At 42.7% G+C, this 136,903-nt stretch overlaps 6 protein-coding genes, 2 long non-coding RNA genes and 2 pseudogenes across 19 annotated transcripts; 4 read left to right on the top strand and 6 right to left on the bottom strand.

The window, feature by feature from the left end:
* Positions 1-3,526: 3,526 nt before the first annotated feature.
* On the bottom strand, positions 3,527-19,405 carry LOC106606961 (5-hydroxytryptamine receptor 3A). 2 transcript variants are annotated; one of them, XM_014203466.2, is made up of 9 exons: positions 18,558-19,405; positions 18,179-18,339; positions 13,571-13,615; positions 13,349-13,458; positions 6,861-7,033; positions 6,573-6,736; positions 6,161-6,371; positions 4,211-4,369; positions 3,527-4,071 (listed from the first exon to the last, which is right to left on the bottom strand). In XM_014203466.2, exons 1-9 carry the CDS (start codon positions 18,676-18,678, stop codon positions 3,791-3,793), a joined length of 1,425 nt encoding a protein of 474 aa, XP_014058941.2. In that variant the 5' UTR covers positions 18,679-19,405; the 3' UTR covers positions 3,527-3,790. The 2 variants fall into 2 exon arrangements, with proteins under 2 accessions (XP_014058941.2, XP_045571192.1); XM_045715236.1 differs by having other exon boundaries at positions 18,179-19,405.
* Positions 19,406-19,972: 567 nt separating this feature from the next.
* LOC123723931 (tRNA-splicing endonuclease subunit Sen54-like) lies at positions 19,973-24,837 on the bottom strand (annotated as a pseudogene).
* Positions 24,838-40,797: 15,960 nt separating this feature from the next.
* Positions 40,798-62,725, top strand: LOC123741847 (UBA-like domain-containing protein 2; annotated as a pseudogene). The gene is made up of 3 exons (XR_006769386.1): positions 40,798-40,924; positions 51,630-51,686; positions 59,403-62,725. The product of XR_006769386.1 is annotated as a UBA-like domain-containing protein 2 (transcript).
* A 507-nt stretch (positions 62,726-63,232) lies between these two features.
* LOC106601526 (glutamine-rich protein 2) lies at positions 63,233-76,176 on the bottom strand. Its single transcript, XM_045716065.1, has 17 exons — positions 76,075-76,176; positions 75,596-75,676; positions 75,354-75,440; positions 74,944-75,216; positions 74,386-74,860; positions 74,195-74,280; positions 72,651-72,773; positions 72,455-72,529; positions 69,241-69,405; positions 68,845-68,963; positions 68,253-68,318; positions 68,019-68,120; positions 67,564-67,794; positions 67,155-67,329; positions 66,841-66,952; positions 65,482-65,601; positions 63,233-65,258 (listed from the first exon to the last, which is right to left on the bottom strand). Exons 1-17 carry the CDS (start codon positions 76,174-76,176, stop codon positions 65,086-65,088), a joined length of 2,565 nt encoding a protein of 854 aa, XP_045572021.1. The 3' UTR covers positions 63,233-65,085.
* Positions 76,177-78,545: 2,369 nt separating this feature from the next.
* Positions 78,546-79,750, bottom strand: LOC123741696 (uncharacterized). Its single transcript, XR_006769218.1, has 3 exons — positions 79,687-79,750; positions 78,823-78,988; positions 78,546-78,707 (listed from the first exon to the last, which is right to left on the bottom strand). It is a non-coding gene; the product is annotated as an uncharacterized lncRNA (long non-coding RNA).
* A 966-nt stretch (positions 79,751-80,716) lies between these two features.
* On the bottom strand, positions 80,717-86,517 carry LOC106601524 (UNC93-like protein MFSD11). The gene is made up of 14 exons (XM_014193773.2): positions 86,290-86,517; positions 85,934-86,108; positions 85,765-85,820; positions 85,196-85,303; positions 84,956-85,035; positions 84,753-84,849; positions 84,577-84,635; positions 84,095-84,254; positions 83,750-83,790; positions 83,587-83,652; positions 83,274-83,399; positions 82,950-83,124; positions 82,543-82,678; positions 80,717-82,350 (listed from the first exon to the last, which is right to left on the bottom strand). Exons 2-14 carry the CDS (start codon positions 86,027-86,029, stop codon positions 82,189-82,191), a joined length of 1,362 nt encoding a protein of 453 aa, XP_014049248.1. The 5' UTR covers positions 86,030-86,108; positions 86,290-86,517; the 3' UTR covers positions 80,717-82,188.
* Positions 86,518-86,750: 233 nt separating this feature from the next.
* On the top strand, positions 86,751-89,904 carry LOC106601525 (serine and arginine rich splicing factor 2b). Of its 5 annotated transcripts, XR_006769216.1 has the most exons (5): positions 86,751-87,398; positions 87,696-87,990; positions 88,501-88,642; positions 89,126-89,192; positions 89,584-89,904. XR_006769216.1 is itself a non-coding variant. In XM_014193775.2 (3 exons), the coding sequence occupies exons 1-2, from the start codon at positions 87,010-87,012 to the stop codon at positions 87,973-87,975; spliced, it is 639 nt and encodes a 212-aa protein (XP_014049250.1). In that variant the 5' UTR covers positions 86,751-87,009; the 3' UTR covers positions 87,976-87,990; positions 89,126-89,904. The 5 variants fall into 5 exon arrangements, 2 of the variants coding, with proteins under 2 accessions (XP_014049250.1, XP_014049249.1); XR_001328023.2 differs by lacking the exon at positions 88,501-88,642; XR_001328022.2 differs by having other exon boundaries at positions 89,126-89,904.
* LOC123741695 (uncharacterized) lies at positions 89,243-91,388 on the bottom strand. The gene is made up of 4 exons (XR_006769217.1): positions 91,041-91,388; positions 90,723-90,823; positions 90,407-90,602; positions 89,243-90,186 (listed from the first exon to the last, which is right to left on the bottom strand). It is a non-coding gene; the product is annotated as an uncharacterized lncRNA (long non-coding RNA).
* Positions 91,389-91,578: 190 nt separating this feature from the next.
* LOC101448013 (jumonji domain containing 6, arginine demethylase and lysine hydroxylase) lies at positions 91,579-99,808 on the top strand. Its single transcript, NM_001279026.2, is given in 3 exon segments — positions 91,579-91,815; positions 93,257-93,527; positions 99,373-99,808. Coding segments are annotated over 3 exon segments (420 nt in total). The 5' UTR covers positions 91,579-91,686; the 3' UTR covers positions 99,393-99,808.
* Positions 99,809-106,807: 6,999 nt separating this feature from the next.
* LOC106601432 (matrix-remodeling-associated protein 7) lies at positions 106,808-133,009 on the top strand. Of its 6 annotated transcripts, none has more exons than XM_014193645.2 (5): positions 106,808-107,349; positions 118,032-118,275; positions 120,736-120,820; positions 122,371-122,445; positions 131,609-133,009. In XM_014193645.2, the coding sequence occupies exons 1-4, from the start codon at positions 107,002-107,004 to the stop codon at positions 122,402-122,404; spliced, it is 711 nt and encodes a 236-aa protein (XP_014049120.1). In that variant the 5' UTR covers positions 106,808-107,001; the 3' UTR covers positions 122,405-122,445; positions 131,609-133,009. The 6 variants fall into 6 exon arrangements, with proteins under 6 accessions (XP_014049120.1, XP_014049118.1, XP_014049119.1 ...); XM_014193643.2 differs by lacking the exon at positions 131,609-133,009 and adding an exon at positions 128,266-129,331; XM_014193644.2 differs by lacking the exon at positions 131,609-133,009 and adding an exon at positions 128,261-129,331.
* The last annotated feature ends 3,894 nt before the right edge of the window (positions 133,010-136,903 follow it).

The raw sequence follows: 136,903 nt of genomic DNA, 5'->3' as shown, positions 1-136,903 counted from the left end.
AGGACTGGTTATTATTTTATACTATACATTATGGCTTTATGTATGAGTGTGATTGTGAGAGTCTGAGAAAACACAGAGAGAAAGAACAACTTGTCAGGTGGTGCATTGGAGACTGATGTGTTCCTGTCCTGTCTTTTCATAATACTATTGCAGATCAACATAAAAGCCTAAAAGACAGCCGTGGTGTCGCTCTTCATTTCTTGGTTCTCCTGTGGTGCATAAGAAACCCGCTACATAAAGACATTACATACTTTTCTGTAATTTTCCAAGCTTTTTGTAGGCACAGTCAACTTAGTGTATGTACACTTTTGACCCACTGGAATTGTGATACAGTGAATTATAAGTGAAATAATCTGTCTGTAAACAATTGTTGGAAAAATGACTTGTGTCATGCACGAAGTAGATGTCCTAACCGACTTGCCAAAACTATAGTTTGTTAACCAGAAATTTGTGGAGTGGTTGAAAAACTAGTTTTAATGACTCCAACCTAAGTGTATGTAAACTTTCAACTTCAACTGTATATTCATGGATGCTAAGGGAAGCCAGGTTTCCCCAAAAATAATTAGTCTTTCGTTTCTCTGCGTTTCATAATTTTCCTTCAATTCGCAAGACACTCAATGTATCTCAACGTAGAAAGAATCTGAGTGAGTGAAACAGCGCCCCTCTGTATGTGTAGGCCATCTATCTGATGCTGTCTGGTCAAAAAGAGTATGACATTGTTGCCGCCCGTAGCATTGACTGCAAGGGAAGCCAGCAAGTATTTGGCCTCCCTTGATAAAAAAATAAAAATAATAATATTCAATCAGTGTTGAGCTCAACGGTGAATGGTCCTGGCGCACCCAAAAGTAGTGTCAAGGTAAGCCAGTTTGGATTGGGCTTCACTCCAATCACATCGAGAGCAATACATCATTGACAGAAACGACTTTAATTGTTGCATCTTGTTGTGTTGCTGTTCTCCGGTGGCTAGCTAGCTATCTAAAGTTGACAGTTTCCTAAATTAGCCATGAATGGAGATAGGGAGTTAGACTTGTGGTTTTACTTAATTCTCTATACTGGCCAATTATAGCTATTTTGATCCAACCATTAAATTCATACATTGTGCCCCTGGCCTGAGAGTATGGAAGTTCAATATGTAGCTCGATGTAAAAGGCTAACTAATGTTGCCATGAAAGGAAGTTGGACTAGCGAGCAAGCATTTTAGCCATGTAGCCTAGGACAACAAAAAATAAAACGGGGTGCTGCATGACAGAGTCATAGTCCGTTTCATCAACATGAAAGAGAGGAGGATGGCATTGGAATTTCTCTACAAGTAGGATGAGTCAAAATGTTTTTTCTACTTGCACGAACACACACACACTGATAAATCCGAACCATGGACAGCCACATCATATTTAGCTTACATTGATTGGACTAAATCGTTTTTGGTTTCTTTTAGTTGTCTATGTATTAGACTAGGCATAGGTGATTTGATGATGTTGAAAGGTTGAAGTTGAAATGGTGCTGGAATTGTGGCGGCAGCCTCTGTTTTCTTAGCGACTTGCGGTAACTCTTCATGGTTCTAAATCAATCATTTTTTAGCAGTCCGAACATATCAGAAACATTAACTTGCTTGACCATGCTGTAGGTCATGTAACTGTTTGTTTAATTCAATATGCTTTGTGACTTCACCGGACAGAAGTTGCTCTCTGGTTTTGTGATGAAACGAAGGTTGAATTTATTCTGCCACTGTGTCTTCTTATTGTCTCAGTGTTAGACCTATACAGTGCCTTCAGAAAGTATTCAGGACATTGACTTTTTCAGAATTTTGTTATGTTACAGCCCTATTCTAAAATGGACACAAAAACCATCTAATCAGTCTACACAGAATACCCATAATGACAAAACAAAAAACAGGTTTTTAGAAATTTTAGAAAATGCATAAAAAATGTTAAAAAAAATTAAAATCACATTTACATAAGTGTTCAGAACCTTTAATCTACTTTGTTTAAGCCCTTTTGGCAGCGATAACAGCCTTGAGGCTTCTTGGGTATGACGCAACATGCTTGGCACACCTGTATTTGTGGAGTTTCTCCCATTCTTCTATGCAGATCCTCTCAAGCTCTGTCAGGTTGGATGAGGAGCGTTGCTGCACAGCTATTTTCAGTTCTCTCCAGAGATGTTCGATCAGGTTCAAGTCCAGGCTCTGGCTGGGCACCTCAAGGACATTCAGAGACTTGTCCTGAAGCCAATCCCGCGATGTCTTGGCTGTGTGCTTAGGGTCGCTGTCCTGTTGGAAGGTGAACCTTCGCCCCAGTTTGAGGTCCTGAGCACTCTGGAGAAGGTTTTCATCAAGGATCTCTCTGTACGTTTCTCCGTTCATCTTTGCCTTCATACTGACTAGTCTCCCAGTCCCTGACGATTAAAAATATCCTCACAGCATAATGCTGCCACCACCATGCTTCACCGTAGGGATGGTGCCAGGTTTCCTCCAGACGTGACGCTTGTCATTCAGGCGAAAGAGTCCAATCTTGGTTTCATCAGACCAAAGAAACTTGTTTCTCATGGTCTGAGAGTCTGTAGGTGCCTTTTGGCAAACTCCAAGCAGGCTGACATGTGCCTTTTACTGAGGAGTGGCTTCCGTCTGGCCACTCTACCATAAAGGCCTGATTGGTGGAGTGCTGCAGAGATGGTTGTCCTTCTGGAAGGTTCTCCCATCTCCATAGAGGAACTCTGGAGCTCTGTAAGAGTGACCATTGGGTTTGTGGTCATCCCACTGACCAATGACCTTCTCCCCAGATTGCTCAGTTTGGCCGGGCCCAGCTCTAGGAAGAGTATTGCTGGTTCCAAACTTCTTCCATGTTAGAATGATGGAGGCCACTGTGTTCTTGGGGACCTTCAATGCTGCAGAAATTTTTTGGTACCCTTCCTCCGATCTGTACCTTGATTCAGTCCTGTCTCAGAGCTCTACGGACAATTTCTTCGACCTCATGGCTTGGTTTTTTCTCTGACATGCACTGTCAACTGTGAGACCTTATATAGGCAGGTGTTTGCCTTTCCGTATCATGTCCAATTAATTGAATTTGCCACAGGTGGACTCCAATCAAGTTGTAGAAACATCTGAAGGATCAATGGAAGCAGGATGCACCTGAGCTAAATTTCGAGTGTCAAAGCAAAGGGTCTGAATACTTATGTCAATAGGGTAGTTCAGTTTTTAATTTGTAATAAATTTGCAAACATTTCTAAAAACCTGTTATCACTTTGTCATTATGGGGCATTGTGTGTAGATTGATGAGAATTTTATACAAAAAATACATTTTAGAATAAAGCTGTAAAAAAAAATCAAGGGGTCTGAATACTTTCCGAATGCACTGTATATCACGGTGGCAAGGCACACAAACTAACAGGTAATAGAGCAAACAATGCAATTATCACAACACATAGGTTGTAATATGATTTTAAAAAAATTGGGGGGGGGCTTGCCCATAGATGTTTCCCACGCACCGCTACTGGAAACAACTTAAAGAATGTTGCAAATAGTATTTTTTAATTTCAGATAGCTCAATCATAGACATGAACAATAGCCTTAACAACAGAAACAGTAGCCAAGTGAACCTAAGTCAGGTTAGGTAATGAAGTTAATGCAAAATATATTAAAAGCTTTAGTCTACAGGTCTTGCAGGGAAACAGCTATTTATAAAGAATAATTTATTGGAATTTACCAGTATTATTTACTATTAAGTACCAATATTGTGCATATAAGTAACCCAAAGAGCCTAAAAACCCTCATATATTGTAAATGCACTGTGCATAGTTAGTGAAGCCACATGAAACTTATGAATATCAGAAAAGTAATGGTGGTAATGAGATAAAGGCAAAAGTAAGCCTGGTCAATGCGTCTGGCCACTTTCTCCCAGTACCCAGGCTTCTTCTTGCCACATCTCACATTAACAGAGAACCATTCCTGCCGTACGTTCTGCACCTCCTTTAGGATCAGCTGCAGCAGGTAGGGGTTGTTCAGCCAGTCTCCATCGAGGTCCTTCTTGTTAAAGGTGTCCACCTTCTCCAGGCTGCTCTCAGCATCTCTCTCAGGCTCTAAAAAGAAAATTGGAAGGTTTTCTTGCAGTTTCTGGAGTCGAATCAATTGTGTTGGGGGTATTATATTCTACATCTATGGCCTCAGTAATGTCCTGGATCATAATCAATCTCTTATGAGAATGACAAAAGATTTCACCTCTTCGGCATTCAGTCTCTTCTTGAGTCTCTTCACAGGTCTTAGCAGAGGTCTGGACGTCCTGATCAACCCTGCTGTCCATATCAATCAGGAAGCTCATCAGCATGGTCTCCAGGAGGCTGAGGCCCGTAAGGGCAAAGATTACGATGCAGTAAATAGCTGGAGAAAGGGAAATGTCAATTATATACAGTTGAAGTCGGAAGTTTACATACACTTAGGTTGGAGTCATTAAAACTTGTTTTTCAACCACTCCACATATTTCTTGTTAACAAACTATAGTTTTGGAAAGTCATTTAGGAAATCTACTTTCTGCATGACAAAAGTAATTTTTCCAACAATTGTTTACAGACAGATTATTTCACTTATAATTCACTGTATCACAATTCCAGTGGGTCAGAAGTTTACATACACTAAGTTGACTGTGCCTACAAAAAGCTTGGAAAATTCCAGAAAAGTATGTCATGTCTTTAGAAGCTTCTGATAGGCTAATTGACATAATTTGAGTCAATTGGAGGTGTACCTGTGGATGTATTTCACGGCCTACCTTCAAACTCAGTGCTTCTATGCTTGACATCATGGGAAAATCAAAAGAAATCAGCCAAGACCAAAAGAAATCAGCCATCCTTGGGAGCAATTTCCAAATGCCTGAAGGTACCACGTTCATCTGTACAAACAATAGTACGCAAAAATAAACACCATGGGACCATGCAGCCGTCATACCGCTCCGGAAGGAGACTCGTTCTGTCTCCTAGAGATAAACGTACTTTGGTGCGAAAAGTGCAAATCAATCCCAGAACAACAGCAAAGGACCTTGTGAAGATGTTAGAGGAAACAGGTACAAAAGTATCTATATCCACAGTAAAGCGAGTCCTATATCGACATAACCTGAAAGGCCGCTCAGCAAGGAAGAAGCCACTGCTCCAAAACCGCCATAAAAAAGACAGATTACGGTTTGCAACTGCACATGGGGACAAAGATCGTACTTTTTGGAGAAATGTCCTCTGGTCTGATGAAACAAAAATAGAACTGTTTGGCCATAATGACCATCGTTATGTTTGGAGGAAAAAGGGGGAGGCTTGCAAGCCAAAGAACACTATCCCAACCGTGAAGCACGGGGTGGCAGCATCATGTTGTGGGGGTACTTTGCTGCAGGAGGGACTGGTGCACTTCACAAAATAGATGGCATCATGAGGAAGGACAATTAGGTGGATATATTGAAGCAACATCTCAAGACATCAGTCAGGAATTTAAAGCTTGGTCGCAAATGGGTCTTCCAAATGGACAATGACCCCAAGCATACTTCCAAAGTTGTGGCAAAATGGCTTACGGGCAACAAAGTCAAGGTATTGGAGTGGCCATCACAAAGCCCTGACCTCAATCCTATAGAACATTTGTGGGCAGAACTGAAAAAGCGTGTGCGAGCAAGGAGGCCTACAATCCTGACTCAGTTACACCAGCTCTGTCAGGAGGAATGGGTCAAAATTCACCCAACTTATTGTGGCAAGCTTGTGTAAGGCTACTCGAAAAGTTTGGCCCAGGTTAAACATTTTAAAGGCAATGCTACCAAATACTAATTGAGTGTATGTAAACTTCTGACCCACTGGCAATGTGATGAAAGAAATAAAAGCTGAAATAAATCAATCTCTCTACTATTATTATGACATTTCACATTCTTAAAATAATGTGGTGATCCTAACTGACCTAAGACAGGGAATTTTTACTAGGATTAAATGTCAGGAATTGTAAAAAACTGAGTTTAAATGTATTTGGCTAAGGTGTATGTAAACTTCCGACCTTAACTGTAAAATGAAAACACTTAGGAGATTATGGGGAAATACTCAGAATAAAGATGAGAATAAGACTGTGCAAATGACATAAGGCTAAATACAATGTGGAGGGGGGGTTCTTGTATTTACCGTGCTGTAAACCTATAATGTGGTAACCTCTCACCTATCACTGGCAGGTTGTTTGCTGAGGAGGGCAGGATGTCATTGAGAATCAACAATAGGACAGAGATGGACAAGAGTATGGTCACTTTGAAGCCTAGCTTTTCCCCTTTGGCCTCACTGATGAAAAAGGAGGCCAAATCCAACACAAGAAAAAAGGCGATTGGTACCACAAGGTTGATTATATATAATAGTGGCCTCCTTCGTAAGGTGATCTGTATGGAAGGGGAAAAGGATCATATAAATTAGAATGCACAATAGACAAAAAAATACTTATGAAAAATACTTAATATAATTATGAAAGGGACAAGTGTGATCCCTTCAGTTTGTATTAGTCTCGTAAATTATGAAATAGTCCTCACATAACAACAGTCATTCTATTTTTAAATCATGCTGTCATTTGCCTCAATTAATACCTTGTATATTAGCTGATGCCATTTTTCATCACCACCATAATTTAGTTCTTCCTCAGTCATAGCAATGCCCAGGAAGTCCCATTCATCCAGTGTAGTCATGCTCTCCCTAGCTATGTGGTTCACTGCAGTGGTGCTGGCGAATGCCCGCAATTTTATTTCTGATGCTGAAGAGAAAATATTTTGTTGATGTTACATGTTTGTATAGTACAGCCCTCTGAAAAGGAGATGAGAAAAAGGAGTTGATGAAAGAGGCTAAGGTACAAAGACACGTGTGTGAGGGGGGGTTACCTCTGTGTATCATGGACTTAAAGGTGATGCTGCAGCTCTGGGTGTCAAGGGGGAACCTATAAAGATCCATCTTGCAGGAAGTGGTTAGCCGGCGCTGGTCAATCACTTGAGCTAACCAATTATGATGCAACTGGACATATGGGCTCAATATGGTACTACTTGTATCAGAGATGCTGAAAGTGCAGACAAAGACATATCAGTATTTGGCCTCTGTAAGAATTTACTTTCTTTAGCAAGGAATACAATGATATGTTACTTCTGAATAACATCAAAGCTTGTTTTTTTATTTCACCTTTATTTAACCAGGTAGGCCAGTTGAGAACAAGTTCTCATTTACAACTGCGACCTGGCCAAGATAAAGCAAAGCAGTGCGACACATAAAACAACACAGAGTTACACATGGAATAAACAAACTTACAATCCATAACATATAGAAAAGTATATATACAGTGTGTGCAAATGAGGTAAGATAAGGGAGGTATGGCAATAAATAGGCCATAGTGGTGAAATAATTACAATTTAGCAATTAAACACTGGAGTGATAGATGTGCAGAAGATGAATGTGCAAGTGGAGATACTGGGGTGCAAAGGAGCAAAAAATAAATAACAGTATGGGGATGAGGTAGTTGGATGGACTATTTACAGATCGGCTATGTACAGGTGCAGTGATCTGTGAGCTGTTCTGACAGCTGGTGCTTAAAGTTAGAGAGGGAGATATAAGTCTCCAGCTTCAGTGATTTTTGCAATTCGTTCCAGTCATTGGCAGCAGAGAACTGGAAGGAAAGGCGGCCAAAGGAGCAATTGGCTTTGGGGGTGACCAGTGAAATATACCTGCTGGAGAGCGTGCTATGGGTGGGTGCTGCTATGGTGACCAGTGAGCTGAGATAAGGCGGGGGATTTACCTAGCAAAGACTTATAGATGACCTGGAGCCAGTGGGTTTGGCGACGAATATGAAGCAAGGGCCAGCCAACGAGAGCATACAGGTCGCAGTGGTAGGTAGTATATGGGGCTTTGGTGACAAAACAGATGGCACTGTGAAGGACTGCATTCAATTTGCTGAGTAGAGTGTTGGAGGCTATTTTGTAAATGACATCGCCAAAGTCGAGGATCGGTAGGATGGTCAGTTTTACAGGGGTATGTTTGGCAGCATGAGTGAAGGATGCTTTGTTGCGAAATAAGAAGCCAATTCTAGATTTAATTTTGGATTGGAGATGCTTAATGTGAGTCTGGAAGGAGAGTTTACAATCTAACCAGACACCTAGGTATTTGTAGTTGTCCACATATTCTAAGTCAGAACCATCCAGAGTAGTGATGCTGGATGGGCGGGCAGGTGCGGGCAGCGTTCGGTTGAAGAGCATGCATTTAGCTTTACTTTGCATTTAAGAGCAGTTGGAGGCCACGGAAGGAGAGTTGTATTGCATTGAAGCTCGTCTGGATATTAGTTAACACAGTGTCCAAAGAAGGGCCAGAAGTATACAGAATGGTGTCATCTGCATAGAGGTGGATCAGAGAATCACCAGCAGCAAGAGCGACATAATTGATGTATACAGAGAAAAGAGTCGGCCCGAGAATTGAACCCTGTGGCACCCCCATAGAGATGGACAACAGGCCCTCCGATTTAACACACTGAAGTCTGTCTGAGAAGTAGTTGGTGAACCAGGCGAGGCAGTCATTTGAGAAACCAAGGCTGTTGAGTCTGCCGATAAGAATGTGGTGATTGACAGAGTCGAAAGCCTTGGCCAGGTTGATGAATACAGCTGCACAGTATTGTCTCTTATCCATGGCAGTTAGGATATCGTTTAGGACCTTGAGCGTGGCTGAGGTGCACCCATGACCAGCTCGGAAACCAGATTGCATAGTGGAGAAGGTACGGCGGGATTCAAAATGGTCGGTGATCTGTTTGTTAACTTGGCCTTCGAAGACTTTAGAAAGGCAGGGTAGGATAGATATAGGTCTGTAACAGTTTGGGTCAAGAGTGTCTCCCCCTTTGAAGAGGGGGATGACCGTTGCAGATTTCCAATCTTTGGGGATCTCAGACGATACGAAAGAGAGGTTGAACAGGCTAGTAATAGGGGTTGCAACAATTGCTGCGATTAATTTTAGAAAGAGAGGGTCCAGATTGTCTAGCCCGGCTGATTTGTAGGGGTCCAGATTTTGCAGCTCTTTCAGAACATCGGCTATCTGGATTTGGGTGAAGGAGAAATGGGTGACGCTTGGGCAAGTTGCTGTGGGGGTGCAGAGCTGTTGACCGGGGTAGGGGTAGCCAGGTGGGAAGCATGGCCAGCCGTAGAAAAATGCTTATTGAAATTCTCAATTATCGTGGATTTATTGGTGGTGACAGTGTTTCCTAGCCTCAGTACAGTGGGCAGCTGGGAGGAGGTGCTCTTATTCTCCATGGACTTTACAGTGTCCCAGAACCTTTTGGAGTTTGTGCTACAGGATGCAAATTTCTGTTTGAAAAAGCTAGCCTTTGCTTTCCTAACTGCCTGTGTATATTGGTTCCTAATTTCCCTGGAAAGTTGCATATCGCGGGGGCTATTTGATGCTAATGCAGTACATCACAGTATGTTTTTGTGCTGGTCAAGGGTAGTCAGGTCTGGAGTGAACCAAGGACTATATCTGTTCCTGGTTCTACATTTTTTGAATGGGGCATGCTTATTTAAGAAGAAAGCACTTTTATAGAATAACCAGGCATCCTCTACTAACGGAATGAGGTCAATATCCTTCCAGGATACCCGGGCCAGGTCGATTAGAAAGGCCTGCTCGCTGAAGTGTTTTAGGGAGCATTTGACAGTGATGAGGGGTGGTCGTTTGACCGCAGAGCTATTACGGACGCAGGCAATGAGGCAGTGATCGCTGAGATCCTGGTTGAAGACAGCGGAGGTGTATTTGGAGGGCAGGTTGGTTAGGATAATATCTATGAGGGTGCCCGTGTTTACGGATTTGGGGTTGTACCTGGTAGGTTCATTGATAATGTTTGTGAGATTGAGGGCATCTATCTTAGATTATAGGACGGCCGGAAGCATGTCCCAGTTTTGATGACCTAACAGCACGAGCTCTGAAGATAGATGGGGGGCAATCAATTCACATATGGTGTCCAGGGCACAACTGGGGGCAGAAGGTGGTCTATAGCAAGTGGCAACAGTGAGAGACTTGTTTCTGGAAAGGTGTATTTTTAAAAGTAGAAGCTCAAATTGTTTGGGCACAGACCTGGATAGTATGACAATAGATTGCAACTCCACCCCCTTTGGCAGTTCTATCTTGTCTGAAAATGTTGTAGTTAGGGATGAAAATTTCAGAGTTTTTGGTGGCCTTCCTAAGCCAGGATTCAGACACGGCTAGGACATCCGGGTTGGCAGAGTGTGCTAAAGCAGTGAATGAAACAAACTTAGAGAGGAGGCTTCTACTGTTAACATGCATGAAACCAAGGCTTTACGGTTACAGAAGTCAACAAATGAGAGAGCCTGGGGAATGGGAGTGGAGCTAGGCCCTGCAGGTTCTGGATTAACCTCTACATCACCAGAGGAACAGTGGGATAAGGGTACGGCTAAAGGCTATAAGAACCGGTTGTCTAGTGTGTTCGGAATAGAGAGTAAAAGGAGCAGGTTTCTGGGCACGGAAAAATAGATTCAAGGCATAATGTACAGACAAGGTTATGGTAGGATGTGATTACAGTGAAGGTAAACCTAGGCATTGAGTGACGATGAGAGAGGTATTGTCTCTAGAGACACCATTTAATCCAGGTGAGGTCACTGCATGTGTGGGAGGTGGAAGAAAAGGGTTAGCTAAGGCATATTGAGCAGGGCTGGGGGCTCTACAGTGAAATAAGACAATAATCACTAACCAAAACAGCAATGGACAAGGCATATTGTCATTAGGGAGAGGCATACGTATCCGAGTGATCATGGAGTCTAGGGAGAAGCTAGGCGGGCTGGAGACACGGGCGATTCAGACAGCTAGCCGGGGCTAGCAGAAGGACCTTAGGGGGACGTCGCGACGGAAGAGTCAGTTGTAGCCCCCTCGGGCGGTTACGTCGGCAGACCAGTCGTGATGGATCGGCAGGGCTCCGTGTAGTAAAAGGGTCCAGGCCAATTGGCAAAATAGGTATTGTAGCCAAAGTAAATTGGCTGATGGACCTCTTCAACTAACAGTCCGATATGCTCTAGATGGCTAGCAGATGGGCATTCAGGGGACGTCGCAACGGAGGAGCCTGTTGAAAACCCCCTCGGGCGGATTACGTCGGTAGACCAGTTGTGAAGGATCGGCGGGGCTCCGTATCGGTAGTAAAAGGGGTCCAGGCCAATTGGCAAAATAGGTATTGTAGCCCAAGAGTGGCTAATGGACCTCTTCAGCTACTATGAAGGACACAAAATTAAAAGATTTACAAAATTACAACATTATATAAAACATCTAAATGGGGCAATTGGTAAAGGAAGTAAAGTTCAGAAGTATAGTTCAGTGGGACAGTGCGTAGGCAACAAAAATGTTGTTAATCTTATCCCAGACTGAGATCCGGTTTCAAAGGACACCAAACAGACTTTTCATAAAAGCAGCTTTGTATTTTTCCCCTGAAACAGCGCATTAAACACACAGAGATATAGGGTTCTCGTATTCAGCTCCAATGCCCATTGTTTGTTCCCTACAAAGGCTAGCTGAAAGATGATAACTTTTATCAGTATATCATCATGGTTTCTATGGTTGACAATCAACTACAAATAATCCAATCAAAGTGTATTTGTTCTGTACACAGATTAGCAGTCGTGTAACGTCTACTCCTGCTCCGGCGCTCGACGTTGCCAGTTTACTAACCACCGGCCATGGCAACCACAACCATTATTACGCACACCTGCGCCCCATCATTAGGCCCACCTGGACTTTATCACTACCCTGATTACTTCCCCTATATCTATCTGTCACTCTGTAGTTTTTCTCACCAGGCAGTATTGTTTCTGTTTTCATGTCAGACGCTTCGCTTGTTTTGTATCGCGCCATGTTCGTTTATATCAAACTCACCAGCTGCACCTGCGTCTCCATAACAGGACGTTCAAGCAGGTGCAGCAAAATGCTTGTGTTTCTAGCTCCAGCAATGCAGCAAATATATAGCAGGACAAAACTAATTCACAAAAAGAAACAAGAAATTAAGATATCAGATCGAGCAATATCGAAAAGGGCAATGTCAGAGTCCGGAATATAAAGACCTGGTGTGTAGACAGTATGAACAATATATGTAGGAAAAATGTAAGTACAGCAGTAGTTAAATGGATGAGCTATGTTGATAATACAGTACTTATAAAGCGAGTTAATTTTATCTGAGAAATTAAGTTAACAAAATAATGTTGCAAGAATGTTCATCTTATCTGTTTCTAATCACAAACAATTTTTGACCAATACACATTATGAAACATAATTTAAGTGACCAGTGTTCAATGACTATGTACTTAGGGAAGCAATCTCTAAGGTGCATGGTAGAGTACCCTGTGGTAGCCGGCTAGGTGCAGGGCAAGGTACTGTGCGGAGGCCGTCTAGTGATAACTGTTTAGCAGTCTGATGGCCTGGAGAAAGAATCAGTTTTTCAGTCTCTCGGTCCCAGCTTTGATGCACCTGTACTGTCTCTGCCTGCTAGAAGGTAGCGGACAAATAGGTCGTGGCTCAGGTGGCTGAGGTCCTCGATTATCCTCTTGACCTTCCTTTGACACCAGGTGTTGTAGATGTCCTGGAGGCAGTGTGCCCTCAGTGAAGTGTTGGGCTGACCACACCACCCTCTGGAGAGCCCTGCGGTTGTGGGTGGTGCAGTTGCCATACCAGGCAGTGATACAGCCTGACAGAATGCGCTCAATGGTGCATCTGTAGAAGTTCTTAACGGTCTTAGGGGACAAGCCAAATTTCTCCAGCCTCATGAGGTTGAAGAGGCACTGTTGCACCTTCACCACAGTGTCGGTGTGGAGGGACCATTTCAGGTCCTCAGTGATATCCACGCTGAAGAACTTGAAGCTTTTGATCCGCTCTACTGAGGCCCCGTCCATGTGGATGGGGGCGATCTCTCTCGGTCATCTCCACGATCAGCTCCTTCGTTTTGTTGAGGGAGAGGTTAATTTTCCTTGCACCGCTCCACCAGGGCTCTCACCTCCTCCCTGTAGGCTGTCTCGTCGTTGTTGGACGACAGCAATGAAAGATACAGCAACGACAGGTGGTTTTTTTGGCATGTTATGTAATATATACTGTGTAGTATGAGCACTTTTAGTGTTATTTGACCCCTTATCATACATACAAATTGTGGAAACTATAATAAACGGTATTTCATTGTGATGGACTGTACATAAAGGCTAACGATGAAGTAGAGAAGGATCACTTTTATCACGTTATAGTATAATTACAAAGCTATTCAAATGCATTTCATTTTAAGGAAACAGAAGGGGGAAAAAAATCTATCCATAGTGAAAATGTGTTGACTGCTGAAATATTACTGAGACTTATGAATGGTACTCACTCTTCTTGGATACCTATATCTGGTATCCAGACCCGTTCTCTTGGAACAGTCATTTTTGAAATTCCGCAAAATTCCTTTGGTTCCCAAGCTATGAAGTAATTCACCCAGGCCTGTACATAATACAGGAGTTAAGAAAGTAAAGGTACATGAAAATCAATTTTCACAACAGGCCATAAGGGAAATAAATAGGAGGGGAAAAATATCAACAACATCTGTACTTACTGTTGAGATTAAGACATAGCTGGTGAAAGTTGAGGACTTCTCATTCTGCAGACAATCAGAAATGAATAAATTCAAATTGATGTACAGGTAACTGCCAAAATAAAGGAAACACCAACATAAAGTGTCTTATTAGGGCGTTAGGCCACCATGAGCCAGAACAGTTTAAATGCATCTTGGAATAGATTCTATAAGTGTCTGGAACTCTATTGGAGGGATGCAACACAATTCTTCCACAATAAATCTAATTTGGTGTTTTGTTGATGGTGGAGTAAAATTCTGTCTCAGGAGCCGCTTCAGAATCTCCCTTAAGTGTTCAATTGGGTTGAGATCTGGTGACTGAGACGGCTTGGCATGACATATGGTTTACATCATTTTCATGCTCATCAAACCATTCAGTGACCACTAATGTCCATTGTCATCCTATGGGGGCATATTCATGGTAGCCATAATATTGGCCTGCCCAGTATTTTATACATGGCCCTAAGCGTGATGGGATATTAATTGTTTAATTAACTCAGGAACTATACCTTTGTGGAAACACCTGCTTTCAAAATACTTTGTATTCCTCATTTACTCAAGTGTCTCCATTATTTTGTCAGTTACCTATAAGTGGTGGTAGTAGTACATACACTCTTAGAAAAAAGGGTTCCAAAAGGGTTCTTCGGCTGTCTCCATAGGAGAACCCTTTTTGGTTCCAGGTAGAACTCTCTGTGGAAAGGGCTCTACATGGAACCCTCTGAGGAAATGGTTCTACCTGAAACCAAAAGGGTTCTTCAAAGGGTTCTCCTATGGGGACAGCCAAAGAACCCTTTTAGGTTCTAGATAGCACTTTTTTTCCCTAAGAGCGTACCATGTATATATACTAACAGAAATGCAATTGCACACTTCCTAACAAACTGCTGACATTATTGAAATAACCACATTAAGCTATAAACACTACAGTACCATATACTGCAGGCCTTTTTGTTTTTCATCTAAAACATTTTTGAGCTCTTGTTTTTTGAGGTTTGGGGATTACAAATTATTATCCAATCATAATCTTTTGTACCCCCAGCCTACAATGTAATTTGTTGACTCGGGGCAACATTGCAGTATTAAAGGGTAGGAAAATATGTTGTTTTACTATTTATTTGTAATATTTGTTAAAAGTAAGTATTGACTTAACTTTAGATTGGCCTACACACAACACCCCATAATGTCAAAGTGGAATTATGTTTTTCGATTTTTTACAAATGAAAAGCTGAAATGTCTTGAGTCATTAAGTATTCATCCACTTTGTTATGGCAAGCCTAAATAAGTTCAGGAATAAAAATGTGCTCAACCAGTCACATAAGCATAGATTCACTCTGTGTGCAATACTAGTGTTTAACATGATTTTAGAATGACTACCTCATCTCTGAACCCCACACATATAATTATCTGTCTAGCAGTGAATTTCAAACACAGATTAAACCACAAAGACCAGGGAGGTTTTCAAACTCTCCCAAAGAAGGGCACCTATTGGTAGATGGGTAAAAAAATTATAATCAAAAGCAGAGATTGAATATTCCTTGAGCATGGTGAAGTTAATAATTCAAGTTTGGATGGTGTATCAATACACCCAGTCACTACAAAGATACAGGCATCCTTCCTAACTCAGTTGCCGGAGAGCAAGGAAACCGCTCAGGGATTTCACCATGAGGCCAATAGTGACTTTAAAACAGTTAGAAAGTTTAATGGCTGTGATAGGAGAAAACTGAGGATGGATCAACAACATTGTAGTTACTCCACAATCCTAACCTAACTAACAGAGTGAAAAGAAGGAAGCCTGTACAGAATATAAATATTCCTAACATGCATCCTGTTTGTAACAAAGCACTAAAATAAAACTGCAAACCATGTGGCAAAGCAATTCACTTTTTGTCCTCAATACAAAGCCTTATGTTTGGGACAAATCCAATACATTGCTGAGTACCACTCTCTATATTTTCAAACATAGCGGTGGCTGCATCATGTTATGGGTATGCTTGTAATCGTTAAACACTTGGGAGTTTTTCAGGATAAAAAAAATAAACAGAATGGAGCTAAGCACAAGCAAAATCCTGGAGTAAAATCTGGTTCAGTCGGCTTTCCACCAGACACTGGGAGATGAATTCACCTTTCAGCAGGACAATAACCTAAAACACAAGGCCAAATCTACACTGGAGTTGCTTACCAAGAAGACACTGAATGTTCCTAAGTGGCTGAGTTACAGTTTTAACTGAAATCTACTTGAAAATATATGGCAACACCTTTAAATGGTTGTCTAGCAATAGTCAACAACTAATTTGACAGAGCTTGAAAGATTTTGAAAATAATAAAATGGGCTAATGTTGCACAATCCAAGTGTGGAAACCTCTTAGATTTACCAAGAAAGACTCACAGCTGTAATCGCTGCCAAAGGTGATTCTAAATATGTATTGACTCAGGGGGTTGAATATGTATCTAACAAAGATATGTTTTCAATCTCATAAAGTTTTTACAAATGTTAGAATTGTTCTTCCACTGACAGAGTATTTTGTGTAGATTTTTGACAAAAAAAATGACATTTAAATCCATTTTAATCCCACTTTGTAACAACAAAATGTAGAAAAAGTCAAGGGGTGTGAATACTTGCTGAAGGCACTGTATAGGTTACGTAGTCATAATACATAAATTACTGAAAAAAATGGAAATACTTCTCTCCTTATACACGATCATGTGTCTCTCCTGTAAGACAACTTGTATGGATGATCCTCCAAGTGTTGCATCAAACATAGGTCTCTTTCCAGGCCTACTATATTGCATCAACCAACGGTTGTATGCCATGTTATCAACTGCACAGTTGGGTATCAGATTGATATCATTATTTATATTAATTATTGATATATTATCAATATTATTATTATACTTTATATTAATTGTTGATATACTATAATATTGATATCAACATATCATATTTTTATACTGTTTACTCACTGTGTATGTATATGTATGTATATACAGTCGTGGCCAAAAGTTGAGAATGACACAAATATTAATTTTCAAAGTCTGCTGCCTCAGTTTGTATGATTGCAAATTGCATATACTCCAGAATGTTATGAAGAGTGATCAGATAAATTGCAATTAATTGCAAAGTCCCTCTTTGCCATGCAAATTAACTGAATCCCCAAAAACATTACCACTGCATTTCAGCCCTGCCACAAAAGGACCAGCTGACATCATGTCAGTGATTCTCTCGTTAACACAGGTGTGAGTGTTGACGAGGCTGGAGATCACTTTGTCATGCTGATTGAGTTTGAATAACAGACTGGAAGCTTCAAAAGGAGGGTGGTGCTTGGAATCATTGTTCTTCCTCTGTCAATCATGGTTACCTGCAAGGAAACACGTGCCATCCTCATTGCTTTGCACAAAAAGGGCTTCACAGGCAAGGATATTGCTGCCAGTAAGATTGCACCTAAATCAACCATTTATCGGATCATCAAGAACTTCAAGGAGAGAGGTTCAATTGTTGTGAAGAAGGCTTCAGGGCGCCCAAAAAAGTCCAGCAAGCGCCAGGACGTCTCCTAAAGTTGATTCATCTGCGGGATCGGGGCACCACCAGTACAGAGCTTGCTTAGGAATGGCAGCAGGCAGGTGTGAGTGCATCTGCACGCACAGTGAGGCGAAGACTTTTGGAGGATGGCCTGGTGTCAAGAAGGGCAGCAAAGAAGCCACTTCTCTCCAGGAAAAACATCAGGAACAGACTGATATTCTGCAAAAGGTACAGGAATTGGACTGCTGAGGACTGGGGTAAAGTCATTTTCTCTGATGAATCCCCTTTCCGATTGTTTGGGGCATCCAGGAAAAAAACTTGTCTGGAGAAGACAAGGTGAGTGCTACCATCAGTCCTGTGTCATGCCAACAGTAAAGCATCCTGAGACCATTCATGTGTGGGGTTGCTTCTCAGCCAAGGGAGTGGGCTCACTCACAATTTTGCCTAAGAACACAGCCATGAATAAAGAATGGTACCAACACATCCTCCAAGAGCAACTTCTCCCAACCATCCAGGAACAGTTTGGTGACGAACAATGCCTTTTCCAGCATGATGGAGCACCTTGCCATAAGGCAAAAGTGATAACTAAGTGGCGCGGGGAACAAAACATCAATATTTTGGGTCCATGGCCAGGAAACTCCCCAGACCTTAATCCCATTGAGAACTTGTGGTCAATCCTCAAGAGGTGGGTGGACAAACAAAAACCCACAAATTCTTACAAACTCCAAGCATTGATTATGCAAGAATGGGCTGCCATCAGTCAGGATGTAATTGTAATTGTCAATAAAAGCCTTTGACACTTATGAAATGCTTGTAATTATACTTCAGTATTCTATAGTAACATCTGACAAATATCTAAAGACACTGAAGCAGCAGACTTTGTGAAAATTAATATTTGTAATTCTCAAAACTGTGAAAATTAATATTTGTAATTCTCAAAACTTTTGGCCACGACTGTGTGTAATTATAAAATATATATATATATATATATATATATATATATATATATATATTAGTTCCAGTTGCAGAGATCACTCAACAAAATGTTGGCAGAGGGTTTAAAGACAAACACTTACCAAATCCATAATACCAAACAGAATCATGTCTACCATAACTAGTGTAGAATTGGTCCAGTGCACCACAGGCCGCAGACCTGTTGTACTTTCATTTTTCTGTGACAGACCCAAGTGATCCTGAAGACGATGATAGGAACAGTCCTCCGTAGTGGAGACGCCACCTGCTTAGGAGAGTAGACCCTACCTTAGATTACAGAAGACATGGATCACAACTGATACAAATAGTGGCACAGTGGATGGGTTATTCGTATGTGGTAGAATATGGGACTCATACGCAAGTTCCATTTTCAATAATGTGCCAAAAAATGTATTATTTCTTAGAAGCCAAAGACAAACAAGGAGAAAGAGGAGCTGAGAGAAATCAAAAATGAGAACTCACCCATTAGAGTGAGTGAACACAGAAGCCACAGAGTGCTCATTGCTGTATGTTTAGGCTCACAGGTCCAGCAGAATGGTGTCCAAGTGGGAGAGGGCTGTGTTTTATATGTGTGTGAGAACATTATGTGAGTGTGGCCCAATCACGTGGCTAGTTGACTTTACTCAGGGCCATTGTCAGAGGTACAGAGTGTTCAAGCCAAAACCTTCTGGGTCATTCCACAAATTCAGTGCCATTTGAGAAGTGTAACTTAGTCAAATTATTTTGTTGATTTCACCTCATTTTAACAATCTGTCATAAAGAGCACATGTTCAACTTCATAAAACATGTTTTCCCATCTCAAGAAGTTAAATAAATGACTAGAGTAAGTGCTTATTAAGGGCTAAAAAAAGTAACCGGTTGGACCGTAACAGGGTTTAAAATGTATTTTTAAATCAGCCATAAATCCCCATGTGACGGGAATGGAAGCTTGTTGTGTGAAACAGGGACTAGCAATTAAATGTAAGCTTCACAAAAATGAAATTGTAAAAAATTGTCTAGCCTGTCTGTGGGTAACAGGGTTGACATGTTATGTTCAACCCACTCAGTTTTCCACCACAAAACACCAGAAAATGGCAAAAACAACAACAAAAAAGAGTAGAACCAGCTCACCTGCTTTTACACTATGATTTGACCATTAGATGTTCAATGTTTCTTTAGAATTTTTTTTAAAAGGAATAGTTTCACCATATTAAAAATGAGAGTTCAGTTCACATAACAAGGTTGACCTGTTAAGTGAAATAAATCAGATTAAATAAATCATAATCTTCAGAAATGACTGGTGGAAACATGGAGATATTTTGGGATTAAAGTGGGTTAAAATCTTCCTAGAAGTAGCACAGGGTTGATGCTGAATTTTGGCACTTTAGCAAGCCTTTCTTCATATTAATTGAATTCGCCATGCGGTCTATATTAAGGGCACTTCATTTAATAGAACATGCTGTTAAAATGCAATATTGGTGCACAATTTCTACTTAAAATATCAAAAGGATTCAAAAGGCACTTGGAATGGCCCTTTCTATTATGGATCAAATCTCCTCCTAACCTATTCACTTAGAGACAATGTGTTCCTGAAGGGTGGAGATCCAGTGTATTTATTGTACTGCACATCACAGATGGACTGATGGACAGGGTTTGCTAGTAAGCTAGAGCTGAGAGGAGCAGGTTGTGGTCAGTAACCTAATCTCAATGTTTTAACACCACTGAGTTTGTGGACTGATATAAGAGAGAAGAGTATGTGCTTTACATCTTCAGATTAGGCCACCCAAAGGAAAAAGAAAGAAAATGTATGGTAGGTACTACTTGGGTTTTGGGGGGATTGGTTTTGTTAGGAAGGACAATGAGAACAATGCAACAATAACTCAACCACAAAGACAATGTGAAGATAAACTCTACAGATACAGGCCACCATTTACAAGCAATTTGAAACAAAAACAAGAGAACAGGAGTCAGGTAACAAACATGTGAGGTTACAACAACAAAAGGCCAGTCAGTAAAGCTGATTGGATCTAAAATATGGGCAGATAGACAAAAATAAAGGGCTGAGATATACGTATGATCTACACATACTGCATCTATACTAAGTGCATACATAGCTAAGCCACTTGTGATACAGTATATGAATACCAGAAAACCAATGGTGGTGATGAGATAAAGGCAGAAGAAAACCGAGCCAATTCAGTTCAAAATCTTCAGAGGCTTTACAAAACCCTGCTTGATATAAGACATGGTGACATTGTTTGGAGAGGTGACAATGTAGGTTACCTTCAATCAGATGCAGACGATCATATGCCACTAAAAGAAGTCTGCAACACAGGAGGAAGGCATGCTACAGCATCAAAGAGTGTGAGGACTGCAGTCCATCAAATCACTAAGAGAATTCCGTTTCATTCATTTCTTTGGCATTAGTTCCAGAGTTTCTGATCCAGCGCAGGCAGCCCTGGCATGGTGCAGTAGTTAAACCAGGGCTGTGTGACTGTTTGCTGTGGTCAGGCCCTCAGAAGGACACATCTGTGGGTATCTGGAAGTCCTTGAAGGAGTAGAAGGAGATGTCCCCGTGGTCCACCACTGCATAGGTGACTGGGATGTCCGCACTCTGGAAAGCCAGAAATTTCAGTGTCCACAAGTCAGGCACTGGACCATCGAAACTGGGAGAAGACAGCAGACATTATTCAGTGTGCAGTAGCATTTGATAATAGTGCATTTAGGATTACTTTCGATGGCAGGTGGTCTTGTGTCATCTCTTTTCAAAATTGTACTATTTTTGAATGTTTTATTTTTACTGATTATAAAGTATGCAAACACCCCCTGCCAGTTCTGGGATGTTTACCTGCACACACACATGCGAGAATAGGGTTTTCCAGGAGCGCTCTTCTTGAATTCAGCGACTGTGTCGGGTTGGTAAATGTTGAAACAGATTCTCCACTCCTCTGAACCTTTCAAACTGAGAAGACAAACCCCATTGTCAAACAAGGCAGGCAGCATAGAAATAGATGTATATATTCTATGGCAGGCACCTCTACATCATATTGTATATGTCATCCAAGGACATAATGTTAATCATATTTAACAAACCCACAGTATAGGGTTTCACTCGTCTTATTATTTATACATTTTCCACTCCATATACAAAACGAACAACAACTTACTGATGCACACAAACAATGACTACATCTCATCTGCCCAGACCCGCATGCTCACACCCCCATCCCTTGCGTCTGTATTATTGTTTGCCACTTGGCCTGAAATTGTATCAATTTGTTTTTCTCTGTTGCCCATGCTATTTCAATATTTACATAATAAATCCTTCGATTTTTCCATTGTGTTAATGATGGCAGATCGATTGATTTTCCTGTTTTTAGTATACGTTTTTTCAAGATGAGAAGAATTGTCCAACCCATTGGATATCTCACTACACCCCATATACAATGTCTTGAAATATGAAGACAGACAGATTAAAAATACATTTATACTGTAATACTTCTGACAGTCAACTTTCTAGCACTGCCCACAAATGTACAGCATTCCCAGAAAGCATGGATTATTGAGTCATTATTAGTTTTACACTTAAGACATGACTCTGCCATTGTCCTGTAGAATTTGTGAATTTTGTCTCTTGTATAATAAATCCTATACATTAGTTTATACTGGATTAAGCGTACATTTTCGTTAACTGTAATTTCACTCATCTTAATAGATGTTATGATGAATGAACAGGGAGATACAATTACCACTAACCGGGAGCTAGCATTTCCTACTAAATTCACTTCAGGGTTCGAGATAAGATACTAAAGAGGAATACCTGGATGCTCCCTCCAGCAGCCGTGTGGATTTGATCACACTGATTTTATCCAGCAGCTCACCTGCGTCCAAGAAGGAAGAAACGTCAAAACCATTTAGACATTTACCCATTCAAGATCCTGCTTATGAATAATATAATTCAACTTCGGTAAGCCACATGGGATAATGAGTTCATGTAACGATGAATCACAGAGAGTAAACAGATATTGGAACTCATATGAACTTGTCATTGACAGCAATGAAGTCCAGATTAGTTTTACCAGTTGAAGTGACCTGTGCAGGGTCATGTAGGGGTGTGACCGGCCCCTCCACAGGTGTGCTGGCCTATCTCTGCGGCTCCGTTGAATCCTTCTCTCCTGTAGCTCCTGGTACTCCGCCCAGTTCCTGCAACGTCGTACCTCTCTGTCCTGGTTGATGTCCCTCCGGTACCGGTCCCTGTCCCGCTCCCACTCACGCCGGGACATCCTCACCTCCCGCAGGTTGAGCCTCTGCAGCCAGGGGGGGGTCACATCGCAGGCCCCCACTGACCCCACAGCCCCGGGCAGCAGGCAGGGGTCTGGGGAGGTGAAGCTGCTGGGGAGCCTGAGTCTGGAGCCCAGGTCTGGGAAGGGGATGGAGCTGAAGTCCCAGCGAGGGGAGCTCTGGGGCTGACCTGGCAGCTCAGGGTCAGGGTCTGGGAGCCTTCCTTTGACCACCAGCTCCTGCCCTGGCCACCTCGGTTGAAGTGGTTGGGTCAACGTGTGATGCTGTCTGGATTTTGTCAATGTCTGGGGCTGAAAGATCTGGAAGCGAGTCAGGATTCTTGTCCTCTTCCTCTCTGTTGCAGTCTTTCTCCTTCTCCATTCTCTTAGAAGTGGGGCCCTCCTGTGTTCCTGTGTGCCTGGAGCGCATTAGAAGAGGCAGAAAGGCAGGGTTTCACATTGGACAGTAATCGCTTTGAGGCATGTGGGTTGACTGAGTGATTAAACCATGTCTAAATATAAACTGGGTGTGTCTGTGTCTGCTCACTCACCTGGAGGTGGGGCTGTGGCTGCGTTTCCTCTTCAGAAGTCTTCCTGATCTGTCTCGGGACTGGGGCAGGTTCAACTGCCTATCATACTGCGATGGCACAGAACTACAGGGAACAACACCAATCCTCAGATCATAAACACAGTCGCTTGCATGCAACTAAGGAAAAGGTTCCAGTAAAAGGAAAGGAATGCCCTTAGAATCTAGACTAGTTCTTGCCCGTGAGGGAGACAATTACCTGGGATCAAATCTGTTTACCACATAGCCAAGTCGCTCAAATGGCCAAAAACCTTTAGAGGAAATAAAATCATCACGTTAGGTCAAATCATAAGTTTAGACCTGCTGGAATTGTATTATATTGTCTTTTCTCATACCTGGTAATGCTGTATACTCATTGTCTTCAAGTATAGAAATCTCTCATAGCCCTCTTGGATGGACATTGGCAGGTCTTGGTAGAACACTTGCAGGTTTCCCTATTGATTTTGAGGATCACAAGGGATAACAATTCTAAAACAAAATGACAAACTGTGTTTGTCTTATTTGGATCCACATGTATCAAACTAATGGAAATGTCTTTATTAGGTGAACAACAATCCGACCTGGGATAATTATAACCTGAATGGTGTGAGCTGGTAACAATTCCCTGATTAACATGTTTATTGGCAATGCTGAGCCCATGCACTTACACACTCCATTAGATAGAGAGCCTCTTCTGGATGTAGACATTGCTTACCATGGGCAGAAAACCCCATAGTCTGCCAGAACTTCCCCTACAGCAGAACAGAGAAGTAATGTAATGTCACTTTTCATGTGAAATCTTTAGCCATTAGCCTATACTAAATGTTAATGAGAGGTGAGCTCTAGGTGAGTTTGAATAGACATCAGCAGAGGCAGAGAGCTTGTCATGACAAAGTCCTTCGCTCTCTCTGGTGGACCATTACTCACTGCTGGTGACTGCAGCTCCACTATCATGTCACTGGGAATCCACACTGCCTTCACCAGGTTCCCTCTGGGCACAAAAACATACAAGAAGTCAGTCACACCACCAGCTGTAAAGCACAGTAATACCAATGAATTGACATGTTTGTTTAGCTGCAAAACAATGGACTAGGTATAATCATCTAACCACACCAACAGTCTAAAGTTGATGACACATACAGTATCTAATTCTACTAGTAGCCGTCACTCTAGTCGTCCTTGGTTCCTCCATCCATTACTCACAACCTCTCCACTCGCTCCTCAGTTACTAGATTCCAGTGCTCGTCCAAACTCTGCTGAAGCATATCCCTTTGCTGATCCGACCCAGTGGGGAATGAAATCCTTCTGCCCGCGCACCGGGATCTTGTGGCTGCGCGTGCGGGTTTCGAACAGCTCAGATGGGCTGTCATTGAATCAAGTACAATAAGTTGCAAGGACTGACTCTGTCTACATGTCTTTCGCACTATATATGGTAAGAAATCACCCCCCAAAAATGCCGGTCTTCCATTTAATTATCTCGGTTAGAAAAACATTAAAATATTTGACCGCGCTGATAAAGACAGGACGACCACATTCAGATTGCCTAGCTAGCGTTGTCCGTAGCAGTTAGCGTCTATGAATGGGTTAGCTAGCTAGCTGCTAACATGTTTATAACAGCTCGAATTTAACAACATAACTGTACGAAATTACCCAGCTTATTTGACAAAAACTATTATGTAAGAAACGATTCACCCAGTGCCTATTCAAAGACACGGCGTTTAAACTGTACACTTACTTTAGTAATTCATGGCCGAATTCTACTTTAGCTGATGTTTTGTTTTGGTCAGCCATGTTTGATAGGTAGACCGCTGTCAAATCGTCCGAGGGTTTCCACTAGACAGCCACAAAGTCAAAATTGTCTGTATCGTAAAAGAATTATTTAAACTAACATACTTTTTTGGTCTTAATTTAAGTTTAGCGTAAGGCATGGGGTTAGGTTCAAAATCTGATTATAACAAGATAAATTGTAGAAATAGACGGGGTTTAGCCATAATTGTGGCTGTGTTAACTAGTGACGACCGGGTCCTAGTGCACCCCAATGTACATTTTTGAGAGAAGTTCTCATAAAGTTCACAAGAGGGAAGCAAAGCACAACATTTTACATTTTTATTTCAGGAATGCCACAATACACTTACATTACTGATGCTAATGAAGTCTGGGAAATAAGGCTTTTTATCTGCTGTGATGAGGCCACAGGAAAACAGTCTCCCAGACCTGCAGCTTAGTTGATAAACAAAGCATGAGGATAAAAAACAATATTTGATATCACCTGGCTAAAAAAATATGTTGCAATTCTCTAAATAGACAAGTGTTAAACACAATCTTATTGCACCATAGTACCACTGGAATGTAATTTATATGTGATAACCTTATTTTTATTAATATTGATAAATGCCTTCTCTGCATTTTTATCATATCATATTTAGATTTTCTCACTTTGTAATATAAATAGTTTACCAATGTTGTGAATGAAAGGGCTCTTGGAAGGGTGCATGTATTAAATGTGCAACCTCCTTACGAGTTGCCCTTTGACAGGCCTGGCCACGAGTCATCACACCTGACCTGAGAGGTGAGAGAGATGCATGGACAATGAGAGAATGCCCCGCGGAGCAAACGTCCATTCTACTAGGAAGTAAGAGACCATGCTCCCCTCCCACCCCTCACCCCACAGCTGGCCCCCTTCCCTGAAAGTCAACAATAAACCACGTTTCCAGTAAGCTGGATAGCTCCCCAAGTCTAGCCCATCTCCATGGTGACCACTACCAGAGCTGACTATGCTGTGTCTTCTAGCCTAGCTAGGCCACCAATGCGGAAAGACTTCTGATATAACAATATGTATCAGATTATTAAAGCTCCATAATGCTGCTATCACATCTGTAGTTTGGAGTAAATTAAAAAATCCTCAACAATGAGCTGCATATATAGATATTTGTGGAGATATGCACAGTATTTCAAACATGTAATAAAACATTTCAGTCAACCGTGGCATAGCATGTTTTACACCTTGACGTATTCCCATGCGAGACATGACGTCAACATTCCCATCTCTGGTGTGAGTGACACAGTACCTTTGTGTGTGAGTCTCCACATGTTATTCATGGGTCCTTAACTCCTGGGTCTGGGGTTGCGCTGTGGCCTTTCAGTTGGCCTGACTCTTTAATCTGCTGTTTAACACACTGAATTGGGCCTTTGCATTCTCAATTGGCCAGAGCAGGGTATTCCTGCTTTGTGTGGATTGTTGACTTGCAAAACACGCCCTAAGGACCCAAGTAACTGTAACACTGAGGGGCTGACTGCCAGAGGTCACACTAAAAGGTCATCCTTATTGCTTGCAAAGTTATAGCGCTCAGTGTAGAGAAGTAGAAGTTTAGATTGAAGATTACAATTCTTTAGGATCAGAATCGCTTCTATTCACCAAGTCCATTTAAACATACCCGGAATTTGACTTAGTGATGTGGTGCTGCCAGCAATAGACAAATGTAACCACAAAATACAGACAGAGGAATTTACACAAAGTCAACATCCAGTATTTACTATGGTATGGTACATTGGGCCTTTTACATTTAATTTACTTGAGTTACCAGTCAAATAAAATTGTGGAGATGTAACGAGTAGAATGTAGGAAATAATCCAGCCCCCTGCAATGAAATACTAAACCAAATGTACCAACCCCACTACCGTCCACCAAAACATACGTTCACATTCAAATTAAGAAAAGGTTCAGGATGTCTGTTTATAGGCTACACATATCCAGCAATCAGGACTGTTTGCAAACAGATCTTGAGGGCAGTGGTAAAACTGACTGCCTAGCTCTAAACCATTAGCAAACAATGGCACACCACAGAGGGGGTCTAACACCTCACATCCTCAGCATCACACTCAGTTTCATCCAAGTGCTGTGGGTCCTCTGGCACAAATCTGTTAAATCTGTTGTCATTTGTCTTCAGTCTCAGTGCACTTGCATTGGCACCCTCTCAGTGTGACAAGGGGACGACCCATGGCCCTTCCTCCCTGCTCTAGTCCCAAGCCACTTTCACAAGTTATAACATGGTGACTATAGGGATGTAGAGACAAAACAGGTGGCAATTCTCCCTCACACCTCTCACAACCTGTCTACAGGGTACCTTGCAACAAAAGAACAGTCCCTTCGTGGCCTTATAAATGAAGTTGTGTCAGGTGATAACATATGAAACATGAATTCAATTATTAGATGCTTTTAACCTGAGTAACAGAAAAGAGTACAAATGCAACTTACTAAAACTATGTAAGAGCAACATGCTGTGTAATAATTTGTATTCTGTAACATATAAAAGGTCACAGTGTTCTAGGACCTACTCCCCCAGTGGAACTCCATTGTTCTAGAATGTTCTGGATGAATCCCTGTGTGGGGAGTTTACAAAATGGGGGCACCCCTCCTACTCCTCCATCCCTGTCTTGTCCTGTGTTCTTGCTCTCGCTTGTTTGCATTCCTCTCAGTTAATAAGTGTTTGTCTGATCCCTGACAGGAGGCTAAAGATCACCCACGCAAACACCCTGGCCCCTCCCATGGCCAAGCTGTAAAGACAGCAGCAAGAGGTGGCTGGCCTGATCCAATCTACCGCAGCCAGTCAGGTGGAGCAACGGCGTTCTGACACACACACACGCAAACCCACACAGTTTGAATGTTTGATCAACTCCTTTGCACAGCTGACACATCAAGCCAACCACCGTTTGTCAACTGACTAATGACCTTAAAGCCAGCAGTTAAAAGTAAACGTAGGCCTATGTTATGCTTCATTTTGTATCCTCTGACCTGTTTTGAACAGTACACACCCATCCTATAATTTTGCACAAAAAAGAATGTGAAATCCTGACAAGCTCTGACCGGTAAGGTAATAAAGCATTCCCATCGTCACACACAAATCAACCTAGTCCCATTAACACCCCACACTGCAAATGAGTGATAGCAGAGATGAGGAGAGAGAGAGAGTGAGGGTGGGAGAGAGAGAGAGAGAGAGAGAGAGAGAGGGAGGAAGACGGGTGAAAGTAAGGCAGTACAGTCCGGTACTGCGTCCCGGCAAAATACATGACCCTATCACAATAATTAAAACAAAATGTAAAGAAAACTGTAGGCTATTACACCATGATTTATCATTAGGCTACCACATGTTAGAGGCATGAAAAATGAGCGAATGGACTTCAAAACAGGTGGTATGCCCTGTGCTCAAAAATGTGATGTGGTTCGACAAGAATATTGACATTTTGCCAAGGCAGAGATGATTGGCCGACACTGAAACACGCAAGGACAGCAGTGGATGCATACATTCTGGCCTAATGACAATCGCCAAAATGTCATTACACTTTGTGGTGTTTTGTGGAACAGATGTCTCTTTCCATTCACAACTGTTTGGAGGCTGGAAATATGTTGCGAGTGGATGAACGTGCGCTGATAGCCTAGTAAAGGAGCCCTTTGATGTCATTTCGATAAGAAATTACATCTACCTTCACCCCTAGACAGAGAGAGGAGAACGGAGAGAGAGGAAAACGGAGAGGTAGAAAGTGAGAGACAGATGGAAGGGGGAGAGAGAGACAGATGAAAAGGGAGAGGGAGACCCAGACATTCACACTGAGGGCTGTAATGTGGTGTGGGAAAGGGCCAGGGAGTTCTCTGTTTCACTCCATCCCACGTCTCCTCCGATCAAATCATTTAGTGGATGCATCCCGATGCAAACCGCCGTGCTCTTTGCTGGGGGTGAGAGGCAACACCATTGAATGAAGGGACAGAGCCATGGAGGGGTGCTGAGAGAAAGCTCTGGCTGAGCCAAGCAGTGAGGGGGTCCTACGCTTGGACCAGGCCTGGGGGGCTTTTATGGCTTTTGTCGCCACGGCAGCTCACCTATTGAGGGGGGCCCCTAAGATATGTAAAACAGCAACGTTTCAAAGCCTCATCTCCACTGTGAAAAACAAAGAAATAAAGAAATCAAATTAAAGTCTGGAAAGGAGTGAGTAAGAGTAGAATAAGAGAAAAAGAAAGTATCCTCTGTAGTAAAAAGCAAAGAGGGGCAGTAGCCAAGCCGTTTGCTGGAATCCGATGAGTGTTGAGAAATAAATAAATAAAGGAATCAATAAAACAAGGGAGTGAGGTGGAAAGAGCTTACTATGCTCTTGTTTGCCCAGAGTGTTATTTTCTTTTCTCATTGAGTCAGGCCAAGTCCTGCAAGCGGCTTGGTGCCTCTCCCACCCAGCATTGAGAGGCAGGTCTGGGCTTGCCCGGCCAAGGTCGGCCACGGCTGCCAGGAACGCATACGGCTCAGCCTGCCCCCAGCTGCCATGGTCCTTGTTTATGTTTGTATTTTGTTCCTCTTAGTAAATGTCCCTCCCCTCCACCCCCCAAGGGAGGGACAGTCTGAGGAGCTCTCTCTAGGGTACGGCATGATCAGGTATCAGTTGACCTGGTCACTTCCTCCAGAGGTATGTGGCCAAGGTGTGCATCGCTGCTGTTATATTGTCTGTCTCCACAATGGCTTCGCCGTCTCCCTGCGTCACCTGCTCAGGGCCAACAAGGTGCTTTAGTTTATCCCTGCCGCATGGCTTGCTGGGAAATCCATAGAGTACCCACACTCCAGCTTCCACTCCTACAACCAATTCATTAATTCCTCCAACATTACACTGTATATTTTTTGCCGTGTCATATGATCAGATGCATTTCTTCCTTGGTAAGGGGGAACAACGATGATGTGAGATGTTGAACACAGAGGTGTAAACTGAGACTGATTCTGCTTTAAGCAGCTTCAGAGGGACTAGATCTCTGGGACTATTGTTCTCTCTCTGGAGTGACTCACCATGCTGGCTGTTACCTGGACAGTGTAACATACATGCTAATTAGGAAACACAGGAGCCATGAAAACATAACACTTATGTCTGAGTAGGGAACACTTCTTGACAGGTGCACATTTCTAAAATGATTAGTACAGCTAACCCTAATGCAGAACTTTAATTGCAATTTAATTTGTTTATTAACATTATTCATTTGTACACTTTATAGTAGCCATACAGTATCTAGGAAAACCAAAGTTCCAAAGGCTGGGCGTAATATAGTGTATAAGAGGTCATACAATACGTTTTATAGTTATTCCTATGTTGAAAATGTAAATAATATTTGCTGGTATGTGGTGTGTAATGAGGAGCAACTAGATACTGCACTTGACACATTTATGAAATTGCTTATTCCAGTTACTAATAAGCATGCACCCGGTTACTAATAAGCATGACTGTAAAAACTGTTAAATCCCTGTGGATTGATGAGGAATTTAAACATTTTATGGTTGAGAGGGTTGAGGCAAAAGTCTGGCTGCACAGCCGATTGGCAAACGTACTGTAAATTGAGAAATCATGTGACCTAAACTGAACAAAAAGAAGAAGAAACTGTACTATGAAACTAAGATAAATTATATAAAGAATGATAGTAAAAAGCTTTGGAGCACCTTAAATGACATTTTTGGCAAAAAGGCAAACTCTGCTCCATCATTCATTAAATCAGATGGCTCATTCATCATAAAACCCACTGATATTGCAAACTACCTTAATGATTAGCAAACTTAGGCATGACATGGCAACAACAAATTCTGAACCTACACATCCATGCATTACTGACCAAATTATGTAAGACAGGTGTAATTTTGAATTCCGTAAAGTGAGTGTGGAAGAGGTGAAAAAAATATTGTTCTCTATCGACAATGACAAGCCACCTGGGTCTGACAACTTGGATGGAATTACTGAGGATGATAGTGGACGATATTGCCACACCTATTTGCCATCTCTTCAATCTAAGCCTACAGGAAAGTGTGTGCCCTTAGGCCTGGAGAGAAGCAAAAATCATCAGCCATCCAATCAGCCTGTTACCAACCCTTAGTAAACTTTTGGGGAAAATGGTGTTTGACCAGATACAATGCTATTTCACAGTAAACAAATTAACAACAGATTTTCAGCACACTTATTGAGAAGGGCATTCAACATGTACGGAACTTACAGAAATGACTTAGCTAATGTACCATGTTTTGCGCTGCTACCATGTTGTGTTGCTACCATGTTGTTGTCATGTTGTGTTGCTACTATGCTGTGTTGTCATGTGTTGCTACCTTGCTATGTTGTTGTCTTAGGTCTCTCTAGTAAAAAAAAGTTGTGGGAGCTGTTTTGTTAGGCTTCAGTGCAGCTTTAGACATTATCAATCATAATCTTCTGCTGGAAAAACGTATGTGTTATGGCTTTACATCCCCTACTATATTGTGGATCGAGAGTTACCTGTCTAACAGAACACAGAGGGTGTTCTTTAATGAAATCCTTTCCAACATAATCCAGGTAGAGTCAGGCATTCCCCAGGGCAGCTGTCTAGGCCCCTTTCTTTTTTCAAACTTTACTAATGACCTGCCACTGGCTCTGTGTAAAGCCTGTGTGTCTATGTATGCTGATGACTCAACACTATACACATAGGCTACCACAGCAAGTGAAATCACTGCAACACATAACAAAGAGCTGTAGTCAGTTTCAGAATAGGTGTCAAGAAATAAGCTAGTCCTAAATATTTCAAAAACGTAAAGCATTGTATTTGGGACAAATCATTCGCTAATCCCTAAATCTCAACTAAATATTGTGATGAATAATGTGGAAGTTGAGGAGACTAAACTGCTTGGAGTAATCCTGGATTGTAAACTGTCATGGTCAAAACATATTGATGTAACAGTAGCTAAGATGGGGAGAGGTCTGTCCCAGTACTACATAGAGCCATGACTACATGGAACTCTATTCCACATCAAGTAACTCATGCAAGCAGTAAAATCAGATTGAAAAAACTGATAAAAATACACCTTATGGAAGAGCGGGGACAGTGAAGAGACACACGCATACACACCCACATGATAACATACACACTGTACACACACTGTACACACACGTACACATGGATTTTGTGTTGTAGATATGTGGTAGTAGAGTAGTGGCCTGAGGGCACACACTTAATATGTTGTGAAATCCGTTGTGAAATGTAATGTTTTGAAAATTATATATAACTGCCTTAATTTTGCTGGACCCCAGGAAGAGGAGCTGCTGCCATGGCAACAGTTAATGAGGATCCATAATAAATACAAATACACTTTGAGCCACCTATTATTTCCCCCAAATTAATTTTAGTACATCCGACTGGTTCCCTCTTCCTAACAGCAAAGCATGGCACCCTTAAACTGACTGGCTGGTTTTCTATCTCTCTAATAGTAACCTCTATGAAAGATAACTCCCTTAGGAACATCCTCTCTCAGCAATAGGGGAAAAAGTTCAAGTTTACTGCAAAACCCCAAAAATGTCCTTGTCACTGCAATCATTTGCTGTCTCATTCTGTCTTCTTCAACACCTACAAAAGATCTTCCCCAGCCTTGTGTAATGCATGCTGGGCCCTCCCACTGTTTCCCTGGGTATTGTTTCCCTGTGGTTACACACTGTGTGTATTGCTCACTAAGCCGCTGATGGATGTCAGATTACCCCTCTGCCTGTGTCTCACTGACAAAGAGACATCGACCTACACTGCTGCAGCAGAGGAGAACACAAACACACACTGTCACACCAAATATACACTCACCACCACACATCCCTCTCACAATGGTCCACAGCATTCGCCTGACCTCAACATATCAAACACATATGGCATCAGCCTAATATTGACTTTGATTCTATTTGACCTTTGACATATTCCTCTTTTACCAGTATTTTGTATCATTTCACAGCAGTGAACCTGTACTGAAACGTGTTTCTAGAGGTTGTTTCAGAGCATAGTAAAATCACCACAAAAGCACACCATAAAACTTAAGGGCTTTTCTGATGTGTTTTATGGTGTGTGGTAACCTTTTTCAGGCACCATAGTGAAAATGTGATAAGGCACATTTTTACTTCCGCCTCCACACACCCACTGAACAGAGATGAAAAACTAGCAACATACGGTACAAAATAAAGTGGTCTGTAGTGATCCACTTATCTTGTCAGGGCTGTGTATGGCACAGTGCATCTATTTTACCCATATGATTGGCCATTCAGAGCACTATCTAGGACATTCACTTGACTGAACAACATAAGAGGCTTATTCCAATACATAGTATACCCTGGCAGGATATAAAAGGGGGAAAACGAACAAGACAGTGCAGTGTTTTAAGGCAGACCCTGTGAATCCACCCCCTCCCCACCCAGAAGGGGGGTGTGAGTAGAGGTTCACTTTAGTAAGGTAAGTGCACTTTTACAAAGACTTACACCGCCACTATAATAAATCTGAGCGGGCTGTCCACCTCCCTCTCTTTCCACGCCATCCGTCCACAACCCTAATCAACCCCTCCCTGGGCCTTGCAGGGACCAGTAACATACACTCTCCCATTCTCCCTCCAGTCTACATAACAATGGCACCAGCAGTTACCCCGGAGACCAGCCTTTCATTGGCCGTGTGATAAAAAAGATGTATTCCCCCTCTCTTAACACTTTTCCCTTTTTCCCTATTTTCTGGAGCCGGTGGATAAGCTAAACTCACGAGTAGAGCTGCCCAAGCCATCAGCGGCTCGCTCCCTCCTTTGCAGTACACAGCCTGGTTGAATACCAATGGAGTTGTGGGGGCAACGGGGAGAAATACATTGTGAAGGCAACGCCCTGGTGCCCTCATTCTAGTGGCTGATATGGACCTCCTGGGTCAGGTCCTCTTGTTAAACTAGCTGAATGTTTCTTTTTTATTTCAAAAAAATATCTTCTCCTTTTCCTACTTGTTTTTCACTACATTTTTGCTTATCACATAAAACAAATGGAATCTTTGCACTTGTATCTCTTTACACCTCTAAGTCTGACTTTGCTGTCCCTTGACAGAATAATGTATAACTGGGTATTCACATTTTCCTGTTGTTGCCTTTTTGCACTTTCAGTTTAGAGCGTTCCTGGGTTGGGACAAGCGAGCGAGTGGCGGGGAGGGTTAGCGTTTCACCAGGGAGCTCTCCTTACCTGCAGCCATCAGCAGGGTTGGGGAAGAATGGCTGCATCATGTTACCAACAGCCTCTCATCTAACCAGCCTGCCACATTATAATTATGAACCCTGCACTCCACCTGGACAGGCAACTGTACCATGTAATAACTGCTGTCCAGGGGGCCTCTGTGGAGCTGGGCTGGGGGATAAGGCTAACTCAGTCTGTCAGCTCTCCTTTCCCAAGCAGAGAGCACCACGGATGGAGATGGAGAACCATACCCTTCCCGTGGAGGGTTGGGTGTCCAGTCTACCATACAGAGGTATAGGATTTCTCACCTGTGTGCTCCAACTTTTTCCTGATTACCTTATGAGGCATTTGTGTGGTAAAGACAGTCCCAGTCTTTGACACCATGACATGCTAGCTATACACCGGGCTTCATTTGAAAACGCCACAGGGAAATATTCATATAGTTCCCTGAACGTGTTACTTAGCTAATCCTCGGAAGTAGAGAGAGACGGTGTGGTCCAGAACAGACAGGATAGTGATATATGGAGGCGTGGGACACTTGTTCCTGTTAGACCCCACACAGACCCAGTGAGAGGAGCACAGAGCAGAGCCCTGGGGGGGGGGGACAAGTGTCTGACTGAACAGACAAAAGCCAGAGAAAGACCCCAATCCACTGCCTGAGCACAGTCACCCCCGAAAAGAGATGAGCAGGAAAAGGCAAGCGTAAATCACACCGACACACACACAGAAGACACACTAATGGTGTGGAATCAGGAATGTACAGAGAGAAAATAGAGACAGAGAGAAAAAGACAGATAGAAATCTTCAAGCACCGCACCCAGATGTACAAAAACTCATGTAAACTCATTCAAGTTTGAAGGTTTTTTTATTGTCAAGGAAAAACTGAAAAATAAAGTATGAATGCACACATGAATGCATATCTCCATAAAAAACAATCTTGAGGTATGATGCCAATAGGGTCAACTTGGATGACAAGTGTTTTGGAAGAGCTAATACATAACTGACAAAATATCGTAGTAGTTAATTCACTTTTAAAGGAGGAGTTTCCTTCCATCAGAATGTATCCATACCTTACCACACAATAAACCATGAACAGGGTCTGACTAAGTAAACTGCATTACTACCCTTCAATATAATGTAAAATAGACCAAGTATCACTCACTGTACATTGATTGCACTTTCACACTTCATGGTGGATTTACAACACTAATAAACCAGGAGTAGTTATTCTGCAAGATAACGACTAGTAGCACATTTTAATATACATGTTAAAGGTCGACTTTGGGCAAAAACACAAAAATAGCGGCTTTAAACTGTATAACTGATCAACGCACCATCATACTAGGTCATTTAATGCTTAAAAAACCAACCACAATTTATGAATAAGATATTTGGCTACAGAAGGGCCATTTCTTACCGATCTCTACAGCTTCTTTCCAAACACAAATCCTGTGAAATGACGTCAACACACTGGAGGAGTTACTGGCTAGCTAAAGTGGCTATCTTAGCTAACAAACTGTCTACGTCGGTCGCGGCATGCATGACCAGAATGACACTTCGACGAACCACCAAAGGTACACCCCATTTATGTTTGAAAATTGACTGTTTTTTTGTGCCATAAGTCAACCTTTAAGACTCACTCATGTCTTGAAACCGTGTGATTTGGTTTAGTAAGACCAGAGGAAAGACAATGCAATTTCCTGGTAAAGATAGACTTGAAACAAAACAAGCGAGTATCTCATAACTCAACATTTGTTCATATAATTCCTGCTTGTTTATGTCATCATTTTTGCATTGTGTCCTTCTGTTGACCAATAGGCCTCCATCAGCTTTCATTGGTGAAAACCCAGCCTCTAACACTGCCGGTCTTCTGGTCCCAAGTGTTGTTCTTTGCACATCTAACCTGAAGGTCAGGTATTCATTGACAAGCCACTGAAACCTTTGCAAAGGAGAAGCTTGCCTTGAGCTATTCTGCATTGGAATTAACTTGTCTTTACGACATCCAGATCTGTCCTCTACTGCTCTCTGTAACTGGTTAACTCACTGAAATTTGTTGAATTAATGATTATTAAATATAAATTTACACTCTGCTGATAATATGACAATCCTAAGCTTGCTAAAAACAACCTGTTTTAAATTGTTCTGCATACATTTAGTTAAAGTGAAAAGGTCATTATTCAAAGAATGCATTCAGAAAGTAGTCATTATAGAAAACCCCACACATAAAACTATTTTATAAGTCTAAAAACTATTCTAAGTAGTAATTTAGTAGTAATTTGGCAAATATCTCTTCATTGATCATCATAGTATTTCTTTCACTTCAGTTACAGATATTGTATATTGATATTAAATAGACACTAGTTTCAGAATTTTATCCAAATGCATCCACAGATCGTTAAGTCAGATCATTCAGCATTTCAGTAGAAAATTCAGTACAGGACCGAAATTCCTGAGTCTGATGCATACATTCCATAACCTTCTCTGGGATTTTAGTATGCATCAGCATTGTGATCATTTTAATTCCTAAACAATAATAAGAGATCTTCACAACAAATAATAGTATTCCCTGTGAAGTGGATTCATCTCAACCTTTATGAAATATTCAGCATGCTAAACCACCTATTCTTAAGCAGCTAAAACGTTGCATCACTGTCAGGTACAACACCTCATCTCATCATTAGCTATTGGCCTTGCATCTCGAAACTGTCCATAACTTTCAAAGAGTACAGTCACTGTAAAGTCTTACTTTGTAATTTCATCTAATGCAAAATAAATGTACATTTCTAAAATGTCGATTCCAATGTTCTGTTGCTCGCCTTGTGCCTGGATGACAATTCCTCTATCCATGTCAACCTGCAATCCATTCAATACCACATATATACTCAGAATGTAAACAAAGACATATTGGTGGTTTTCCTGTCCTCAGACAGGAAAATGTTGTTTCTCTTTGTGAGCGAAGTCTTATTGATAATGTCTATTATCCAATGTCATGGTCCCAACAGTAGGTTTGATATAGTTTTTGTCCAGTAATCATTTGGAATACTTCAGTTCATTGTGGCATTTTTGCTCTGTAGGCATTAATGATGTCATCCATTATTGTACCAATTTCAAAAAACATCATCTAGAAATCTTAAAAACATGTATGTGTAAAAGGTCAATTTAGTTCATCTGGTGCCTCTCTTTTTAAACAATAATCTAGTAGTGTCATCATCACAGAATAGTCATAGAGTCTTGGAGGCCAAAGAATTGGAGAACATGTCTTTAGAGAAGATACTCTATCTTACTGCTGAGGTCCCCTCCGAGGGAGTCTCCCAGGTCAAAGAGCTGCTCCAGGTTGACTGTGGAGCTGCACAGGAAGTTGGTAGATCCCTGCTCCTCTTCCTCTGGCCAGGGGCTCTGCAGGAATGCTGTGGCCAGGAACGTCTCCTCAAAGTCTGCTCCGCTGCTCCTCTGGGTCTCCGCCAGCACGTGGCTGCTGTCTGCTGTCCCCGCGGGGGCCTCCAGGGGGAAGATGTGGGTGCCCCGCACCATCAGGTCCTCCTCCTGGTGTATGGGGCTCAGTGGACCCCCTCCGTCCAGACTCAGCTCCCCGCTCAGTGCAGAATCCAGGAGGGCGTCCCAGTCAAAGTTCCCCTTCAGGGAGCCCAGTTCCCTATGCTCCTCCACAGACAGCAAAGGAGAGCTGGAGCGCCGGGGGACTTTGACCATGGCAGTCCTGGAGCCCAGTGGCTGTTTCCTCTTGTGTCCAGGGCCTCCCTTTCTCATGGGCCATGCCCCCAGCATGGTGCCTTCGGCCAGACAGGGGTCCCAGTTCTGGTCGGCTCCAGTGGCCTCTTCAAACTCTCTGAGGAGCTGCTGAGTCTCTGGATTGACACATAGCCCACTCTGGCTGCCTGTGGGGTTACAGAGGCCCCTGGGCAGGGGCTGGGGTTGGCCCTAAGCCTGTTCTGCAGGGCAGGGTTGATCTGGACAGGGGGCATCAAGTTAATTTTGTGTCATTTCTTTCCTTCTTAATGCGTTTGAGACAATCAGTTGTAAGTTATGACAAGGTAGGGGTGGTATACAGAAGATAAACCATATTTGGTAAAAGCACCAAGTCCAAATTATGGCAAGAACAGCTCAAATAAGAAAGCGAAATGACAGTCCATCATTATTTTAAAAACATGAAGGTCAGTCAAATATGGAAAATGTCTAGGACTTTGAAAGTTTCTTCAAGTGCAGTCCACAAAAACCATCAAGCATTATGATGGAAAACTGGCTCTCATGAGGACCGCCACAGAAAGGAAGATCCAGAGTTACTCTGCTGCAGAGGATAAGTTCATTACAGTTACCAACCTCATAAATTGCAGCCCAAATAAATGCCTTCACAGAGTTCCAAGTAACAACACATCTCAACATGAGCTGTTTCAGTGAGATCGTCGTGAATCAGTAGCCTTCATGGTCAAATTGCTGCAAAGAAACCACTACGTAAGGACACCCATAATAAGAAGAGACTTGCTTGGGCCTAGAAACACGAAAGCAATGGACATTAGACCGGGTGGAAATCTGTTCTTTGGTCTGATGAGTCCAAATGTGAGATTTTGTTCCGACCGCCGTGTGTCTTTGTGGACGCAGGAGTAGGTGAACAGATGATCTCCGCATGTGTGGTTCCCTACATGAAGCATGGGGAGGAGTTGTGATGGTATGGGGTGCTTTGGTGGTGACACTGTCTGTGATTTATTTAGAATTTTAGAATTCAAGGCACACTTAACCAGCATGGCTGCCACAACATTCTGCAGCAATACGCCATCCCATCTGGTTTTGCTCTTAGTGGGACTATCATTTGTTTTCAACAGGACAGACGACCTAACACACCTCCAGGCTGTGTAAGGGCTATTTGACCAAGAAGAAGAAGGATGGAGTGCTGCATCAGATGACCTGGCCTCCACAATCACCCGACCTCATCCCAATCGAGGTTGTTTGGGATGAGTTGGACCGCAGAGTGAAGGAAAAGCAGCCAACAAGTGATAGCATATGGGAACTCCTTCCAAGATTGTTAGAAAAAGCATTCCAGGTGAAGCTGGTTGAGATAATTGAGGGCTCCTGAATGGCGCAGTGGTCTAAGATATTGCATCTCAGTGCAAGAGGTGTCACTGCAAAGTACTCTGGCTCGATTCAGGCTGCATCACATCTGGCCATGATTGGGAGTCCCATAGGGGCGGGCGCACAATGGGCCCCCAGTGTTTGTCGGGGGTAGGCCGTCGTTGTAAATAAGAATTTGTTCATAACTGACCTGACTAGTTAAATAAAGGTTACAATATAATGTCAAGAGTGTAAAGCTGTCATCAAGGCAAACAGTGGCTACTTTGAAGAATATAAAATATATGTTTTGGTTACTACATGATTCCATATGTGTTATTTCATATTTTATGTGTCTTCCCTATTATTCTACAATGTAGAAAATAATATTAAAAATAAAGAAAAACCTTTGAATGAGTAAAATTATTTCCTTGAATAGTTCATTAGACCATTCTGAAACATGAGGTCACTATTCCCAGAGCTATCTTTCCATGTGAAAAGGAACATGTTTCCAAAGCCTTATTCCAAATGCTATTATTTGGAATGAAAACATCTCCAATAATTAGTAAAGTGAATTTACTCATCAGTCTCAGAAATAAATGGGCCCAAAATGCATGTCATTTCGTGAGCCTATTTAAAATACACAGACAACTGATTAAAGTAAATGATGGAGTACTATGTTGCTATGCAGAAAAAAGTCAGAAAGAATAGAGGAAAGGTGGGATTTGAGATCCTCTGGGAACCTTTGGGGACCCCCTATTTAAAACCGATTTCCAGATTATAGATTTTGAACACAATAAATTAACATATTGTCATAATTGACTGTTTGAAGAGTTGTGTGTGTAGTCTCCAATCCATTATTAATAGACACCATCAAATTCACATGATCCAGGTAACACCGCACCCACAATACATAATAGATAGTCTTCTCTGTCACGCTTTCACCTTTAATATATTGTATATCTACACCTCAGCTGAATTATTCAGTCTTGCAGGGAGGGACCTTGACGTCCCACTGCCTAGTGGATAGTACTCAGAGATAATCACAGAGAATAACACACGGAACGTGTTTCAGCACCAATGCAGCCAGGAAATGAATACCCTTTTCTTCTGCTTATGCTGTCTCATAACATAAGTATCAGCTATTCAGAGAATCGCCGACAGCATAGCACATCTATGATTACCGATGTATTTTCTGTTTGGGAAAAATAAAGTATGAACAGTAGGCTTTACTCACCGTCCATAAGCTGTTATATTATCGACTACTGTTATTATGGACAAATGTACAGCATTTTGTAAACGTGCCTATATTGTAACCAGAACAATATGTCTCTGACTGTTTGGTCTGGCACAAACAACCATCATAACGTTGCTGTAAATATTTACAATAGAAATACCAATCCTGGACCTTTTCAATACGTTATCTCTAAATTGACCAATTACTGAACGACCTCATATACCTTCTTATAGAAATAAGCCAATAGGTGTGATTTACTCATCCTCTGGTATCCAATCCGAGAATATGCATATGCACCCTGTAATTACCTTACCCAACAGCTTGCTGGCTCGCGTGATAGCCAATGTTACCAGAAAACAGCCCGTATAATCTTCCTGACTTGTTTATCCAATCAGCTGTTGTGCTTGGCTTTGTTGTTGGTGATGACATGGACATATTTGTTGTTACTGGAAGGCGAGATAGAGCGTGGGTAAGGAGGGGTCAGGTTTGAGCGAATGATTTCCGAAATTTTGAAGAACAAAAACGAGACTTTGTTTTCCCAGGTTTCAACGATAAAATAACTGAGGTGGGGGTGAAAAGCGGTTATGTCGGTGAATACTGGACGAACTCAGGCATCAAGTGATGATCAACCAGTTTTGTTTTGACTGCTGGTTGTGCTGCTGATCAAGCGAAGCAGCTTCTTCAAGCGGCTCACTGGCAGACTTGGAGGTATGCGATGTGTGTGTTTATATGTTGGTTTTCATAAAGGATGCACTAACTAACTTTAGCTAGCTAACAAAGGCAAAGAAGGAGAAGTTCTCCGAAATTAGTGTGGCGATTTTTTTTACAACCATGTAAGTAAACCCAGTCTACGACCATGCTTTACGGTGAATAATCCGGAAGACCTGGTCTAACATTAGGAAATGCGGTGTTTGCCATCGAATTTCTGCTTTGACTGTTCACACCAGTTAACGTTAACTAGATGGGAAATTGATGCTGCTAACGTTATTATTTTGATATCTGTATTGGTTACGTTGGTTATTTTATGTTAGGGTTTTCATTTTGACCCTATTCAATATACATTTGCATTATCTAACTAGCTTCATGGTTGCAGTTCATAGTAGTCTGATCCGATTTCTTTCAATGCTATATGAACATAATCAATCTCGAGCGTCTAATTTAGCTAGATACAGTAATAGGGTAACCGGCTTTTGGTAACTAACTAACTAACTAACTAACAACTAACTAACTAAATAAACTAACTATCCAGAGAGCGAATTAGCTAGGATAATGTAACGTTAGAGCGCTTTCAATCAATTATGTCTGAATAGGAGGTGTCCAGAAAGAAAATACCTGGTTGAGGTTTTTGAATCCATAAGGTAAACATTGTTTTATATTCTTGACTTGACATCACCAAACACGCAGAGGCTCTTCCTGTCCAGACCCCATTGTTGTAGTAGGTAAAAGGTGTCTCAAACGTTGCCTTTGTTTTTTTTAATATTGCTGCAGCTCTGAAAATGTGTAGGCTATTTAGTGTAATAGCATGTATGTTGCATAGCTAGCACACACAGCAATTCATGTCCTCTGTTCCAACTGGTATGACTTATAACCAGTCAATACACACTTCCAATTTTGGAACAAGCTTCTACTAGTTATTACTTTCCATATTTGGCTGCGTAAGAGTGAAAACCAATAAACACACTTACAAACACACACATTTAAAGAACATTGTGTTTATGATTGCTTGTTGAACAAGGTTAGGGACAGGGGTCACAGCGGACCTGCTGGATTCACCGTACTCTTGTCCAGGAGTAGTCATAAGGATATCTATCTTTAGGCAGATTACGGTGCCTTATCCTTCCAGTTCTTCATATCCAGTACTCTTAGTCCTGGCTCAGAGATGCACACCATATGAACAGGCGTTTCTTCTAGCTGGAACACAGCGTGACCCTTTTCAGTCATGAAGCTTGTGCCAGAGCAGCAAGGTGGAATTGTAATTTGAATGACGCATAATAGTAACATACCTATTTAGTGAATAAATAATTCACTACATGATATGAAAGTAAGAAAATCCAGTTCAGCAAGTTGAAGCCACACCCTAGAGTAATGTATAATTAAAAGTATGCAAAGCCTTGTAGGCTATATCCGCTCCTGTTTGAAAAGCTCCAGCTGGACTGGTTTGAAATATTCCCAACAGGGCCCTGAAGTATGGACAACAGAGAGATGCTGAGAAGATTCCAGAGGCTTCCAGGCCTCTGGTTTCCAGATGGTTTTCCCAAACACACCTCCGCTCTGTCTAATGGCCAAGCTTTTGTTAGTGCTTACACGCGAGCAGAAGTGGCTGTGGGCCAGGTGGTTTGAAGGGGCTTGATGAGGCAGCTCAGGTCCTCCCAAGCTTCTGAGAACAGAGTCGGCCTGTAGCTTGATTGGAGCAGATGCATTGCAGAGACAACTCTGGGCAACCTGTCTGGCTCAAAGGGTTAAAGGGCTAGTTTTGGCTGGGCTGAAGCCTCCCCAGGTGCTGTTGGCTAAGGAGTGGAGGGTCAAAATATTAGGAACACCTGCTCTTTCCATGACATAGACCGACCAGGTGAAAGCTAGATCCACTTATTAATGTTACTTAGTGCCAATCCACTAAATCAGTGTAGATGAAGTGGAGGAGACAGGTTAACAAAATATTTTTAAGCCTTGAGACAATTGAGACATTGTTGTGCCATTCAGAGGGTGAACGAGCTTGAGACAAAATATTTGGGTGCCTTTGAATGGTGGTATAGAGTAGGTGCCAGGCGCACCGGTTTGAGTGTGTCACGAACTGCAATGCTGCTGGGTTTTTCATCCTCAACAGTTTCCCGTGTGTATCAGGAACGGTCCACCACCCAAAGGACATCCAGCCAACTTGACACAACCGTAGGAAGCATTGGAGTCAACATGGACCAGCATCCCTGTGGAATGTTTTCGACACCTTGTAGAAAGTCCATGCCCCAACGAATTGAGGCTATTCTGAGGGCATAGGGGTGCAACTCAATATTAGGAAGGTGGGGTTCCTAATGTTTTGTGCTCTCTGTGTATATATTGTGCATACATATTGTCTATATGTAGAGTCTCTCTATATAAAATATTTATGTATAATACAATCTCAAAATGTTGGCCTTTATTAGTTAATTTAATGTTTTTGTGGCTAGTCATCTTTCTATGATGTCAGTATAATGTCCCTCTCACTGGGCTGCTCCTGGCTGCAGGGCAGGCTGTGTTGTCGTGTCTGCTCATGGCTCCTGGCTGCAGGGCAGGCTGTGTCGTCGTGTGATGCTCATGGCTCCTGGCTGCAGGGCAGGCTGTGTCGTCGTGTCTGCTCATGGCTCTTGGCTGCAGGGGGCAGGCTGTGTCCGCTCATGGCTCCTGGCTGCAGGGCAGGCTGTGTTGTCGTGTCTGCTCATGGCTCCTGGCTGCAGGGCAGGCTGTGTTCGTCGTGTCTGCTCATGGCTCTTGGCTGCAGGGCAGGCTGTCACTCCCTCAGGGCACAGCCCCCCACTCAGCCTCATTATCCCTGTTACTACACCATTATTAGTGCACTTCTTTCTTCTGCACTCTTCCGTATCACCCTAAGTATTCTTTTTGTGTTCCTATATTTATTTATCCTATTCTATTTCAGGCTGTTTTTAAAAATATGTTTTTGTTATTGTTTGCTCTTCCCTCATTTAGACGCCTGTTCAATTCTTCTGCTTTTTATATAGGCCTAGTGCTGGGCTTCATTGCCGTGTTCTGTCAGTCATGTTACATAAGCAACACTGTCATGACTCTTCTCTGCTCCATTGCTAGGTTCTCTGCTCCATTGCTAGGTTCTCTGCTCCATTGCTAGGTTCTCTGCTCCATTGCTAGGTTCTCTGCTCCATTGCTAGGTTCTCTGCTCCATTGCTAGGTTCTCTGCTCTGTAAGGTAATGGATGCTCTCACTTAAAGCCCATGAGTAGTACTGAAACCTTTATGCCGATGCTCTTAGATATGGTGTTGCACTGTGTGTTTGTAACCTACATAATTTGTGTGTGAAACGGAACCGTTGTTGATGGTCTTGGATGTACACAGAAACACACTTAACATTTAAAAACATAAACAGTCAAAGAACAGTGTGATCCCAGCAGCCTGGTAGACAATGGCAGTGCAGCACATTCATGTTGATATGTGTGTCACGTTGAGCAGCAGACATTCCAGCACTACTGCCTGTTGTCAAACAACCACAGAGCATGGTTTTGTGGGGGGAGGGGGCCGGCTTCAGCCATGAGGGGGAAACCACACATTCATTGAAGTGTTTGCAAAGAGAGATTCTAGTGAAGGGAAATGGAGGCTGTCATTTTAGTAGTAGGCTGCATGCAATTATTTTAATCCAGTTACTAAGACACATTCATATTTGAGGCGATTTGTATACGAAGGAATGACACAGCATTTGTCAATTTTCCACCTCTTAAAAAGAACCTGAATCATGGGCCAGTCAGACTACATGAATCATAAAACTGGTATCTTGCAATAAAATCTGATAAACTACTAAGGATATGTTTTGGTATCAGTGTATTTTTGTTTCTGGACCATGGTGTCCTTACCAGGCTGGCCTTTGTATTCACAACAGAGTGAAACAATAGAAGTAGCCTATGGACTTCCTTGTTTGTGTTCAAGGGCAGCAACTGAAAGTAGGACTACTTGTTTGCATTGTTTCTCATAGCCCGTCAGAGGAAGGCTGTCACAAACAAGGTTTTGTTGTGGCCTATGTGAATTGTCCCCGAGAATATAGCACATACCCTATTCACGGTAGTTTATATAGCCTAAAGTGTTTTACATGTCACTGAGTTGTAAACACTAGTTTTAAGTAAAGGAACAGTACTAGGCTTCTAGCGATCTTCTTTTCCATGCTAATTATGATTTTAAACAAGCCTGTGTAGTGTGTACATTCTTTCTCACTGAGCCGTTAGCCTGTCTGCCACTGCCTCTCTCTCCGCGTGGTTTACAAACCCTGTTTTAGACAGTGGAGGATAATAGTTTTAACCCCAGAGTCATGTGATACTCGTACCAACTGACCCATAGGCCGATGCTAGCAGAGGGGGATGGGGGTCAGGCTCTCCAGTGTGAGCGGAAAGGAAGGTGAAATGTGTTACTACTGTTTTGTGGTCCGTAAACTAAGGATGGGCATGAGTACTTGAACAGACGTCAAAACTCAATAATTTTTTTATACTGTAGAACTATTTGGTCCAATTTTTTTTATTGAAGACAATGTTAATTTGTTTTGACTCTAATGTTCAATTTGTACATGTGCATTTGCATAACACACAAAAAAAAAAAAAACAAGCCAAGCATCACACAGTTCTGCTCTCCTTGTCTCACTCACTCAGTTGTGTTCTGACCGCTCCCTCTACACACCGTGTTGAATGCACACTCAAGCTCCCATTAGGCCTACAGAAATGCCCATTAAAAACTGATCTAACTGATGGGATACACAAGCTCCCATTAGGCCTACATAAATGCCCATTAAAAACTGATCTAACTGATGGGATACACAAGCTCCCATTAGGCCTACAGAAATGCCCATTAAAAACTGATCTAACTGATGGGATACACAAGCTCCCATTAGGCCTACAGAAATGCCCATTAAAAACTGATCTAACTGATGGGATACACAAGCTCCCATTAGGCCTACAGAAATGCCCATTAAAAACTGATCTAACTGATGGGATACACAAGCTCCCATTAGGCCTACATAAATGCCCATTAAAAACTGATCTAACTGATGGGATACACAAGCTCCCATTAGGCCTACAGAACTAAATGCCTATAAAAACGTATCTAACTGATGGGATACACAAGCTACATTCCTTGCCAAATGACATCAGTTTTATCACAAATTCAAAATGGACTGGTTGACTGAAGTAGGGAAATATGTGTTCCAACAATGCGCTGCAGTTTTGTAATAATTCGCGTCATTTTCTGCTTTAATATGCTACTTTGCGGTTGTCACTAGTTACCACAAAGTCAAAATTGGCTGTACGGAACAATTCATGAAAACAAAAAAATTAGCTTTTGGTCTTAAGGTTCAGCATAAGGTTAGCATTGTGGTTAGGGTTATGGGTTAGATTTAAAATCTGATTTTAAGAAGAGACATTGTAGAAACAGGCAGGGTTTATTTTTTTATTTAACCTTTATTTAACTAGGCATGTCAGTTAAGAACAAATTCTTATTTACAATGACGGCCTTACCCGGACGACGCTAGGCCAATTGTGCGCCGCCCTATGGGACTCCCAATCACAGCCGAGGTTGTGATACAGCCTGGAATCGAACCAGGGTCTGTAGTGACACCTCTAGCACTGAGATGCAGTGCCTTAAAACCGCCCCTGCGCCACTCGGGAGCTTGACCTTGTGGCTGTGGTAACTAGTAGACGACCCCACTTTGCGAACTACTAGTGCCATTTTAGAATTGGTTAGCCTTGGCTATATATAACCCCCCATAGATATAGATAGGTTCTACTCTGAAATATGCTGAAACATTAGTTTGATAAAGACAGTGTATTTTCATCAGAATCATTAAGCCTAGGCCTACTCACCAAACAGATGTCATGGTCATAATTCATCCCCGTGCAGTGTTCAAAGTGGAATTGTTATTCCATTTAGAAAATTCCAAAGAACAGGCAGAATAAACTAGACAACTGTGTATATCCGAAAAAAATAAACACAGTTGAAGTCGGAAGTTTACATAAACCTTAGCCAAAACATTCATAATTCCTGACATTTAATCCTAGTAAAAATTCCCTGTTTTAGGTCAGTTAGGATCACCACTTTATTTTAAGAATGTGAAATGTCAGAATAATAGTAGAGAGAATGATTTATTTCAGCTTTTATTTCTTTCATCACATTCCCAGTGGGTCAGAAGTTTACATACATTCAATTAGTATTTGGTAGCATTGCCTTTAAATTGTTTAATTTCGGGTCAAACATTTCGGGTAGCCTTCCACAAGCTTCCCACAATAAGTTGGGTGAATTTTGGCCCATTCCTCCTGACAGAACTGGTGTAACTGAGTCAGGGTTGTAGGCCTCCTTGCTCGCAAACACTTTTTCAGTTCTGCCCACAAATTTTCTATAGGATTGAGGTCAGGGCTTTGTGATGGCCACTCCAATACCTTGACTTTGTTGGCCTTAAGCCATTTTGCCACAACTTTGGAAGTATGCTTGGGGTCATTGTCCATTTGGATGACCCATTTGCGACCAAGTTTTAACTTCCTGACTGATGTCTTGAGATGTTGCTTCAATATATCCACATAATTTTCCATCCTCATGATGCCATTTATTTTGTGAATTGCACCAGTCCCTGCTGCAGCAAAAGCACTCCCACAACATGATGCTGCCACCGCGTGCTTCACGGTTGGGATGGTGTTCTTCGGCTTGCAAGCGTCCCCCCTTTTCCTCCAAACATAGAACTGTTTGGCCATAATAAACATTGTTATCAGACCAAAGGACAATTCTCCAAAAAGTACTATCTTTGTCCCCATGTGCAGTTGCAAACCGTAGTCTGGCTTTTTTATGGTGGTTTTGGAGCAGTGGCTTCTTCCTTGCTGAGCGGCCTTTCAAGTTATGTCGATTTAGGACTCACTTTACTGTGGATATAGATACTTTTGTACCTGTTTCCTCCATTATCTTCACAAGGGTCCTTTGCTGTTGTTCTGGGATTGATTTGCGCTCTTCGCACCAAAGTACATTCATCTCTAGGAGACAAACTGCGTCTCCTTCCTGAGTGGTATGACGGCTGCGTGGTGCCATGGTGTTTATACTTGCGTACTATTGTTTGTACATATGAACGTGGTACCTTCAGGCATTTGGAAATTGCTCCCAAGGGTGAACCAAACTTGTGGAGGTCAACAACTTTTTTCTGAAGTCTTGGCTGATTTCTTTTGATTTTCCTATGATGTCAAGCAAAGAGGCACTGAGTTTGAAGGTAGGCCTTGAAATACATCCACAGGTACACCTCCAATTGACTCAAATGATGTCAATTAGCCTATCAGAAGCTTCTAAAGCCATGACATCATTTTCTGGAATTTCCAAGCTGTTTAAAGGCACAGTAAAATTAGTGAATGTAAACATTTGACCCACTGGAATTGTGATACAGTGAATTATAAGTGAAATAATCTGTCTGTAAACAATTGTTGGAAAATTACTTGTGTCATGCACAAAGTACATGTCCTAACTAGACTTGCCAAAACTAGAAGTCGACCGATTAATCGGAATGGACGATTAATTAGGGCCGATTTCAACTTTTCATAACACTCGTAAATCGGTATTTTTGGACGCCGATTTGGACGATTTGTATTTTTAATTTTTAATTTCAAGACCTTTCTTTAACTAGGCGAAAGTCAGTTAAGAACACATTCTTATTTTCAATGACGGCCTAGGAACGGTGGGTTAACTGCCTTTTTTCAGGGGCAGAATGACAGATTTTTACCTTGTCAGCTCGGGGATTCAATCTTGCAACCTTACGGTTAACTAGTCCAACGCTCTAACCACCTGCTTTACATTGCACTCCACGAGGAGCCTGCCTGATACGCGAATGCAGTAAGAAGCCAAGGTAAGTTGCTAGCTAGCATTAAACTTATCTTATAAAAAACAATCAATCAATCATAATCACTAGTTAACTACACATGGTTGATGATATTACTAGTTTATCTAGCCTGTCCTGCATTGCATATAATCGCTTAGGTACACGTTGCTCCAACCATAAACATCAATACCTTTCTTAAAATCAATACACAAGTATATATTTTTAAACCTGCATATTTAGTTAATATTGCCTGCTAACATGAATTTCTTTTAACTAGGAAAATGTGTCACTTCTCTTGCAAACAGAGTCAGGGTATATGCAGCAGTTTGGGCCGCCTGGCTCGTTGCGAACTGTGAAGACTATTTCTTCCTAACAAAGACAGCCGACTTAGCCAAATGGGGGGGATGATTTAACAAAAGCGCATTTGCGAAAAAAGCACAATCGTTAAACGACTGTACCTAACCATAAACATCAATGCCTTTCTTAAAATCAATACACAGAAGTATGTATTTTTAAACCTGCATATTTAGCTAAAAGAAATCCAGGTTAGCAGGCAATATTAACCAGGTGAAATTGTGTCATTTTGCGTTCATTGCACACAGAGTCAGGGTATATGCAACAGTTTGGGCCACCTGGCTCGTTGCGAACTAATTTGCCAGAATTTTACGTAATTATGACATAACATTGAAGGTTGTGCACTGTAACAGGAATATTTAGACTTAGAGATGCCACCCGTTAGATAAAATACGGAACGTTTCCGCATTTCACTGACAGGAAAAAGTATTGTTTTCGAGATGATAGTTTCCGGATTCGACCATATTAATGACTTAAGGCTCGTATTTCTGTGTGTTATTATGTTATAATTAAGTCTATGATTTGATAGAGCAGTCTGACTGAGCGATGGTAGGCAGCAACAGGCTCGTAAGTGTTCATTCAAACAGCACTTTCATGCATTTGCCAGCAGCCCTTCGCAATGCATTGCGCTGTTTATGACTTCAAGCCTGTCAACTCCCAAGATTAGGCTGGTGTAACCGATGTGAAATGGCTAGCTAGTTAGCCGGGTGCGCGCTAATAGCGTTTCAAACGTCACTCGCTCTGAGACTTGGAGTAGTTTTTCCCCTTGCTCTGCATGGGTAACGCTGCTTCGAGGGTGGCTGTTGTCGATGTGTTCCTGGTTCGAGCCCAGATAGGGGGCAGGAGAGGACGGAAGCTATACTGTTACACTGGCAATACTAAAGTGCCTATAAGAACATCCAATAGTCAAAGGTATATGAAATACAAATCGTATAGAGAGAAATAGTCCTATAATTCCTATAATAACTCCAACCTAAAACTTCTTACCTGGGAATATTGAAGACTCATGTTAAAAGGAACCACCAGCTTTCATATGTTCTCATGTTCTGAGCAAGGAACTTAAACGTTAGCTTTCTTACATGGCACATATTGCACTTTTACTTTCTTCTCCAACATTTTGTTTTTGCATTATTTAAACCAAATTGAACGTTTCATTATTTATTTGAGGCTAAATTGATTTTATTGTTGTATTATATTAAGTTAAAATAAGTGTTCATTCAGTATTGTTGTAATCTTCATTATTACAAATAAAAAATAAAAAATCGTCCGATTTAATGGCTTTTTTTGGTCCGCCAATAATCGATATCGGCGTTGAAAAATCATAATCGGTCGACCTCTAGCCAAAACTATAGTTTGTTAACAAGAAATTTGTGGAGTGGTTGAAAAACGAGTTTTAATGACTCCAACCTAACTGTATGTAAACTTTCGACTTCAACTGTACGTATTTTGGTTTGTAACCCTTTTCAAATGATCAGATGTGCATCACTTCGCACTATTCGGTTCTATTTTATTCTGTTATGTTACATTTGTACATTTTAGTCATTTAGCAGATGCTCTTATCCAGAGCAATTAGGGTTAAGTGTCTTGCTCATGGGCACATCGACAGATTTTTCCCAAGTCAGCTCAGGATTCGAACGCTCTTAACTGCTACTATAAAATAGATGTGTCTTGACTGTGATAAGGGCTCTGGAAATAAGTCTTGTCTGCTAAATTAACAAAACAAGCTATAGGCTTCTACAAGAAAATGCCACACTGCTGAGGTTACTACATTTTTGAAGACTGAGTTCCAATATATAATATAACCAGTTGATATTACAGTTTCAGTAAATGTATCTTAAATGGCACTTGTTTTTTAATTGATTGAATATACACTGAGTGTACAAAACATTATGAACACCTGCTCTGACCAGATGAATCCAGGTGAATGCTATGATCCCTAATTGACATCACCTGTTAAATACACTTCAATCAGTGTAGATGAAGGGGAGGAGGCATGTTAAATACATTTTTTTTTAAGCCCGGAGACAATTGAGATGGTTTTGTTTCAAGAACTGCAACGCTGGTGGGTTTTTACATGTTCAACAGTTTTCTGTGTATCATGAGTGGTCCACCACCCAAAGGACACCTTGAAGAGTCCATGCCCCGACGAATTGAGGCTGTTCTGAGGGTAAAGGAGGGGGGGGGTCATTCGCAACTCAATATTAGAAAGGTGTTCTTAATGTTTTTGTTCACTCCGTGTATATATGAGGCAATTTAGCAATTAGGATTCATTATCTTTGATGGTTATGATAAATGACGCATTGTTGCGCACTGTTGGCATAGATAAATGCACACATTTTTTCCAGTGCGGGCCTTGTGTTCTAAAAGTAGTTTTTTTCCACGAATATTCAGAAACAAATCGATGCGAGTACTTGAACAGTCAAAGATCAAATGCCCACCCTTCCGCAAATGACAGTTCAAGTTCTCACAATGTTCTCACACACAATTTCCTCTCTTCCCCTCGTTCTGCTCTCTCTCTCCCTCCACAGACAGCCTTAAGCTCCTTTTTCCAGGAGGCCAACATCCCTAGTCACCACCACCAGATGGTAAGTGCATTTTGTTCCCCCTAAAAAATAAAAAAGGGCTTACGGCATGTATTACATTCTGTCAGTGTGTTCAGGGAGCTAATTTAAGGCATGGCTGCAGTGTCGGTGGCCAGGCCAGTCTGCTCTTCCTCTTCAGTCAGAGGGACAGATTCACCAACAGGACAGGACTAGAGCCATGGGCATAGTAGTACAGCTGTGTCTGGCAGAGTGACATCACTGGAGTTATCGCTCCTGAGTAGTATAGTCTACATCCTGCTGTACTACTCCACGGTGCTTATTGGTTTTCAACACTGCCCAAGCCTTTTAGGTTAAGCTTACTTAAGATATACTGCCACATGGACCGGCACCATGCTTTTTAGTGCAACACATGTTTCATATCATGAATTCTTAAACCTTACACAATATTTTGAAACCTTTTCCTTCAACATGAATTGCATGAAAATATGCATTGTTATGCCAACTCCATATGTCAGGCACAGCGAAGTAGCTGGGTCCTAATAGCTAATTTAACCGTGATGAAAGCAATGGCACAAGGCTGGCCCCTGTTCTTGGCCCAAGCCAATTTACGCAATGCTATTCCCTAACGGCTATAGTGATCATGTGGTCCATGCATGAAACCATTTCTGCTTCAACTGACCAGTAAAAGCCCTGGAGCGGCGAGCTGGTAATGTAATGTAACGTAACGTTTACCACATGGAGGCTGTGCTGTGAGCATGCAGTGTTGACGTGCACACTGAACCCAGCCATCCCCTTATCATCTGTCTGCTGCTGCTCTGCTGCTACAACATTGTTTTGGTTTTCTCTCTTCTTTCCCTTCCTCTTGGGTGGGAGGGAGCATGTTCGAGCTTGAGAGAGGAAGTGTGTGAGTGGCGGGGGCCAGGGTTTGTTATTATTTTCGGTGTAGCCATTACGTCACACCGCTGGAAGGTGTTTGTGTGTTTGCGAGTGAGTGTGCATGTGTACAAGTGTGTTTGTGTGTGAGGCGGGCATGTGCATGCTGGGAGGAGTGATGTAAGAGAGCTATCTGCTACAGAGGAGGAGGAAGGGCTGTTAAAGGATAGAGTGTGGAGAGTCAGTCATCAGCAGCTGCAAGCCATCTCCATGTATTGCGGGTGTTAGTCCTTCCCCCTCTCTCTCTCTCTAGGCTGCCCTGCACTCTCCTTGGGGCCTGGGGGAGCCACAGGGGAAACAGTGGGTGTGGGTAAGAAAGAGCTCCGTGTAGCAACAATAATGTAAACAACACTGCCCTCAATCAAACACTATTGACTATACATGGAGAACAAATATGTGTATATGTAAGGGACTCTTATAGCCTTAAAGCTACACCGAAGGGTCACATTTCCACAACCACTTGACATCCAGGGTTGTATTGCTTGTTGTTAACATGGGGCTGGGTTTTTATTTATTTAATTAGGCCTAGTACTTGACCTGAGAAAACAAGTCTTTTCATTACTCTGTACATAATTTAATTCATGGAAAGTGGGTAGTGCACTCTGGTGGTGGTAGTAGTGGTAGTGGTGGTAGTCGTAGTGGTGGTGGTGGTAGTCGTAGTAGTGGTGATCATAGTAGTGGTAGTAATAGTAGCACATGGCATTTGTCATCTCACCTGTTTCCCCTCTGGTGTGTGATCCCATGAGGGGATGTGACTGTTTGTGTTGCTGTGGGGCTGTACAAGCTCTACCCTGTGCCTTCTGATGACAAAACAAGACCATAAATACTGTAGGAGAAGTTCTGGTTTTAGCCCATAGCCTGACCAAATATAATGATTTACTAGGACCTTCCTGTAAACGAATCAAACTGCTACCACAACTATTACCACCACTACTATTATCCCTACTACTACTACCATCACTACTATTATCCCTACTACTACTATTTCTATTATCACTACCACTACTATTACCATCACTACTATTATCCCTACTACTATTATCCCTACTACTACTACTACTACTACTACTACTACTATTATTATCACCACTACTACTACTACTATTATCACCACTACTATTACCACTACTACTACTATTACCACTACTACTACTATTACCACTACTGCTATTATCACTACTACTACTATTATCCCTACTACTACTACTACTATTATCACTACTACTACTACTATTACCCCTACTACTACTACTATTATCACTACTACTACTACTACTACTACTACTACTACTATTATCCCTACTACTACTATTATCCCTACTAATACTACCATCACTACTGTTATCCCTACTACAACTACTATTATCACTACCACTACTATTACCAGCACTACTATTATCCCTACTACTATTATCACTACTATTACCAGCACTACTATTATCCCTACTACTACTATTATCACTACCACTACTATTACCATCACTACTATTATCCCTACTACTACTATTATCACTACTACTACTACTACTACTACTACTACTACTACTACTACTACTACTACTATTATTATTATCCCTACTACTATTATTATTATCACTACTACTACTACTACTATTATTATCCCTACTACTACTATTATCCCTACTACTACTACTACTACTACTACTACTATTATTATCCCTACTACTACTACTACTATTATTATCCCTACTACAACTACTACTATTATCCCTACTACTACTACTATTATCCCTACTACTACTACTACTACTACTACTATTATCCCTACTACTTCTACTACTACTACTATTATCAATACTACTGCTACTATTATCCCTACTGCTACTATTATCACTACTACTACTACTACTACTACTACTACTACTACTACTACTACTACTACTACTACTACTATTATCACTACTACTACTACTACTACTACTATTATCACTACTACTACTACTATTATCCCTACTACTATTATTATCCCTACTATTATCACTACTACTACTACTACTACTACTACTATTACTACTACTACTATTATTATCCCTACTACTACTACTACTATTATCCCTACTACTACTACTATTATCCTTACTACTACTATTATCACTACTACTATTACCACCACTACTATTATCCCTACTACTACTACCACTGCTATTATCCCTAACACGACTATTATTTCTACCACTACTATTATCGCCACTACTATTATCCCTACCACTACTAATATTATCCCTACTGCTATTATCATTGCTTCTATTGTCCCTATCCCTACTACTGTTATCACTACTACTATTATCCCTACCACTACTACTACTACTACTACTACTACTACTACTACTATTATCCCTACTACTACTACTATTATCCCTACTACTACTACAATTATCCCAACTACTACAATTATCCCTACTACTACTACTACTACTACTACTACTACTACTACTATTATCCCTACTACTACTATTATCACTACTACTACTATTATCACTACTACTACTATTATCCCTACTACTACTACTACTACTATTATCCCTAATACTACTACTACTACTGTTATCCTTACTACTACTATTATCCCTACTACTACTACTACTACTATTATCCCAACTATTACTATTATCACTACTACTATTACCACCACTACTATTATCCCTACTACTACTACCACTGCTATTATTTCTACCACTACTATTATTTCTACCACTACTATTATTTCTACCACTACTATTATCACTACCACTACTACTATTATCCCTACCACTACTACTACTACTACTACTACTACTACTACTACTACTACTACTATCCCTACTACTACTACTATTATCCTTAAAACTACTATTATCCCTACTACTACTACTACTATTATCCCAACTACTACTATTATCACTACTACTATTACCACCACTACTATTATCCCTACTACTACTACCACTGCTATTATCCCTAACACTACTATTATTTCTACCACTACTATTATCACCACTACTATTATCCCTATCACCACTACTATTATCCCTACCACTACTACTATTATCCCTACTGCTATTATCACTGCTACTATTATCCCTATCCCTACTACTATTATCACTACTACTATTATCACTACTACTACTACTACTATTATCACTACTATTACCACTGCTACTACTATTATCACTACTACTACTATTACTACTACTGCTATTATCACTACTACTACTATTATCCCTACTACTACTACTATTATCCCAACTACTACTAATATCCCTACTACTACTACTACTACTACTACTACTACTCTACTACTACTACTACTACTACTACTACTACTACTACTAATGATGATGATGTGATAATATTATCCCTACTACTACTACTACTACTAATATTATCCCTACTACTACTATTACCACTACTGCTATTATCACTACTACTACTACTACTACTACTACTACTATTATCCCTACTACTACTACTAGTATCCCTACTACTACTATGCTACTACTACTACTACTACTAGTATCCCTACTACTACTACTACTACTACTACTTATTATCCCTACTACTACTACTACTACTATTATCTACTACTACTACTACTACTACTACTACTACTACTACTACTATTATTATTATCCCTACTACTACTACTACTATTATTATCCCTACTACTACTACTACTACTATTATTATCCCTACTACTACTACTACTATTATTATCCCTACTACTACTACTACTATCCCTACTACTACTACTACTACTATTATCCCTACTACTTCTACTACTACTACTATTATCAATACTACTGCTACTATTATCACTACTACTACTACTACTACTACTACTACTATTATTATCCCTACTACTACTACTATTATTATCCCTACTACTACTACTACTATTATCCTTACTACTACTATTATCACTACTACTATTACCACCACTACTATTATCCCTACTACTACTACCACTGCTATTATCCCTAACACGACTATTATTTCTACCACTACTATTATCGCCACTACTATTATCCCTACCACTACTAATATTATCCCTACTGCTATTATCATTGCTTCTATTGTCCCTATCCCTACTACTGTTATCACTACTACTATTATCCCTACCACTACTACTATTATCCCTACCACTACTACTACTACTACTACTACTACTATTATCCCTACTACTACTACTATTATCCCTACTACTACTACTACTACTAAAATTATCCCAACTACTACAATTGTCCCTACTACTACTACTACTACTACTACTACTACTACTACTATTATCCCTACTACTACTATTATCACTACTACTACTATTATCACTACTACTACTATTATCCCTACTACTACTACTACTACTATTATCCCTAATACTACTATTATCCCTACTACTACTACTACTACTACTACTGTTATCCTTACTACTACTATTATCCCTACTACTACTACTACTATTATCCCAACTATTACTATTATCACTACTACTATTACCACCACTACTATTATCCCTACTACTACTACCACTGCTATTATTTCTACCACTACTATTATTTCTACCACTACTATTATTTCTACCACTACTATTATCACTACCACTACTACTATTATCCCACTACTACTACTACTACTACTACTACTACTACTATCCCTACTACTACTACTATTATCCTTAAAACTACTATTATCCCTACTACTACTACTACTACTATTATCCCAACTACTACTATTATCACTACTACTATTACCACCACTACTATTATCCCTACTACTACTACCACTGCTATTATCCCTAACACTACTATTATTTCTACCACTACTATTATCACCACTACTATTATCCCTATCACCACTACTATTATCCCTACCACTACTACTATTATCCCTACTGCTATTATCACTGCTACTATTATCCCTATCCCTACTACTATTATCACTACTACTATTACCACTACTACTACTATTACCACTACTGCTATTATCACTACTACTACTACTACTATTATCCCTACTACTACTATTACCACTACTGCTATTATCACTACTACTACTACTACTACTATTATCCCTACTACTACTATTATCCCTACTACTACTATTATCCCTACTATTATCACTACTACTACTATTATCCCTACTACTACTATTATCCCTACTACTACTACTACTACTACTACTACTACTACTACTACTACTACTACTACTATTATCCTTACTACTACTATTATCCCTACTACTACTACTACTACTAATATTATCCCTACTACTACTATTATCACTACTACTATTATCCCTACTACTATTATCCCTACCACTACTACTATTGTCACCACTACTGCTATTATCACTACTGCTATTATTCCTACTACTACTATTATCACCACTAATACTATTACTAGCTGTACCACTATTGTAAACATTAAGGATGATATCGCAACAGTTGTAACTTGAAAGTACGTAGTGTTCAAACTCCCCTTGTGAATGTGTGTATGTGTTTTGTGTAACGGTGGGCGTCATATGGGCGGCAGATGGGGTCCAGTCCAGACCTGCCCTTCCTCTCAGCCAAACCTGCTAGACAAGGCCCCAGCCACACCCTCCCAGCACAGCACAGCACTGTAGCTAAACACTGCCCAGCATACGGTTGTTATTGTTCTGTCTACCTACTCACTGCTTCACTAGGACCAAGCCTTATAGTTAGCCTTACAGCTGCATCTGGACAGTCTAAGCAGCTGTATTGCTTCTGCGTCGACTTCATTGCTTTATAGCTAAATTTGATCACTTGACTAGATAAGTCATATTTGAATATCTCCTTTACTATTGATTTCCATAACAAACAAGTTGAATAATTCACAGCTTAAAGCAAAACTCAGTCACATCTCTCCTAAGAAAAACAGGAAACCCCCTGTATGGACCACCATCTTGGGTCCTGCAGGAGGGGCAGTTTCAGTGTAGTCAACCATCACAGACCCACAGACTGAAACCATGCTTGTCCATCTCCTAACTGGAGCAGCTGCTGCTCACTCTGACAGACCTGTCACCTCACATCAACACTAAGACTGTGCCTCACTTCCCCACAATACACTCAATACTATACTGTATGCTGCACTACACTCTGCTCCCTCCACTTTCAAAATGTCTAGTATCTAGCTAGCTATGACCATGCCTGCCCCAGGCTCTAATCTGGTTTGATGACCTAATCAATTTACCTTTTCAACTTTAGACACCTCTTTTATACTATTAGATCCACATTTCGGGTGCTTGCGTGACCCTCATGTCAGCGGGGCCATGGCTGTGTGTTAGAAATCAAACAGCCCTGACCTCCTGCAATGCTAAGAAGTCCTCCGTCCTGTAATGGCTGCTAGCCTGCTACCTGATCCCTGTTGGTGTTGGGGGTGTTTCTATCCTGAGGCACCACACTCAGTCTTACAAATGATAAAGTAATTCATGGCCTCAGTGGGGACATCTGACATTTTGTGCAACTGCACAGCATGTTAAGCTGCCATGTTTCCCACAGTGAATGGATGTCGGTGGCTGCAGGGTTTAGAAACCTTGTCTTCACAAATGTTCAGCAGTTGTACTGCACACAATGCCCAAGTCTACAAGTGAACTGCCTCCCACAACAGTAACTAACTAACTAGTCTAGACTATTTGTTTTATGAACTCACCAATCATGCCTTCTATTGGTACATACAGTTCACAGCAGGCAGCAGCAATGGAAGCACCCCATGGGGACCAAATAATTGGGACAAAATGTGTTAATTAAGTGTTTGCATTCAACTTAATGTAAGTCACTCATTTTAAACCCCATGTGTCTTCTTTTTCCAGATGTGCACTCCAAGGAACACCCCAGCCACGCCGCCTAACTTCCCCGACACCATCACCATGTTCTCCAAGCTGAGGGCGTCAGACTGCTCGGGGAGCTCCGGGGCGGAGGTCCCACCCAGGTGTCCATGGCCTGCTCCCCCCCTCCTCCACAGCTGGCTTCGGATCCTTCTGGGCCTCATCACCCCCACCCACCAGCCCGTCTGGCTGCCCCCTCCTCGCCCACAGGCCACCACATGCACCACCACCACTACCAGCACCATCACCACATGCACCAGACCCCCATGTGGCCCCCTGTGTCCCAGCCCGGCAGCGCCCAGCAGACCCCTGTTGTATCGGTCCTGCATGGCCAGAGATGAGACTACCCAGGTGTGGGAGGAAGGGGGCTGGGTAGGGAGGGAGGAGAGGGTGGGGCTGGGCTGGGCTGAGTGCAGCCTAATGAATCTACTAAGGGGGTTGGCTGTCAGGATTAAAGGGTCTTGTTGGCCAAGGGGAAAAGACACGCTACTGTTGTTTTCCTTCCTTTCTTTCTGTTTTTCTAAAATGACGATGAACAATGTCTTCTTTGGAGGACGTCTGTTTCCTCTCTCTCTTCATCATAACTCATCAAAGCCTGGGAAGAACCGGGGGAGAACCACTAATAACAATATGAGGAAGTGGAATAACGAAGGGGGTGGAGTCTCTGAACCCCCCCCCCAAAGGACTTTGGGAAATGTGGTTTTCTTCATCAATACAAGTCGAGCCCTGGACCCAGCAGAGCACTTACTTAGGATAGGATGTGATCATGTGATCTGCTAAAGTGCTTGATCATTGGCTGTTTTTCAAAACTCTTCTCTCCCTTGGTGTTCAATAACGCTCCAGCGATGTGACCAGATTTCACAATAACCAGCAGACGAAAACAAAATGGGACTGCAACACAAATGATGATGGTTTTGTGTTCTCGGCTGATCTTATAGCCCAGAAAAAATATGTTTTCAATATTGTTTGTGCTATGGGTATCTGTATAGTACAGATCATGGGCAAACACTGTAGCCATTTTGTCAAGTTTCATGTTGCCATGTATCCCTTTTTAAAATCTCTATTTTGTAAGTACTATGTAGCTTAGTGAAACTTGACTCCGTGGCTCCACTGCATGCTGTTGTGTCTGAGAAGTGGGCTCTTCAGTATGAGTGGACTCGAAGCTTTGGTTTAAAGTGTCTGAAAGCTGACTTTCACATCAGCGGTGTTTTAAGGAGACGTGTAAAGAAATGTTAATACTGTAATTCAGTTTGTGTTGAGATACAGCAAAGTATGCAATCATTTGAGGAAGATTGAAGCCAGATTAAAGGCTGATGCATTTTTATCATTGTTTTTGGGAACATTTTCTACCTATGGATGTCAAAGGACTCCCGAGTGGCGCATCGGTCTCAGGCACTGCATCTCAGTGCTAGAGGCGTCCCTACAGACCCTGGTTTGATTCCAGGCTGTATCACAACCGTCCGTGATTGGGAGTCCCATAGGGTGGCGCACAATTGGCCCAGCGTCGTCCGGGTTAGGGTTTGGCCGGGGTAGGCCATCATTGTAAATAAGAACAAATTCTTAACTGACTTGCCTAGTCAACTTTCTTTTGACTGATAATGTAAACTGGTTTTCAGTGACAATTATGGAAACATCTTCTGAACTCCATTGTAAATAAAGGCTCAGCAGAAACAAAGTGCAAAAGCGTTGAACTCCCTAACCTGGTTGGGGACGAGATTGAGATCTCAGTTATACTGTCAACACTGAATTTAATCTGGTTTGCAAATGTTTTGACTAACATAGATGGGTGTGAGCCATCAGTAGGCTACCTCTTCAGGTTTCTATGGGGAGTAGAGGCCCACTCAGTGATTTACTACACAACCTCTAGCAGAAGATCAACTGGTCCTACCTCTGGTTAAATGGGAGAGGCCGAATGTATTCCCTGCAGAAACAGTCGGTTTCAATGGGTCAGATTAGCAGAATCTCTCCTAGTGCTCAAAACGTGTGTAATTCCCTCTGTTAGAATAGTGGAATTACTTGATTGACTGATGATGAAATGAGTGTCTTGTCAACTAGAGTTATGAATTTAGTACGGGTTGCAAATATTTACTTAATGATTGTTCAGGCAATGTTTACATATTATGAGATTCAGTGTACTGATGAACAATGCTTCATAACCCAGAGTCTTACTTATAGGTGAGCTCTTCATACAACAGACCATGTCAGAACATTTGCAAATCTATCAATGATGACAGATGGAAAGGTAGCCATTTTCACAATCATTCTCATTATAATTATCACAATAAAGAGGGAATAGGGAGGTCTGAACAGGTTACAGTTGTATACAGAGGGTACTTTATCTGAAATAATGTCACATTCATTCATGCCCTCACTAAATGATGTTTTTATATTATGCCTGCCTGCCACGTCTTCACTCAGACAATCACAATCATATTCACGTTCTTTCTTCCCTCTGGTTGAATACATGTAAAATCACATTTGTCAAGCTGTGACCTTGTGAGGAGGATTTTATAATGTACAACATGGACAGTCATGTAACGTTGAACAGATGCCACCTGGCCAATGTGGACCCTTGTCAATGTCACCAGAAAGAAGGGACACTGCTCCACTGTGATGCCATGTAGTCTGAGCTGGTTCTAAATCCATGGATCTTTTCAGATGGATATTAGAAACTCAACGGTGGTTCCTCTTGGGGTGTTCATAACACCACCTCATTCATTAACTCGTGTTCTATTAAGGGGAACGTTTGTTGTCAACTGCATGAGTTTTGGTTGGTGATTTTCCAGTTCTGTGTTTTTAACAAGGTGGGAGTGGAGGTTGGTCCCATAATGAGTGTTTCCTGCTGTGTGGATTACTGGCTCCTTCTCCTCAGTATTGTTGTGGTAACTAACACACCCAGACACAGTAGTGTTGGGTGATTATGGTTCCTGTGGTGATGTGACCCGGTCGCCATTCTCCTGCCACAGCTTTGGAATTCATCAACATATTTTATAAGGCTCTCATAAATCTCGATCAACAGTAGACCGTTTGGTCCCCCATGATATCTGTACAAACTGGGTGTTATGAAATGTTCGAACGCCATGTTCACCCATACAAGATGTGCAGAATGCCTGATGGAAATCCTAAAACAAGTCAAACACCAAGCAATTTGCAGTGCACTTGAGTAACACAAGAACTTCTCATGGACCCTCATTTACATCTCTCTAATCTGGCTTTTTATATAGATATTTCTCTCCTGTACTTTGTGTTTATTTCCCCTGTTGAAATGTGTATTTATATGTTTAATAAAATAAGGTATGATCTGCTAAGTGTTGGAGTTGTTCTGGGGTCTTGTTTTTGCGGAGAATAATGTTGGTGCTTTTCTGAAATATGGTTGCTAAGGCACATTTTAACACATAGTAACTTTGCTTTTTGAGATTTTCTGTAAGGGAACCCCTTCAGTAATGATATAACACTGCATAATACTATAGTAATCTATATATCCCTATAAGTAGTGTCTCTATAGTACAAAGGAACAAGTAGGCCTATGTAAGAGAGACAATAAACACACAGCGTGACAGTTAATTGAGGAAGGATGTGGTTAGAATTGTGTATCCAGCCCAGTTAATGTGTTAAGAGTCTGAAACTGACGTGTGTTATAACAGCGTGGCTCACAAAATGTGCCTTCACAGTCGAATTATATGCATGTGATGGTGGAGTTGTGTAAAACAGTACAGATATATTTACGTACCACAAGTAAAATTCATTGCAGACAGTCAATGAGTCAACATATGTTCACATAAGTTATATGGACATCATATGACACACATCACATATTCCATGAAGGCCCATTTATCTTTGAAAACAAAAATACATCTACCAATGGAAATGTTACATTCAGATTAACTGCCTGTCTTAAATACTCTCCTTAATACATCCAAATGCTATGAAAGGGATCACTTATACCCAGTTTATTAGGTACACCACCTTGTTCACGAGTCAGGAGACCATGGCTTGCTATATAAAGCAGGCAGACGGGCATCCAGTAATTCAATTACTGTTCGAATGAACATTAGAATGGGAAAAACTATTGACCTAAGCGACTTTGAATGCACAACTCATTGGTCCTTGTCACAGATGGGCTATTGCAGCAGACAACCACACCAGGTTCTACTCCTATCAGCTTAAAACAAGAAGAAGCAGCTCCAGTTGTCACGCGATCACCAACACTGGACCATTGATAAGTGGAAAAACGTTGCCTGGTTCGACGAATCCCGGTTCCTGTTGTGTCATGCTGATGACAGAGTCAGGATTTGGCGTAAGCAGCATAAGTCCATGGACCCATCCTGCCTGCTGTCAATGGTACAGGCTGGTGGCAGTGGTGTAATGATGTGGGGAATGTGTTCCTGGCAAAGTTAGATCCCTTGATACCAATTGAGCAATGTTTCCATGCCCTGAAGAATTCAGACTGTTCTAGAGGCAAAGGGAAGTCCAACCCAGTACTAGATGGGTGTATCTAATAAACTGGCCACTGAGTGTGTAAGGCATGGATAGAGATAAATATACATCATATTTCTCATTGACACAAAATGTGTGTAAGCAAAGCCCCTGCTTCTAGGAAATTGTCACCCCGTTCCTCACTGACAGTACAGTTTGTCCTTTCAAGTTTATTAATTCAAATCCTGACATGGCGCTACGCTAAAAGTATGCTGTGGTACCCAATGTTGTGCCATGGTTAAAAATGATATGCTATGATACCCAATGCTGTGCCATGGTTAAAAATGGTATGCTATGATACCCAATGCTGTGCCATGGTTAAAAATGGTATGCTACGATACCCAATGCTGTGCCATGGTTAAAAATGGTATGCTATGATACCCAATGCTGTGCCATGGTTAAAAATGGTATGCTATGATACCCAATGCTGTGCCATGGTTAGAAATGGTATGCTATGCCAGAGTGAGACACACATAGCTAACCCCCTTGTTTAAAACACACAGACACCAGGAGACTGCTGTAACTGGACACAGGCACGGTGACATTTGAAGGGAACGCCATCTGGGCCGGTTTTACAACCCTGGCTGCTTTGCTTCCCCAATAGATGCAGGTGGCTGACTACCATTGTTATGAGTCCACGACAGGGGTACATTTCTGTGGTAATGACAGCACGCATGAATGTCTTTCCTCTTAACATGTGATGGAACAACTTGAGACACTAATACAATGAATCAGACGTTACAGAAATTGGGTCTGTGAGAGGGAAGACATTTCAAGCCCTTAATGATACCGCTCTATAAGACCCTATATGTCAAATGAATTGCTCCATTGTGGTATTCTTCTGCATCCAAACAGTCTGGTATTTGAGGTCACCTGTCTATGAAGGTCATTGAAAATCAGGCATCATAAACCAAAATCGTAATGTAGCCACACGTAAGGTATAACACCTATAAAGCTACACTGGAAATGTGACTCAGCTATTTTGTGACTCAGCTATTTTGTTGCATGGAAACAGTGTTCATATGCCCCAGAATGTGTTCTTCCATTACAATCCATAAATAACCTAACTGACTAATATCAGACTTGATTTTCACATCTGTATGCTCCATTACAAAATGGAGACCAGGATACCCTCCTGCTGCTGCTGTAAACGGTTTATTAAAATAAGGTGTGCGGGGCTCTCTATCACCCCCTACAGGATGATGATGGGCTCTTCTTCCAACTGGCTCAGGTCCACGTGAAGCTCCAGATCTTGCTGCAGCAGCTCGCTGGTGGTGTCAGCATGGGACGAGCTCTGGGGAAGGGTAGCCTGGGACAGGCAGCCTAAAGAAGACATGGGCCGGTCCCGCACAAAGCTGCCTGAGGCTGGGGGAGATAAAGGGAGGAATGGGGGCAAGGGGGAAAGGTCAGGGGTTAGGGTTCAGGTTTCTGCTACAATCAACCTTAACAGCTGCACAGCAGCAATAGCAAAGAAGAATGCTATTTCCATGTGAGTGTTATTTCAGTACCATTCCATAGTAATCACTGTTCCAGTTAGTGAAATTGGTTTATATGTTGCAAATGGGTAATGACGCTGGTGTTGACCTACCTGAGCGGCTGCGCTGGGTCTTGGCACTCTGGGGTCGCACAGGGGTCACACAGCCCGGCTCTGTGCAGCCAGGCTTCTGGAACTGGGAGCGCATGATCTTGTCTTTGCTCTTGCACATGCCTACTGTCATTAAAACAACAACGTCACATCGCGGCCTTGACATGGGAATGACAGGACCCCACCACACCCATAGCCATACTGTACCTACACGCCCATACACCTTCTTCCAAGTCTTGAGCTAAATACTCTTTCAATACTATTTTGACTCATTCAATGGTCTCATAAATTACTGGGAATCACAACACCAAAACCCAGGCATAAAACAGTACATCTCTCTCTTTCTTCCTACAGGGCTTGATTTGTATGAACAGATGAAAAGGATATTAAGATAGAAATGATTGAATGCAAGCAGTGTTACCCCAGGTTCTATTTACAGTCTGTTACAGACACCAGGCCTGATCTTCTATAACATAGTAACATGGGGTTCTTTCCAGTGTGGAACACTATACCAACCAGAGCCCCTCCCCCAACCCCAGTGCAGCCCATTCTTATTGCTAACTCACTTCCTTAAACCCTCCTAAAATACTCCCTCCCGTAAACTAAGCTCCTCTCTCCTTCCCTAAATCTCCTGACCCTTGTCCTTCTCCAGACCCTCGTTCCTAATCCTTCATCATACACCACTTTAACACTGTATCCCTCCTCAAATTCTCATTCCCAACCAAACAGCCCACTTTCTTTCTCAACCTACCCCAACTTTTCAGTCTCCTCCCCATTCTCTCCTGACCCTTCACCTCCCACTTCCCCATGATGTCCCCCCTCACTCTTCCTCCCCACTTTACTCTTTATCTCTGCATCCCTGCACTGCGAGCCCAACTCTGGACACATTGTCCAGGGAGCGAGAGAGAGGAAACAGGCTAAGGGCAGTTGGGGCCTGGACAGAAGGCACAGTGTCATCATCATCTTAACCTGACGCGTTGTGTAACTGGGCCCAGGGGTGACAGTGAATCCTCGGAAGTGTGCTTCACTGTCAATGAGGAGTCCATATGGGCTGTCAGAACTGGAGTCTGGACCTCACCTCTCTCCCAGGCCCGGACCATGACAGCTGCCCACAGCATGCAGACATGTCACACTTAACATTAGGTGACTTTTTGGAGCGATGGCGTAAAAATACAAAATGGACCAGTGGGAATAGTTTTACTGCACTGCAGTTGCTTGAATTGAGTAGCATGAATTAAGTAGTCTAGCTTTTGTTCACAATTGTCCAGATTCCATTTTCTTTTCAATACATGTAATTCCACTCTAAAAATACACAGTACTGTAGAGTAGAGCTGAATATAATCCCAGTCCAGAACCCTGTACCGTCTTTAGGAAAGATGGTGGGTAGTCTGGCATCCACAGTCTTGACCGATCTGGTTTTCAGGCGGCCCTTGTAGATATGTCCGTCCAATCCCAGGATGTCCACCTCCTCCGGCTGACCAATAGGCACAAGGACAAGGTCAAATATTTTCATACCTAACTGTCAAATACACCTCAAATATACTCTGTACTCAACATGATAACTTGTATAAATGGCTCAACAAACGTGATCGACCAGGTGTATTCCTATGGGCTTGCAGTGGTTTAGTTATCTGTCAGTACAGTAACCCACAGTAGGTGAGGTTGGTCTCACTCACCTGAATGCGCAGTGGGGAGCTGGAGACGGGCGGTGTCTCCTCCTCAGCCTGGATGAAGTGGCTGATGTGCTGCAGGCGGGTGTAGCGGCGGTTGGGGTAGGTCACGGTGTGGCTGCCTCCACAGCTCCGGGACATGGCCAGGTAACTGTAGTCTGCCATCTCTGGGATGCGCTCGCTAGGATGGACACAGGAGTGGAGGTTGAAGGTCGGAAGATAAACACTTCTAGAGGTTTTAAACAGACCTGACAATACAGTATTTATAGTTTGTAGGTAAATTGGGTCACCTTGCCTCCCTGACCCTTCTCTAAACCATAACAAAGCAATATGGACAACTTTTTGGTCCTTCCCCTGTTTCAATACATGTGTTCCCGGCTTCCCTGCCTGACCCTGGCCTGACTGACTGACTCACTGCTTGGGCAGACTCTGGCTGGTCCTCTGCAGCGGGCTCAGGATGTCTGGATAGCGGGAGGGCCCGATCTCCCTCAGAGCCCCCTGGCTGTAGGTGCACTCTGGGCCAACTAGATGGCTCTGCACTCTCTCTATCTGCCTACACATCATGGTGTGGATCCTCTGCACCTGCATCATGGCCCTTTCGGAGCTGGCCATCTCAAAGTGGCTGTGGTTGGTCCCTGGCCTCAGGCTGAGATGGAGGGAGAGCTGGCTAATTTCAGACACTTGTAACTATGGAACACTTCTGACTGATCTAGCGTGGGTGTTAGGTCTTTGGGGGAAAGATAAAGTTGACTACGCTGTATATTGGATATTGGGACACTGGCACCCTCTGCTGGTTAAAATGGGGCCAAGTAAGAGTTTCAGTTGTGATGTTTGACGGAAATGTCTAGCAGTATGACTCTCTGCTCTCACCTTCTGCAATGCTGGCGAACCTGCTCAAGCTCATAGATGGTGTACGGTCGGTTGGACTTGTGGGAGGGTAGGCCAGGAGTGGAGGGCACGGTGACCAAGTGCCTGTTGTCCAGTGGAGAGAGAGAAAAAAGAAAGAGAGGTAGGTGAATAAGCAGCACCACAATCCTATTATTTCAATTTCCACAATGTCTGTGTGTACTGTATAAAAATAGGACATTATTATAATTTACTTACGGTCCTGGGGTAAGCATATCGACTGGGCGGTCGCAGGAGATGCAGTGGAACCTTGCCACAAGCTGTCTATGAAAGGGACGTAACAAAGACAAATCAAAACCAAACTTTATTGGTCACATACACAGATTTGCAGGTGTTATAGCAGGTGCAGCAAAATGCTTTTGTTTCTAGCTCCAACAGCACAGTAGAATGTCTAGCAAATATAATACAAATACACAAATAATCAAGAAACAAACAAACAAACAAGAAATGACAATCCAGAGTAGATATATCTGAGTGAGCATGTGTCAGAATCCAGAATATAAATACGTGGTGTGTGTATAGACAGTATATCATTTGGAAGGAAAATAGTGTGTACAATAGTAGGTATATTAGGATGCGCTATGAACAGAATACAGTATATACTGTACATACACAGTGAGTAAACAACAGTATACAAACAGAACATAGAAATATAGGCAGAATATAGAGAGATAAAATGAATGCTAAACACAGGAAGACAATGAAGGCATCATCATGTAGAACTCCATAGAGGAACCTGGACTTATCCAGCCATCATCCCTCCTGGGCCTGGCTGTGACCAGTGACTTACTTCCTGATGCCTGCAGCGTTGTCCTCCTTTGGGGCAGGCTGGGCCTGCAGCTGCTTACGGATGCTCTTCCAGCAGTCCTCTAGCTGCTTCTTCACAGGATCCAGCTCAATCCGGTCCAGCTACACAGATAGACAACAGATGTACTACAGGGATCCCAAAGATATAAACTACCACCAGACACTCCAGACAGACATTCCATGAGATTTTTACAAACAATGCTATCTGTCACTATAAACACGTTCGTAAAACACTTAAAAACTTGCGACATACAGACTTGTGAGATATATGTATTGGTGATAGCATAGTAATAACAGCAGAACATGGTGCGTATCAATGGACATGTAGGCCTATTATAAAAACATCCATTTAGCAGGGTAACTTCCTGCTCAGTCCCACCTTGCACTCCATCTCGGTGGAGATTTTGTCAATGATTTTGTGCCAGTCCTGCTCCTGGCCGGTGATCTTGCTGAGCAGCTCCTGGAACATGGTGTTGAGCTCCTCTGTCATGGAGTCAAACTGCATGCGACTCACCTTGGTCTCCAGGGCACGCTTGTCTGCTTTCTACAGGAAGAGAGGAGATGCAGTCAGGGCAATGGCAGTACTAGTGTGGGCTTGTAAGGGTTAGGTGAAACCTGTATGGACTTGTAAGGGTTAGGTGAAACCTGTATGGACTTGTAGGGGTTAGGTGAAACCTGTATGGACTTGTAGGGGTTAAGTGAAACCTGTATGGACTTGTAGCGGTTAGGTGAAACCTGTATGGACTTGTAGTGGTTAGGTGAAACCTGTATGGACTTGTAGGGGTTAGGTGAAACCTGTATGGACTTGTAGGGGTTAAGTGAAACCTGTATGGACTTGTAGCGGTTAGGTGAAACCTGTATGGACTTGTAGTGGTTAGGTGAAACCTGTATGGACTTGTAGGGGTTAGGTGAAACCTGTATGGACTTGTAGGGGTTAAGTGAAACCTGTATGGACTTGTAGCGGTTAGGTGAAACCTGTATGGACTTGTAGTGGTTAGGTGAAACCTGTATGGACTTGTAGGGGTTAGGTGAAACCTGTATGGACTTGTAGGGGTTAAGTGAAACCTGTATGGACTTGTAAGGGTTAAGTGAAACCTGTATGGACTTGTCAGGGTTAGGTGAAACCTGCATGGACTTGTAGGGGTTAGGTGAAACCTGTATGGACTTGTAGCGGTTAGGTGAAACCTGTATGGACTTGTAGGGGTTAGGGGAAACCTGTATGGACTTGTAAGGGTTAGGTGAAACCTGTATGGACTTGTAGGGGTTAGGTGAAACCTGTATGGACTTGTAGGGGTTAAGTGAAACCTGTGTGGACTTGTAGGGGTTAGGTGAAACCTGTATGGACTTGTAGGGGTTAGGTGAAACCTGTATGGACTTGTAGGGGTTAAGTGAAACCTGTATGGACTTGTAGGGGTTAAGTGAAACCTGTATGGACTTGTAGGGGTTAAGTGAAACCTGTATGGACTTGTAGGGGTTAAGTGAAACCTGTATGGACTTGTAGGGGTTAGGTGAAACCTGTATGGACTTGTAGGGGTTAAGTGAAACCTGTATGGACTTGTAGGGGTTAGGTGAAACCTGTATGGACTTGTAGGGGTTAGGTGAAACCTGTATGGACTTGTAGGGGTTAGGTGAAACCTGTATGGACTTGTAGGGGTTAGGTGAAACCTGTATGAGCTTGTAGGGGTTAGGTGAAACCTGTATGGACTTGTAGGCGTTAGGTGAAACCTGTATGAGCTTGTAGGGATAAATACATATGTGTATGAACTTGTGTATGGACACATATGGGCTTGGTAGGGTTTAGCATGGGCTGGTACAGGTGAACTTGAGCATGTTGGGATTTGTAGGTACCCCTACAGTGAGGGAAAAAAGTATTTGATCGCTTGCAGATTTTGTACGTTTGCCCACTGACAAAGAAATGATCAGTCTATAATTTTAATGGTAGGTTTATTTGAACAGTGAGAGACAGAATAACAACAACAAAATCCAGAAAAACGCATGTCAAAAATGTTATAAAATGATTTGCATTTTAATGAGGGAAATAAGTATTTGACCCCTCTGCAAAACATGACTTAGTACTTGGTGGAAAAACCCTTGTTGGCAATCACAGAGGTCAGACGTTTCTTGTAGTTAGCCACCAGGTTTGCACAAATCTCAGGAGGGATTTTGTCCCACTCCTCTTTGCAGATCTTCTCCAAGTCATTAAGGTTTTGAGGCTGACGTTTGGCAACTCCAACCTTCAGCTCCCTCCACAGATTTTCTATGGGATTAAGGTCTGGAGACTGGCTAGGCCACTCCAGGACCTTAATGTGCTTCTTCTTGAGCCACTCCTTTGTTGCCTTGGCCGTGTGTTTTGGGTCATTGTCATGCTGGAATACCCATCCACGACCCATTTTCAATGCCCTGGTTGAGGGAAGGAGGTTCTCACCCAAGATTTGACGGTACATGGCCCCGTCCATCGTCCCTTTGATGCGGTGAAGTTGTCCTGTCCCCTTAGCAGAAAAACACCCCCAAAGCATAATGTTTCCACCTAAATGTTTGACGGTGTGGAGGGTGTTCTTGGGGTCATAGGCATCATTCCTCCTCCTCCAAACACGGCGAGTTGAGTTGATGCCAAAGAGCTCCATTTTGGTCTCATCTGACCACAACACTTTCACCCAGTTGTCCTCTGAATCATTCAGATGTTCATTGGCAAACTTCAGATGGGCATGTATATGTGCTTTCTTGAGCAGGGGGACCTTGCGAGCGCTGCAGGATTGCAGTCCTTCACGGCGTAGTGTGTTACCAATTGTTTTCTTGGTGACTATGGTCCCAGCTGCCTTGAGATCATTGACAAGATCCTCCCGTGTAGTTCTGGGCTGATTCCTCACCCTTCTCATGATCATTGCAACTCCACGAGGTGAGATCTTGCATGGAGCCCCAGGCCGAGTGAGATTGACAGTTCTTTTGTGTTTCTTCCATTTGTGAATAATCGCACCAACTGTTGTCACCTTCTCACCAAGCTGCTTGACGATGGTCTTGTAGCCCATTCCAGCCTTGTGTAGGTCTACATTCTTGTCCCTGACATCCTTGGAGAGCTCTTTGGTCTTGGCCATGGTGGAGAGTTTGGAATCTGATTGATTGATTGCTTCTGTGGACAGGTGTCTTTTTTACAGGTAACAAGATGCGGTTAGGAGCACTCCCTTTAAGAGTGTGCTCCTAATCTCAGCTCGTTACCTGTATAAAAGACACCTGGGAGCCAGAAATCTTTCTGATTGAGAGGGGGTCAAATACTTATTTCCCTCATTAAAATGCAAATCAATTTATAACATTTTTGACATGCGTTTTTCTGGATTGTTTTGTTGTTATTCTGTCTCTCACTGTTCAAATAAACCTACCATTAAAATTATAGACTGATCATTTCTTTGTCAGTGGGCAAACGTACAAAATCAGCAGGGGATCAAATACTTTTTTCCCTCACTGTATGGTCTTGAATGGACTTGTGGAAGGTTGTCTAGACTAACATCAACATGTGAGAACTTGTGAGAGTTCACCTGAGTTGAGTATAACACACTGAGGGAAAGCTAAACTATGCCATGTTGTGGTGAGAGACTCACGATTTCAATCTCCATCTCCACAAGCTCTTTGTCAGCTTTCTTCTCATCCAGTTCTTCCATGGACTTGTACAGATGCTGTGACAGAAAGACATTACTGAGAATCATCTTTCTGTGGCTTGGAACAGAAGTACAGCATGGAGCATCTCCTATTCCCCTATGGGCCTCCCCCTGCTGCAGCCCTCCCTACCAGACTCACGTCGATGTGGACCTGTTTCTGGCTGTGCTCCTCAATCAGGTGGTTGGCTGTGCTGTGGAGCTTCTCACACTCAGCCTGCAGCTGCATGATGGCTCCCTGAACGTCATTCATCAGCTCAGAGCTCTGGCAGAAACAACACAGAGAGACAGGGTTCTATATGTGTAATACACAGCCATGGCCCCACTGCCATGGAGCGCGCTGGCACTGACACACTCCTTTCCCTTAACACACTGCTGCCCTGCTAGAGCTTCCCTTACATATCATCTCAAAACGTTTCCCTCCCTCAGGGTTCAACATAACAGACCCATTATTTGATTTAAAACCCTTTGGTATTCTGTTTCATCCTCTATCCTGGCCCTGCCTTTAGTACCTCTGCTCCAGGTCTGCCTCCTCCCTGCTGATTCATGAATCTGCTAACCAGGCCCTGCAGATTCTCATAGCGCTGGAACAGCTGGCTGACCTTCCTGTTCACGTCTACAGAGCAGGAGGGGCACATGGAGCCTTGCTGCCCGCCTGCCTGACCCCTGGGGCTCCTGCTGGAGGCTCTGGGAGAGCAGCGAGGAGGAGGACGCCATCATGTCCTCCAGCATGCCTCGCAGGTTGTCCATCTGCGATGAGAGGGCAGTGTGAGGGCCATGTTGGGGCCACTAGCTGCTACATTATGGATGATGCTGTCTAAGCTATATTCTACAGTTGAAGGTTTTACACTCTGGTGTTAGACCTGACAGTGTATTCAAATGTCTATATGCACTGGAATATGTCTGTCTGTCTGTCTGTCTGTCTGTCTGTCTGTCTGTCTGTCTGTCTGTCTGTCTGTCTGTCTGTCTGTCTGTCTGTCTGTCTGTCTGTCTGTCTGTCTGTCTGTCTGTCTGTCTGACCTGATCCTGTAGCTGTCTGTCTTTCTTGGTCTTCTGCTCAGCCTTCAGCAGTAGCACCTCTTCCTCCACTTTCTGCACTGCGTTCCTGAACACAGAGTGGTGGAACAGGAGCACCAGGCCATGAGGAGCAGGCCACCACCTCTCTTCCAATGGAAAACTACCACATCTCAACTGGCCATAAAACTGCTGAGGGAAGAACGGCTCGTAATAATGTCCGGAACAGAGCAAATGGAATGGCATTGAACACCTGGAAACCATGTGTTTGATATATTTCATACCATTCCACTGATTCCCCTCCAGTAGTTACCACGAGCCCGTTCTCCCCAATTAAGGTACCGCCAACCTCCTGTGTTACAAATTACTTAGAATACCAAATTATATCAAATGTAGTTTCCATAATAAACTATCTATCATTTCTATTTAGCCTTCCTGTGTGCTTCTGTGTCGTTGTTTACCTGAGGTATAATATCTGCAGTCTGAGCTGTCCTTGCTTAGGAGAGTCAGAGGAGTCCTCACTGTCTGACCCTGTTTCTGAGCCTCCCTCTGAGCCCTGAACTGTCCCTATGTTCAGAATCAGCTGCTCCAGTTCTCCCAGCTACGACAGGGACATGGGGCCATCAACAATGTGTGTGTGTGTGTGTGCGTGCGTACATCTTCCTCGCTCACCTTGGCTCTGTCACCCATCAGGCTGTCGACCAGAACTCTCAGATGATTCAGTTCATCCAACAGTTTGTCTGGCACATCCCTGTCACCTACACATTCAGGACAAAAATGGTCATCCCACACAAAAGACATCATTCAGTAAAAGCAAACATAGAATAGCCATACACTATCCAATCTCCACATTGTTATCTTACCCATGTCAGTGAGGAGCTCCCGGAGGTGCTGGAGCTGGGCCTGGTCGGCCTTGCCTGCTTCCAGCAGCTCTACTCTGGTCTCCAGGGTGTTGTGTCTCTCCCTGAGCCTGCCCACGTCCCTCAGGGCCTCCACTGTCTCTGGGTAACGCTCTGCCCCGCTGGCCACACGAGACAGGGGTTTGCTGCCCACCATCAGAGCTCCATCAGAGAGGGACTGCTGGGGCAGTGCCCCCCCATGCTGGCTGGCAGTGACAGTTCCAGGAGTGAAGGCAGCAGCTCCATCAGAGAGGGACTGCTGGGGCAGTGCCCCCCCATGCTGGCTGGCAGTGACAGTTCCAGGAGTGAAGGCAGCAGCTCCATCAGAGAGGGACTGCAGGGGCAGTGCCCCCCCATGCTGGCTGGCAGTGACAGTTCCAGGAGTGAAGGCAGCAGCTCCATCAGAGAGGGACTGCTGGGGCAGTGCCCCCCATGCTGGCTGGCAGTGACAGTTCCAGGAGTGAAGGCAGCAGCTCCATCAGAGAGGGACTGCAGGGGCAGTGCCCCCCCATGCTGGCTGACAGTGACAGTGCCAGGAGTGAAGGCAGCAGCTCCATCAGAGAGGGACTGCTGGGGCAGTGCCCCCCCATGCTGGCTGACAGTGACAGTGCCAGGAGTGAAGGCAGCAGCTCCATCAGAGAGGGACTGCTGGGGCAGTGCCCCCCTATGCTGGCTGGCAGTGACAGTGCCATGAGTGAAGGCAGCAGCTCCAGTGTTGGCATTGGCAGAGGTGCTGAAAGGAGTCATGGTGGTCATGACAACTGATGTGGGGACAGCGACTGAGTGCCTGATTTCCTATTGGAGAAATAGCTACCATCAACACAAAGCTAATGTCTATTCCTATGTCTTGTATATGATTGCTTGATAAAGGAATCTCACTCTTTCAAGCAAGACATAAGACATGCCTTTTGCAGATTCTGTTGCTCGCTAACCAAGGTGGTCTGCATGATGTCCCAGGTTACACACTGGATGAGCTCGTCTGGGTCTGGGTAACGCCCAACTCTGTCCTGCAGCTCTTTCTGTGATAGAGAGAAGACAAGAAGAAGAGGAAGTCATGATTAATCTCTTTTTACTAGAGTTAGCTACTACAGTACTATACTATTGTTTGTCTCCTCTTAACAATACAGTATATAATTTCTGAGCTTGGAAAGTAGTCTCCTCAGTTCCAACTCACGGTGGCAGAGTCCAGGTTGTCCAGTCGGTGGCAGTACTGTTCCACTTCGTTGATTCTGTCAACCAGCTCACTCATGTTCAGCTGGAACCCAAAAACACCCAGAGCAACGTCATGCTACCAGATGGAAACAGATATGTAGGATGATCCCTATTATCCTCACTCTATTGTTGGGGTGAGTGACAGGCCAGGTTGCCAGAGATAAGCTGTGGCTCTTTGATGCTGTTGCCCTCTGTATGACTCCATGTCCCCTACAGAGAGTGATGGGGGGAGGGGACCAGCGCCAGGGTGGATCGGGCTCTACATGACGCTATATTTCACCACTGTGTGGGGTGGTGAGATGGAGAAGGATTCCCTAGTGATGAGCACTGGGTATATCCCCTACTGTAGATTCATGAGGGAGATGAGCAAGGTTGCCAAATGTTGTCTGTCTGCAATCCTACCTCACTATGAGGGTTTGCCAGTATGGATGTGTGTCTGACCTGGTTGAGTTGGTTCTGGAGGCTCTTGACCTCTTTCTTCAGGTCGTCTCTGGACTCCTTCAGGTCCTGGATCTCCTTCAGCAGATCCTGGATCAGCGACATAGACTGGAAACACAACAGAGTGTGTTCGAAGGACTCAAAGCTCAAAGAACCTCACATCACTGGTCAGATCACTTAACACAATCATTACCTTTTGTCCATTTCTGTTATGATGACTGAATCGTAGGCTATAGAAATAAAGACGGTCGCACACGCGATATATAAGCTCCCAGTAATGTATTGGGTAAACCTCCAACATTTCGGCATCACGGTGCCTTATTCAGGGTGAATCAACACGCATGGTGATCTCTTTGCATTAGGTCTAAAGCTTTTTCACAGCCTCTTCATGCCCAAAACACTTGAAACTGACTCAGCCCAGTTCTCTAATCTCCCAAAGTAAGACTCTGTGAAACTTTGAAGCGGTCAGGGGACTCAGTATGGTAGAAATCCCCCTGACCAAAGCCATATGTGTGACTATTCCCCTGGCTACTTCCTTTGAAGATCAGTAGGAAGATCCTAAACCCCTTCATTTAGGAGGGATTCCAAAACCCCTCTCCGTGGCTCCATCCAGTTGACATTTCCCCCCAAGCGAGGTTACCAGGACACCACCATCCATATGCAGTAGATGAGATACACAAGCTGTTACAAAGCAGCGGTAGGACCTGTCTGTCTCCAGATAATCCATGTTTTTCAGAGTACATAACCCCTGCCCATATGGAACCACTCCACTCTTTAACACAGCTGAGGCCTTGTTGACAGAGTAAACCCACACATTTGCTCTGGGTGTTGCAAATTAGAAATAGCTTGTGTTTACTAAGCAAAGTTGAAACAGGTGGCTTTGAACGTATTGACCAGAGTTACGGTGGGTTTTTCTAATGCACCCAGACATGAAATGACGCATAGCGACCCCACTGAGCTGCACAGGCCGTCAAACAATTGGCTGAATAACTAATAGGTTGTTAAGTGAGCTGTAAACGTGGAAGTGATATATGACCTGCGCGTATGGAATTTCTGGAGGAGACCACCTTTTCATTGATCGCCTCGAGCATCTCAGAGACATGAGATTAGGCAAAACATGATCAAATCTTGCAAGCAGGACATACACTACAATATTCTAATCTGGCAACCAACCCAACTCCTAATGACAAACAGAGAGACAATCAACTGTATTCGTCACATTTTGATGAGTGGGTCCAGGGTATGGTTCATTTCCTATGCGATTCCTATGACACTTTAAAAGCTCCTTGTGAGGCTGATTGGACATATTGAGTTCACAGGAATATATGATAATTGCCTACATCAGCAAACAGTAGGCAAAATGTATGCATCGTCCTATTCCCTCAAAGGAGCTGGGCTCCCTAACCAGGGGACGTCCCCAACTGTATCTTCCTCAGACACAATGTCCCTAGTACTCTGTCTGTTTGTCTGTGAGGATGTTGTTTGGACAGAGTGCCCAACCTCCTTCCTGTTTCTGCCACAACATCTGGGTCAGCATCATCCACAAGTCTGTTGCAAATGGTAACGGCCAGGACAACATAAATACAAGCCCCTTCTGACAACAAGCAAAAGTCCAGTACAAGGGGTAGGAAATGAGTAACTAACATAATATAAGAACACTGACTTTTACTGTCCCAACGATAAGGAAGTTATTTGCGATTGGGAAGATAGCCATCCGCTCTACCTCCCTGTTACTCTTTAGTCACCCATTAACTGGCTCTGACTAAGATGGCCGGTGGCCTGGAATCCTTCCACGCCACTGTGAACACAGAGCGCCACTCAGGCAGACTTTTTGCTACCCTCTCAGATCCAGGACATGTACCCTGTGGGGTCACAGCGGAGCACACCTTTATCAACCACAACAATCCCCTGATAACCTCTGCCATGGGTTAAGAAGAAAGGGACCCTGGCTAAGGTCCTGTATGCAGGAAATACAATATGCTGCTCTGAGTTGTGAGGCAGAAACTGATGGATATTGTGTCTTAGTGGGGTCTTCAGGGATATGGCAGACAGGACCAGAGAAGGCCAGACAGGGCCAGCGAGGCTACATGAATGTTTCAGAATGATTCAGAGGATTTTCAGAGGCACCTTTGCCTGTAACCACTGGCTGTCCCTCCCTCATATCACCTGAGTGTTAACTGGGCAGGTCTGGGCAACATCAGTGAAGAGTCCTGTGCAATCTTTCATCTTCCTACTTGCTTTATTTACACAGACTGTCATGTCTCTATCAGTGTCCATATTTCAAACTCATTTCAGATAACAGCAGAGATACAGTTCAGAGTGTGGTATGAAGTACTGGACCGACACTGATTCTAAATTGGGTACACCCCAGGAGGTTGGTGGCACCTTAATTGGGGAGGACGGGCTTGTGCTAAGGCTGGAGCTGAATAGGTGGAATGGTTTCAAACACATCAAACATATGGAAACCACGTTTGACTCCATTCCATTAATTCCATTCCAGCCATTACAATGAGCCGTCCCCTCTCAGCAGCCTCCCCTAGTGATCTGTACTACTCAGCTATTCATTTTGTTCCACAGCATACACAGCATACACAGGAGTGGTGCTTCTCTTTGGGGAGTTGCCTTTCCTTTGGAAACTGGAACAGAGACACAGCGAGGTAATTTGAGAAGACAGTGTGGTGCCCATCACCTATTGTACTGTGCTCTGTCATCAATATCCTTATCCAGTGTTGAGTGTTCTGAAATGCTCACCATTCACCACACAGACAGGCCCCCAGCTGCGGGACAGCGCTTTGATGAGCAAGCACTCCAGGACTTAATACAGATAAGAGGGGGTGAATTACTTGCCAGCAGCATATCCCCCTGCATTCCACTGCTGGCTTGCCTCAGAAACAATGTAGTTGGTCCTGGTCGGTACCTGAATGTGAGATAGAATGCTGCTGGAAGGCCAATAGGTGGCACTCTTCCCTCTGTTCTAAGGAGATTCCAGTGCCCCAGAGCTGTCTTTCAGTGTCCTGACTCTGTGGTCACTAAAGATCCCATGGCACTTATCGTATGAGTAGGGGTGTTAACCCCGGTGTTGTGGCTAAATTCCCAATCTGGCCCTCATACCATCATGGCCACCTAATCATCCCTAGCTTCCAATTGGCTCATTCGTCCCTTCTCCACCCAACAATAACTCTTCCCCATGTCGTTGCTGTAAGAGAATATGTTCTCAGTCAATTTACCTGGTAAAATAAGGGTCAATAAATAAACCTCAGACTCTAACATCTGTCACAAGATGGATGTCTAGTCTAGAATACCCAGTGGAACTGTAATGTAATCCTATTTCTTGACCGTTATGGCCATTTTTCTTTGACCACAAAATTATGTTTTGGGACAGATTCCCAAAAATGATTTGGGGCCTATCTTACGACAAGCAAAATTGTGCATCACAGACAAATCAAAGTTTCAACACAGTTTTGACTGTTGATCAAGGGAGGCAGCACTGCCACAGCAGCAGTGTTCAACTTTCACCTGTCCTCGCATGACATTATTTCAATTTATAATACAATTATAACTCAGCAATGACAGTGTGATTTTAAGAATTACATTTTGAGGAAGAGCCTGTCTCACCTTGGACACGCCGTCCTCACTCGCCTGAGCCTTGCGGCGGAGCTGCATCAGTTGCCACAAGTCGTTGACCGGTGTTGTGGTTGAGGCAGTGCGGCTCAGAAGATCTGTACCGCTAGGAAGCTTCTCCAGCGCGGCCATCTGTCTCTCTATCTGCCGAAGTTTGTCTTCCATGTGATGGTACGGGCTAGAGGACTTGGTCAGATGCGCCACAGTGCCATGGGGCTCCTGTGGCGGGGCATCCTGCTCTCTCCAGCCAGTGGTCACATTTTGGATTTTCAGGTGTCCCAGGATAGCGTGGAGGAGGGTATGCAACGCATTGAGGTTGACTGCTCCAACTTCAGGTGTCCCGATCGACAGGTTCACCAAATCGAACAAACTAATGTCAGCTGACATTTTGTCTCACACTACTTTTGAGTTAATGTTATTAAAAAGTATTTCCGAGGGACATGAAAGATATATCTTCTTCCAATATTGACATCTTTTTTTGTAAAAATTCAACGCCAGAATGATTCAATTAAATAACATGAGATTAAAAAAAAACGACAGGATCGAACGCAAAAAAAAATTGAAATGTAAAATTATAGAAAAAAAATACTCTTTGATTCTTCTGTACTAAATAGAAAGTGTCTGTAAATTAGAATTAAATATTCCCTACACAGTTACTTTTCAACACCTTTTCGTTGCTACTCAATCTCGGTTGTTTCTTACTCCAATGCCATTTCTAACCTTGTTTTAGAAATTGTTTCAATTTGGTTCTAATCTCTCACGCCTACCATAGAACCGTATTGGACGTAACAATGACAGCGAGTACAGTTCTCTTTTGTGATTGGATGTAGCCTCCTTCCATTACACAATAATTGCATCCCACATTGTGACTCACAGCGTCCCTGGTTGCTGAGCAACAAGGCAGAGGCGGGCATCAAATCCTCATCAGGTAGGACAAGGGTTGTGTTGTTGAGAAAGTATGCAAAGCATCACCTGTTCTCACCCCAGGTATGCAAAAAGGAGCATACAGACACGAAAAAAAGGCTCAAAATATATATTTTTTTATAATAACAAAAATGTAAAAAACAAGCGTGCATATCCTGGTGCCTTTCTAAGTAACTACATTCAAGTATAAAATCTAGTTCATAAACCAAAAGATAGTTTATTCCCTCAAAATCCTATTGATTGCCTCACATCCAATAGCTCTGGCTCGGAACAATCTTCAAACTCAGTTCTCATATGCCACAGAACTGAACTCTACATTAAGCAATCCACACAATGAATGAAATGATTCATGAATTAGACTATACATTTTTGGCAAGGAGGAACACAAACACTGTAAATAGTTTGTGACCTCAATCGAAATTGCACGATGAAAATGTAGAACAAAAAATGCTTGATGTTTGCAGAGTGCAAAGGCCATTGTTTCAATGTGAGTTCTAAATAAAACCATAGCCTTATAAACTCATAAGCTCAAGAGTTCTTCAATGTGACATTTTAACAGAGCAATATAACCTAGAGCAGTTTAGACATAAAAATTCTGGTCTACATTTTGTAATTCACCATTCATCCAACAGCCATGCCATCATCCTCAATACACTATCTATGGCCTTTTCGATCCCACTTTTGACAAAACCTATGGCATACTACAGATACTCTGAAAGTGTGATGCAAATATTGACAAAGAAATAACATTTAGAGCATTGTTCAACAATTTCGTACAGATATCACTATAACAAAAATAATATAAATTGCAATAAGCTAGTGTATATTGGTCTTGATAATTTCTCCTTTTATGACAAATGCCATTTTACAAGAAATCTAGATGCAGTGGAGTCCTGATAAATGCAATGGCTTGGGAGTGTTCTAAATGTGTATACTAAATCTGAGCATGCAGAAGTGAAAAGTGTATTTGAATTTGAACTGATAAACTGTACTGAATGTAAACAGAGTTTGTACATATCCAATGTGCGCTTATCAAGAATCGACTGTACTACGTTTTCTTTTTCTATCAAATTGAAGTAGTATAATAAGATTGATGTTGAGACTGGAAACCTTGGTAGGAATAGCAGTCTAGCCAAACCTTAGTCAATGACTACAGCACATTGAAACCAACCAGCTGAACATCTACATGAAGACAGAAGCACAGTGAACGACATTGAACATGAAAATAAAGGCTCCTCTGTGCACATCTGATTCACTCCAAGTAAAATATACAGTATTTAAGTGTATCTTCCACTTGAAAGGCAAAAATCAAAAGAGCTGTGAATGACTGTGCTAAAACAGTGTTACTACAGTCTCTGCTTATTGGAATCAATAGAGCTGTGAATGACTGTGCTAAAACAGCGTTACTACAGTCTCTGCTTATTGGGGCTGAGGTGGGCCAGTCAAACTGTCAGTTGAAGAATTCCAAAGGATAGCTAGGTTGATAGGAAGGTTTTACACCGACTCTTCCCCAGATGACCCGTCCAGCTGTGAATAGCTCCTCTCACCGTGACCCCCTCCTCCCATTGGTTGTCATATGCTGTCATAGTCAGTGTCCCGTCGGCTGGAGACCACCACCCACTCAGCCACGAAGAAGGATAGCGTGCCCAGGAAGCCCACCACAACCATGATGAGCAGCTGCCAGTGCAGCAGGAGATAGTTACTGTAGAAGAAGGCCAGGGCTGCAGTGATGGACTGTGGAGGACAAGAGCACCAAGTTACACCACTGTAATACAGCAACTGTGGTTAGCAAGTATGGAGAATCATCAAGGGATATACCAAGCAAATAGCTCAATGTTATATTTCTTCAAATCATTCAGAGTAATACATTATCACCATAGATAGCAAACCATATCGTGTGTGTAGGCCTAACAGATATCAATGTACCTGGACAAACTTGAAAACGGCAAAGGCAGGAGCACTGTCCTCCCGGAACATGAATCCCACAATGCTCAGCAGTTGGGTGTTGAAGCAGCTGTCCCCCAGGCCCAGCAGGAAGCTGCACAGCAGAGCCACCTCAACACTGAACAAACAACATAACAGGTTAAGCAATTAAGGCAACGCCACGCCACCTCAACACTGAACAGACAACATCCCAGGTTAATACAGACACGAAACCTTATACAATCTGCAGTAACCTGATAGAGTTCAAATGCAATTATGCACAACTGCTACACTTAACATAATGTTCATGTCCTGACCTGCTGTATTCTTATGCAAAGTACAGAGAATTGTTATAATAGTAATCTATGGTCATTGTTTTATGGGCCAACTGAGTAAGCCCTGCTGTGTACCTGGGGGTGATGTATGCCTGCAGGTGTGTGCCCTCTTCTGGGGCAATAGGGGCATCACTGGCGATGTTCAAGAAGATCAGGTAAAAGGCCATGAAGTGAGTGATCAGCCCCAGCAGCACGACCGGGTTCCTCCCAAACCGGTTGCACTTGTTCAGCATCCCAAACACGCCCCCTCCTGGACAAACAGAGACACAGCAAAAACAGAAGCGTTGACTTCCTCGAATCATCAGTCCCTTCCTGTCAACCAGTTAATCTGCTTTCCAAACCTCACGTGTATCATGTGATCTGAAATAGCACTGAAGATAAAAAATGACTTCGACTCACCCAGGATCTCTCCCAGGCCAATGAAAATTCCAGAGAGCCCGATCAGACTCTTAGCATCGTCCCCAAATTGAGTCATGGCTCCTATACATGTCCCGTATACCCCGCTGTAAAATGTCAACTCTAGGCCTGAAGGTGGAGAAGGAGCAAGAGTTATGCACATAGAACCTATGGTTACGCATTCAAACATACTCAATGTCAATTGAATATGCATCCGTTTATATTTCTATACTAGCATCCACTGAAAGAATTTCCTCATATTGAAAATAGCCCAAAACATTTTCTTTCCAGAATTAATTGGAATGAATTTGCCCACCTGTGTATGCTATGGAGATACTCAGCAGTAGCATCTCTTTAGTGACAGACAACTGCAACGCTTTCTCTGTAAGAAGAGGGCACATATCAGTCAGCTGAGCTCTGGGCCTTTGTTGCTGACATGACAGATTGAAGTAAGAAGCAACCAATGAACTCTGACTCACTGAAAGCATCCAGAGCCTGGGAACCGAGACCTGGAGTCGCTCTGCAAGGAAGAGAAATCCATAAATAAACTTAAGTACAGCCTTTCCAGACATAAAGGATTATCCAGCTTCAACCCAGGCCTATGGAGGAATACAAAGGCCCTTACATACAACAGCAGGTACAGAATGCACAAACACCATTTGTATGGCATATCTATTAGTATATAAATATTTGACATGTGTATGTATGCATGACAACATGGTCAATAAAAGGGTAGATAAGGAAAAATGTTATTGTGCTAGTTTACTCTAACGTTAGACCTAGACCATGTTTTCCATCCCAGCCTGTCTGCAGGCTGCACTCACACGACGATAGAGGAGCTCTCTGTGGACTCAGTCTGCAGCAGTGACTCAGACGCCTCGGAGGGTGTGGCCTCAGGCTCCGGCTTCTGGATCAGGAAGAACAGAAAGCTGCCCACCAGGCTGATGACCGTGAGAGAGATGAAAACCGTCTGGCGATCCTTGTCTAGACACACACACACACACACACACACACACACACACACACACACACACACACACACACACACACACACACACACACACACACACACACACACACACACACACACACACACACACACACACACACACACACACACACACACACACACACACAGCTCAGCAACTTATGGCCAAAATGAGATTTCCTCATTGTGTCAAGGGAACTTAGGGAATGCTAGATACTATAAAAAGAAAAGGGGAAAAGACTAATGAATCTAAGTAGAATACATTCAAAAGATATCTACATTGTTATAGTAAAAAGTTAACCAAAACTGATGACATACCTGATATGTGAACATGGCCATGCCAGGCAAAATAAATATACATGTTTCCAAAGAATAAGCTGCAAAATGGGATAGATACATGTTAGGCAGTCCAACACCGTGGATTCAGTACCAGAGTAAAAAAGCTGTGGTAAACAGTGATGCAATCAATACAGTTATGCTGATAAAAGAAGTACCTGAACTGTAGCAAGGCCCAGAAAATACCACTGTTCCTGCCGATGGTGGCATCTGTAGAGTTGATGGTGAGTAGGTTCCCCTGAGCTGTCCACAATACTAGGCCACAGATGGAAAGAGATTGAAAGAGAAAAGAAAGAGGGTTATGTGTTGATAGGAAATACAAGTCGTTAATTCTCAAGTAAGAATAACACAGTCTTCTTACTTGCAGCCGCTATTCCAACAACTACAGACGCTGTGTAGAAGCTCCAAGTGTAGGGGTGGATGAACATTGCAATGTATCCACTGATGGAAATAAAACATTGGACAGTGTTAACATCACAAATAAGCTAATGAAAACAAGTACTTTATGCACACTCAGAGAGAATAGATAAATAAACAGTTCTGTAAACAGGTATAGGCTACAGTGGGTTGATTTAAAGAAAGGTCAAAAGAGTGTGCTCACCTGTATACTAGTCCACTAAAGAACATGGACAACTGGGGGCCTATAACAGCCACTACTGAGGGAGCAATCAGGTTGGATGCAGAGAAAACTCCATAGATGATGGCCATGCTACATGTAAAGACACGTGTAAAAAAAAAAAAAGAATGATGATATTGCGCCAATGTAATATTGTAATATAATAATTCATAGAAAATGTTAGCAACATGGCTACAAGTGCAGGCATTTTATTCAATAAGGATGTGTTTGAATAAAAAAAAAGCCTGGTGTTTGCCTGCCACGGGTGGTGTCATTAAGATGTCCATAAAGGCCAACAGCAGCAATTAAATCACTGACGAGGCCCTACATCACCACAGTCATATGCATGTTATTTACAAAATACCTCAGGAAACTGGGATATTGTAGAGAACTGAAAGTCAACTTTGTTGCCTAAACTGGGCAGATTCAATTACTTACCTTTGGAGACCTCTTTGAGAGAGAGAGACAGGATTATAATTTTCCAGCAGGTCTAATCTATACCATAGGAGCCGCATAGGTCAAAGTCACACTATTTCAGCATCACAATGAATTACCTTGTGTATCCACTCCCATGGAATTCAGTGCTGTTGAAACTCTTGATCACAGTTTGCTGAAAAAGCATGAGACATAAACAATTGACACCATCAATATTAACTTCCCCTGTAGGTTCCCTACAGTTGTATGGCTTGAATTTGTATGTATCATTTGTCAGTTCAACCATACCTCTATATTGCCGCATGTTTGGAAAGCAGTGAACATGAACATAAATCCAAACCCCAGGATTATGATGTTCAATAGTGTCTTTCCCTCTGGACCCATGCTTGCTGCAGGGTGTCACTGTAATATTACGTGACGAAATGGGTTAGTTAAAAAACCTCTGAAGGGGTCCACAGCTCATCTGGGGAAAAAAACAGAATCAAAACAACCTTGGTGACAAAACTGTAGAAAGGATGCTATGCTATGAATATGAGCTATTGTCAAGACAATACATATCTAGGTAGATCTGCTACCAAATAATCACTATAGTAAGTATTTCCTTGCTTTTGTCTGTTTAGCCACTTGAAAAGAGAACAATTTACCGAGTCGGGTGATGCACTGTATAGTCCTTGTTTGTGCAAGCTACATAGTTAGCAAACCAATAACGACTTGTGGAGATTCCAGATGGACTCAAATCCTAGAAAGAATCAAACAATAATGTACTGGGCTACGACCCTTCTCTCCCGTCTAGCTTAAAAATGGTCTTTGAATATTTTTCACAGTGAGTGACCAAAACTGTTCGTCATGTGAGATAGTCAGCTGACATTTCAAGGCGTACAACCCAAAGCCCAATGGGAAACTGAGTTTATTTGCTATAGTCTGACGTCAATCCCCTTTCCGGGTCAAAAAATAAAAACATTACTAAATTGAAAGTATTTTTCATTTGTGTCCCCTCCGAGTTATTTGTATATAATATAATAGTTTTTGGTGCATTGAATTATGATTTTAAAATGTGTAATTTGAAGATGTGTTTATTTTCCCTCCAAATAAATACGCAGCAGCGTTACTCGTCAACCTCATTCAACGAGGAGGAGCAAGGGACAACACCTCGTTCTAACAAATGGTCGGTGCTAAGGAACTCGTCATAAATTTGGAAAGCTATATTGCGTTTTTTTAAGGAAAACTCGACATATTGCGAGCAGGCTGTTTAAGTACGATAATTTTAATCAACAACTTTAAGCGGGTGTTGACCTTTCACCCACATTTTCTGGTAGTAACGTTGCGTGTTTGTTAGCTAGGCTAACTAAGGCGCTATCTGCAACATGAGTTATGGTAGGCCCCCGCCCGATGTTGAGGGCATGACTTCTCTTAAAGTGGATAATCTGACTTACCGAACCTCACCCGAGACCCTTCGCCGTGTCTTTGAAAAGTATGGTAGGGTAGGAGATGTTTACATCCCCCGAGATCGTTATACGAAAGAGAGCAGAGGGTTCTCCTTTGTGCGGTTCCATGACAAGCGGGACGCAGAGGATGCGATGGACGCAATGGATGGTGCCGTGCTGGACGGACGCGAGCTAAGAGTCCAGATGGCCCGTTACGGACGTCCCCCAGATTCTCATCATGGAGGCGGTGGTGACCGTGGAGATCGTGGTGACCGTCGGCGTGGAGGTGCTCCCCGGAGGTACGGGGGTGATGGCCGACGAAGTAGGAGGTAAGAGCTGAGCACATGGTTAAGTAGTTGCTCTAGCTCTCCTTCGATTGGGTCGCTTTTTCATTAGTAGCTATGTGATAATTATTGAATAAACGTTAGCTATGATGTATGTTTAGGAACTTGCATGTTGTAACGGTACCTTATGGCCCCCAATCAGCCACCATTACATGCATGGTTCATTGACCTGCTGACTTAGCAGCGTTTTGAGGGTGTTGTCGCCTTACGTTTACAACTGTTTTTATATGGGCGATAACTCGACACAACGAACTTACAGTCTTTTCTCCCCCCCCCCCCCAGTCCGAGGCGTCGGAGACGCAGCAGATCCCGGAGCAGAAGCCGATCTCGTTCCCGCAGCCGCTCCCGCAACAGCAGATCAAGGTCTCGTTCCTACTCTCGCTCCAAGTCTCGCTCCCCTAAGAGAGACAAGGCCAAGTCCCCGTCCAGGTCCCGCTCCAGATCCAAGTCTCCTAAGTCAAAGTCCCGTTCCAGGAGCCACACCCCTGCTGAAAGAGCCTCAAGATCAAGATCCAAGAGCCAGCCCAAGTCACCTGGGGAGAATGGCGCTGAAACCCCATAGATGACTGACAAAATGGTAAGTGTTGGACAAGGAGATGGGACCTTAACACTACCTTTTTGTAAATTGTTTGAGGTGAAGTCTAGCGTTACACTAGATTGAATGAATAGCATAGGGAGGGTGATGTGGGGATATTATGTGTGGGATGGATTTGCACTAAGTCACCCTTTTCCATGGTTCTGTGGTTGAATAGAAGGGGGTTGGCTGTGGGATGTCTTGACAATGTGAACTGCTTTAAGTCTTTTTCCACCTCAAAGTGGTTATGCATATTACTGTAACACTGGGCATGGCAAAGAGGAATGGGAAAACTCTCCCATATGGTGGTTTCTTTAAACCCACATTTGATGGATTTTGGGGACTATTCCTTTGTAACAATTTAGTTCTGTCCTGCCCAATGTTCCAGTTCATTATCAGTGTAGAGGAAATTTAGGTCCATTATTGCATTGTACATATGTGGCATTAAAGAATACATTTTTACCGTAAAAATAAAATGTTCATAAAAAAAAATCTGGAATTCTCTCCTCCAAGCTGCGGAATCCTGTTTGCAAAAGAGGAGTTTGAGGCAGTATGAGCAGTTAGTGAGCTGGGTGTGTGAGCTGTCCGGGCACCTGCTGCTGTGGGGGTTGCTATGGAGCAGGCCGGTTGCAGTCAGTGTTGGGGTGGTGTTGAGGTACGTCTGCAGGACAATGGACAGAAGCCTTGCATTGTCCTCCAGGTCATGCTCTCTGCTTTTTGGGGGCAAAGACTTGTGCTCAGGAGGGAAGCAAGGTTTGTCTGACTCTGGTTTCTCATGACAAGATTTCTCATTTTTGTGAAGCCCGGGCGTCTCTTGACGTTTGGTTCCTTCCTTGAACTAAAAAATTTCAACCATCAGAAATGGGTTTGCATAGCTTTTGATTTGGCTCTTTCTTTCAAATGTAGACTAGTTTCCTACTAATATGGGGGAAATGTGCTATGCACACGAAGTTGGCATTACATTGCCAGCTAATTATACCATACATATGGCCTGGAGGTGTCTCCATGTCTATCTGAAGGGAGGGGTGGTAAAGTTAACAAGTCGTCGCCACTTCTTTACTAGAGGTTGCAAACAAAATTGAGTTATTTGTTTTCCAACACACGTTTCTTACATCCTTGTCTTTCAAACATTTTTCAGATGAGATGCCAATGAGGACGTCGCACTTCAGACTGAGGACCCTGTCCATACAATTTCTGTGTAAAAGGTTATTATTGTATCTTGATCTGAAGGCTTTTGGTGTATTTTCTTTTTTTCCGTTCACCCAGACTGCTTGTCTGTCTTTGCAATGTTTAACAAAAAAATAAAAACTATACTTAATGTGCTTTTGAGGTAGAGGGGCTAAAACTGCTGGGATTTCAATTTGTTGGACTTTATGGCTATTTTTGTTATCTGAAACTGTCATAGTGAAGATTTGATGGCCTAGCTTTTACAACTGTTATTTTGGGTTTCATGAAGGCCATTACAGAAGTTCAAATGGCTAGGGCTTTTAGAATAAGTATGAAAAGAAACAGGCACGGATTTACTTGCAGGTCAACTTTGCTTTGTTTAATTTCATTGTGACTCTAATCTTCTCTCCTGTATTTTTTGTGCACTAGGCGCAGTTGTGTAGCAGTTGAGTATTGCTGGTTAGCTGTTAAGGTGCCGTGTTGCAGTGCTTGGCTGTTTCCAGTGTTCTCCGGAATGCCCCTGTGGCTACAATGCTGTGATGGTGGCCAACTTAAATGGCTGCTACAAATTCACCATCGGTAGAATGCCTGTCTTTCAACAAGTTAAAATGTTTTCTAATTCAGAGCACTAAGTATGGTGTGCTAATTTTGTTTAATGCATTCTGTCTTGCCCTTTGTGCATTCCTTTTCCCCCTTGCAAGATTCTGTATAGGTGTCCAATGTGAAAGCTAATAAAAATTGTCTAAGACATTTGGGTTATCAATTTATTCTAAAACTTTAACATTAGACTATACAACTTAAACTATTTCATAATGCATTGTGTTTTGAACCATTGATCTTGAAATGGGTCTTGACTATTTGGTGACTGAGTGTGCCTTGCTGACAGCTTTGCTTGTTATCATTTGTACAGTATGGCTTCCAGGAAGTGTTGACCCAGCAAGTTGATCTTTGTTGGCATGGAATTTCTCCTGTGGAATGTTGAGACACTTCAAGTTCCATTTGTGCAGCAATGCCTCTATGGACCAGTAGGCACTGAAATGAAGACAAAGAAAATGAGTAATGTTCACTTGACCATGGCTGACAGTCATGGACTGGTCCTGAAAGGCATAACAACACTTGGTAAGGGTTTTTCCTCAAGAGGAAGGAGATTGTCACCAGGACATTTTCAAAATCTGAAAGTTGTAAAATCAGTTGAGTTACAGATCTGAACGATCTGCTCATTTTTTCCTAACAAACTGGTCAGTGAACTCACCTTCAGGCTCATAGAAAACATCTGATCCCAAGATGTCTAATGAAGGGAGGAGCAGAAGGTCTGGGGAGACTTCTCCCCAGGTAATACCCACCACAGGCACATTGGGCAATTCATTCACTTCACAGGTGCACCTACAGTTCCCCAGACACAGTGGAAGTTCTGCAGTCTTACAAGATCACTTGTGCCCCACACTTTGCTGTGAACAAACAGCAGTGCATTCTGATTCAATAGTTTGTTTTAGAAACAGGTTACACATTTACATGGTAAATAAGTGAATTGGAGTAGACTTGTGAATTTGTTTGGTTCAGTAAATTACCTCTAGCACTTTTGTGCATCAGCTCTTCCCTGTGTGTCCACACATCGTGCTAATACCACTGCACAGGGCCATACATGCATCCCATATTGTGGATCAAGGACCTAGTACAGAGGGGAGAAACGACATGATTACAGTTCATGATGAATGTCAACTTCCATTGACTCAAAAGTGCCTGGTATATCTTCTGTACTCATCTCCAAGGAACTCGGCAGGCTTCAGGGCCAATTACCACAATGCAGTTGTAGGCGAACAATATTATTTACAGAAACATCGCTAGTTCCAAATGGCAAAAGTGTAGATTTGAAAGTGCGCAAGAACCTCAGGAATGGAAACATTCAGTGATTGCTTTGGGTCCTCGTATTCTTCGAATGTGAACGATTTCTGCACTTTGTTGGACATCTCAGTTGCTCTGTTTTCCATTTAACATCCCAATTGTGAGAGTTAGTAAACGTATTGTATTACCACTGAATTAATTTACTATTATAAAACCTGAAGGACGGGGAAAACGTAGAACGTATACAGCCAATGAATGTGCTAATGACTGGTGGGAAGGCGTATTCCACATTTTATCCAATCGGTTTTCTCGGATGTATGACTCGCTCTTGTATGTGGCCAACGAGCTTCCTACGGCTCTCTGGGTGGGCGGGTTTCAAATTGTAGGGACCCCTGGTTTGGTTGCAAGTGCATTGTTGTAGTTAGCTGCTTAGCTAATTTCATCCGGGCAGCTTCCTCCTCGCTATTAAAAGTGTGCTTAAAACATCTTAATTTTAAGGCCAACGTGTCGTGTTTCAGTAACACCAACAAAGTACTCGTATGAAGTTGCTTACCGTTTAACTTTAACTCCAGATCAGCCACTCAACTAACGTTCGCTTCACTACTAGCTAGCAAGTCAAGCTAGCAAATGTGTTTGTCTATGCACCCCAGTCTAGCTAGCTAGCTAACTCAAGTCCCTACATTCTCAGGAATGAACCATAAAAGTAAGAAGAGGATCAAAGAGGCGAAGCGGAGCGCCAGACCTGAGCTGAAGGACTCTTCAGACTGGACGAAACATGACTATTGCGAGACTTTCGATGTGTCACACCGCTCAGTGAAGGTAAACTGTCGGTAGCAAGCTAGGCTAGCTAGCCATGTTAGCTCGTTCAACACGTTTCACCTGACAAAACCAGTGCGGATGGTCACGTAGGCTGCTGCTGCACTTTCAGCGCACAGCGGTCTTCATTGGCGCAACTGTCAAATCGGTCAGTCTGGACTCAAACACTGTGTGCCACAGCCCATTCCGTTGATTATTGACCACATTAGGTTGACGGTGTATAGTTAATTTTTGTGTGAAATCGTGACAACATTGTTACATTTGTATTTCATTGAGGCTTTCATGAGAATATTAGCCAGTCACCACCAACAGGTAGCCAGCTTACTGACCCATGTTCTCAGACCCATTAGACAGCTGATGATGGTATTTTGTCCACCTCGATCAACTGTTTATATTTTGTAAGAAGACTGTAATTGTATTGTGTCTGTAGGAATTATTGCCCTTGTCCTCAGAGATAAACAACTACCATGGTTAGGAAAGCCCATACCTTTTCCACAGTGTGTCCTGATAAAATACTGTTATATTGACACAATCACTACAACAATGTATGATTGATAATGCATTGATCTTACAACCAACTTCATTGTTAACTGAATGTTTGAAATAAGCCCACTGGAGGGCATTTTCTTTGCTCCATGTGGGACACTGGGTTATTGCCAAGTGGTTCAGCAGGAGATTTGTTTTCGTCACAAGAGTTAAGAAGGGCTGCTCTGGGTTGCTAAGAATACCCATGACTCTCAAAGCTTATGTAGTTTCAAGAGTTGTCCTATAGGTTAACAATTCATCTCAGCAATTTTGTTTCATTCTTTCTCTTTTGGGGTTGAGCTTCTGAACTTAACCTTAACCTGGGGCAGCAGGTAGCCTAGTGGTTAGACCGTTGGACTAGTAACTGAAAGGTTGCAAGATCGAATCCCCGAGCTGACAAGGTAAAAATGTCATTCTGCCCCTGAACCAGGCGGTTAACCCACTGTTCCTAGGCTGTCATTGAAAATAAGAATTGGTTCTTAACTGACTTGCCTAGTTAAATAAAGGTAAAATAAATGAAAGAAGGTGACTTTCAGACCCTGTCATTCCATGTAGACGCAGAACAAAAATGCCCTTGACCTTTTGTATTCCCTTTGCCCCAGATCAGACTATATCAAATGGTCTTCCTCCGAGTCTACTCCTTAATGTTCCAATTGGTTGCATTGCATTCAAAAACAGTTGATCTTTTATTATGATGCAGTTTTGTAAAACACTCAACCTCAGTCCGTGAGACCAGTACTAGGCCCTGTGACTGGGAAGCATTAAGTCATAAATGACTAGTGTTCCCTTTGAATTCAGTACAAAGTAATTTATATTGGTAGAAAGATTATTGATTAATGTAGTCGTACATTCATGAAATGTAGCCCTCAACCCTCTCTCTTTCACACACTCAAACTGATATGACATATGCGTCTCGCAGGACAATGTTGAGCGTGTGGACACCCTGCGTCTCAACGCAGAGGAGTTCATCCAGCGCTTCGAGAGACCCTACAAACCTGTGGTGCTGCTCAACTGTCAGGACACCTGGCCCGCCCGCGAGAAGTGGACCATGGAGCGCCTCAAACGTAAGTACCGCAACCAGAAGTTCAAGTGTGGTGAGGACAACGACGGTTACTCTGTGAAGATGAAGATGAAGTACTACGTGGAGTACCTGGAGTCCACACAGGACGACAGCCCACTCTATATCTTCGACAGCAGCTACGGCGAGCACGCCAAGCGCCGTAAGCTGCTGGAGGACTACCAGGTGCCAGTTTACTTTAGGGACGACCTCTTCCAGTTCGCCGGGGAGAAGCGCAGGCCTCCTTACAGGTAAGAGCTGTTCTCAGTAACATTGTTAAATAAATAGCTGCAATGTTAAATAAATAGCTGCAATGTTATTGTATTATCTGTGAAGTTGAACTAACTCTAGTAACACCTGTCCCTTTATTTTTCTGTCTTTTTTCTCAGATGGTTTGTAATGGGTCCTGCCCGCTCTGGCACTGGCATCCACATTGACCCGCTGGGTACGAGTGCCTGGAATGCCCTGGTGCAGGGGCACAAGCGCTGGTGCTTGTTTCCCACCCACACACCCCGGGAGCTGATCAAGGTGACCCGGGAGGACGGGGGCAACCAGCAGGATGAGGCCATCACCTGGTTTAACGTGGTGTACCCACGCACCCAGCAGCCAACCTGGCCTGCTGAGTTCAGACCCCTGGAGATTCTGCAGGGACCAGGGGAGACCGTGTTTGTCCCTGGTCAGTGGGCTACTGCTGCCATTTTATAGACATGTCTGGTCTGTCTTTCACTTTGAATACTGTTTGACTGGAGAGAGAGAAGTAGTTTGATCTTCAGCGATTTTGAATCATTTGTCAAGATCTGAAAAGGCCAGGGTTCAGTTAGTTAGGAAATATATTATATAAAAGTAGGGCAGAACATACAGTGAGTGTGAAAGGTCTTTGATGAGTAGTGATATACCAATGTTATGTGCTGTGAATACATACATTATAGCTGTGTGTATATATACATATACGTGTATATATACAGTACCAGTCAAAAGTTTGGACATCTACTCATTCAAGGTTTTTATTTTATTTGAACTTTTCTCTATATTGTAGAATAATAGTGAAGACATAAAAACTATGACATAACACATATGGAATCATGTAGTAACCAAAAAAGTGTTAAACAAATCAAAATATATTTTATATTTGAGATTCTTCAAAGTAGCCACCCTTGATGACAGCTTTGCACACTCTTGGCATTCTCTCAACCAGCTTCATGAGGTAGTCACCTGGAATGTATTTCAATTAACAGGTGTGCCTTGTTAAACATTAATTTGTGGAATTTCTTTCCTTAATGTGTTTGAGCCAATCAGTTGTGTTGTGACAAGTTAGGGGTGGTATACTGAAGATAGCCTAAAATAGTACAAATAAAGAAAAACCCTTGAATGAGTAAATGTGTCCAAGCTTTTGGCTGGTGGTGGTGTGTGTGTGTGTGTGTGTGTGTGTGTGTGTGTGTGTGTATATGCCATACACTCACCAGCCAGTTTATTAGATACATCCATCTAGTACCGGGTTGGACCTCCATTTGCCTCCAGAACAGCCTGAATTCTTTGGAGCATGGATTCTACAAAATGTGGGAAACATTTGTTGCTCAATTGATATCAAGGGACCTAACGTGTGTCAGGAAAACATTCCCCACACCATTACACCACTGCCACCAGCCTGTATCAGGCAGGATGGGTCCATGGACCAAATCCTGACTCTGCCATCAGCATGACGCAACAGGAACCGGGATTCGTTGGACCAGGTGATGATTTTCCAATTGTCCAGTGTTGGTGATGGCGTGCCCACTGGAGCAGCGTTGTCTTGTTTTTAACTGATAGAAGTGGAACCCTCTGTGGTCGTCTGCTGCAATAGCCCATCCGTGACAAGGACCGAAGAGTTGTGTGTTCTGAGATGCCGTTCACACCACTGTTGTACTGCGCCGTTATTTGTCTGTTTGTGGCCAGCCTGTTAGCTTACATGATTGTTCACATTCTCCCTCGACCTCTCATCCATGAGAGAGGTCACAGGACTGCTGCTGACTGGATGTTTTTTGTTTGTCTCACCATTCTCTGTAAACCCTAGACACTGTCGTGCGTGAAAAGCCCGGAAGGGCGGCTGTTTCTGAGATACTGGAACCGATGTGCCTGGCACCAACGATCATACCAAACTTAGGTCACTTGTTTTACCCATTCTAATGTTTAATCGAGCAGTATCTTGATGCCTCTCTGCCTGCTTTATATAGTAAGCCACGGCCACGTGACTCACTGTCTGTAGGAGCGATCCATTTTGTATGTAATAAACTGTCCGGTGATATGCTATGTAATGTATGTATTCACAGCTTTTCACTTTCACTATGTAGCTGGGCTATCCTAGCTATCCAGTTTCTGCTAGCTCTCTCCATGAATATCAACAAGAAGTGTAGCCACCACCTTGTTTACAACCACACTTACACTGTAGGGCTCAGTGATCGACATGGTTGCAGACGTTAATCCAGTGTTACTGACCTACCCTAATACCCTGCACACTCCTGCATTAACTGACTGATAAGACGAGATTAAACTCTCTGTTTCCTTTGGATCTGGTCCAGATCTTGAACTTTTCCTGTTTACTCAAGTTGGAGACCAGAATATAAGGTCCTGATGGCTGAGAGAGTGTGTTTGTTTGTTTCAAGAGCAGAACCCTGTTGGACAGGCTGTTCTGTCTCCTGAAGATGTCCATCCATACCTTACTATTTCTGTCTATCCACCCACCTCTTCCTCCACTCCATAAAGGTCTTGTAAACTAATAACTAAGATTTTCATCACTGTCCTCGGACAGAGTATGTTTTCTGCCATGTGAGAAGGTCAGATGGTGTATTTTTGTACTTGGCCATTCTGTGTTTACTTTTCTGTGGTTTGGTGATCGGAAACCTAATCCTGGTCATCTCTGTTGCTTGTTCTCTAGGAGGCTGGTGGCATGTGGTTCTCAACATGGACACCACCATCGCTATCACTCAGAACTTTGCCAGCACCACCAACTTCCCCATTGTGTGGCATAAAACTGTGCGGGGCCGGCCCAAACTATCAAGGAAGTGGTATCGGTAAGCACTCCTAACAGAACCCCCACAGCTGTAGGAACACCTCGTGAAAGAAGAAACTTTAAAATATTTTGTCTGTCGGGAGGCTGTGGAATAGGAACAATTCTGCACACACTGGGTTTTGCGTCACTGTTTATTTGGGCCAATTACGATTTAGCAGGAGTGAACTTTCACCTGGCATCTTTAGAATTTTCGGATGGGAAGGGGTTTGTTTGGCCCATAGATGGCCGAGATGATTATAGAGGAGGGGATGTGAACCTCTAGAGCCCCCAAACTCGTTTTATTATTGTTCCCTTCTAATCAGGGACTGATTTAGACCTGGGACACCAGGTGTGTGCAATTAATGATCAGGTAGAACAGAAAACCACCAGGCTCTGGACCTCGTAGGGTAAGAGTTGAATACATCTGGCCTATAGGATCCGCCCTGGTTCTGCCACTCGCACTAGGCCAAACATCTCACGACCACTCCCTCCCATCAAATCCAGTAGCTGGTCAGAGGGCAGCATTCATGTAAGATTTGGTTCTGGGCTTCCAAACTTATGGGAACCAATAAAAAGTGTGTTGGCAGGTTCTGTAAAGAATGGGTCCTGCCCGCTCTGGCACTGGCATCCACATTGAACCTCTGGGTACGAGTACCTGGGATGTCCTGGTGCAAAGGCACAAGTACTGATGTTTATTCCCCACCCACGAGATCCGGGAGCAGCGAGGACCAAAAGCCCCAGTCCATACATTGGGCAACATTTTCGTGGTCCAAAGGGGCACTGATTTGTGCAAAAACTCCTGCAAACCTCATTTATAATCTGGCAGCGTAATTTAATTTGTAACTTCTTCAACAATGTGCGTTATATTGTGTGATTTATTTAACTAGAGTTTGATAACCAAGCAATACATAAATATTCGCCTCCTTATAATGGACCTTGCTGAAGAGATGTTTCAAATGAAATCATACTGCCAGATTGTGGTTAATAGTAGTTTTTGCAAAAATGTCACCCATAGCTGCCTTTGTAGGTACCTCAATGTGAAAATACATTGTAGAAGAATGGCCTCTGATATTCCTTTGCATGGTCTTTAATGATAATGTTCTAATATATTTGCTCCCAGATCCTCTAACTTCCACAAGGAGGGTATTTATTTTCATACATAAAATCTCTCTCTTAGTATCCTGAAGCAGGAGAGGCCAGACATGGCTACCCTGGCAGACAAAGTGGACCTCCAGGAATCGACTGGCATCGCCTCGGACAGCTCCAGTGACTCTTCCTCCTCCTCTTCCTCCAGCTCCTCTGACTCAGACTCAGAGGTACATCCTGTTCCCTCAACACACACACACACACACAGTGTGACATTCACACACATGAATATACAGTAGCCCACTTCTCTAGGGACCCCTGAGCTGGGTGTAAGACAAGATCAAACACCTAGGGCTCCTTTCCTGGAAAGAGGTTCATTCTAATCTTGGACTAAAAGGCATCCGTGATAGAGACTTCTCTGAAAGTGCTTTTTGGACCAGGAATAGGCATGATTTGGGTCTGGGAAACCAGCATCTACAACAGGGGTGTTATACTCATTTTGCCCCAAAGGGCCACATTCTGTCTTCACCGAGGTCCACTTGTGTTATATTCCTTGCTGTCAGAATTGGCAAAAAATAGTTCTCTATCCATCAAATTTTCTACGCTCCCCGACTGTCTAGCTTTCATTTAGATGACTGTTATCAAGCTGGACAGAGTTTAGAGACTATAAAAGGGCAGCATGCACCTGTTCACATGCGGGCAGATGTCACGGACCTGCCGCACATGTGCATGTGAAACGGCCACACATACTGTATAGCCACACACGTCCCCTCACTCTGAAATGCTGTAATTCAAAAGTCCTGTCTCTCTCACTACTGCATGCAGGCAACATTTAGAAGGCAGTCAGAGATGGAAGAAATTACAACAAGTTACTATGAGCATATATTACATATCCCTGCCTTAACACGCTCCTATATAATGCCTTTCATGTTAAGGTTATATTGTTCCCTCTATGTTGTCCTGCTGGGTCACAGAAACGTGGCCACAGGTCAGTCTTGGGTTTCTGGAACTGGGGGAACTGGTGTTGAATAGCTTGGTGGACAGCACGCCCCTCCAGTTACATACACATCCATATCAGGTTGGGTTGGGCTGTTGGGTGGAGGTTGGGGGTTACCCTTGTGTAATGGTTGGTAGGCCCTGCCTTCCCCCTGGAGAGAATATTCTGTTCTGCTGACTTATGTGTTCTACTGGTTGAACAAGAACACTACTGTCATCAGATGATTGTCTGTATATAGCATGTTAAATTGGTAACGGGTGTTTGTGAGTAGACGGTGTGTATGAGGGACAGTGACACCTAGTCCCCCCCTTATGTAAATGGAATTTAATAGATATGTAGTATGTTCCATGGAGAGATGTATCCAAGACCTCCCCCGTCTCTCTGGTTTGTCCCTCTCCCTGCAGGCTGAGTCGGGCTCGGAGGGGGACGCCATGTCTCACAGGCGGAAGAAGAGGAAGACGTGCGACGTGATATCCAACGGAGACAGCAGCACCAAGGACGACTGTGTCAGCAAAGAGCGCAGCTCCTCCCGATGACCCCCTCGCCCCGCCTCTCCAAAAGGCCACACCCAGGGGGACTCTCGCATGAAGATCGGCCAATTTGTTTGTTTTCATTTGTGTGTCTCCAAAGGAGAGTCTGGTGGCCCTCTGTCAGTCTGTTGGATAGATAAGAGGGCCAGCCTAACCCTAGGCTGTGATAAAGGAGATTCCCCCTGAGGCGTGGACATGCTGGAGATTTATCTGCCACCGCTCAGCTTCTAGTCAAACGTCAATCTATATTGCTGTTGCTTGTGGGGTGTGGGAAGAGCAGTATTTCAGTGCAAGGGAGGGATGTTGACCTTTGTAGAGAGGTGGGCTGTTGCCTTGTTGTACAGCAGGTACTGGGGCTGAGGCAGGGAGCCAATCAGGCTGGCCTGTCTCCTCTACAGTGCCATGGTCTTATGTTGCTCAGTGGGGAAATGTTTTCTATTCACAGTGAGATGATGGATGGATAGGTGTGCTTTGGATTGACTTTACTTTGCAGTACATGGGATGCCAGTTGAGTTTTATCATGGCAGATTTGACCATCTTTAGATATTAAAGTGTACTGTGAGTTCTGTAAGTTGATACTGTATGACAGGGTAAGAGTGGAGGGAGATGCTGCCTTCTTAGTCTGCAAAAAAGCCACTGATTTATATTTTTTATTTAAAATTTCTGCTTTCATCCTCTGGGCTTCTTTTGCTAGTAACAGTTGAACTGGCATGCGTATGTACTGCAATCAAAACAGTTAATTCAGTTTCAGTTAATTAAATTAAACGGTTAGCAAATCAACAGTCCACAATCCATTTAACAGATCTAGAAAGCAATGAGAAGATTGCAAAGTGGCATTTCTCTTTCATATCATATTTATCTACTGTTGGCATCTGTAGTGCAGACTAATGCACACATGTCTAGTGAAACAGCAGCTTTTTCAAGACTTAGCCCAAGTCATCCAGCAACAACTGTAAAGGCCAAGGGATCCCCTCCTGACTTAGATTTAGCCGGTTCAGCTTGACATTCAAAATCTTGACCTTTTAGGAGGAAATTGCCTATGCTACACTCCCTTAGCTCCAGGTTGGGTAAGATTAATCACTCTCAGATGCCACAAATGAATGTTGGGCTATCAACAACAAAATTCCACCCAAGAAACAACAACAATATTGCCTGGTTATGTAATTTTTCTATGACTTCAATTATTATTATATATCTTTTTTTATTTAACCTTTTATTTAGCTAGGCAAGTCAGTTAAAAACAAATTCTTATTTACAATGACGGTCTACCCTGGCCAAAATCGGACGACGCTGGGCCAATTGTGCGCCGCCCTATGGGACTCCCAATCATGGCCAGATGTGATACAGCCTGGATACGAAACAGGGACCGTAGTGATGCCTCTTGCACTGAGATGCAGTGCCTTAGACCGCTGCACCACTCGGGATTAATTTAATTACGTATGGGTTACTCACACAATTTTCAAATTTGTATGATAACAATTGTTATTGTCTCTCGTGTAAAAGTGTGCCCTTTGCTGCTATATTAATCAACATTTTAAGATGAATGAAATGAAACTATTCAATTTATTTGACATTACACGGCTATACTGTAGATCAGGGGTGTCCATTTAAAACAAAAAAAATCCCCCCCTAATTTTTCCGGAGAACGATCTCAATTGACATGCCTACAACCAAATCGAAACTGTGTAGAAATTATAGTGGACATAATTTTATAGTCTCTAAACTCTGTCCAGCTTGATAACAGTCATCTAAATGAAAGCTAGACAGTCGGGGAGCGTAGAAAATTTGATGGATAGAGAACTATTTTTTGCCAATTCTGACAGCAAGGAATATAACACAAGTGGACCTCGGTGAAGACAGAATGTGGCCCTTTGGGGCAAAATGAGTATAACACCCCTGTTGTAGATGCTGGTTTCCCAGACCCAAATCATGCCTATTCCTGGTCCAAAAAGCACTTTCAGAGAAGTCTCTATCACGGATGCCTTTTAGTCCAAGATTAGAATGAACCTCTTTCCAGGAAAGGAGCCCTAGGTGTTTGATCTTGTGTTCTCATTCTGAGCCACCATTTTATATTCTCATCGCATACAGAAGGGGGCACCAATGCCAGAGTTCTCACACTAGCTTGGCACTAGTGTGTGGGGGTTATAGTCCAGAAGATACAGTTGTGTTGAAATTAGAAATGAGGGCTGGCACAGGTAAAAGTTTAAACATATTGTAGGCCTTGTAGTTGCACATCTTGATCTTATTTCTCTGTGTAGTACAGCTAAGGGGGTTTGTGAAATGTTGCAAATACATTTTATGTGAGGGGATAGGTAGATATTTTGGACAGACTAAATTCATGGTTCTTTCCAAGTGGCTTCTAGGTTATGTGGCATATGCTGCTCTACAATGATTCAACTGCTTTGTATTTCGTTAGTGTAAATTCAAACAAAAGCAACTAGCTAATACATTACTGTTATTCAGCAAATACAAGTTAATGGTTTGAATGCAGATTCTGCTTGTATAACTTTGTTCTGTGGGGTTAACATGGAGTCAAGTGAATACTGTTTTTTTTTTGCTTTAAAAATGTGGCTTTGTCATCTAAAATGATTGAAAGTACTTTGAAGTATGAGAATTGCTGTATGTCTGTGCAGTAGGTGTTTTCCACTGTCTTTAGACAAAAGTGCCTATAAGCACCAATTGATACTGTCATTGGCCTGCAGATGAGAGGTTGTGTTGCTACATGTGGTCAATGCGTCTGGTGTTTGCGCTGTTTTTAACCCATTAGGTGCTCACCTCATGTCAAGCATTTAGCACTATTACGGTCCCTGGGGTCGGTCACATAGTGCCTTGGATCCGATGGGGGAATGGTGTGAACCAGGAGCCTACGTGGGTACATCTCATTTGTCTAATGTGGCTTCCTTTGGTCGACCTCTTCCCTTCAGCCGCACTGATCTAAATCTACAGGACTGGAAAAAGGAAGCCCTCTATTAGGGTTCCGTTATATTGCTTTCACCTATCCTGTCTGTCTAGATCAGGGCTTTCACCTATCCTGTCTGTCCAGATCAGGGCTTTCACCTATCCTGTCTGTCCAGATCAGGGCTTTCACCTATCCTGTCTGTCCAGATCAGGGCTTTCACCTATCCTGTCTGTCCAGATCAGGGCTTTCACCTATCCTGTCTGTCCAGATCAGGGCTTTCACCTATCCTGTCGGTCCAGATCAGGGCTTTCACCTATCCTGTCTGTCCAGATCAGGGCTTTCACCTATCCTGTCGGTCCAGATCAGGGCTTTCACCTATCCTGTCTGTCCAGATCAGGGCTTTCACCTATCCTGTCTGTCCAGATCAGGGCTTTCACCTATCCTGTCTGTCCAGATCAGGGCAGATAAAGGAGAATGATGAGAGGAAGCCATTTTAAGATATTTAGATGTACACCCAGACATACCTTGACGCTAACCAGATCAAAGTTTATAAATTATTGATGAGTTAATAAATTATTTTTTCATGCAGCAACGTGTTAGTATGTTTCATTCTACATATCCATAGTTTCATCCCAATTTATCAGAATCCCTTAACAGATTGTTTATAGATTTTCAACGAAATCAATAAATTGTTCAACTAACTATCCAAAACCATTGGCCTACCCTTAGCCCTTACCTTAACCCCATGTCGGTAGTGTTGCAGTTGTTAGTTTAATAGTTTTAGCATCTGTAAGATGACTAAACTGGTACCTGTGATGGTAGTTGCCAAAGCAAACCCTAGTGAATCATAAATACTGAGGAAGCAGTACGTCACTAGTATGGCTGGCTGGAATCTGCCTGTGATAGTGTCAAATTGGGCAGGGCATTTGGGAATGGGAAATTCAGTGATCTGACAGTTTGTTTTCATGGACATTGCAAACATTGTAAGGGTAATACAGTGCCTTCAGAAAGTATTCACACCCCTTGACTTTTTCCACATTTTGTTGTGTTACAATTTAAAATGGATTACATTTACATGTGTTTGTGACTGGCCTACACACAATACCCTGTAATGTCAAAGTGGAATTATGTTTTCAAAATCTTTACAAATTAATAAAAAAATGGAAAGCTGAAATGTCTTGTCAATAAGTATTCAGACCCTTTATTATGGCAATCCTTAATAAGTTCAGGAGGAAAAATGTGCTTAGCAAGGCACGTAATATGTTGCGTGGACTCACTCTTTATGCAATAACAGTGACTACCTCATTTCTGTAACCCACACAGATTCAAGACCAGGGAGGTTTTCCAATGCATTGCAAAGAAGGGCACCTATTGGTAGGTTGGGTCATTTTCTTTTTTTTATAAAAAAAAAACTGAGATTGAAAATAGCATTGAGCATGGTGAAGTTATTAATTACACTTTGGATGGTGTATTAATAAACCCAGTCAATACAAATATACTGTACAGGCGTCCTTCCTAATTGAGTTGCCGGAGAGGAAGGAAACCGCTCAGGGATTTCACCATGAGGCCAATGGTGACTTTAAAACCCCCTAGAGTCTATTGACACACCGGTGTCAATCTAAGTAACATAATACAAAAATCCCCATCAAAATCTGTCAGGTTAAGCTAGAGATATGTTTTTTTTGTTGCATGGGCTGCGTCTCAGTCCACTGCATCCGCCTATGTGTCCCTTCCACATCTGCGGTTGAAAGTGTCAGAGCTACAGCACAGTTTATCAGACCAGAAAACATCTGTAGCATCTGAATGGTTTGGCCTACAACCAATGTTCCCTCTAATTGTTTTCGGCACTGAGCAAATTTCAGGTCTGCTGAGCGCAAACTTGAACATTGTGAAAGTTCTGTGCAACTTCCGGCCCGCGTTTACTGTGAACACTGAGGCTGTACCCACTTTAAGTTACAGTTTTAACAGTAATCAAGTAGGCTACTGTGGCTATTTGATCATAATGTAGGCCTACCAGAGTGGTCTACCATCAGAAACAATGGAGAAAATGCATCCCGTAACATTTTAACATGGAAATAGCTATCATTCAGCCTACAGTAGCAGCGAATGTGTGGTGTTCATTGTAGGCCTATATTCCATGAGACTTGAAAAAAAACATGCAAGGCTTGACATGAATCTGTTTAATGTCCTTCAGACAAGGAGGTGACTGAAAATGTTGTTGTGTTGTTTGATGCAAGGAACATCTTTACAAAATAAAATGCATCATTTTTCCCATACTGTTATTACAGAGAATCAGTCAAATTATGCTACCCTCTGCCTATTGGCTACTTAGTTTATTCAAGCCTGTCTGAAAATACAACACTGCCCCTTTAAGGCAAGAAAAAAGCTATTTACTTGACTCACTTTTCAAAGATGACTAGACATGCACACGTTTTGTGCTCTTGTAGGAAGCAATCACTCCCCCATTTCAAATCATCTATAACTGAGCTAATAACTCACTATCAAAGTGTATGAACAAATGTGCACACGTGGCTACATGTAGCTCTCGCTTAAATCTCAAAACAAGCACATCTACTCATGACCGCTCATGTGAATTATTTCTGCCACCCACATACAGGAAACTGGTTCCAAATTAACAACATTATTACGTACTCCACCACTCATGTTATCTACATGATTAAATGTCCATGTGGGTTGTGTTATGTAGGTAAAACCTGTCGTTCTCTCAAACAGAATCAGTGAACATTAAAGTTCAATCATTAGAAACGACATGGACGAGACAGCCTACAGGGAGGAGGTGAGGGCTCTCGGAGTGTGGTGTCAGGAAAACCACCTCAGACTCAACATCAACAAAACAAAGGAGATGATCGTGGACTTCAGGAAACAGCAGAGGGAGCACCCCCCTATCTACATCGTCGGGACAGCAGTGGACAAGGTGGAACGTTTTAAGTTCCTCGGCGTACATATCACTGACAAACTGAAATGGTCCACCCATTCAGACAGCTGCGCCTCTTCAACCTCAGGAGGCTAAAGAAATTTGGCTTGTCACCTAAAACCCTCACAAACTTTTACAGATGCACATTTGAGAGCATCCTGTCAGGCTGTATCACCGCCTGGTTCAACAACTGCACTGCCCACAACCGCAGGGCTCTCCAGAGGGTGGCGCGGTCTGCACAACGCATCACTGGAGAGGTGGATATAAATAATACTCTGAGCAAAATAAAATGTTTTGGGATTTTCACCCTCCAGAAATCATTCCTGAAAGGTCTTAATGATGAAATGACCATGCATGTTATGTTGTAAATGTGAACATGAATTAATGCCATCACTTCAGATTACTCTGATGTTTTTTCTTGCACTGTACCAAATGATTTATGAAAACTTACTTGTCCTCATTGTGGTTTTATAGATGTGTATAATACGTTTTATGTACAGACTTTATTCGAAAAGTTATGAAATGCACATTGTTATATTTTGTAACACTTGCTTATTTTCCCTCGACTCCAACCCCATTTTATGCATTGGACCGATGTGGGTGGAGCAATGTCTACATAAGGGTACAAATTGTAAACACTCACAAAAGCTCTGACGAAGCCCTTGAGGCCGATACGTAAAGCTTAATTAATAAAGAGCAGTGATACTAGCAAGAGCGCTCTGCAGGTTTCTTCTTTTTTCTCACCTATCAGCTGGTTCATTCCTACAATGTGGGGCCTTTTGGACCTCATAACTTTTGGAATAAAAAATTAAATGCAAGTATTCTATCAGAAAAGGGAAACGTTTCACTTTTAGAAGAAACATATTGGTCAAGCTCAAGGCACTTCATTTTTTTTTTGGTCCATTTTCCAACCTGTAAGGTGCATAATCCTAACAGGGTGGAAAATTGGAGCCTAAATTAGCCATAGCTCTGCGAGTGAGAAAGATTGAGCTAGCATAATGGTGACCACTTGAATGGGATTTTACCTTCTCTATCACACATTTTTTTACATTTAGAAATGTTGCTAAATTTCTCTATAATTTAGCCCAACAGGGTGGAAATGTATGAGTGGGACATACAGACTAACATGACATGTGGAAAAATATATAAAACTGAGTGTTCATATTTATTTAGCTTTGCACCATTATTTTCCCACCAAAGACATGACACTTCCTGAATGTGGTGTCATTGTAGGAAGAGGTTGTTTTCTTAAATGGAGAATTACAACAAACTAACAATGTGGAAGATAATATCAGGGACACACAGAAAATAGAAAATAAAATAATAATAAATACAATAATCATGGAAAAAACTTTATTGATAAGAGAGAATTTAACTAGGACTATAAAATAATGAAGAAAGATTTTAAATATGTTATGGCTTATACTGTATTTCTCGTGGAACTTGATGAACAACACCTGGGGTCATGGCAAAAATGTTTACCTCCACTGAAACAAAGTGTTCAAAATGCATAAAATTCCCTTTCAATATCCATATTTTTGTGTTTTTAAGGTAAAGGACACCTGCCCTTATATTTAAAGCCTTGTGGAATCCACATTTTAAACTAAATAAGAAGTGATATTTCCTAGGGACAGAAAAGGAAGGCACTGCAATGTAGGAATGACCCGGCTAATACAATCATATGAAAATTGCTGTTCAAAACAACTGGAAACTCGGAACTTTTCGACTTCAGTGAGTTCAATACAACTGGGAAAAAACGAGCTCCGTCTGAGAAAAATAGTTTTTCCAGGTTCCAAGTTCTCTTTAAATCACCATTATAGCAAGCTGGTGCCCGACGGCACAGTCTATGACGTTGCACGCAACCATTGGTTGATGAATGCAACGTCTGAGCAGGGGAGCGCGACCGAAATTACGCTCAGCTTTATAGCCTGCGTTAACACCAGCATGTTTATACACTTGCGTTTAGTGGAAGCGCGGTGAGATGCTCTACAGTGCGCGCGGGACTACACTCTGACCTACACACCAGCTGGCATCTGCAACAAGAAGGACAATTTTGCATGTACACATAAAAATACTATTTATTACATCTGCAGAAAACAACAATTGTCAAGTGAACCTTAAATAATTCTACCATCATGGAACTTGACGCGTCTATCATTCTCCCTGCGCTCTTCTTTACCATTCTTGCTGTTGTCTTGGCAGCCAAATTCATCCTCAAAAAACAACCAGAGGAGAAGAAGAAGAGGGTTAAAGTAGGCAACGGAGACGACATTCCTCCTTCCATAGCATTGACACCAGCAGTAGCAGTAGTGGAAGTACCAAAAATGGAGATACCACCACCGGTGATTGTACCAAAAGTGGAGGTACCCCCACAAGTGGTAGAAGCTATAACCGAGCCAGTAACAGTTGCCCCAGTAGTTGAAGAGATCAATGTTGTAGAAGAAGAGACAGTTAAAGAGCCTGAAATTATCCCCGAGGTTCAGGTAAGATATTCTGTTTAGCTTCATTGACCTGTTATGAATGGTTTGAAGATGATGAAGTGACTATTTGGCAACTCTCCAGAACTTCATGAACTGACCACAGCCTTTGTTGCATAGTACCTGGCCAGAAAACACTGCAATTGCTCTACTTTTAAATTAAAACTATTCGAAATCAATATCGTTTTAAATCAAATTTTGTGTAAATTTGTGCCATTTACGCACTGCTTAAGCACGTCATTTGCAACATCAATGCATTTCTCTTGCAGGCTATTTCACATCAAATACGAATTCCACCAAAAGCTGTCTCTTTTGATAATCTAACATGAAATGTGTTTATTCAGTTAATACATCCTTACATTTCAAGCTGGATTTAAACTGAGCCCAGCTTGTATTGTCACAGAAGGGAAAATGACAATGAAAAACCATCTGTGTCTCCAAGACCATTAATACAATACTTGATTTATAATGCCCATTTAGCTAATGACTGTGTTATGTGCATTCCAGAGCCAATGCTCTAAAGCGCACAATAAGCAGAACTGAATGTACCTTGTCTCCCAAGGGCACTCAGCATTTTGACCCCCATACCTGCCCCCCATGTATACTATAGTGCAACTGACCTTTTCCATCACAAGCCTATATGAGCCCTTTACAAGCACCTGACTAAAGACAGAATGTGCCCACTGCTGCTTTAACCTGACACACACGTCACAGAGAATACATTGGAGACACCCTCTATGTTTGGTCCCAAACATACAGTATTTTCTATATTTAATGACCGTGAGGTCAAGAGTATTTGGACAGTGACTCATGTTTTGTTGTTTTGGCTCTGTACTCCAGCACTTTGGATTTTAATTGATACAATGTCAATGAGGTTAAAGTGCAGACTGCCATCTTTCATTTGAGGGTATTTTAATCCATATGGGGTAAACCGTTTAGAAATTACAGCATGTTTTGTACATAGTCTCCCCATTTTAGGGAACCAAAAGTATCTGGACATTAAAGTAGTCAAAAGTTTAGTATTTGGTTCCATATTCCTAGCACGCAATAACTACATCAAACTCGTGACTCTACAAACTTGTTGGATGCATTTTCAGTTTGTTTTGGTTGTGTTTCAGATAATTTTGTGCCCATAGAAATTAATGGTGAATTAATACTGAATGAATCATGAATAATGAAGGATGAGAAAGAACAGAGGCACAAAAATAGTGCCCCAAGACATGCTAGCCTCAACAGGGGAGGTTAGCATTTTTGGGGGGTATGATATTTATGCCTCTGTAACTTTCTCACTCATTATTATTCATGATTAGTTCATGATTATCTGTAATCATGGGAGAATCTACATTAATATAGAAGTGTTCAGAAACATATTATATTCTTATTTACAATAAATATGACTCCAAAATGACAATACATTATTTACCATTAGTTTCTATTTTACAACTTCTTCTGTAGTATTTATCTTTATGGTCCACTTTGTTAGACTGACTTTATCACTATGTTAGTGGCACCATGCCATCTAAGTTGAGGTGGTTTGTGTGTACATTACCACCTGCCGTGCATTTTGCCGCGCTCACATGCTCCACATGCTAGTCGGAACTCGGACATCGCGGACTTCCTAACTGGTTGAACGTGGCACGTGGATAACTACAACCAGTTAGCAAGTGGGACATTTCTGAGTTTCCTAGTTAGGGCTAACACGTGAACGCAGCATTACTGTCTGTGCTTTACTATTAGGTTTATTTTTTACAGTTGCATTTAAAGTGCACATTTAAGAGTTCTCTCTCTCTCAAGGTGAAACAATCAATCAATCCAATTTATTTATAAAGCCCTTTTTATATCAGCAGATGTCACAAAGTGCTTATACAGAAACCCAGCCCATACAGCCTTCTCAGTTATGAGAGACATAACTTCTCTCCGTTGCCTGCTATATGGGACCCAGCCAAGTTGTGCTGCTGCAGCCCTGGGGCTGGGGTAGCTCACTGGCAAGTCTACATACAGTACTAATGGCATGGCACCTCGTGTGGCTGGCTTTCTGAGGGGCTAGATTAGAATAACATGGTGTCTGTTTTATCTCTCCACTTTTATCACCATCAGCATTCACATCAATGATCTGGTGCTGGGCTCTCATTTACCGCATTAGACAACCACCATGCACTGCACCGCTCTGCACAAGTTTGAAGTCTAATATTATCTACAGTAACGTGTGTGTATGTTTTACCGGTTTCACATCATTGATCTGGCCTCTCATTTACCATGTTGGTAGCTAACCTGCACTACTCTACTCTGCACAAATGTAATACAATTGAAGTGGAGTAACATCTTGATAGATCCATAGGTGGTATACGATACAATTATGTACTGTAACTGCATAGTATGCATAACCGTTGTCAGCAGCGGTGCAAACTGCATATTTACATTCTAACTGGAGGTATAGAGTTCTAAAATCACTAAACATTTGCTCTGCGACCGAGGCTACATCTTGGAGCTGTGGAATTTGGGGCTCCTTCCTGTGCTGCTTGCTTTGCTGAAAGTGTTCCCTTATCGTTACCCCAACCCTCTCTCCTCCACCCTCCTCTCCTTCATTCCCTCTGTCTGCTCGTGTTTGTCCTGTATGTCTGTGTGTGCTTAGCAGCAGAGGCATGCTCTGTGTCACGTCCATAGTCTTCCCTTCTGTTTGAACTTCACATTTCTGTTCCTTAATCTTCTCTCACTATCACTCTCCTGTGTTGTTTTGGGTGTGGGGGTCAGTGTAAGGTGCTCATAAATGTGTGTTACTGTCCTGGACACACACCCTTCTCAAACCCAATAGACTAGTATAGAACCTATAGAGCAGCCACTGACAAATGTAAAGAGTAACATTAAGATCAGAAGCCAACCCACAGTCATTCTTCCATATACTCACTATACTCCATCAACAGCATTGAACAGTACTTTCTCCATCAAATGTTCAATGACACATTCCCAAGACAGAGGGTAACAAACAAGGAAAGAGAGTTGAATATTCAGCAGTCTTTTTTTGCTTGTTATGGGTCGGGTCTGCAAACCTTTTTAACTGTACCCTACACCTATAGTCGTCTGTGAATATGCCACATGTTATCGTGGCCCCGTCAAAACCAGAAAGGAAACAATCTCCACTAAAGCCCATTATTCCATACTCAAGCTGTAGCAGCGTTCGAACATTGTGTGAGTGTGTGTGCGCACGTGTCGTGGAGGAGCACACAGTATAGCATACATACATGTACACAGACACGTCAGCCTATAGTGACCAATCAGGGGCCATGACTTATTAACTCCCAGTATCCAGGCCTTGTCAAGTCAATGTCTGCATTGTGTTCTGAGATTAAGACTGCCCCCTTCTCTCCTCAGTGCTGCCCACTTAACTATCTGGTGATATATGCACTCTATAGATGTGTGTATGTGTCAGGGTTGGCCTTAAGGTAGTGTAACCGATGTGAAATGGCTAGCTAGTTTGCGGGGTGCGCGCTAATAGCGTTTCAATCGGTGACGTCACTCGCTCTGAGACCTTGAAGTAGTTGTTCCCCTTGCTCTGTAAGGGTCACGGCTTTGTGGAGCGATGCTTCGTGGGTGTCAGTTGTTGATGTGCGCAGAGGGTCCCTGGTTCGAGCCCATGTAGGGGCGAGGAGAGGGACGGAAGCTATACTGTTACATTGGTGCCGTGACCCGGATCACTGGTTGCTGCGGAAAAGGAAGAGGTCAAAAGGGGGGTGAGTGTAACCGATGTGAAATGGCTAGCTAGTTTGCGGGGTGTGCGGTAATAGCGTCTCAATCGGTGACATCACTCGCTCTGAGACCTTGAAGTAGTTGTTCCCATTACTCTGCAAGGGCCGTGGCTTTTGTGGCGCGATGGGTAACGATGCTTCGTGGGTGTCAGTTGTTGATGTGTGCAGAGGGTCCCTGGTTCGGGGCGAGGAGAGGGACGGAAGCTATACTGTTACAGTAGCAAAGATACTGTACTATGCCTCTGGCTGAGATTGATGTAAAATAGCATTCTTGTTTTACATGTTCCAATGGCTGCGACACTCCACACCCTGCCCCCATACCCATCCTTTCTTGTTGTACAGTCAGAAAGAGTTAACCTCTTCCATCGTGTTGAAACACACTATAAATGGGAATGTGTCTGGGCCTGCTAGCTAACTCACTGCTCACACTGAGAAGGCAGAGATACACACAGGCAACAGCTGGAGCCAGCTGTTCTTTTGTCAGATGCAACATGGAGGACACTGTTATCAGGAAGTAGTTTGCTGCCTGTCGAAGGCTGTTAACGTGTTTTTATACAGGCAAAACATTCTTAGTATATAAGGGCCAATGTATGGTACCCTTTGAGTGCTCATTGGGTAAATCCAATGTTTGTCAGTTGTCCCATGAGGGACCCATAAGTAACTCAGATTTATCTTAAGGCAGTACACAGTGGGAGTTATGTGTATGGTACACAGACTACAAGAGGAGACTAGGGAGTGTTTCTCAGAACAGTCCTCAGCTCTCTGCTCTCTTGTGTGTTCGTCAGACTTCTAACAGTAGCCTGTGATGGAATCTGCAGGGCTGCTTACTCATTGGTCAAGCTCTCCACTGACCTACCTCTCTTGGTATTTCCCCTCGTTTCTCTGCCTACCTACCTCTGCATGCACGCTGGAGCTACAGTTTGCTCTGGTCCCTGTTGTCCTTTCCTTTCCCAGCTGGACTTCAGATCCAGGCAGGCACCCATCCCCATGAGAAGACAATGCCATGGCTTCACATCACATTACAACCACTAATTCCCCTCTGTAACACGGGCATTGGCCCATGACAAGAAGTTGGCAGTTGGCACTGACACTGTAGTGGGCACTGACTCCCTCTCTCCCCAGCTTGACTCACCATAGAGCTGAAACCCTGGTGTCTTTTCTGGCCATGTTGGGCCCTGCGCTGTGCACTAGACAAGTCAACACAGAGGAATGGAGGAGGTCTGCCCAGTACCGGAGTGAGAGGGGGAAGAGTGGAAGCATGAGGGAGTCATTTCCATTCTTAAAAGGTTAGCCAATCCCCCAGTGAAAAGCTAAGAAACAGCAGCTCGAAAGTAAGTTCACTGGCTAGGCCTGCACAGGCCTCTTGGCAGGTAGTTCCTATTAAAAGCAACCGTCAACTGCAGTGCTGTATAATGTATGTCTAAACAGTACAGTACATGCTTTCTATACAGTGTTGGAGGAAGTCATGGTGGGTTGTGCTGTTTCCTATAGAAGTGTTGCTGCTCTGGATCGGTGTATTGTTCTGCCAAAACAACAGATAAACTGTATCATGTGATTCACCCTTTTGATTGCCGTCATGTGGCCTGAATCATTGAGGATGTTCTTACTTAATAAAAGTCAGCTGTTTCGGATAACAGAACAAGGGCAAAACTATTGTATAATTTTAGTAATAATCAAACATATTCCAAGTCAATCATTATTCGTGAGAATCAACATTTGGACTCAATTCAGAGCCAATGACATGCTGAAATGAAACCTCACCCACAGTCTCCAGTCCAGTGGTGATGTCATCGATGGCACAATGGTGTAGGATCTCATTCCTGCAGGCCGCCACAGCACACTGTGACCATTGACTGCCAGGACACAAGCTGTGTGTGTTTGTGCCTGTTAACAACACCTCTATTAGCAACACTCTATGGCTAGCTCTGCACTTGAGAGTTCTGAACACTAATTGGCTTCATGCTACCCCACCGGATGTTCCTCGCTGTATAGCTCCACATACTGTCGAGGTATGTCTGTCGTTGTTTCATTCATTGGTAATATCAGCCACCGATAAGGCAGTGGCTTTGGGGGAACAATGTGTCTGTCTGTACACAGAGACACAGAGCAGGGGTGGGAGGTTGCTGAGACAACAGGACACTATTCCACCCCAGATGCCTTGGCCCATTGCCCTGAGCCTCTTTTCAGGGGATTGTCTGATGGACTGCAACAACATGACACAAACAGCCTGGTACCCCCTGGTCATCTCAATGGAGGAAGAGAAGAGAACTGGCATGGACAATGTAAAGGAGAGGGTACAATACACCCAAGAGGCTTCAGCTGAATTCTCAGCTGATGCAGTCTTGATGTGGACAGTAAATACACAAAGTTCATCCCGCTACATCAGAGGTGTGCTATCAACACCACCCTTGCCCACCACCCACTCAAGGGGCGCGGTAGCACTATAAGTTCCCTGGGGCAGCTAGAATTTCACTTGGTGGGCCAAGGGCCCTACCCCAACAACTCTTAAGAGGTTCTCCAGTGAGACCAATGCAGTTTATCACCCTTCTGTTTATTGTTGCTATAAAGGTAGCAACATTATTCAGTATCCACTTGCAGAAAGGTATCATTCTCTTCTGCCTCCTATGCACGGACCACTGTCAATGTTGCAGATGCCAGGTATCAGGTGTACACAGCTATGCAGCTGTCTATTTACCACCCCAAACCGATGCTGGCAGTAAGACCACACTCAACGAGCTGTATAGGGCCATAAACAAACAAGAAAATGCACATCCAGAGGTCGGTGTTTCTCGTGGCCGGTGATTTTAATGTAGGGAAACTGAAATCCATTTCATTTTTATTTTTTTGCATGTCACCTGTGCAACTAGAGGCGGCAAAACTCTTGATCAGAAACACATACAAGGCCCTCCCTCACCCTCCCTTTGGCAAATCAGATCATGACTCCATCCTCCTGCTTCCTGCTTAGAAACAAAAAGTAAAATAGCAAGTACTAGTGACACGCTCAATATGAAGGTGGTCTGATGAAGCGGATGCTAAGCTACAGCACTGTTTTGCTAGCACATACTGGAATATATTCCAGGATTCATCCGATGGCATTGAGGAGTTTACAACATGAGTCACAGGCTTCATAATAAGTGCATCGACGACTTCGTCCCCACAGTGACCGTATGTACATACCCCAACCAGAACCCATGGATTACAGGCAACATCCGCACTGAGCTAAGGGTAGAGCTGCCGCTTTCAAGGAGCGGAACACTAATCTGGACACACAGGAAATCCCGCTACGACCTCCGATGAGCCATCAAACAGGCAAAGCATCAATACAGGACTAAGATCGAATACTACTACGCCGACTCTGACGCTCAATGGATGTGGCAGGGCTTGCCAACTATTACGGATTACAAAGGGAAACTCAGCTGTGAGCTGCCCAGCGACGCAAGCCAAGCTTAAATGCCTTCTATTCTCTATTCTCGCTTTGAGGAAAGCAACACTGATCCATGCATGAGAGCATCAGCTGTACCGGACAACTGTGTGATCTCGCTCTCCGTAGACGATGTAAGACCATTAAACAGGATAACATTTACAAGGCCGAAGGGCCAGACGGAATACCAGAACGAGTACTCAGAGCATGCACCTCAGGAGGCTGAAAAGATTTGACATGAACCCTCAGATCCTCAAAAAGTTCTACAACTGCACCATTGAGAGCATCTTGACTGGCTGCATCACTGCTTGGTACGATAACTGCACGGTGGTGAGTATGGCCCAGTACATCACTGGGGCCAAGCTCCCCGCCATCCAGGACCTCTATACCAGGTGGTGTCAGAGGAAGGCCCATAAAATTGTCAAAGACTCCAGTCACCCAAGCCATAGACTGTTCTGTCTGCTACCACACAGCAAGCGGTACCAGTTCACCAAGTATGGAAGAAAAGGGACCCTGAAGAGCTTATACCTCTAAGCCATAAGACTGCTAAACAAGACTGCTGAATAGCTAATCAAATGCACTGGCTCTATGCACACACTGGACTCTACCCACACACACACACACACACACACACACACACACACACACACACACACATACTTACACTGACACCCCACACACACATACACACTACATACGCCCACCCAAACATAACACGAGCACACATGCATACTGAGGCCACACTCACACACCCATACACACACTTTCACACTTACCACATACACTGCTGCTACTGTCTATCTACGCTGTTGCCTAGTCACTGTACCTCTATCTATATGAATATAGCTGCCTCAATTACCTCATACCTCTGCACATCGACTCGGTACTGGTACTCCCTGTATATAGCCATGTTATTGTTACTCATTATTGTTATCAACTGTGTATTTATTCCTTGTGTCACTATTTCTAAGTAAGCATTTCACTGTTAGTCTACACCTGTTGTTTGTGAAGCATGTGACAAATACAATTTGATTTGATGTGCTCATGCTGTGAGGTCATGGCCCATACACGCTAAGAATAAAAGGTTCTACCTGGAACCAAAAAGGGTTCTCCTATGGGGACAGCCGAAGAACCTTTTTGGAACCCTTTTTTTCTAAGAATGTACTGACCCAAAATGGCTGAGTGCATGTCAGTGGATGCCACATTTACAGCATGAGGTCAGAGGTCAATGTCACTGTATGAGCTGAGTGAGGGGTTAATTGCACAGGCTGTTATTAACAGGGCTCTAAATCCTCTACAAGCCATCCTACAGCTCTTGGACTACGTTTAGTGTCTGGGTGGTACAGACACCGTTAGAAAAATGAAAGTTACTTGAGGAGCCTAAGAGATGATGACTGATGCAGAATGGAATAATGACCTCATACACTTCTACTAGAGAGAGCTCTCTGACCAAATTAGGAGATGTAAAAATTGAGTATTGGTGATGATGTTGAATCTTAGACTTACAAAATGTGAGCAATGCATCATCTCATTCTAAAGCAGTGGTATTCAAGGTCAGTAGAACTGCAATGGGGTTTTTGAGGAAATGTATTTATTGGTTTATTTTCATTTTGATAAGAGATCAAAATGCAATGAATGGAAGTTCATTTGTTGATATAAAATCTACATTTAACGATTTTAAGATTGTGTCATTAGATTTGTGGTAGGGTGGGGTTGCGAGAAATTCTGTCCCAAAAAATGTGGTCCCCGCTGAAAAGGTTTGAATACCATTGCTCTAAAGGGATTCTATAAACCTACATTCAGCCCTACTATGACCCTGAATAAGATAGCTTTTGTGAATGTGTGAGTTGGGTCCTATGCATGGAGTATTTTGGTGTTTAATAGCTGAGGAATTCAGTGGCAGAGGGGAAGAGGCTGTTGGTGGGTAGGTCTGCTAAATGGATTCCATTCCAGTGGTTGGGTGTGAGTAGTCTAAAGAGGGCTGCTCAGGGGTTAGGCTATGAGACACAGTTGGGCCTGGTAGAATCCATGCCCATGGCCTGCTCTGTCTACTACCATTTGTTACTGTGGTGGGTTAGTCAACATGTCCATCGTCATAAAGTCTGCTCCAAGAGGAGGGGTAGGGTTGTGACACAGGTGGCCATGTGCTTCCTCTGCTAAATTTAATATACACTTTAAAGTCATGTGGACAATTTATATAGACAAAAATATGAGCAGCCACAGGCAGAAATGTCAACAAAACATTTAATATTTTGATTAAATCACCTTAAGCTTCTTTCCTTCACTTTGGTCTTCTACATTTGGAGAATTTAAAACTACTTTAGAGCTGGACTTTACTGTAAATGAGCACCCTACTTATACTCTTAGTTCTAGGCTTTAGCCATTGTTACTCTGATCAGAGATGACAGGAGGCCTCTGGCAGAGCGTCAAGCCCTGAGCCCACTGTGTCCCCATATGTGACCTCACTGTGTCTCTGTGTACTCACTGTGAGATTAGTTCTCCCAAGTATCAGACACCAAAAGCATTAAAATATATTTTTGGTGCATTGTGTGTGTGTGTGTATATGTGTGAGTTCCTGCGAATCCAGTTCTGTCAGGGCTAGGGAAAGTTCTGGAGAGGGAGGGGAGGAGATGGATTGAAGGGGGGTTTATTTGTGCCTGTGTCATTGGCAGGCGGCATACAGAGAGGACACAGCCACTAAACAAGAACCTGAGAGAGAGCTGCAAATGACAGCTGTCACTCATAGAAGAACCATTACAATGTGTCAAGAGGTTATCACGTCCACAGGGCTCAGCAGTTGAGTCTGCAATTTGTAGAGGTTTGCGCAAAATATGCAGGTTTTACATTTCAGCATGTGAAGGATGATATTCTGGGTTATGTCCCTCCAGCACCAATTTCAGAGCAGAAAAAAGCCTTTTCTACTTTTTATAGAATGTGGGATGCGATACCGTTTAAGTATATGGCTATATTTCCCCACCATAGACCTACCCCTTATAGACTGGGGCAATTTGGATACTATGGGGGTGTCCTATTGCTGTCTTTAGTGACAATTTGACAGACACTCCCTCTGTATTTTTGCATGAGTTCTGTTCAGTGGTTCTATTCTTGGCAGTTTCCCAAAGTCGGTACTGGTTGAGCTGATGAGTTCTCATATACAATCACTGGGCTCAGTCATCTCTGTCTTATATTCCCCAGGAGGCTATGCATGACAAACAACACTCAACAGTTCTTATTGTTATTAGCGTGAGCAGTTGGTTCCACTAATGTAATTGTCTCAGGTACTATAGAAACAAGTCTAGCCTAAAGCTCTGCTATATTTAGAACCTAGGACGGCTAGGTTGGGAATACAACACAATTCCCTATTAACCTCCATTAGCCGCTACACTGACCATTGAAGGCCATTGGAAAACAAAGTCATGTTCGTAGTCAGATTTTTTTGCTCAATATTAATCACAATTCCATTGTTTAAAACAGCATTTTAGGTGTACAGTAAATTATATCTGTTATACACTTTGTCCCTGCAGGCTGTGCCAGAGCCCGTGGTTGAGCCAGAACCCGTGCCTGAGCCCATCCCTGAGCCAGAGCCCATCCCAGTCGTTGTTGAGGAGCCCATCCTTGAGCTCATCGCCGAACCTGTATCTGTGGTGAAGGAGGTCCCCGTCAGAGAGCCCACCCCTGAGCCAGCGAGGGAACCCAACCCCAAGCCAGCGAGGGAACCCACCCCTGAGCCCATCTTCGTGCCAGAGCCAGAGGACCTTGAGAGCAACGGTAGTATGTTTTAATAGTTTTTTGGTGTCAGCTAATTGTCAGCTATGGGTACAGTCAGTCGTCCAAAAGCAGATCAAGTTTGACTACCTGAATGGATTGACTTTAGCAATGACTAACTGCATCAAACCAATCTCAAAGGGCCCTAATGCATTAGCCAACATTAACCGGATGCACATCACTGCATACCCAGCAAATCCTCATTTAAACTGGATCTGGGGTGTCTAGCAGATGCACTGGCTTGTGTATACGCTGTGGGGGTAGATCCTCCATTGACACATCCCCTTACAGTCTTGAGACTTGCCCTCCTTTCACTGGAACTGAGTTGTGTATTCAAACCAGCCACCATTTTGTCTTTCGGTCAGGTCTTTTCTGATCCCTCGAGGCCCCAGGTCTCCATTGAGGCAGGTCTCATTGTGCCAGATTACAGTAAGTGTTTCCAGGTGAGAGGTCAGGCCTCCCTGGAATACTGTACAATACAACCACACAGAGCCACACAAACACAAGAGCTTTGTGCCTACATGGCCTTTTATACTGTCATGTATATATCTGACTAGGTTTCGGTTGGACACCTCCTTTTGTTATTTGTAGACTGCAAATTGACCGCAAAAAGTCCAAACGAATACTGTATCATATTTGACTAAAACATAGTATACGATCACATAACTGTATATCTCTCTATTATGCGTGGCAATACATTGGAACAGATTTTCAAAATTAAAATAACTTGGAAGTGATTTGCTGTTGTTTTTACAGTTTTGTAAGTACAACAATAAAAAATTAAATATACATGTTTTAATTTTTTTGCTCAAAAAACTTGGGTGGCCAAATAAAATCGCCTGTAGGCCAAATTCGGCCAGAGGGCCACCAGTTGGGGAACCCTGCCTTACAGTATATCCTCACTGAATAGCATACTGGCCACTGCTGCTGCAGGCGGGCAATCATCACTGTACGTGTGTGCAGGGGAGATAACTCGTTTCCAGGACAAAACATATGGTAAAGCTGTCTTTTTGCATGTTGAGATGGTAAAGGGGAAAAATGTGGACTTTAAGGCCAAATTTGATCTCATGTCTCCACCTCACCAACAGTTAACTGTTGATTGACAGTGAAACATGAGTTTCATTAAGTGACATGGATGGATGATCGCTGTAGGGGAGTTTGGTTTTTAGAACAAACTGGTTAGCAAGGAATGTACATTGAGTATACCAAACATTAGGAACACCTTCCTAATATGGAGTTGCACCCCCCTTTTTGTTTTCAGAACAGCTCCATTTTGTCAGGGCATTGACTCTACAAGGTGCCGAAAGCATTCCACAGGAATGCTGGCCCATGTTGACTCCAATGCTTCCCACAGTTGTGTCCAGTTGGCTGGATGTTCTTTGTGTGGTGGACCATTCTTGATACACACAGGAAACTGTTGAGCGTGAAAAACCCAGCAGCGTTGCAGTTCTTGACACACTCAAACCGATGTGCTTGGCAACTACTACCATACCCAGTTCAAAGGCACTTAAATATTTTGTCTTGCCCATTTGACCTCTGAATGGCACACATACACAATCCATGTCTCAATTGTCTCAAGGCTTAAAAATCCTTATTTAACCTGTCTCCTCCCCTTCACCAATGCTGATTGAAGTGGATTTAAGAAGTGACATCAATAAGGGATCATAGCTTGCATCTGGATTCACCTGGTCAGTCTATGTCATGAAAGAGCAGGTGTTCTTAATGTTTTGTATACTCAGTGTATTTATTGACAGTTACCTAAGGACAGAAAATGAACACTAGTTCACTGTAATGCACTTCCATGGAGCTACAACTATGTGAGGTCTTAACTCTTGTCATCCTATGATCATGTTTAAGATCTCTATGTACCCTTTCAGGTGTTACATGAAACACCACATTACATCTAATTATTGAGCTTGTATCTTCTCGGTAGAATGGACTCCTTGAAAAACTGATCAGTGTCTCTTTCACTATCAGACCTGTCTATAGGATATGGCCTGGTTTGTACCACTGTCTGTATCAGTAAAGTGTATTCCTCTAAATGAGAGACAAACTGCCTCACTAAGACACGGGACGGTTGGGGTCTGGTTCCACCAATAGCACAGGGTTGTAATGTCACTCTGTGTACTGTAAATGGAATCAGTGACATTGGCACACATAAAAGTGAATCAGCCATCTGACTCTGAATTGAATTACGGCCACACGGTCACTCTTTGCTCCGTTTTGACTGCACTCTACTACTGTGTGTCCTTCCTGTAATCCTGATATACTGTAGCAACAACAGGACTGTAACTAACAGCCACAGAGGTCCCAGAGGACTTAGAAATCCTCCAAACATTTATCTGTGTGTGTGTGTGCATGCGTCCGTTCGTGTGAACATGCAAGTGTGTGTACTGTATGTATGAATGATGTGTAAGTGTGTGTTGACCATGGTCCCTCCTGTTTTCTCTGATGTGGCATCAGCTGAGGCGGTGCACTTTACCCCAGGAATGAAGATTAGCAAGTTGGAGAAGCTGATGACCAAGGAGGAGATGGAGGAGGAGCAGAGGTGAGTGCCCCCCTCTCTCTCCCTACTGCCCCCCTTCCTTTGCATGACTCTGGTTTAACCTATCCTCCTTCTGCACGCCAATGCAACCACCTTCTCCCTCTCTTCCTCCCTCCCCTATCCTGTCCTTGTGTGTTGACCTGGCATTTAGGTGCTATGACATCTATGACACATCCATGACAACATCTCCCCTGCAGATAGGAGGGGGTTGGTCACAGAGTGGACAGTTAAACCAATAACCCACCAAAGCAGTGAGGGACGTTGCAGACTTTGTACCTGTAGCTACTAACTCCCTCAAAGAAATGTAGACTTGAGACATCCCACTGGGCACTGACGTCAATTCAACGTCTATTCCACATTGGTTCAACGTCATTTCATTGAAATGACGTGGAAACAACGTTGATTCAACCAGTGTGTGCGGTGGGATGTTCTGTATCTTTATAGGTCACCAGATTGTAAAATAAGATTAGTGAACTTCACTGAAGAAAATTGAAGGGCACTTAAGGAAAGAGACAAAAACAACAACAAAGACTGCTTGTTTTGAAGCCTAAAGGTTACTCTTAGTTTGTAATGCTAAACATCTTCCTACAGACTGTGGTGAGCTTGTGGTGGGAGGCCGGCATAGGGAGCGAACAGCCTCTCTCTCTTTCTCTCTCTCACATCCTAGGGCTTGAACTTGCATAAGCAGAGGGAGGGAGGCGTTATGTGATGCCTCCTATCTTTTGGTTTAGCCAGTCCTGTTCTCTGCTAGTGGAGCGGTGCAGTGAGCCTGGGGCCCAATGCTTGCTGGGGGTTGGAATGACTTAGTGAGTGAGCGTGCAGGGGGCGGATGTGGACTCTGTTTAGGGGTGTGACAACAAGGGAATAACATGGATTAATAGCAGCACTTACCGTTTTGGGGGGGGGGAGTGGATGTCTTAAACGCATTGTGATTGGTGGCATGTGCCTTCTAACACTGGAATTGAATCAAGGTCTTAAAATATCTGCCAAGCTTGGCTCTGTTGGTTTGTTATGTTCCCATGGAGTTGCGCGCTGCGGAAGGAGGAAGGGAGGAAAGGCATGTGGGCCCTGAGTTTCAGGAATGTTTTTCTTTGTCTTTTTTGGGGAGTATGCTTCCACTCTTGTTTGAAGCCTGAGCAGTGACTCATGGTTTTAAATGACCAATGATGTATTAATACATCTTTATACGATTAACTATAGTCTCATTCCAGCCCCAAACCCAGCTATATGTTACTAAATCCCTGTGCCTTGTACCCTGTGCCTTTCACTTATGTGTTTACACACAAGAGCACAGCATGTACTTGCTCACCACACCAACTGTTGGACCTGAATTAAACTCAACCACAACTTTGGCCTAAACTTGATTTCATGAAGCTCAGTGCAATGTTTTCCTTTTGGCACTAGGTTTTGTGTGGAAAAGATGTAAGCATGTGAAAGCTATTTGCATTGCCATAAGTGCCTGTTAAGTTGTCTGTTTCCAAGCTGTGGAATTGTGAGAGTAGAGTTCTGTGCTGCTATACATAACAGCTTTCACCCGGCCTTTATCTTTTCAGGATAGAGCTCACACCTGACTTTACCTCTCTATAAGCAACATCGACAAGCACACTGTGAGTTATGAAGGATTATGGGTAAGATATAATTTCACTTTAACCCCCCCCCCCCGAGCCTCTTATCCACTCCCAAGTCTCAAAAATACCACCTCACCTCCCTCTCCTTGCTCCCCTCACCCACTACCCAGGGTGTGACACACTGTATGACTGGCACTCCATCACTGGTGAAGGGCAGAGCCATATACAGTACATATGTACAGTGCCTTTGGAAAGTATTCAGACCCCTTGACTTTTTCCACATTTTATTACATTGCAGCCTTATTCTAAAATGGATTCAATAAATAAAAATACAATCTACACACAATACCCCATAATGACGAAGCGAAAACAGTTTTTTTTATTTTGTTGCCAATATATAAAAAACAGAAATAGCTTATTTACATAAGTATTCAGACCCTTTGCTATGAGACTCGAAATTGAGCTCAGGTGCATCCTGTTTCCATTGATCATCCTTGAGATGTTTCTGCAACTTGATGGGAGTCCATCTCTGGTAAATTCAATTGATTGGACATGATTTGCAAAAGCACACCTGTCTATATAAGGTCCCACAGTTGACAGTGCATGTCAGAGAAAAAACCAAGCGATGAAGTCGAAGGTATTGTCTGTAGAACTCCGAGACAGGATTGTGTCAAGACACAGATCTGGGAAAGGGTACCAAAAAATGTCTGCAGCATTGAAGGTCCCCAAGAACACAGAGGCCTCTGTCGTTCTTAAATGGAAGAAGTTTGGAACCACCAAGACTCTTCCTAGAGCTGGCAGGCCAGCCAAACTGAGCAATCAGGGGAGAAGGGTCTTGGTCAGGGAGGTGACCAAAAACCCGATGGTCACTCTGACAGAGCTCTAGTGTTCCTCTGTGGAAATGGGAGAAGCTTCCAGAAGGACAACCATCTGTGTAGCACTTCCCTAATCAGGCCTTGGTAGAGTGGCCAGACGGAAGCCACTCCTCAGTAAAAGGCACATGACAGCCCAATTGGAGTTTGCCAAAAGGCACCTAAAGACTCTCAGACCATGAGAAACAAGACTCTCTGGTCTGATGAAACCAAGATTGAACTCTTTAGCCTGAATGCCAAGCGTCACTTCCGGAGGAAACCTGGCTCCATCTCCACAGTGAAACATGGTGGTGGCAGCATCATGCTTTGGGGATGTTTACCAGCGGCAGGGACTAGGAGACAAGTCAGGATCGAGGCAAAGATGAACAGAGCAAAGTACAGAGAGGTCCTTGATGAAAACCTGCTCCAGAGCGCTCAGGACCTCAGACTGGGGCGAAGGTTCACCTTCCAACAGGACAACGACCTTAAGCACACAGCCAAGACAACGAAGGAGTGGCTTCGGGACAAATCTCTGAATGTCCTTGAGCGGCCCAGTCAAAGCCCGGACTTGAACATGATCGAACATCTCTGGAGAGACCTGAAAATAGCTGTGTAGTGACGCTCCCCATCCAACCTGACAGAGCTTGAGAGGATCTGCAGAGAAGAATGGGAGAAACTCCCCAAATACTGGTGTGTCAAGCTCGTAGCGTCATACCAAAGAACACTCTATGCTGTAATCGCTGCCAAAGGTGCTTCAACAAAGTACAGAGTAAAGGGTTTGAGTACTTATGTAAATGTCATATTTCAGTTTTGTATTTTTTATAACCAGTTTTTGCTTTGTCATTATGGGGTACTGTGTGTAGATTGATGAGGGGAAAAAAACTATTTAATACATTTTAGAATAAGGCTGTAACGTAATTTGTTGGGGAAAAAGTCAAGGGGTCTGAATAGTTTCCGAAGGCATTGTATATATGACTCTGGTGAAAGCAGTGTATATCGATGCATTCAGCCATTTACTAATTAGACTAGTATGACATCACCAACAGTGTAAAAAGGCGATTGGGCTGTAGGATATTGTTTTTTTGTTTTTGAACAGACATGTTAGCCACTGATAGGCTTCCACTGATGTGGTAGAGCACACATCTGGGTCTGATAGGGCACATGCTGGCAGAGCTTGCTTTATCCTTTCTATTTTACACTTTCTGTTTGATCCCTGCCAACGACCACCAGACCTACAGTGCATTCGGAAAGTATTCAGACCACTTCCCCTTTTCCACATTTTGTTACGCTACAGCCATTCTAAAATGTATTAAATAATTTATTTTCCTCATCAGTCTACACACAGTACCCCATAATGACAAATCGAAAACAGGTTTTTCTGACATTTTAGCTAATTTATAAAAAATAAAAACAGAAATACCTCATTTACAATTTAATCCATTTTAGAATAAGTTTGTAACGTAACAAAATGGGAAAAAAAGTAAACGGGTCTGAATACGTTCCAAATGCACTGTACATCACTTCCCGAACATCCCTCCCCCATCCCCCCATCTACATCCCCCTGTGTCTTCAGACAGTCTAATATCCTGGAGCTTCATAAGGATATTATGGTTCTATAAGGATACAGTTAATAGTTATCATATGCTGCTGTCTCACGGCCATGTAAAACAAAGGGCCCTGCGATCATGGGAAATACTGCACTGGGGCACCAATGTGGGTCATCATCAGTGCTGCAGGGGAGACTCCCCCCCCCCCACCTTCTATTGAGATGACATCTGTGAGGAATCATTCACAAAGGCACGTTCTTTACCTCTTAATGCTGGTACCAGAGGTGAATCCATTTGGAATTGATTGGTTGTGCGTGGCACCTGCTAAACAAATGCCTGAGAGAAAATCAGTTACTCACTTACTGCACACCCAAAATGGCTGCCATGATAGTATTAAAGAGTTTCATAATTTAGTGGTTAGGTGAGACTTTTATCAGGACCACTCTGATTTTAGGAGCCACCTGCAAAATTAGAATTAATCTTGTGCCAACAGCTGCGCTTGTAAACACTCAGGGGGCCTTGCAGAGAGCAGTTTTAAAGTTGAATTATAGCTGAGCCCTGAACCTTAGACCTTTGCTGCTATACCATTGGGCCCTCTGCAGGCAATATCGAGGTAGTGAGACATTTAAATTGGGGATTTTTTTTACTGTGTCTGTGAGAGCTGAAATGCTTTCACTATAATTGCATTTTTATTCCAGATGGTGACAGCATTTGATCAGTGTAGCCTGAAAAGGCAAATCAGGCCACTATTTGCAAGCCACGTTTATTGTCTCTACTTGATAATAAAGATCAACATTATTATTATTGCAATAAGGCTGACTCACTGGAATATAGGTATCTTCCCAACAAATGTTTTGCTCATAAACTGTTTATGTTCAGCTTACCAGTGTCTGTAGGTCTATCTATAATGTGTATTACTGTATGCCTGTCTTATCTCCAATTACAACATTGTTACATCTAGGGGCAACCTAGACTCAGGGGTAGACGTAACATAGTAAATGTAAATCCGGGACACACTAATAGTATGATAGTGTCCCGGATTTAATTTGTAGATGTCCACAATCCATTTTGTATGATATGTTACAATTTTTTTTTTTTATGATATGTTTCGAATTGCAATTTGTTGTGGCTAACGTTAGCTAGGTGGCAAACGTTAGCTAGACTAAAGGTTAAGGTTAGGGTTAAGGTTAGGTTTAGGAATTAGGTTAAATGGTTAGGGTTAGGAGAAGGGTTAGCTAACATGCTAAGTAGTTGCAAAGTAGCTAAAAAGTACAAAGTAGTTGCAAAGTTGCTAATTAGCTAAAATGCAAGAGTTGTCTGGGCTGAGATTTGAAAACGCAACCTTTGGGTGGCTAGACATTCGCGTTATACTCCCACCCATCCACCCCAGCCAACCACCCTACTTTCGTTTTTGCCTTAACTAACCTTTTACTGCAGTGGGCTAAATCAGGGTCACACAGACTGTTTATTGGTAGTCTTAAACAAAACTACTTTGACACCAAAGTATTTTTATAAATGATTTAACCTTTATTTAACAAGGCAAGTCAGTTAAGAACAAATTCTTATTTACAATGACGGCCTACCGGGGAACAGTGGGTTAACTGCTTTGTTCAGGGGCAGAACAACAGATTTTTACCTTGTCAGCTCGGGGATTTGATCGAGCAACCTTTTGGTTACTGGCACATCGCTCTAATCACTAGGCTACCTGCCGCCCCAAATATACACCACATTGTTATGGGCTTAAAAAAGAAGACGCCTGTACCATGTCAGATATGGAGTTGAAATGTATAAAGTTTGGAGTTTGCATCCCAATATTACACTTTATATACATTACAGAAGACTGAAATATATCAAAACTGTTTGACATAGAAATACCAGATTTTCAGTTTATTAATTATGAAATTATGAAAAATATTAACATTCCACCCATGAGGCCACTATTAATTGGTCTGCAGGAAATGGCTACAGCATTTGCAGACTGTATGTCAGATTCAGTCTTTAACGATTATCACGTTACACTGTGCGACGTTACCAAATTAAAATCTTGATATCAACCTGGCCAGATTGTACGATTTGCTTCAGTTCTGTCGTCACATTCTGCAATTTGCCTGCAGCGGTGTATTTGATCTGAGCATGTACCAGCACCAGCAGTGCAAGCCTCACTCAATGCTTATGCGTGAGTGAAGTGAGTTCTGAATAAATTCAAGTAGGCATCTTAGAAATAGTTTTCACATACAAACTTTATATGTACAAACGTTTAATTTGATTGCCGATTTTGTGCGTTTATCGAAATCCCACCAGGTAGCCAAATTTCAGATGTGTCATATAAACATGATTATTTACAGGGAAATCGTTCTTCTTGCACAGCATGTAGGCTAAACGTTTAATTCAAACTATTATATTAATCTGACTATTCACAATAATTTTATTGTTGTGTGCATACTCAGTGGCGGCCATCTTCATATTGGTCAGTCACCGGGATCAGCTCATAACACCAGCCACACTACGCGATAAAGGACAAAAAATGTGGACACCGCTAGAACTTTGTCGGAGCCTACGATTGCACGTAGCGGTACTTAATCAGCACTTAATCAGCAGACCTAGACCCTGTCACACTGAACGAGCCAAGACGTCCGACAATCATTTACGACCTAAGAATTTGTCCTCCACGTGGAAATTTTGTCTGGGACGGCAAAGTTGTGGCATAAAACGGCTAAAATCGTACAGTCTGCAAACGCCATATGAAACATAACATATCGTACTAAGTGGAGTGTCCCAGATATACATTTACTATGTTACGTCTAGTCTATGAGACCAGGCTGCTAGGGGAGGAATACTTGTTTCAATAGTTAATTGTTCAGCTGTCACATTCACATGCCTGCTGCATATGATAATATGGTCTCTTTGTTACATTGCACTAATTAGTACATACTAACCTTTGAAATGGCATGCATCTCACACATTGCCATCTAACCTGCCTGGGAACTCCGTGGTGCGGGGGGTGAAGTTTCTCCCAAGTGCAGATCTAGGATCAGCTTCCCCTCTCACAACCCAAATGAATAAGGAACATGCAAAACTGACCCAAAATCAGCATCTAGGGGCAACTTCACCATATACCAGTTGGAGGTGGTGGGGGAGGGGGATCTGTGGTGGGGGAGGGTATTCTATGGTGGTATGCTATTTTCCGGGTGTGTTTTGATCAACCTTTGGTCAGAGCACTGTCTGCTTTAGGTTTCTTGAAACCTACTAAACCCTGATGCATGCTGAAATAACAACCCTGACAATGGTGAGTGATCTCACTCTTTTCCAAATCACGAGTTTGATATCAGTCAAATTCCAATACTACAACTACTTAACATTTCTGACTCTTAAGCTAATAACAATAACTGGCTAATAATATCAATGAAATAACTATATTTGTCAATAGATAAAACTGTACCACATTGTACTGATATATTAGTACTCAATTTTTTTCAGTGCAGCTGAGTAGGCGATGAAGAAAAGGAATGACTCTACACCGACACCTTTCTATTCTTAACTTTGTTTTGTGAAAAGTGATCACTGAAGAAGAACCTTTGAAACCTCTGCTGAGAAGAGCGATCTCTTCTGTTGATTGTCCGGCAACTTTGCTGTTGATATGGAAAATATATGTTGCTTTTTTGTCCTCTCCCCTTTTCTTTCCTTCTTTCTTACTTTTGAAGGATGTGAATTAAAGGCTATTGCTCAACTCTGCCTGTGAATAGCATGCTGCATTACACCAAACACACAAGTGCCTCTGTGAAGCTTTAGTCCCCGCTTTAGCCCCTTCGCTTTCTATCTGCTCTCTTACTGGTGGCGTCTATCCTTTTGATTAGAGCAGGAATGATTCATTCTGGATTCTGAGACTCTGATAGTCGCAAAAGAACGTTTGAAGATAATACATCCATGCTTATTACAAAGTATGACGTGTGGGGTGTGCAAAAAAAGTTCCCGAAAAAAGTAAGGTCGGGAACCACTGTTTTAGAAGAAATGGATGACCATTGCAATACCAATACAGTAAGGAAGTGTTTAAATAGCTATTATGGGCGAAGGGGTAGGGAAGGGTTGTGTTGTTTTTCATTGTTTTAAAATATGAAACTGTGATTTAAAGCCAAGACAAGTGATTTGCATGCAAAGGCCCCCTCTACCCAAGTCTTGGTCTGTGTGGCCACTGTCCATTGTGAGTCAGTCCCAGACACTTTAGGTAATGTAACAAATGCCAATCAGTAACATCCGAATACCCTAATGATGGCATTCTGAATGCTGAGAGAACCATATATCTCACTCCTGTCCTGACTCTGACGATCATTGGGGCTTTTGTCACTTTATATCTAACCAATGCACACTGACAATGAATGGGCTTCTTTTCATATGGGACTGAAGCTCGGTTGTTAGAATGGCTAAAGTGGAATATGTGTATGACAACCCCTAGTGATTTCTGTAGAGAGATTGAAATGTTTTGTTTAAACATGACGTTTTTTGGCCTTTTGTAAACTCTTGACTATTAAAAGCCAGTTTGTCTAAAACCAATGCTTGTTTAAGCCTCTTACTCATTTCCACCCATGAATCCACCCATGAATCCACCCATTTTCCATATCAGCACATCTAATTAAAAGCAGTAAATTCATCACATCATTGAGTTTTGCTCACCTACTTTGTTGCACATTTTGTAGTACATTTACATACAACACAATGCTAATCAGTATGTCATGAATTGCATCTTTCTATGTAAGCCAGATAAGGTCATACATGGTTTGATGATGATATCATAACTTCAAATCTCTATACATACGCAATAATAGCTGTTCTCATTGCACCACTCGACATATGATTTCTGGTAACTAGTAGGGCTTTGTATGTTTCAGACGTGCCTTAGTTGACGTGCCTTTATCAGGTAGGTGTTAACTTCAGTGGGACTTGAGATTGAAGCCCTCTAGAAGAAGGTCTTTTGAGGTGTTTTTATTGGGCAGCCTGTAAAGGTCCAGTATGTGAATGATGACAATAATAAACTGTGAAGCACCTGTCTACCCCAGGATATGTTTTATACTTGTGTTTATTATAACATTAGAAGACACACAGTGTCCAACTATGTACACCTACAGTGCCTTGCATTCTATGAAAAAAAATAACTTGTTTAAAATTATTCAAAAAAAATAATAAATGAAAAGTGGTGCGTGCATATGTATTCACCCCCTTTGCTATGAAGCCCCTAAATAAGATCTGGTGCAACCAATTACCTTCAGAAGTCACATAATTTGTTAAATAAAGTCCACCTGTGTGCAACCTAAGTGTCACATGATCTGTCACATGATCTCAGTATATATATACACCTGTTCTGAAAGGCCCCAGAGTCTGCAACACCACAAAGCAAGGGGCAGCACCAAGCAAGCGGCACCATGAAGACCAAGGAGCTCTCCAAACAGGTCAGGGACAAAGTTGTGGAGAAGTACAGATCAGGGTTGGGTTTTAAAAAATATCAGAAACTTTGAACATCCCACGGAGCACCATTAAATCCATTATTAAAATTTTTTTTAAGAATATGGCACCACAACAAACCAGACCAAGAGAGGGCTTCCCACCAAAACTCACGGACCAGGCAAGGGCATTAATCAGAGAGGCAAAAAAGAGACCAAAGATCACCCTGAAGGAGCTGCAAAGCTCCACAGCGGAGATTGGAGTATCTGTCCATAGGACCACTTCAAGCCATACATTCCACAGAGCTGGGCTTTATGGAAGAGTGGGCAGAAAAAAGCCATCGCTTAAAGAAAAAAATAAGCAAACACGTTTGGTGTTTGCTAAAAAGCATGTGGGGGACTCCCCAAACATATGGAAGAAGGTTTTTGGCCATCAAGGAAAATGCTATGTCTGGCGTAAACCCAACACCTCTCATCACCCAGAGAACAACTTCCCCACAGTGAAGCATGGTGGTGGCAGCATCATGCTGTGGAGATGTTTTTCATTGGTAGGGACTGAGACACTCGTCAGAATTGAAGGAATGATAGATGGCACTAAATACAGGGAAATTCTTGAGGGAAACCTGTTTCAGTCTTCCAGAGATTTGAGACTGGGACGGAGGTTTCACCTTCCAGCAGGACAATGACCCTAAGCATACTGCTAAAGCAACACTTGAGTGGTTAAAGGGGAAACATTTAAATGTCTTGGAATGGCCTAGTCAAAGCCCAGACCTCAATCCAATTGAGAATCTGTGGTATGACTTAAAGATTGCTGTACACCAGCGGAACCCATCCAACTTGAAGGAGCTGGAGCAGTTTTGCCTTGAAGAATCAGAAAAGTCCCAGTGGCTAGATGTGCCAAGCTTATAGAGACATACCACAAGAGACTTGCAGCTGTAATTGCTGCAAAAGGTGGCTCTACAAAGCATTGATTTTGGGGGGGGGGGGGGTGAATAGTTATGCACCCTCAAGTTTTCTGTTTTGTTTTGGTCTTATTTCTTGTTTGTTTCACAATAAAAAATATTTTGCATCCTCAAAGTGGTAGGCATGTTGTGTAAATCAAATAATACAACCCCTCCAATAATCAATTTTAATTCCAGGTTGTAAGGCAACAAAATAGGAAAAATGCCAAGGGCGGTGTATACTTTCGCAAGCCACTGTATGTTTATGTCTTACACACACGCATAGATAACAATCATGTGTGTGTTTTTTGGGGTGTCACGTGTTGTTTGTGTACACTGAGTTTCTGTTATATGTATCTATTGTGTGTATTGATGAGTGTGAGTTTGTAAGTGTGTCATATAGACCCAGGCATTGGAAGCAATGCCATCATGTCTGTGTGTATCTGTTCTAGGGTGCAAAACGATCAGTTGGCGGCCATCTTTCTCATGCTGATGCAGAACCAGGAGGCACTAGGGGAGGTGACTGAGGGAGACATGGAGGAGCAGCTCAAACTCTACTCCCTGTAGCAGAATGGGGCGGTTCTGTTATTGTCAACCTTGTATAGGGCTGAATAGCCTGTTCCCCTTTTTAAAGTGCAGGTGTCAAGCAGAGCAACTGTCAATGTATAATACCGTATTTATGTTTGACTTATCATGTCAGGTCAGAATGATCCATAACAGACAAAGACAATAGGTTTAATATTCTGACATACTGGAGAGGGATAGGTTAAATGGCATTACCCATAAGACCAAAACAAATTGTACAATACTTGAATGTAAGACACAAGTCTTCATACTGTTCTTGTTCTGTTAACATTGGTTATCGTAAAGTATGGCAATGTTACAGTGGCTTTAAAAATGTTCTTAGAGTATGAACAAACAATTGCAGTAACTTATTTACATTAAGTATATTGATAACACACTTTGTTTATATTACTTACATTTTTTATGAAATATTGTTGGTAAGTCACATATACTGTATGTATTTTCACTTGTAAAGAACTATTTTGGAATGACTTTGTAGTGTTAATATAGGTACTATTGAAATATACAATGAGTGTACAAAACATGACATAGACTGACCAGGTGAATCCAGGTGAAAGCAAGATCCCTTATTGATGTCACTTATTAAATCCACTTCAGTCAGTATGGATGAAGGGGAGGAGACAGGTTAAAGAAGGATTTTTAAGCCTGGAGACAACTGAGACATGGATTGGGTGAATGGGCAAGCAAAAGCTTTAAGTGCTTTGAAGGGGTTATGGGTTATAGGTGCCAGGTGCACCGGTTTGAGTGTGTCAAGAACTGCAAAGCTGCTGGGTTTTTCACGCTCAACAGTTTCCTGTGTGTATCAAGGTCCACCACCCAAAGGACATCCTGTCCTGTCGGAAGCATTGGAGTCAACATGGGTCAGCATCCCTGTGGAATGCTTTCGACACCTGTAGAGTCCATGCCCTGACGAATTTAGGTAGGTGTTCCTAATGTTTGTACACTCAGTGTATATGTTTTTCATATATTCTAAACACTACATATTTTGAATCAAATGTTTTTAATGGATGTACATACTGTATGGAGATATTTTAGTAGTTTGTTTAGAGTCTCAAGCGATGAGGTTTTAATAGTTAGTACCACAGGTGGCTGGTGGCACCTTAATTGGGAAGGACGGGCTCATACTTATGGCTTGAACGGAATAAATGGAATGGTATCAAATCCAGCCATTATTATGAGTCGTCCTCCCCTCAGCAGCCTCATGTGGTTAGTACACTGGTGTATCTTTTTACCAGTTATTTTATTAAATAATATGACACTCAAAACAGGTCATGTGAGCATGTCTTTTTTATATGTGTGTTTGAGTGATAATGCTTTTATTTCTACTCTCTGTTTCTACACTGTATGAACAGTCCATTTGATAAATCATGATTTCACATTCTCTTTCAGTAAGTCTAACACCAACATTATTTTGCTAAACTTCTATAAGAAAAAGCTAACTATGAAATGTAAAAATGTTTAAACAACTGTTATAATTGTGTCACATGAACACATACAAGTTGTTTATGCCTTGTCCAACATTTCCCTGATGATGTGTTGTACATGTAAAACCAGGCAAGGAAAAATGAGGTAGGCTACAGTGATATGGTCTAGCTGGTGAGTAGATGAGTAGATGAGTAGTCTTCCCGTCTACTGTTTGTCACGCTCTTATCATTCCTCTGTGGGGTGGTACCACTAACATGTTGGAAATAATTAGAGTACATAGTTACACAGTACATGTTTGAAATAATTAGAGTACATAGTTACACAGTATATGTTTGAAATAATTAGAGTACATAGTTACACAGTACATGTTTGAAATAATTAGAGTACATAGTTACACAGTACATGTTTGAAATAATTAGAGTACATAGTTACACAGTACATGTTTGAAATAATTAGAGTACATAGTTACACAGTACATGTTTGAAATAATTAGAGTACATAGTTACACAGTATATGTTTGAAATAATTAGAGTACATAGTTACACAGTACATGTTTGAAATAATTAGAGTACATAGTTACACAGTACATGTTTGAAATAATTAGTGTACATAGTTACACAGTACATATTTGAAATAATTAGAGTACATAGTTACACAGTACATGTTTGAAAAACACCTTATCAAAATACAGTTGCTCAGATCGTTATCAAAGTCATACAATGTTTGTGTTTATGTCATAATAAATTTCAAGGCATAATCATAATCACTTCCTAGTATAAATTGGCTTCATCCTCTTGCCATAACATTTGTAAGATGTGTTGGCATCATTCTACATAGCACCAAAGGTGAGAAGATTAAGGACACCAAGTCTGGATCAGAGAAGAAGTAGGGGTTTACAGAACTCCAGTCTCCTTTTCAGCTCATTTATCACCTGATTTTCTTAAAAGGCATATCTCGATAGGTGGTCCAGGTGTCCTCTGACATGGCACAAATGTTCTCTATTGCTCCTCTATTTTTCCTCAATCAAGGTGGGAGGCCGATGACAGAGGGCAACATGAAAAAATGATTTTGCTCAAAACATATTTTTTTACTCTTAAAGCCGAGCTCCGCACTTGGAGAAACAGCGCCACTGGCAGTGGTGGAAAAGGTGCAGTCATACTTGAGTAAAAGTAAAGATACCATCATAGAAAATGACTCAAATAAAAGTGAAAGTCACCCAGTAAAATACTACTTGTGCAAAAGTCTAAAAAGTATTTGGTTTTAAATATCAAAAATAAATGTACTCAAGTATCAAAAGTATAAACCAGACACAACATTTATTACATTTTTTAATTGACGGATAGCCAGAGGCACACTCCAGCACTCAGACATAATTTACAAATGAGGAATGTGTTAAGTGAGTCCTACAGATCAGAGGCAGTAGAGATGTTCTCTTGATACGTGTGTGAATTGGACCATTTACTTGTCAAAATGTAACGAGTACTTTTGGGTGTCAGGGAAAATGTATGGAGTAAAAAGTCCATTATTTTCTTTAGGAATGTAGTGAAGTAAAATTTCACAAAAATATAAATAGTAAAGTTCAGATACCCAAAAAAACTACGTAAGTGTAACGATCGTCTGAAAGAGGGGAGCAAGATGCAGCGTGGTAAGTGGTCATAATTTATTATAAATGACAAAACACTTAAACAAAGAAACAAAAACGAAAGCCAACAGTTCTGTCAGGTGAAAAACACAAGACAGAAAACAACTACCCACAAAACCCCAAAGGAAAACAGGTTGCCTATGTATGGCTCCCAATCAGCGACAACGATGTACAGCTGTCCCTGATTGAGAGCCATACCAGGCCAAAACAAAGAAATACAAAGCAGAGAAAAAAGGACATAGAATGCCCACCCTCGTCACACCCTGGCCTAAGCAAAATAGAGAATAAAACCCTCTCTATGGCCAGGGCGTGACAGTACCCCCCCGCAAAGGTGCGGACTCCGGCCGCAAAACCTAAACCTCTAGGGAAGGGTCCGGGTGGGCATCTATCCGCGATGGCGGCTCAGGAGTGGGACGCAGACCCCGCTCCACCGCTGGCTCCCCCCACTTTGGTGGCGCCTCTAGAGCGGGGTCCCTCGCCGCGGGCGCCGGACTGGCGGGAGACTCTGGCTGCGCCGGACTGGCGGGAGACTCTGGCTGCGCCGGACTGGCGGGAGACTCTGGCTGCGCCGGACTGGCGGGAGACTCTGGCTGCGCCGGACTGGCTCTGGGTGCAGGCACAGGATTCACCAGGCTGGGGAGACAGGCAGGAGGCCTGGCTCTGGGAGCAGGCACAGGACTCACCAGGCTGGGGAGACATGCAGGAGGCCTGGATCTGGGAGCAGGCACAGGACGTACTGGGCTGGGCAGGCGCACTGGAGAGAGAGTGCGAGAGGCAGGCACCTGCTTACCGCAAAAAGCACAGGTAGTTGACTCAGGCCTCACCCCTGTTCCAGCCAAACTACCCGTGTGCCCCCCCCCCAAAAAAAATGTTTTGGGGGGCTGCCTCTCGTTCTTCCCGGGTAGGCTCCGATATCTGTCGATCACCTGGCCCCAAGTCCAGTCTCTCCTCCCAATCCACTCCTGATGAGACCAGGTGTCCATCTCCTCCCGAGCACGCTGCTTGATCCAGTTGTGGTGGGTAGTTCTGTAATGATCTTCTGAAAGAGCGGACCAAGATGCAGCGTGGTAAGTGGTCATAATTTATTATAAATGACGAAACACTTAAACAAAGAAACAAAAACGAAAGCCAACAGTTCTGTCAGGTGAAAAACACAAGACAGAAAACAACTACCCACAAAACCCCAAAGGAAAACAGGCTGCCTAAGTATGGCTCCCAATCAGCGACAACGATGTACAGCTGTCCCTGATTGAGTACCAGGCCAAAACAAAGAAATACAAAGCATAGAAAAAGGACATAGAATGCCCACCTTCGTCACACCCTGGCCTAACCAAAATAGAGAATAAAACCCTCTCTATGGTCAGGGTGTGACAGTAAGTAGTATTTTCAAGTATTTATTATTGTTTTTGTTTTGTTTATTAAAGCCCAATGCAATCAAAAATGTGATTTTTCTGTGTTTTATATACACTCCCAGGCCAGTTTATTAGGTACACCCATCTAGTACCAGTTCGGACCCCCCTTTGCCTTCAGTACAGCCTGAATTTGTCAGGGCATTCTACAAGTTGTCGGAAACGCTCCACAGAGATGTTGGTCCACGCTGACACAATGGCATCCTGCAGTTGCTGCAGATTCAACGGCGGTTAATTCATGCTGTAAATAGCCCGTTCCATGTCATCCAAAAGATGCCGTATTAGGTTGAGGTCTGGGGACTGAGCAGGCCACTCAAGTAAACTGATTTCGCTGTCATGTTACAGGCAATGTTTTTCCACTTCTCAATTGTCCAGTGCTGGTGATCATGTGCCCACTGGAGCCACTTCTTCTTCTTTTTAGCTGATAGAAGTGGAGCCCTCTGTGGTCGTCTGCTGCAATAGCCCATTCTTGACAAGGACCGACGAGTTGTGCGTTCCAAGATGCAGTTCTGCACACCATTGTTGTACTGCAGCGTTATTTGTCCGTTTGTGGCCCGTTTGTTAGCTTGCATGATTCTTGCCATTCTCCTTCAACCTCTCTCATCAACGAGCTGTTTTCACTCACAGGATTGCCACTGACTGGATGTTTTTTGTTTGTCGCACCATTCTTGGTAAACCTAAGACAC

This window comes from Salmo salar, chromosome ssa03 (assembly GCF_905237065.1).
Source record: "Salmo salar chromosome ssa03, Ssal_v3.1, whole genome shotgun sequence".
NCBI lineage: Eukaryota > Metazoa > Chordata > Actinopteri > Salmoniformes > Salmonidae > Salmo > Salmo salar.
The sequence above is the reverse complement of the archived record's forward strand: the minus strand, read 5'-3'. Positions and strand labels throughout refer to the sequence as shown.

What these genes read in the sequence shown, in the direction of transcription:
- LOC106601526 (XM_045716065.1), bottom strand. Translation starts at nt 76,176, where the DNA reads ATGTCGCTGATCCAGGATCTGCTGAAGGAGATCCAGGACCTGAAGGAG. An exon ending in AGAAACAGGTCCACATCGAC is followed by an intron (nt 72,530 to 72,650) that starts GTGAGTCTGGTA and finishes TTTCTGTCACAG; the next exon opens with CATCTGTACAAGTCCATGGA. An exon ending in CCACCGAGATGGAGTGCAAG is followed by an intron (nt 68,964 to 69,240) that starts GTGGGACTGAGC and finishes CTATCTGTGTAG; the next exon opens with CTGGACCGGATTGAGCTGGA.
- LOC106601432 (XM_045715235.1), top strand. Translation starts at nt 107,002, where the DNA reads ATGGAACTTGACGCGTCTATCATTCTCCCTGCGCTCTTCTTTACCATT. An exon ending in AGAGGACCTTGAGAGCAACG is followed by an intron (nt 118,276 to 120,735) that starts GTAGTATGTTTT and finishes ATGTGGCATCAG; the next exon opens with CTGAGGCGGTGCACTTTACC. An exon ending in GAGATGGAGGAGGAGCAGAG is followed by an intron (nt 120,821 to 131,608) that starts GTGAGTGCCCCC and finishes TATCTGTTCTAG; the next exon opens with GGTGCAAAACGATCAGTTGG.
- LOC106601524 (XM_014193773.2), bottom strand. Translation starts at nt 86,029, where the DNA reads ATGGGTCCAGAGGGAAAGACACTATTGAACATCATAATCCTGGGGTTT. An exon ending in TTTAGTGGACTAGTATACAG is followed by an intron (nt 85,036 to 85,195) that starts GTGAGCACACTC and finishes TATTTCCATCAG; the next exon opens with TGGATACATTGCAATGTTCA. An exon ending in CCAGGCTCTGGATGCTTTCA is followed by an intron (nt 83,653 to 83,749) that starts GTGAGTCAGAGT and finishes CTCTTCTTACAG; the next exon opens with AGAAAGCGTTGCAGTTGTCT.
- LOC106601525 (XM_014193774.2), top strand. Translation starts at nt 87,010, where the DNA reads ATGAGTTATGGTAGGCCCCCGCCCGATGTTGAGGGCATGACTTCTCTT. An exon ending in GATGGCCGACGAAGTAGGAG is followed by an intron (nt 87,399 to 87,695) that starts GTAAGAGCTGAG and finishes CCCCCCCCCCAG; the next exon opens with TCCGAGGCGTCGGAGACGCA.
- LOC106606961 (XM_014203466.2), bottom strand. Translation starts at nt 18,678, where the DNA reads ATGTTCTCACACACATATAAAACACAGCCCTCTCCCACTTGGACACCA. An exon ending in GTGTTCACTCACTCTAATGG is followed by an intron (nt 18,340 to 18,557) that starts GTGAGTTCTCAT and finishes TCTCCTAAGCAG; the next exon opens with GTGGCGTCTCCACTACGGAG. An exon ending in GGCATCAGCTAATATACAAG is followed by an intron (nt 6,372 to 6,572) that starts GTATTAATTGAG and finishes CCTTCCATACAG; the next exon opens with ATCACCTTACGAAGGAGGCC.